The sequence below is a fragment of the Sorex araneus genome, chromosome X (genome assembly GCF_027595985.1).
Source record: "Sorex araneus isolate mSorAra2 chromosome X, mSorAra2.pri, whole genome shotgun sequence".
NCBI lineage: Eukaryota > Metazoa > Chordata > Mammalia > Eulipotyphla > Soricidae > Sorex > Sorex araneus.
The window spans coordinates 146,094,056-146,238,234 of NC_073313.1; the positions used below are offsets into that span (position 1 = coordinate 146,094,056).

The 144,179-nt window shown below is 38.2% G+C and overlaps 1 non-coding gene across 1 annotated transcript; it reads left to right on the forward strand.

The window, feature by feature from the left end:
• Positions 1-54,065: 54,065 nt before the first annotated feature.
• Positions 54,066-54,173, forward strand: LOC129400498 (U6 spliceosomal RNA). The gene has a single exon (XR_008627730.1). It is a non-coding gene; the product is annotated as a U6 spliceosomal RNA (small nuclear RNA).
• The last annotated feature ends 90,006 nt before the right edge of the window (positions 54,174-144,179 follow it).

Genomic DNA, 144,179 nt, shown 5'->3' on the forward strand with positions numbered 1-144,179 from the left:
CTAAAGGTGTGGCGTTATCTTGAGACCTCTGCAAAATGTACTATGTCATTCACAAAAATCTTTCAGGAAGTAAATGAACTTTACACAGATTTTATTGCCAGACTCCAAGACTCTCTTGAAAAGGCTATATCTGATGAAGGCCTTTGTGAAATGCTTATGCTAACTTTAGCGGTGGAAAATGCTACAGCAGACTGCCAAAAGGCAACCCAAACTGCTAAGATAATGGGAAAAAAACTCCCTGGATAGTTTAATCCAAATGTATGATCATCTAATCTTTGATAAGGGAGCAAGAGATGTGAAGTGGAGCAAGGAAAGCCTCTTTAACAAATGGTGCTGGCACAACTGGACAACCACATGCAAAAAATGGGCGTAGACCTTGACCTGACACCATGCACAAAAGTCAGATCAAAATGGATTAAAGACCTCAACATTCGACCACAAACCATAAGGTACATTGAAGACAAGGTCGGCAAAACCCTCCACGATATTGAAGATAAAGGTATCTTCAAAGGTGACACAGAACTAAGCAATCTAGTAAAAACAGAGATCAACAAATGGGACTACATTAAACTAAAAAGCTTCTGCACCACAAGAGATACAGTGACCAGAATCCAAAGACTATCCACAGAATGGGAAAGGATATTTACACAATACCCATCAGATAAGGGGTTGATATCAATGGTATATAAAGCACTGGTTGAACTCTACAAGAAGAAAACATCCAACCCCATCAAAAAATGGGGCAAAGAAATGAACAGAAACTTTACCAAAGAAGAAATACGAATGGTCAAAAGGCACATGAAAAAGTGCTCTACATCACTAATCATCAGAGAGATGCAGATCAAAACAACCACAAGATACCACCTCACACCACAGAGACTAGCACACATCCAAAAGAACAAAAGCAAGCGCTGTTGGAGAGGATGTGGGGAGAAAGGGACCCTTCTACACTGCTGGTGGGAATGTCGGCTAGTTCAGCCCTTTTGGAAAACAGTATGGACGATTCTCAAAAAATTAGAAATTGATCTCCCATTTGACCCAGCAATACCATTGCTGTGAATATATCCCAGAGAGGCAAAAAAGTATAATCGAAATGGCATCTGCACATGTATGTTCATCGCAGCACTGTTTACAATAGCCAGAATCTGGAAAAAACTCGAATGCCCTAGAACGGATGACTGGTTGAGGAAACTTTGGTACATCTATACAATGGAATACTATGCAGCTGTTAGAAAAAAGGAGGTCACAAATTTTTTATTTAAGTGGATCGGCATGAAAAGTTTCATGCTAAGTGAAATGAGTCAGAAAGAGAGAGACAGACATAGAAAGATTGCACTCATCTATGACATATAGAATAACAGAGTGGGAGACTAACACCCAAGAATTATAGAAACAACTACCAGGAGGTTGACTCCATGGCTAGGAGGCTGGCCTCACATTCTGGGGAAAGGGCAACTCAGAGAAGGGATCACCAATTATTCAAGTATATAGGGATGTGGGAACACCAGCCCATCAGGCACAAATAATAGCCGCTGATATTCCAGTTTTACAGGATTTGTTTCTGACTCCTGATAATATTTATAAAATTCCAACAAATATTTATGCCCCCCTTCCAAAAGGAACAGCAGGATTTGTCTTAGGGAGAAGTAGTATGACTCTGCGAGGTGTTAATGTAAAAGTTTGACTCATTAACAGTGATTTTGTGAATAAAATCTCAATTATAGTCACTGTCCAAGCAGATATTAGAATATTAAAAGGGGAACTAATTGCTTAACTGCTTTTGCTTCCGTGTATGCTAGGAAAAAATGCAGGCATGAAAAGAAAGGGTGATTTTGGAAGCTCTAATGCAGAAATATTTTGGGCAAAAAAATACTACTGATGATTAGCCTACTTTGGTTATGATCTTTGAGGATGGAAGAAAACTGGAGGGTATGTTAGATTCAGGTGCTGATATTACTGTTGTAGCCTCCCATATTGGCCTAAAGTTTGACAAAAGCGTTGTGTGGACGTTACTTTTTCTGGTATGGGTGTGGTCACTGATGTTCAACAGAGTGTGCAACCTCTTCGTTGCAGTGATCCTGATGGAGACACGGCAATCATCCAACCACATATTGGTCCAATAGCTATCACCCTATGGGGACGAGATTTGTTGCAAAAACTTGCTCTGAAATATATTTAAAAAAAGAGGTGTCTCAGCAATCGCCTTTTTAATTTGGGCAGCTGCTTGACGAAAAACTCTCCCAATAGTCTGGAAAAAGGTTCAGCCTGTTTGGGTTGAGCAGTGGCCCTTAACAAAAGAAAAACTTAAGGCTTTAAATGAATTAGTTACAGAACAGTTTGAATTGGGACATATTGTTTTCAGCTATAGTCCCTGGAATTCACCAGTATTTATTATCAAGAAAAAGACTGGTAAATGGCGAATGTTAAGTGATCTAAGAAAAGTTAATGACTGCATGGGACCAATGGGCCCTTTGCAAATGGGCCTACCTAATTTAGCCATTATTCCAAAACAATGGAATATTATTAATTTGATCTAAAGGATTGTTTCTATACCATCCCTTTGAGAGAAGAGGATAGAGAAAAATTTGCCTATATTGTGCCTTCCTTAAATAGTGAAACTCCTGCTTAAAAGATATCACTGGACTGTTTTGCTTCAAGAGATGATGAATAGTCCCATGATGTGTCAATATTTTGTTATTCGACCTCTGGGTATAATTAGGGCACAGTACCCTGACGTCAAAATTATTCACTACATGGATGATATTCTTATCATTGCTCCACCTCATATAAATTTGCAAAAGGTTCATGAAGCTGTAACTTATGAACTAGAGTCATGGGATTTAAAAATTGCACAGGACAAAATTCAAGGTCAGGTTCCTTGGGAATTTTTGGGACAAATAATATGGGAGAGTAGAATTACACCTCATAAGGTCCAAATTCAGAGAGATAAATTAAGAACTTTAAATGACTTTCAAAAATTATTAGGAAATATAAATCGGCTACGGCCTTCTTTGGGTATTCCAACCTATGCCCTACAAAATTTGTTTCAAACATTGGAAGGTGATCCCTCTTTAAATAGTCAAAGGCAATTTACCCCGGCAGCTGAAAAGGAATTAGAAATAATTGAGGAAATTGTTAATAAGGCTCAGCTGGATATAATTGACTCTTCGAAAAATTTAAATCTGATAGTGTTGCGTACTTCACATTCTCCTACTGGGATTTTGGTACAAGGAACTAATATTGTGGAATGGAGTTTTTATGTAACAAGTCTAATAAAACATTGGTTCCTTATGTAAATAAAATATCTCAAATAATTTTTAAAGGAAGAAGAAGAACTAAACAATTAATAGGGAGCGATCCTACTGAAATTATTGTACCATTGACTAATGAGCAAATTCAAGAGCTACGGGAAATTGATGAAGATTGGCAAATTGCTTGCACTGATTATCTGGGCAAAATTCATAACAACTTTCCAAAGCTAAAGATATTTGAATTTATTAAATTCACTAATTGGATTTGGCCTAATATTATAAAGGCTGAACCTATTGAGTCTGCTGTTACATTCTTCAAAGATGATAGTAAAGAAGGAAAGGCTGCTTATACTGATATGTAAAATGGCAAGGTTTTACAAACTCCATATAAAACAGTTCAGAAGAAATAAGTTCTAATAGAATTAAAAATGATAAAACTAATCAGAGACTCAGAGACGTAAGTCCTTTACAGGGACCCAGTCTCTGGGAGTGGGATGCCAGGCCAGGTGGAAAGGTGGGGACAAGGTATTGTTTTTATTTCAGCAAGCAGAAACCACTTTTGGTGTCCTACAAAAAGACTAAAGCTTCTCAGTGAATAAGGGAAAGCAAATGAAAAAACTGCAGTATGGATTCCTTTTTCATGGACTTTTGCCGCCTTTGTAAAAACAGAAGCGCTTCTTTTTTTTTTTGGTCCAATTCTACAAGCAGGATACAGGCTAGTTGGACTGAGAAACGGGGAATAATCCCAATCGGCGGACAGGGAAATTTTTACCCTGAGGACTGCCCTTCCTTTCTCTGTCCATCAGTTTTTCTTCCCTGGTTCTTGGAGGGTCAGATCGATCAATCAGGTATATATGAATGCACATGCATATGATTTTGTTGTCTTTCTGTATGTCTGTCTATGTTAAGTGTTTAAATATTGAAGTCAGATTGAAATCAGAAGTGGCAATCCTACTCCAAAATATTTTAAAAGTTTGAGCGTTTTTTGGAGCTTATTAAGAGTTGTAAAATTAGAGCATGAAGCCAAGGTGAAAACTGCTAAAGATTGATATAAAAGGTTCATGAAAGTATAAGAACTTTTAAATGAGCTTTAAAAGAGAATTGAAATAATTCTCTTATATAAAATAGGTATATAAAAATAGGTTCAAAAGGTACTGGTTTAGTTCAAAACATAAATTTTAAGAGATAACAGGTTTATTATATAAGACTGGATGATATTCCATGCATATTTTATCGGGACATCTATGAAGTTTGAGGAGGAAGTTTCTAATTTTACTTATGGATGCCGGTGATTCTTCTTTGTCCATGAGAGAAGAATCTGATAATTGGAGTGCTTCGGCAGTTACTGATTGTAGAAAAACCTGGACTGTGAAGTTCATCCAGAAATGGCATGAAAGTGTTGTCTTTGTTTAGAGACTAATTGGTCTTCATTGACAAATATCTCTGAACCAGGACTAGAACTGAAATATTACTTAATGTGTGTCAACTCTGTATATGTAAACTCTGTATTATAAAATGAGAACCAATTTCTGCAAAATAAGGTTAGATTTTCTTAAGATTTTCTTGAGGTATTACTGGAAAGATTTGTGAATATGTTTGTATTGTTTATTACTGGTCATTTAAAACAAAAAGGGGGAAATGTTGGTATACAACATCCCATAATCTCAGGCCTAGCTAGGCCTGGATGTAAACGTCCTTTTCTGTTACTGTTACTTTAACTGACTATACTTCCAGGTGTGTAACTGACTTTGTTACTGTTTCCATTGACTAAGTTAATTTGCATATTCTGAATATGTGGCTGAATATCATTGGTTAGTACATCAACCTACTTAATAAAAGGGGGTTGAACAGGCTGCTCTCCAGCAGGCCACAACACAAAAACCTCCAGAGACAGTCATGTGATCCTCCCCAAAAATATATATTTCTTCTGCAAGTGAAATGCCTCGGACTGTCAAGTAAAACTGCAACATTGTTGCATCAAGGCATAATGGTTTTTGGGATCACCATTGCTTCTCTTGTGCTCAATGTCCACCAGAACTATAGCATTACTGTGGGGCCTACTGGGCCATTCCCAGCAGTCTGTGTCATGCTTGGTCTTGATCTGGAGAGCTTGTGTATCGAAGACATGTGCTGTTACTCTTTGAACTGTCCTGACAACTCCTTATTATATTTTTATTATCCCTTTATAAATGTCTTATATCAAATTTTTGCATTCATTAAAAAATCCTTGGATCTATGCAAAAATCATGACGTACAATCCTTTTAATGTATTTTTGAATCTGGTTTTCATAGATGTTATTGAGGACTTTTCCATCTATAATAATCAATTACTTTCTTAAATTTTTCTTTTCACCCACAAACTGCACCCAACTCCCTCCGTGCTGTGGAATTCCATCAACGACCAACATCCAGAGATTATAAAATCAAGCTCCTGGAAGAGAGCAACGCAGAGTCTATTGCCCCTGTGCCTGACTGTCTTCATCAGGGCTCCAAGGAGGGGGTGGATTGAGTCACTCTCCCCACCCTGAGCAGAGCACTGGCATACAAAGACCTCCAGAACCCAGCCACAGCCATTCTTAAGGACACTCTCCACATGCTTGAACAAGCCTCACAAATGAAGGAACCAGCAGAATATCCCAGGTGTGCGGAACCAGGGGCTGAGATCTCCAAGCATGCTGAGATCTCCAAGCATCTCAATAGAATGGGCTTTTTCCACCCAGATCCCCCATTTTCCAGTAGCTAGGCAGTCACACCCAGAAACTGCCCCCAGCACCATGAAATCGCATCAATGGCCAACATTGAGAGACAATAAAATTAAGCTTCTGGAAGCGGCATCTTAAAGCCTAGTTCTCCCTCTCGGAGAACCTGGCAAGCTACCAAGAGTTTCTTGCCTGCACGAGAGAGCTTGACAAGCTTCCCGTGACATATTCATATGCCAAATACAGTAACAATGATGGGTCTCATTTTCCTGACCCTGAAATAGCCTATAATGTGGCACCATTGGGAAGTATGAGTAAAGAAAGGCTGCTAAAATCTCAGGGTTAGGACGAGTGGAAAATTTTCTGGGTCCACTTGAGCAAATCAAGGGCATGACAGTGATATTTTTTTCAATTTTTCTTAATAATTGATGTTACTTTCAGCTTTTGATATCATTTTATATCAAGGTAATGATGTCCTCAATAGCTGAAAGAATGATTATTTCTTTAAATTATGAATGATCTTTGAAGAGACTTTATTTTTTTCCAAGGAATATCATAGTCGGAATGATGGATGCCGCAGATACGGACGCAATACTACAGACAGCAAGGTGAAAGAAAGAAATCACATACAAAGGATAACCCCTTAGATTTACAGCAGATCTAACAGAGGAAACCCTCCAAGCCCGATGACAATGGTGGGTTATAGTGAAAAACTCAATGAAAGCCTCACCAAGGATACTTTATCCAGTCAAACTCTCACTCAAACTCGATGGAAAGATACATCATTTTAGAGATAAACAACACCTGAGGAACTTCATAGATTCAAAACCAAACTTGTAAGAAGGAAAAAAAGGGCTCCTGTAAGACAGGAAAGAAAACACCTATAAGTGCAACAAACTCTTATAGAAAGATGACACAAAACCCCATGACAATAATCTCTCAATGGTCTAAATGCACCTACCAAGAGACAGAGCGGAAAAATGGATCCAGAAACTGAAAACTACATTCTGCTGCCTACAAAAAACACATCTGAACAATCTGAACAATCAGAAAAAACACAGACTCAAAGTTAAAGGATGGGAAACAATTTTGCAAGCAAACAACTCCCTCAAAAAAGACAGGGTGACCATACTAGTATCCGACAACATAGATTTCAGGTTGAAAAAGATCAGAAAGGACTGAGAAGGCCATTTTCTATTTATCAAGGGTTATGAACAACAGGAAGAAATCACACTCTTGAAATCTCAGGCTGGGGTGAAACCAGTAAGTGCTCCGCCGAGATGGGACCCGGGTGGCAACACGTTTGTGTGGCCGTTCTTCTGCTGATCGACCATGATCCGGAGGTGAGCTAGACTACTTTGGTACCAGCAACTGCTTCCAGCAATGTCTCTAGACTGTAAACTAATCCATAGCCCCATGATGCCCCAGAAAGGGAAATGATGCAATTTCTGACATAAATCTCCCTGGACTTAATTACTAAAATACTAAAATACAGAAATCCTAAACTGCATGGCCGCTATTGCGGCCGCGTGACTTCATGACTTCATATCTCTTCATTCTCAACAATGGAAAACTAATTATCAAATGCTTCCTGGTCAGCAGGGATTTTTTGGGGGGAAACTCCAACAACAATAGTGAATTTTGTGTTGAAATATGGATTGTAATAAAGACAAAGACAAAATGAAGTGAAACTTCTCAGCAACGCAGGGGGGTGGGGGGATGGGGGGTGGGAGGTATACTGGGGTTTTTGGTGGTGGAATATGGGCACTGGTGAAGGGACGGGTGTTAGAGCATTGTATAACTGAGACATAAGCCTGAAAACTTTGTAACTTTCCACATGGTGATTTAATAAAATAAATAAAATTAAAAAAAAGAAATTACACTCTTAAATGTATATGCACGTTGGTACTGGAACAAAAGCAGAACTGCAGACCAATGGAACAGGGTGGAATATCCCCACACACAACCTCATATGTATGATCATCTAATCTTTGATAAAGGTGCAAGAGATGTGAAGTGGAGCAAGGAAAGTCTCTTTAACAAATGGTGCTGGCACAACTGGACAACCACATGCAAAAAAATGGGCTTAGAACTCGATCTGACACCATGCACAAAAGTCAGATCAAAATGGATTAAAGACCTCAACATCAGACCACAAACCATAAGGTACATTGAAGACAAGGTAGGCAAACCCCTCCAGGATATTGAAGATAAAGGTATCTTCAAAGATGACACGGAACTAAGCAATCTAGTAAAAACAGAGATCAACAAATGGGACTACATTAAACTAAAAAGCTTCTGCACTGCAAAAGATACAGAGACCAGAATACAAAGACTATCTACAGAATGGGAAAGGATATTTACACAATACCCATCAGATAAGGGGTTGATATCAAGGGTATATAAAGCACTGGTTGAACTCTACAAGAAGAAAACATCCAACCCCATCAAAAAATGGGGCGAAGTAATGAACAGAAACTTTACCAAGGAAGAGATACGAATGGCCAAAAGGCACATGAAAAAGTGCTCTACATCACTAATCATCAGAGAGATGCAGATCAAAACAACCATGAGATACCACCTCACACCACAGAGGCTAGCACACATCCAAAAGAACAAAAGCAACCGCTATTGGAGAGGATGTGGGGAGAAAGGGACCCTTCTACACTGCTGGTGGGAATGTCGGCTAGTTCAGCCCTTTTGGAAAACAGTATGGACAATTCTCAAAAATCTAGAGGTTGAGCTCCCATTTGACCCAGCAATACCACTGCTGGGAATATATCCCAGAAAAGCCAAAAAGTATAGTTGAAATGACATCTGCACTTATATGTTCATCGCAGCACTGTTTACAATAGCCAGAATCTGGAAAAAACCCGAGTACCCTAAAACGAATGACTGGTTGAGGAAACTTTGGTACATCTATACAATGGAATACTATGCAGCTGTTAGAAAGAATGAGGTCATGACGTTTGCATATAAGTGGATCAGCATGGAAAGTATTATGCTAAGTGAAATGAGTCAGAAAGAGAGAGACAGACATAGAAAGATTGCACTCATCTGTGGACTATAGAATAACAGAGTATAAGACCAACACCCAAGAATAGTAGAAATAAGTACCAGGAGGTTGTCTCCATGGCTTGGAGGCTGGTCTCTCATTCTGGGCAACTCAGAGAAGGGAACACCAAGTAAAATGTGATTGGAGGTCATGTGGGGGAAAGATGATGCGGACCCAATATAGACTAGAGACTGAACACAATGGCCACTCAACACCTTTATTGCAAACCACAACACCTAATCAGAAAGAGAGAACAAAAGGGAATACCCTGCCATAGTGGCAGTGTGGGGTTGGGGGAGACAGGACTGGGGAGTGGGAGGGGAGGGATGTTGGGTTTACTGGTGGTGGAGAATGGGCACTGGTGAAGGGATGGGTTATCAAACTTTGTAAGGGAGAAACATGAGCACAAAAATGTATAAATCTGTAACTGTACCCTCACGTTGACTCACTAATTAAAAATAAACTATTAAATTAAAAAAATGTATATGCACCTAATGAGGGACCAGATAAATACTTAAAACAACTGCTAGAAGACTTTAAGGAGGACAGTGCCAGCAATACAATACTAGTTGGAGATTTCAACACTGCCTTGTCACCTCTGGATAAATCGACAAGAACAAAACTAAGCAAGGAAACACTGGCTCTGAAGGAAGAAATAGAAGAGAGAGGGCTAACAGACCTATCCAGGGCCTTACATCCCAAAAAGAAAGAGTACACATTCTTTTCCAGTGCACACGGAACATTTTCCAAAATAGACCATGTGCTTGGTCTCAAAACATACCTCAATAGAATCAAGAAGATAGAAATTGTATCAAGTAATTTTTCAGACCACGATGCACTGAAGATAGAAGCTAATCCTATACAGACGAGGAGAACCAAATCAAACACCTGGAAATTAAACAACTCAATGTTCAACAATGAATGGGTCAGGAAGGAAGTCAAGGATGAAATCAAAACTTACCTGGAAACAAATGAAAATGAAAACACGAGCTACCAAAACCTATGGGATGCAGTTAAAGCTGTGTTAAGAGGAAACTTTATAGCTTTAAAAGCATTCCTCAGGAAGGAAGAAAGGGCTGACATAGATAACCTGACTTCACAGCTCAAGACCTTAGAAAAAGATCAAAAAAGGGAACCCCAACATAGACAAAGGAAAGAAATAATAAAACTTAGAGCAGAAATCAATGACTTGAAAACCCAAAAAAATAATCCAAAATGTCAATGAAACCAAGAGTTGATTCGTTGAGAAAATAAACAAGATTGATAAACCCTTATCAAGATTCACAAAGAAAGAGAAAGAGAGAACCCTAATAAACAAAATCAGAAATGAAAAGCAACAGAAACTAATGAAATTCAAGAGATCATCAGAGACTACTTTGAGAGACTATGCGACACGGAACAAGAGAACCTAGAAAAATGGATAAATTCCTAAATTGCTATCACCTCCCAAGACTTAACCAAGAAGACTTGGAATTTCTGAATAGACCCATTGATAGCAAGGAAATTGAAACTGTAATCAAAATCTCCCCAAAAGCAAAAGTGAAGGCCCAGATGGATTCACTGGTGAATTCTTCCAAAAATTTAAGGAGGACCTGTTATCAGTTCTCCTCAAGCTTTTCTAGGAAACTTAAGAAACAGGAACTCTCCCAAACAATTTCTATGAGGCACATATATCCTTAATACCAAAAGCAAAGATACCACTAACAAGTAAAACTACAGGTCAATATCCCTGATGAACACGGATGCAAAGATCCTCAACAAAATATTAGCAAATAGAATCCAACAACTCATCAAAAAGATCATACACCACGACCAATTGGTTTTCATTGCGGGGATGCAAGGATGGTTTAACATTCGGAAATCAGTCAACATAATCCACCATATCAACAAAAGCAAAAATAAAAACCATATTATCATATCAATAGATTTAGAGAAAGCATTTGACAAGATCCAACACCCATTTATGATGAAAACTCGAACCAAAATGGGTTTAGAAGGAACTTTCCGCAAGAAAGTCAAAGCCATCTACCACAAACCTATGGCAAACACTATCCTCAATGGAGAAAAACTTAGGGCCTTCCCTCTAAGATCAGGGATAAGTCCAGGATGTCATCTATCACCACTTCTGTTTAACATGGTACTGGAAGTACTTGCAGTAGCAATGAGGCAAGAAAAGGCATTAAGTGCATACACATAGAGAAGGAAGAAATCAAGCTCTCACTTTTCACTGACGATATGATACTATACCTAGAGAAACCTAAAACCTCTACCAAGAAACTCTTAGAAACAATAGACTTGTACAGTAAAGTCGCAGGTGATAAAATCAATACCCATAAATTTATGGCCTTTCTATACAGAAATAATGAAACAGAGGAAATTGACATTAAAAAAACTATCCCATTCACAATCGTGCCACAGAAATTCAAGTATCTAGGAATTAGTCTAACTAAGGAGGTCAAAGATTTCTACAAAGAAAACTACAAAATGCGGGGCCAGAATGATAGAATAGCTAGTAGGGCGTTTGCCTTGCTAGCGGCCGAACTGGGTTTGATCCCCGGCATCCCATACGGTCCCCCAAGCACTTCCAGGAGAAATTCCTGAGTGCAAAGCCAGGAGTAACCCCTGACCATCGCTGGGTGTGACCCAAAAAGAAAAAAAAAACTACAAAACGCTAATGAATGAAATAAAAGAGGACATGAGGAAATGAAAACGTATTCCCTGCTCGTGGATAGGAAGAATGAACATTGTCAAAATGGCAATACTCCCTAAAGCACTATACAGATTCAATGCGATCCCCATAAGGATAATCAGGAAATTCTTCAAAGAAATAGACCAAGCAATCCTGAAATTCATTTGGAACAACAAAAGCCCACAAATAGCTAAAGCAATTCTTGGGAAAAGGACAATGGGAGACATCACCCTGCCCAAACTCAAACTCTAATATAAAGCGGTAATAATCAAAACAGCATGGTACTGGTCCAAAGGCAGATCTGTAGACCAATGGAACAGGGTGGAATATTTATACACACAACCCCAATTGTATGATTATCTGATCTTTGATAAGGGTGCAAGAAATGTGAAGTAGACCAAAGAAAGCCTCTTCAACAAATGATGCTGGCATAACTAGACAAACACATGCAAAAATGAATTTAGATCTCAACCTATCACCATGCACAAAATTCAGATCAAAATGGATTGAAGACCTCAACATCAGAATCCATAAGTTATATTAAAGACAAGGTTGGCAAAACTCTCCACAACATTGAAGCTAACGGAATATTCAAAGATGACATGCCACTGAGCAACCAAGTTGAAACAGAGATAAACAAATGGGACTATATTAAACTAAGAAGCTTCTGCACCGCAAAAGATACAGTGACTAAAATACAATGACAATCTACGGAATGGGAAATAATATTCACCCAATACCCATCCGATAAGGAGTAGATATCAAGGATATACAAGGCACTGGTTGGAATCTACAAGAAGAAAACATCTAACCCCTTCAAAAATGGGGAAATGAAATGAACAGAAATTGTCTCAAGGAAGAAATACGAATGGCAAAAAGGCACATGAAAAAATGCTCTTCATCACTAATCATCAGAAAGATGCAGATCAAAACAACCATGAAATACCACGTCACACCACAGAGACTGGCAAACATCCAAAAGAACAAAAGAAACCGCTGTTGGCGTGGATATGGGGAGAAAGGGACCCTCTGACACTATTGGTGTAAATGCAGACTGGTTCAGCCCTTTTGGAAAACAGTATGGTTGCTTCACAAAAAAATAGAAATTGAGCTCCCAATTGATCCAGCAATACTACTCCTGGGAATATATCTCAGAGAGGCAGAAAAGTACAGCCGAAATGACATCTGCACTCAAATGTTCATTGCAGCACTGTTTACAATAGCCAGAATCTGGAAAAATCTTGAGTGCCCTAGAATAGAAGACTGGTTAAAGAACCTTTGGTGCACATACACAATGGAATACTATGCAGCTGTTAGAAAAGATGAGGTCATGACCTTTGCACATAAGTGGATCAACATGGAAATTATCGTGCTAAGTGAAATGAGTCAGAAAGAGAGAGACAGACATAGAAAGATTGCATTCATCTGTGGAATATAAAATAACAGAATAGGAGACTAACACCCAAGAATAGTAGAGATAAGTACCAGGAGGTTGGCTCCATGGCTTGGGAGCTGGCTTCACACACTGGAGGAAGGGGCAGCTCACATAGAGAAGGGAACACCAGATAAAGTGTGGTTTGAGGACCCACATGGGATGGGAGATCTGCACTAAAATAGACTATAGACCAAACACGATGGCCACGGAGTGCCTCTGTTGCACACCACAACACCTAAAAGGAGAGGGTGATCAAAACTGAATGCCCTGCCACAGAGGTGGTGTGGGGTGCGGGGATGGGGTGGGAGGATGGAGGGATATTGGGAACACTGGTGGAGGTGACTGGGCACTGGTGGAGGGATGTCAACATAATGCAAACATGAAAACTCATAAGTTTGTAACTGTAACTCATGCTGATTCACTAATATTAATAAATAAATAAATATTAAAAAGTCTCTTGTTATTGGCCAAGATACTCTATGCTGACTCCATGCTTCCATCTGTGTCATGATTTGCTAATAAATAGAAGCTTGAGTTAACATTTCTTGGGTAATGATTTGTATTTTTTGACTTATTAGAGCAAAGAATAGGGATAGTAAAATATACCCAGTAAGAATGCTGACAGCTTTCTATCATTAGACTAGGTTGGTATTTAAATTAAATAAAGTATATTACATAACATTCAACATATAAATTAGTAAGTATAAAATAAAACGTAGGTGTTAGTTACTCTCTGATTTTTGAACATTTAATCTATTTGTTTTTCTGCTCTCTTGAGATCTCCTCAGGTGATCTTAAATGCCTTAATTCTAAGTTGATTTTTGTTTTTTCATCAATGGGAATCAATCTCCTTGTAGTTGATTCATCTCAGTTTTTGTACTTCAATGTGAAGTGTCTCTTTAACTGAAAGGAGAGAAATCTGACTGGTGTTAACTCTTGGTAGACTTTAGAAGAAATTAGCGCTTGTGTGAATAGTCAGTGTAGCTGGGTGTACTTTAGTGTTAGAAATACAAAATTTTAAATAATGCAATATTTAAGGCACAATTATATTTTGATCCACATGGGGCTTGCTCACTCTAATCTTCCTCATTTTATTTTTAAGACAGAGTTTATAGGTAAGTGGTCTCTTTCTACTTTAACTTGACTTTGTGCCTGCCCTCTTCCATTCTTTTTTAAATTTTTTAAATTCATCATTTTTATGTAATTAAGGAACTATTATTTACAAAGTTCTTGATAGTTGAGTCTTATGCGTATAATATTTCAGCACTAATCTCATGCCAGTGTCAACTTCTCTTCACCAGTTTTTCTATATTCTAACACCACCCCACCCAGCCCCATCCTTCCACTCCCTAGATACCCTGCTTTGCACACCCACAATTCTTAAAGAAACATCAGTTCCTGAGCACTTATTTTTCTTAAAAAAATAAAGAAAACTATTGTTATTTCTACTCCACTTTTTGCATTTAGTCTCGGTAGCTTGCCAGGCTCTCAAGAGGGAGTAGACAAGCTGTGAACTAAAAACAGATTTTATTTGTAGGTTTTTAGGAAAGGGAAGGAGGGAGAGAACCCAGCCTTCTCCAAGGGTAGGGAGAGAGAACCTCCACACACCCCAGCATTAGATATGGAATCATAAAAGTAAACATCTGAAGAGGGGAGATGTGTTTAGGCACCACATTTGTTTTTTGGGTACAAGCAGCACATAGACTCAGGTAGCATATCTGAGCCCTTCCTTTGCTCAAGGTGGCTTTTATGGGATTTTTCAACATGGCCCCACATGGGGCTTGTACCTAGGTAAAAGACCATTGCTAGGGAGGAGGCCAAGAAGGGTAGGGCTGGGTGTGGTGATGATCTTCTTTGGAACTCCTTTCCTGGCCTTCTGTTTCTGTTGGAGCATCGGAGGGGGATCCAGCCTTCTCTGGGTCTATTGCTGGCTAGGTGAAAGACTTATCAGGCTTGACTTTTTGCAACTCCAGAGCTACTGATATTATTTCCTAGAAAATTCATTACCATTGCCTTGATGGAAGGTACCTTCCCTACCTGACTGTCTATATCACTGTCTCCAGGGCAAATCTTGCCCCATTAGCTGATTAAGATCATCCAATGTTTTTTAACCCTTACTCTACTTCTGGACTGGAGCGATAGCACATAAGGTAGGACGTTTGCCTTGCACACAGCTAACCCAGGTTCGATTCCTCCATCCCTCTTAGAGAGCCCGGCAACTACCAAGAGTATCCCGCCCGCGTGGCAGAGCCTGGCAAGCTACCCGTGGCGTAATCGGTATGCCCAAAACAGTAACAATGGAGACGTTACTGGTGATCACTCGAGCAAATCGATGAACAACAGGACAGCAGTGCTACAGTGCTACTATTCTACTTCTACTCTGCTTCTTATAAAAGCAAGTTCAAAAAACTACTTGATTGATATAACACAGCTGGCAAATTAAATTAGGGCCAAATATATGTAAGACATTATCTTACATTACCTCTCGGGTGGTAAGACATTATTATTTTTTTAGCTCTTCTATCTCTGAGGTATAAAAATAACATTTTCTTTAGCTGAGACCGAAGTTTTGCTTGCATTTGCTAGTTAGTGTTTCATTTACCTCACAATAAGATAAAGTTTAGTAACATACTATAGAAATGATCTCTACTGGTTAAAGAAACTGGTACATCTACATAATGGAATATTATGAGCTGTTAGGAGAAATGAAATCATGAAATTTGCTTATAAATGGATAGACATGGAGAGTATAGTGCTAAGTGAAATGAATCAGAAAGAGAGGGACAGATATAGAAGGACTGCACTCATTTGTGAAGTATAAAATAATGTAACATGAGACTGACACCCAATGACAGTAGACACAAGGGCCAGGAAACCTGCCTCATGAGCCAGCAGAGAAGACACTAGAATAGAGAAGGGATCACTAAAAAATGATGGTTGGAGGCATCAGTCGGGATGAGAGATGTGTTCTGAAAGTAGATAAAGAACCAAAAGTGATAACCTCTCAATATCTGTATTGCAAACCATAACGTCCCAAAGTAGAGAGAGTATGGGAAAATTGCCTGTCATGGAGGAAAGGGGAGGGTGGGAATGGGGGGGTATAGTGGGCAGAGTGGTGATGGGGAATATGCACTGGTGGAGGGATGGGTGTTTGATCATTGAGTGATCGTAACTCAAACATGAAAGCTTGTAACTGTATCTCATGGTGATTCAATAAAAAATGGTACAGTTTACCTTCTGATAATGGGCATAGGTTTAAAACTTGCATAATTAAAATCTGTAAAAGTAAAACATTCTACTAAAAATTGAGTATTCAGTAAGGAGAAAGATTCCTCTTAAGATCTTTCAGGAGTCCTCCTGTGCATTTTCTATGTCAGTGAAGAAACATTTGTTGAGGAGAGGAATAAACCTGTGTCCAATCTGTGGCACCATATCCTGCATGTGAAATAATTGCCCTTATTTGAGGCCTTATATTAATGACTCTGTCTCCTTTATACTTTGCTGTGCCTCTCATCCAGTTAATAATGTTGTATTAACAAGATATTGTTTCGGATATTAGCACCAGCAGTAATATTGGGGGATTGGATGACTCTAATATAGTATTTTAGCTCTAAGCCTAATGATTTTACCATTTCTTACCACCTTTTTAGTTTCTCTCATCACTACAAAACAATACCATCTGTATTGTTCTACTTTCTCACCTTGAGATGACTCCTATGAGCTGGAGTACCTTGAACCTTGACCTCTTTGGTGGCTTTATGGGCAATTTCCTTGAAATATTTATTCCCATTTTCTGATCATGTCAGTGTCAGCATTTCTTTCTAAGGATCACCAGACTGGCACCTTTTATATCCATCCAGTGTAAGTCTGTTGCAGAGAATGAGACAAACACAGAAGGATATAGACAAACACACATGAATTTTTCAAGCCTTAGGATCTCCTAGGAAGCCACTAGTGGTCTCACAGACTGGACATTTTTTTGATACCATATTGTTCCCCACCCCTACAGGACTTCCATCACAAGCAAACCATCTTTTATGTTGACAGAAACAATAAAGACAGTAAGCACGTCAACATTCAGTAGGTACATGATGAAAAGTAGAGGAGCAGAGAAGGGTATACTACTCATAGTCAATTAACAGACACCCTTAAAATATAAAACTTCAGAGTTTCTTATTCTATTTTTACCCATGTTGTCCTCTACATTTAAAAGACCCTAAACTTTTATTCTATGCTTTTATTCTATGTCTTCCTGGGTACATGTTTGCAGCAAACATATATTTGTCACCTACTCTATTCTTTCCTGGATGCACATTTGTAACCCATTTGCATTATAAGAACACCTAAACTATTCTGCCCAGGAAATTATCCTAGACTGGGTAATTTTGGGTTAGGGGGATAATTTCCCACATATCAAGTCATTGACTCTAAGTAAGATTTTTGAGGTGATGAAATTGCCATTTTGTACAAATAATGGGTGTTTGTAAAGGATTTTTTATGTGTTTGAAAGAGTCCAATTAGGGAATCAGATTATGAAATTAGAAGCTTCTTTATGGTAAAATGGTGTCTAAAATTTAAAGACACCTTATGTATTGAGAATTAGTGTTTTCTAACCAACATCAGACAAAGGACTTTGATACTCAAAACTTAAAAGAAATACTTAGAAAACATAACAACAAAAGAACAAACAATGCCATGATTGAAAGGAGCATAGCTGAGCAGAAACTTCTCAGAGAAGCTATAACTATATAAGAAGTGTTTTTAATCACCTTTCATCAGGGAAATGCAAATCAAAACAACAAGATACCACCTCATTACTAGTGAGATTGTTATATGTTAAAATGAGTAGAAATAATCGATATTGGCAGGTATGCAAAGGGTGGGGTGGGGAGGAAACTTCATCCAATATAGTGAATATATTATCTGTTTGTCCATACTTTATGTAAACAGTATTAGGAATTCTTAAAAATTATGAATACTGGGGCTGGAGAAATAATATGACAGGTAAGATGCTTTTCTTGCAAGTGCCCAAATCAGGTTCAATTTCTGGCACCACATATGGTTTCTTAAATTAACCAGGAGTGATCACTGGGCATAAAATCAAGAGTAATACCTGAACACAGCCATGTGTGACCCAATCCGCTGCCAATGCGACCCATAAATTCTACTTTATGGCACCAAGAGCTCAAACATGCTTATTTGAAAATATTTTTTCATTTCTACATTCATAACATCACTATTCATAATAGACAAAATCTAAAAGGCAATCCAAGTGCCCAATTATAAATTAGTGGATAAACTATTACATACACGCATAACAGAATATTACTCAGCTATAAGTGAAGATGAAGTAGTGCGATTTATTGCAATCAAAATGGAATTAGAGAGTATTATTCGGAGTGAAGTCAGAGTGAACAGGATAAATAAAGAATGACCTTTCATATTTGGAATATAAAGAAACATACTAAAGGTATTATGTGGGTTAGGCTATGAAACATTATATGACTAAATCAAAACACTGCTGTTAATAGAATTGCAATTCATAGTAAACAAAAAAGGTCAAAATAAAACATGCAAATGATTTTTGTGTTTTGATTTTGCAATATTAATAACTTTGATTTTTTTACTTCCTAGTAGCTGGGTTAGGACTTCCAATATTTTATTTCATAAAAGGGGTGAAAGGGGAGAAATTTGTTTTTTTTTTTGAGAATTTCACTTCTTTATTAATTTTATTATGGGAATAGAGCATAAAAAGAAAAGATCAGCATTTACTTATGCCTACATTTGAAATGATGGGGATGTGACATAAGTGTTCTATTTAATTCTCATAGTCTCATTATTATTAGGCTTTAGTTGTAGGAAAAAATAAGATTTGAGTATTAAATTTCTTGGTTTAGTCAGGGAGCTGGTCAATATTAAAGAGCTAATTAGAACCAGATCAGAATTAATAACAATGTAGAGTTCACAAAAAAAGGTATTTTTTCCAAGGAGAAAAACCCAAGGGCCAAGAACCAGTACACCCACATCTCAATTCAATACAAACAAAAACAAAAACAAAAATAATATGAAGCCATTTAACTAGCAATTAATGTCAACCTACATCTAGTATAAACTCCAACAGTTATGTGGAGTTTTTATTTTTTTATTTTTTTAAAATTTAATAGTTTATTTTTAATTAGTGAGTCAACGTGAGGGTACAGTTACAGATTTATACATTTTTGTGCTCATGTTTCTCCCTTACAAAGTTTGATAACCCATCCCTTCACCAGTGCCCATTCTCCACCACCAGTAAACCCAACATCCCTCCCCCCTCCCCAGTCCTGTCTCCCCCCACCCCACACTGCCACTATGGCAGGGTATTCCCTTTTGTTCTCTCTTTCTGATTAGGTGTTGTGGTTTGCAATAAAGGTGTTGAGTGGCCATTGTGTTCAGTCTCTAGTCTATATTGGGTCCGCATCATCTTTCCCCCACATGACCTCCAATCACATTTTACTTGGTGTTCCCTTCTCTGAGTTGCCCAGAATGAGAGACCAGCCTCCAAGCCATGGAGACACCCTCCTGGTACTTAGAGAAATTTGTTTTTTAACAGGTCTTATAGAGGAAATTTTTCAATGTTTCACCACTAGCCATTCAATGAACAATGGGACGACAGTGCTATAGTGTAGTATGATATTAGCTGTGCGCTTGCTGTACATGGAATTTACTATCTTGAGTAAACTTGTTCTAGTTCTATTCTATTGAGAGTTTCATCATGAATGAGTGTTGAAACTTGCCAAAATTTTCCTTTTATCTGTACACATGATAATGTATTTTTTATATTTCCTTTTGTTATTATGATACATAGTATGAATTGTTAATATTGAATCCGTTGGTGTATCCCTGGAATTAGACTTATTGGATGTGATATATGACCCTTCGGATTCATGTCACTAAGATTTTGTTGAGGATATTTGCATTTTTGTTAATTGTGGTAAGTTGTCCACTATTTTAACAGTACTTATGCCTGTTTTTGTGTTATACTGATATAAAGATAGTAAAATCTGCTTCGATAGGTTTCTGGTTCTTAAGCTTTTTGTAAGAGGTTGAGAAGCTATAGGAATTAGTTTTTTTAATGTTTGGTACAATTCTTTAGTGAATATATCTGGACCAAGGCTTTTTATTTTGGTGTGAATAAGGGGATTTTAAATTGATTTTTCAATTTTTCTTATTCATAATCGATGTGCATGGGTTTTTACTTCCTCATGATTTGGTTGTAGAAGGCTGTGTAAATCTAAAAATTTATCCATTTCTCCTAGGTTCTCTACCTTTGTGTCATGAAATATCTCATATTAACTTCTTGTGAGCATTTGTATTATTGGTATCTATAATAGATAGCAACAAAAGATACCAACAATGCTCACAAGAAGTTAATCTCTGATGAAAGTTAATCTATTTTTCTCTGATCTCATTTACTAGGATTTTATTTCCTTACTTCTGCATGAGGGTTTGTCAAACTTATTTTTAAATTCTATCAATTTTCATTAAATATTAAATTACCATGATTTTCACAGTTATTCAGAATTGACTTCCAGGAGAACAATGTTACAATGTCAATCCAACCATAGTGTCAACTTCCACCACCCAGCCTGTTTCCTTAATAGGTACATTTTTAAGTTTGATTAATTTAGTTTGGACTTCATGCTTACGGTATTGTGGTCTGTATAGTTTACATATGTATATCTATACTTACAGCAAAAATATACCTGTATATACCTATACCACACCTCTATAACACCAATGTGCTTGAGGACCCTGACTCCACACCTCTGTTGCTTCTCATTAGCTTCTTCTTAATTTGCCCTCTTCCTTTCTATTTCTAGCCTTTCTATTCCTGTGATCAAAGGTCAATGGTAATCTGGCTATCCTTCTTTTGAATCCATGCATTCTCTACTACTGCCATTTTTCTATATACCAGAGTGAAGTCATGCAGTATTGATCCTTCTGACTCACTCTTCTTAATGTAATATATATCTCCACCCAAGTTGCAGCATATTATATGATTGCACATTTCTTTGCAGCTGCATAGTATTCCATAATGTAGATATACAATATTTTGATTATCTAATCATCTGTTGTTGGAAACCTAGATTGATTTCATATCTTAACTATTTTGCTGAGTGATGCAAAGAATCATATGTGCATATATCTTTTTAAATGAATGCGTTTGTGTCCTGGAGTAGAGAACAAAAAGTGTAATTGCTGGGTCATATGGTAGCTCTATCATGCTTTTTGAGAACTATATATACTGTTTTCCAAGGACAACGTTGAGCCAGGCAACATTACCACCAGCAGTAGATGAGATTTCATATTTCCTACATTCCTGCCAACATAGACTGTTCCCAGTTGTTTCATTGTTTGATGTTTTGGTTGTATGTTATTAGATGATATCTAATTTTTCCTTGATTTGAATTTCCCTGATAATATGTTATGATGAGATTGTTTTCATGTGTGTATTGTCCATCTACCTTCTTCAAAAAATTTACCATTTCTGTTCTCCATTTTGATAGGATTTTTGTAATATTTTTGTTGATCTTTGTGAGTACTTTATACATTTTGGATATTAATCCTTCATCTGAAGTGTTGAGTGATATTTCTCCCAAGTAGTTGAATGTCTTTTAGCTATAGACCACATGATGTTTCTCTAGCCATTCGGAAACTTTTTAGTTTCATGAATTTATTTATTTTTTCTCTCACCTTTGCCAATGGAGCCATAAACTCCTTTAAGGAGCAAACCTTGGAACATCCTTCCTATGTTTTACTTAGTGTATCTTATGGATTTTGATCTTATTTCAGTGTTTGACCTACTTTGAATTGGCACTTATATAAAGTGTCATGTGTAGAGTCTAGTTTGTCCCTGAGATTTTTTCAGCCTCTCCTTGCTCATCTTTCTTAACGTTGCCATACTAGGGGCTCTTTCAGTGTCAGGTGAATGGGACCCATTATTGTTACTATTTTTGGCATATCGAATAAGCCATGGGTAGTTTCTCAGGCTCTGCCAAGTGGGCAGGGTACTTTCCATAGCTTGCTGGGCTCTCCGAGAGAGATGGAGACTTTTAGGGCGTCCTCCAATCGCCCTTATAGGTGTTCCCATGGTTCACACCATATTTGAACCCCATCAAATATGGTGTGGAAATTATGGAAAATGGTTATTTTCTTATGGTGTGTTGCGCAGCCTCGAAGCTGCTGTGCAGTCTGGAGAGCGACCCGTAGCGTGGCAGTGGCTGGGTAGTGGAGGGATTGGGGATCGGCTGGTGAGGTATTAATCTGGCTTGGGTGGGTGGGGCATGTGGGTTTGACCCCCTCCCTAAGGTGCCAGAAATTGGAGGAGGCAAACAGAGGATGTTGTTTCCGAGTCTTGTTGACCTAGATTCCAAGGTCGCAAAGTTCTGCTTACCTGGTTTTGTGGGGCTTCACTCGTGTGTGAGGTTAGGCAAAGTATCCGGAGAGCAACGTGCCAAAATGAAGAAAGACTAAAATGACTGTCTGTACTTTCCATGCATGTACGCTGGCATCAGAAGCATCCATTAAGGACCTGATGGTGCAAGTGCAGAAGATGAAGTACGGCGTCATTGGTCTGACCAAATAAAACGAGAAGACATCGATCACATCACACAATTTTCGACACTGGAGAAGAATTGTTCCTCAAAACATGCGACATCAGAGGTATCGGTAGCATTGGTGTCCTTATCAACATGAATTTGGTCATAGCATTAATTCATTCGAATGCCTAACAACCCGAATCGGACAATTATGCTTGAATAGATGCGGCTCACTGCTGGCAGTTACTATCTTCCTCGTCTATGTACCAACATCCAACTAGATGAAGAAGAAATTGAGAAGTTCTATATGGACCTGTAGAGGTTCTATAAAGAATACCACGCCTTCTAAAAGATCATTTTTGGTGATTTTAATACCAAGATAGGATCGAGAAGGTTGTCCAAAGAACTCCACATTGGGACCCATGGCCTAGAATGGAACAATCAGGGTGAGAGACTGTCTGAGTTCATCATGTCTACCAAGACCATTCATGGTAATTCACAGTTCCAGAAGGCCAAATCTAAACGCTGGACATGGTAATCTCCTGGTGGACAGTTCCACAATTAAACTGACCACATCATATTCAATCGAAGGTTTTTTGCCTGACCAATGTCACTGTTGTACCAAAATTCCAAACGGGATCGGACCACTGTCTCCTTCGTGCAAAATTCTACTTCACAGAGCAGGGAGAAAGGTCTGCAAAGTTTAAGTTTAAGAAGGGAACTTCCAGAATGACCACCAACTGTGAGCTGTTTGGCACTATTGCTCCAACATGGGAAGATACCGTCCTTGACAACATAGACAAGGAATACATGGACTGGTTCAGCACCTCCATGACTGCACGAAAAATGCTAAGAGTGAGAAAGCAACAGATGCCTATCTTTGGAAAATCTCGAGCTCATTTCATCAATGTGGCTTGGAGAGCCTGAGCTCGTCTGAGCTCGCAAAGCTGTGCAGAGAAGCAATGAGGGAAGACCTCAAGGAGAGAAGAGCAGTAGTGTTGGCCGATGCGGCAGAAGCCGGGAAAAATATTCCCAATGCTCACTTGTCCTTCGCTAACTACAAGACCAAGATGACTACCCTCCGACATCCTGATGTATCTATCACATCTTTCAGAAAGGCAATGGAGAGGATTATCCACGACTTCTACTTGGATCTCTTCGACAGCCATGTCCACTTGCCCACATACCAAATTCTGCAGGATGGATATGTCGTTCCCAACATCCTCCCTTCTGAAATCCAACATGCCATTTTGTTACAGCACTCAGTCCAGACAAGGTCAGACCTAAACACTTGAAGAATCTTCTGCCAGTACTCATCAATACACTGGCTCAACTCTTCACACACTACCTGTCTGAATGCAAGGTTCTGTCCCAGTGGAAAAGCAGGACTGTTCTGTTGTACAAGAAGGGAGACATCCACTACATCGTCAATTATAGCCCAATCTGCCTGCTATCTGTTGTCTACAAGTTGTTCACTCAAGTCATCCTGAATAGAATAGGCAGAACACTAGACGAAGGACAACCATGCGAGCAAGCCGGGTTCCGAAGAGGATTCAGCACGATCGACCATATCCACAGTGACCAAACTCACTGAAGTTTTGCGAGAGTTCAAGATGCCGCTCTGTCTAACGTTCATCGACTTAAAGAAGGCCTTCAATTCTGTTGAGACTGAAGCAGTCATTGAAGCCCTAGCCAAACAGGACATACAAACTCAGTACCTCAATATCCTCTGTGAGCTGTATTATGGATTCACGAACAAGATCTCACCATTCTACAAGGAAGTGATCATTGAGGTAAAGAGAGGGATTCAGCAGAGTGATACCATTTCAACGAAGCTCTTCAGTGCTACTCTCGAGAATGTCGTGTGATGACTGGAATGGGAAGGAATGGGAGTGAAAATAGATGGTCAGCAACTACACCACCTCCACTTCGCTGATGACATGGTTCTCATAATACCCAACATTACCCAAGCGGCACAAATGCAGCCGACTTGGCTGCCCACCAACAAGATGGTCAGATTTCTCCGTCAAAACCCTGAATGAAGGATTTGAGGCTCTTCCTATTCCTAGAGCGAGCAGATATCATTGGGCTACAGTAGCACGCGACAGGGACAAATGGAAACATTACTTGCGCCCGCTCAAGCAAATCAAAGATCAACGGGAAGACAAGTGATACAAGGGAAGTGATGTAGAGTCAGTTTTATTTTTTTAAACATGACTATACGGTTTTCCAAATACTATATGTTAAAATTGCTATCAATACTACACTTTATGTACTTACCTTAACTGAACATAGATATGGGATTTTGTCTTTGGGTTTTTGATTCTAAGATATTAACCAGAGATTCTGTTCTTATTCCAATACCATGCTTCTTTGATCACTATATTGTTACAATATAGTTTCAATTTAGGTAATGAGATACCTCCCAATTTCTTATTTTTCAATATTTTTTTCTATTTTGGGTGTTTTCTGGATTCCTACAAATGTTATTGCTGCCTGCTCTAAATCCTTGAGGATTTGTATTGGGATTGCATTGAATCTATATAATAATTTAGATAGAATGCTAGTTTTGACAAAATTAATTCTGTCTGATCCAATAATATGGGATACCTTTACACTATCTAAGATCTTATTTTATCTCTTTCTGAAATATTGTATAATTTTTCTGGTATAGATTGTTCACATTATCTATTAAGTTGATTCCTAAGTACTTGATGCTTTTGGATCTTACTTTTAGTGGAATAGTCTCTGATATTATTTTCTTATTTTTTTCTTTTAGTGCCACACCTGGCAATGCTCAGGAGTTATTCTTAGCCTGTGCTCAGGTACCACCCGTGTGACAGGGGGACCATATGATACCCAGGATCAAAACTGGGTTGCCCACGTGCAAGACAAGCACCTCTACACTCTATTATCACTTCAGCACCATTATCTTCTAATTCATTCTTTTCATATAGGAATAGGAAATTCCTATATTCATTGCTGGATATTGTTGAATATTCATTCCCATATTTAATTCATTGCTGATTTGGTTTATTATTTCTAGAGGCTTTTTAGTTAACTCTTTAATGTCTTTTACATATTTTATCATGTCATCTGCAAAAACTGATAATTTGACTTCTTTTTAAATTCGAATACCTTTGATTTATTTGTCTTGCTTGATAGCTGCTGCTAAAACTTCTAATATTATATGGAATAAAATTGTAAATAGGGAACATACTTGCCTTGTGCCTGATCTAAGGGAGAACACTTTACATTTTCACCACTGAGAATAATACTGTGTTTGTTTTAAATTACCATTTCTTTTTCGAGGAATGTTCCTTCTACAACTATTTTATTGAGGATTTTTATCACAAGTCAGTGTTTGATCTTGTTAGATGCTTTCTTTGCATCAACTGATATGATCATATGAATTTTTCTTTCTTTTTATTGATGTGCTGGATTTTGTTAATTGATTTACATGCACTTAACTATCTTTGAATCCCTTGGATGAATCCTACTTGTAATAATTTTTTATACTATTGAATTCAGTATATTAAGATAATGTTGAGACTGTTCATGAGCTAAATTTGTCTGAAAATGTATCTCTCTCTGCTGTTGATATTAGTATTATATACACTTCATAGAAACTGTTAGGTAGGATTTCTGTGTTTATACTATTTTGGAAAAGCTTGAGGATTAATGGTAGTAAGCCTTCTTTGAAGGTTTGATCAAACTCTCCAGTGAACCATGGGCTCTTTCAGTTCTTCTGCTTCTGATTTTCCTGTTCCCATTTTCTATTTCTTCCTAATTCAGTTTTGCAAAGTTACAAATGATTCAAGGAATCTTTCAATTTCTTCTAAGTTCTCTAACACTAGAGTTAGTTGTCCATAGTAACCTCTCATGATGTCTTCAATTTCTGTAGGATCAGTTGTAATTTATCTAATTCTATTTTTGATCTGAGTTAATTGTGGGCTTTTATTTTTTGTTTATTGAGCCAAGACCAGCACTATTGAGGGCTTACTTGTGAATCTTCACCCATAGATAACTCCTGGCAGACTCAATGGACCGTATCAGGTGACAGAGATTGAACCTTAGTTGGCCATGTACAGGCCCTGCTACCCACTGTGGTCCCTGATATAAGTTAATTGTAAATTTGCTCTTTTCATTTGTGAGTCTAGCCAAATATTTGTCTATTTTGTTTATTCATGAAGAAACCAGCTCCTGCATTCACTGACTCCTTGTATAGCTGTCTTGATTCAATGGCACTGATTTTATTGATTTTATTATTTCCTTCCCTGTACTGCTTTTAAGATTTTCTTGTTTTTCTTTCTCCAGGAGTTTAGATTGTTGATTTGAGCTTTTCTTTCTTTATTAATGTAGGCCTATATTGCAGTTTTTCTCTGAATCACAGATTTTAATAGTTTGTTTCTTTATTCTCATTAGTTCAAAGGAAACTTTTTAAATATCCTACTTTATTTCCCCTTTGATACAGTTTTTGATTGCCATTGTTTTCCTTAGATTCCACTTGTTGGAACTTTGTTCCATCATATTTTTATCATTGATTTCTGCCTTTATATCATTGCTGTCTTAGAGGATGCTTGGCCTGAGTTCTATATTGTAATTTTATGTGTATTTCAGGTATGCCTACTATGTGGTCTATCCTGGAGAATTATCTATGTGCATGAGAAGCTTTTTGAAAATGCAAGGACCTATATATGTAAATTAGTCACAGTTTCTTCTAACCCTTCATTTATGTCTCTTGTATCTTTACTGATTTGTTGGTCATGGTAAAAGTGGAGTATTGAAATATACCAGCATTATTATAGTTTCATCCAGTGTGTTTCATTAGATCTGTGAGCAAAACTCTTAATAACTTACTGACTCTTCATTTGGTATATATCTTTTAATAGGTATTAGTACTTCTCAATCTGTTCTTCCCTTAACCAAGAAGAAGTGTCCTTCCCTCTCTCTAATTACTTTATTTATATTCAATTTTAATTGTTCTGATATGACTGTCCAAGCCATCTTTTTATTCTGGATCTATTTAGACTGTAAATTTAACTGTGCTTCCTATAAACAGCAAGTAGATAGATTTTGATTTCTGATTTATATAATCTATGTCTTTCATTGGAGAGTTCACTCCATTAACGTTAAGAGACGTTATTTCTATAAAGAACCATGTTGCCATTTTTTGTGTGTAGGGTTTAACTGTTTTTTTGCATTTGACCATTTGTTTTCAATGGGAAGCCTTTTGATAGTTCTTGCATGGTTAGTTTAATTGTAGCAAATATGACTAGCTCTTTTTCACTAAAACTGTTTTTAATCCCTCTGTCAAATATAAATGAAAGCTTGGCAGGGTGGTAGACTCAGGACTTAAAGTTTTCATTTTTTTATTCAGTAATTTGAGTTCCATTCTACTATTTTCCTACTTGTATAGTTTCATGTGGGAGGTCTGTCATAATTCTTATTATTTCCCTTGTATTTGAGGTTTTTGTTCCCTCTTGATGCTTTAAGTAGTACATCTCTCTTTGATTTTGACATTTTTATTACTTTCAGTCTTGGTGTTATTTGTTTAAATCTTTCTTGTTTTTACTCTGTGGGTCTCTCAAATTTGTGCAGAAGCCTCCTTCAAAAGACTTGGGAGATATTGGAATCATTTTGCACAAGCTGTTGTTCACTTTTTCTTTTCCTTTCCTGGTATTCCTACCATTCAGACAATTTTCCTCTTGATGATGGTATTTTCTTTTATTGTCGGGGATGTATGTTGAGGGCATAGTATATATACAGGATTTAATCAAAAAAATCCAACATTATGAAAGCTATTTTGACATAATTAGGGAATTGGCTTAAGAATAAGTAAACTAAAGAGACCAAAAGAAATCATTCTGGATAAGCATTAGATCATCTAATGATATTTGTTATGGCAAATTTTACTCCCCACCATAATTACATGTCTTTTATGTCAATCATAAATGAACACTGGAATACACAAACCATTAATTTGATCTGATGTGGCAAATTAGCAAGAAATATTCATGATGAAGCCAACTCCAAGAAATTAGGAATTCAATTCAATATTAGAGACCAGAAAACCTCTCTGGTTAGGAATGATTGAAATGTAAAATATGTCTCCCTTAGCTTGCTCTGAAGGATTGTTGCAGACAGAGACATGGGGTGGTGAAGGACCTTACAATGTACACTGTCTCTCTGGAACTTAAACAAACCCCAAAGCATGGAGGCCTTTGAGACACAATACCCATTACAGAAGCCCTTAAAACCTTTGCGATTTAGAATTCCTGGCCCAGAGGATGATTGCTCAGCCTGGGAGGAGAGGATACAGACTGGAATAAAGGTCATGCTAAGAGCAAAACTGGGAACATTGTCGGAGGGAAATGTACACTGGTGAAGGGATGGGTGTTGGAACACTGTTTGACTGAAACCAAATCATTAATAGCTTTGTAATGAACTACCTCATGGTGATTCAATTAAAAAAAGAAAGAATTTTAAAGAAGGCTACCCAAGAGATAGCACAGCTCTCTTCTTGCTCTTTTGTATTAAGTTTCTATATTCTCTTCCACTCTTTTGCTCTTTTTTGCCACTTCATTGTGGTTGATCAGTTATATTTTGTCTTTAAAATTGCTGGTATTCTTATTCACATCATAAATCCTATTGCTATGGCTTGCTATTGTATTTTTGAGCTTCTTCAATTATATTTGTATGGCTTCTTTCATACTTTAAATTAATTATTTGAGTTGACTGTATTTCTCTTCCAGTGATTACTTGATTTCTATTTCCAATAACTGTTTAAGCTCAGTTGTCATCACATAGAGTATTGATTTAAGGTCTTCATCATCCAGGTTTGAGTATTTTGAAAAATTTGAGAACTCACTTAACTGTTTTTGTCTACTCCTATAGTTAAATTCCCATTGTTCTTAGGGTTTTTTGGGTGCTGACATTGAAGCATGTGTATTCCTTATATGAGTACTAATCTGATGTGCTATTTTATGTTAATAGGGTACTGCTTTTGCCTTGGTTATTTTGTATTATTTCAATTATCCATAAAGATATCTGAATGGGATATACAGATGTAAGTCTCTACCTTTTTAGTTGTCAGAACTTTTGTGGAGATATCCTAGCCCTCAAAAAGACCTGGAACTAAAAGTCCTGGCAGCTAATAAAACTCTATGTCCCCATCTATTCTTAATTTTGTATGAGGCATTTAAAGTACAATAGCTATGCCAATGCTTTAATATCTGCATGGTAATGGGCATCCACATGGTCTATCAGATTGTGATTTGTAGATGACAATTCCAGGAATTTCTAGACAGAGGCAGGGGCCTGTCTGCGCTGCGGTGCCCCAGTCCCCACCTTGTGAGATGGAATCCAATTTTTTAAAACAGTTTCTTGATTCATTTACCCTTTGACTAATTTTATTTATTTCAATGTCACTAATTTATATTCTGTATTCACTGCATTCCAATTATTTAAGCACTTAGTTGTCTATTGTGTTCCATTTGGTTCAATTAATTTGTTTTAATTATTTTTTGAGGTAATCATGATGTTTGAATCTAAAATACCATCACCTGTTTTAAACTGATAGTGTGTAAATCTTGATTTCATCCTAAGACGCTATTTATTCAGTTTTTCTTCTATACTTGTTATTTATTATCTATTTTCATTAGTTGTATAAACTCCGGGCTGCTAGGGAGAGCCCCAGTTGCTCTCCCCCTTGCCACTTGGGTTCGGTGGGCTCGGGTTGCTCCCCTAGCCAGGGCGGCCCGTGACATGGAGCAACAAAGGAGGAAATGAGGGCCAAGCCGGTTGATTGATCAGTTGCCGTTTATTTCATTCCCTCCCCCCTGCACCTGTTCCAGTCTCTCTAAGCCCCCCATTCTAGTTTCATGCTGTCCCTCATTACTGTCTCCTCCTCTCTCTCCCACTCATCTCTCCACGCTCCATCTCACAGCCTGGGCTTTCTCTCTCCATGTGCCTGTTCCTGTATTCTTCTTCTACATTCTTCTCCTTCTGTGCCCCTTGCTAGTCTCTCCATGCTCCATCTTGCTGCCCTGCTCTCTCTCTAATCTCTCTCCTACTCTCGTCTCTCCAACTGCCTCTTCTCTCTTCAACTCCCCAACATTAGGGGTAGACGCTACACCCAGTCTGGTAGCAAAATTAACATAAGAAAGCCCTTCCTGACTGGCATCAGGCTCAAGGGCAGAAACACCACCTAGGGGTGTTCCTCTTCTCCTTAGTCCAATAAGTCAATTAACATCTTAATTAACACCTTAATTCTGCTCATAACAAAATATTAGTTATTTTTTATGGGCACACTAAGAGATACATTGAACTTGTAGGGTGACTCCCTGGGAACATCTTGCCACAGTCTCAGACTACAGTGCTCAGGCCAGATTAATCTTTTCTAACCCCAGTAGTTTCTGAATATAGTTATTACTTTTTGGATCATGACAGAATTTGTCCATGACCATGCTCTTAACTTATAGTTAAGCATTATGGCACTTAGTGGTCAGTCCCATTTCGATGACAGGGTAGCACATAGCTCAGAGCTTGCCCCAGTTCCATTCAGTCCCTTGTCAGGCCCCTGCTTTTGGGTGCTAGGAAGTAAGGATTACTGAGGCTTAAGTCAAGAGGTAAATATTAAGTTCAGAAGGTAAATATTATTCAGAGTCAATTCACTCCCAAGTTACGAAAGCATAGCATTAACTGTCTTCTTGTATCCATACAAAAAGGACATTTCTCTGAATTAACTATGCAAAGGACTTAAGGAGAAGAGAAAAACAATATTTACAAGTCAACAGAGCACAAAGAAAGAATTTAGAAATAAACACAGAGGAATGGGAACACTGTGATTGGAGTAACCCAATAAACCTAAGCTTCCTGTGGCAAGGTAGAAAGGAGAAACCAACGTTATCCTACAATTGGTATTTTACTATTTCCAACTGTAACTTATTTTCCTATCTTTTCTTTTCTACTTTTTCACTAGGGATCACAATCTAAGGTGTTTCAAGAACACTGCCAGATCTGTGCTTAGGGGTAGCTTCTGGTAATGTTAGACATCAAACCCAGACTTTCCGCATACAAAACATGCACTCAACCCACTGCAGCAGTTCCCACCACCACCTTAAAAGAAAAAGAAATCCCTCAATTTTTATTAGGAATGCAGTTTACTCTAAATTCGTTTAGTTGTTGTTAACCTGAAAGCTTTTTATTTAAATATAACTGACAACCTAGTGTATTTGAAATTAATATATATGGCAAGGGTATTCTTTATTGAGGTTTTTTCCTTTATTCCATTCGGAACTTTGATCATGTGTCTGCCTCAATAGTAGCACTTGGAGGACTTGATCTGTAACACTTTTTTTGAGATATCTGCTAATACTCTTATGAAGATTCTCTTCTATGTGAGTTATATTTATTTTCTCTTGCAGCCTTTTGAGTTCACTCTATACTTAATCTGTCATTTCAATTATAATGTGTCTTAGTACACAACACTTGGAATATTTTATTCGTACATTTCTTAGCTCTCACCATTGGTTGTCTAATTCATTAGTGCAGCAAAGTTTTCTGCAATTATTTTTTCAAATATGAACTCTTTTCAGTCTCTCCTCTTTTTGGAGTCCAATGATGCAAATATTATTTCTCTTGATATGTCATTTATGGCTCTAATGTTACTTTTATTAATTTATATTCACTTTGATTATTTTTGAAATTTGGCTTCTAATGGGCCTTAGGCACATCAATGTAAATTTTCAGCTACTTATGTTTTGTTTAATAAGTTTAAAATTAAACTAAAATCAATGATATATTAAAATATTAATATTTAATGAACTTTCTTTCTTTTTCTTCTTTTATTGAATCGCCATGAGAAAAGTTACAAAGCTTTCAGGTTTAAGTCTCAGTCATACAATGATCAAACACTCATCCCTTCACCAGTGCACATGTTCCACCACCAAGAGCCCCAGTATACCTCCCATCCCACCACCCCCACCTGTGTGGCTGATGATTTTCACTTTACTCTTTCTTTACTTTGATTACATTAAATATTTCAACAGAAAACTCACTATTGTTATTTGGGATTTTCCACCAACAATCAGACCTGCCAAAAAGGCATCATTTGATAATTTATTTTCCATTGCTGAGAATGAAGAGCATATGAAGTTTTGGATTTCAGGTATTTTAGTAATTAAGTCCAGAGAAATTTCTTAAAAGAAAGAAGTTGCATCATTGCAAGCTTGTACCTCTGGTTAGTGAGTTCTATAAGATGACGGTTGCCACTCTGCTGCTGAAAGGAAAGGCTGAGAGAAAAACCTTTCCCCTCCCAGGGTGGCATGGAACTATAGCTTCTAGAGGTGTTTATCCAAGAAGCCACTGGGTGCCGAAAGTAATTAGTGGGCCTCTGGGATCATGGTCTTTTAGGAGCAGACGAGTCATTTGTGTGTGGTCGTTCGGGGTATCATCTGGGCAGAGAGTGTGAATATTTAGTGCACTTTAATAACACAGTTGGTAGGGCATTCACCTTGCACGCGGCCGACTCGGGTTCAATTCCTCCGCTCCTCTCAGAAAGCCTGGCAAGCTACTGAGAGTATCTTGCCTGCACTGCAGAGCCTGGCAAGCTACCCGTGGCATATTCAATATGCCAAAAACAGTAACAAGTCTCACAATGAGATGTTACTGGTGCCCGCTCGAGCAAATCGATGAGCAACGGGAAGACAGTGACAGTGACAGTATCTTCCTGATTTTCATTTACAGAATTTCCATATTTTTACCAAATATGTCTTTTTAAAATCGTATCACTTTATCATGTGACAATAAAGTTTATAATATTACTACGTATGCTTAATATACAATTTTTATATATTATTACTATAGCATAGTCCTTCCACCACCGATCCTATGTCTTTCTCCTTTGCCCCTACTACCACCTCCTCAACTAATAAACTCAGTTCTATTGACAGTTAAGGGGTTTGCTCTCATTAGTCATTTTTTATTCCTCGGCTATATTTCCTTTTTGACTACATGTAAGTCACATCAAGCATTACTTCTATTTTTAGTTCTGACTTACTTTGCTTAACATAACACCCGCTAGTTCTGCTAATGTTGTACACAAATGCAAGATTTTATCAATTTTATTACTGAGTACTATTCAATTCGGTATGTGTATCACAATTTTTTTATATACTTATCTGGTGTTTCAACATCTTGGCATGAATAAGTAATGCTACAATGACACTGTCACTGTTACTCTATTGCTCATCGATTTGCTCGAACAGGCACCAATAACGTCTCCATTGTGAGACTTGTTGTTACGTTTTTGGAGTATCGAATATGCCATGGGTAGTTTGCCAGGCTCTGCTGTGCGGGTGAGATACTCTGGTAGCTTGCTAGGCTCTCCGAGAGGGGCGGAGGAATCATAGAGGAAACACAGAGGAAACACAGGTCAGCTGCATGCAAGGAAAATGCCCTACCCGCTATGCTATTGCTCCAGCCCTACAGTGACACATGTATAAATATATACTTTTTGTTTTTGTTTCATTTTCATATTGTAATTAATTTTCCACCCAAATTTACTGTAATTCATTTAATATAGTTTAAGTTATATGAGATGATGCTACTATTAATGGTATTTATGTTCAAAGTAGGTCTGGAGTAACCCCTGCACATCACCGGGTGTGACCCAAAAAGCCAAAAAAAAACCCTCAATACCTTGTTCATGGCATGGAAGCTAAGCTCAAGATTGTAGAAGTGGTGTACGAATTATTGTAATTACAAAACCTCCCATGATTTAGTCATGAAGAAGTAGAAGAGAACAAGAAATTGAAACTGTATTTTAAAAGTTCTCTAAGTACAAAAGGTTACATCTAGATGGATTCAGTAGTAAGTTCTAACAAACCTTTAAAGAATCACTACCTACACTTCTCAAGTGCTTCCAAAATAGTGAGGAAACAGGAATCCTTCCTAACTCTTCCATGAAAGCTACGTTGAATTTACACTAAAATAAAACATACATATCATTAACAAATAAATTACAGATTGATATCTGTGATGAACACTAATACAAAGATCCTCAAAAAAAGCCAAATACAGCAATATATCAAAAAGGTTTTGCACCATAATCAAGTGTAGTTCATCCTAGGGATGCAAGAGTAGATAAATATATGCAAATTAATTATTATACTATATCTTATCAACAAAAGTATAGATAAAACTCATATAATCATTCCATTTGATTCAGAGAAAGCTTTTGACAAGATCTGATGTATGTGGATTATGAAAAAAATAAAACAGCAAATCCCAAATGCATCAGAAACTGATAACTGGGATTCAGTAAGAAACTTACCACAGAAACAAAGCTTACCTCATAGGTGATGGGAGGAAAAGAATGGGGGAAGGCGGGCACTGAGACATTAGTAGAGGGAATAAGGCACTCTGATGGGTAGCATGTAATGTTTTATACAAGTAACCCTATCATTAACAAAATTGTAAATTTTTGAGTTTAAAATAAATTTACATTTGAAAATAATTCTGAAAAACTGTGAGTAGAAAGATTGTGCTTCCATTTGCAAAATTTCAACAAAGGGTAAATAAAAACACATGATTATACAATTGATGGAAAGGGATATTATAATAAATTTCAACACCTTTTCATGATAATAAAAACACCCTCAGCAAAATAAGGATTTTAAGGATTCTTCTTCAAGATAGCAATGAACATTTGCCTCAGCTAATGACATATTCAATAGAAAAAACTTAAAGAGTTCCCTCTGAGCTCACAGAATACAAAAGGCTATTTGTTTTCTCTATTATTATTCAAGGGCAGAGCAATAGCACAGCAGGTAGGGTCTTTGCCTTGCATGCAGTGATCAACAGGAGAGAGCCCAGCAAGCTACTGAGAGTATCCTGCCCACACAGCAGAGCCTGGCAAGCTACCCATGGTATAGTCGATATGCCAAAAACAGTAACAAGTCTCACAATGGAGATGTTACTGGTGCCCGCTCGAACAAACCAATGAACTATTATTATTGAAAATAGATCTGGAAGTCCTCACAACAGTAACTAAGAAAGAGAAAAATATGGTCATCCAAATAGAAAAGATAGTTTAAATTTTGTTATTTAAAAATGAAATGATAGTATAATAGAACACCCTAAAATCTCCACTTAAAAAATCTCTAGAAACAACGAATATAACAAAGTTTCCAGCTACAAAATAAACACACAAAAATTAAGTGCATTTTAATATGTAAATAGCAAAACAAAAAATATGAAAGTACAATCCTGCTTAAAATGTGTCCGTAAACAGAAAATATCTAGGAGTCAACTAAAAATAAAAGATGTGAAAAACTTAAACATCCAAAATTTCACTGAGTCATTATTTAAAGAAATAAAAGACACAAGGAAATGAAAAAAATATTCCAAGTTTATGGACTAGAGAAATTAGCATTATCAAAATGACCATTTTACCTAAAACCTCATACAGATTCAATGCAATCACCACTGAAATTCAGATGACATTCTTCAAGGACTTAAAATAAATTCTCATGAAATTTCTATGGAATTAGAAATCTGCTCAAAGAGCCAAAGATATTTTAAGAAAAGAGATGGGAGTTATTACATTACTTGATTTTTAATTGTACAACAAAACGATAGTAATATAGCACTGCACTGTAGCACTGTAGCACTGTCCTCCTGTTGTTCATCAATTTGCTTGAGCGGGCACCAGTAACATCTCCATTGTGAGACTTCTTGTTACTGTTTTTGGCATATCGAATACACCACAGGTAGCTTTTCAGGCTCTGCCATGCGCAAGGGATACTCTAGGTAGCTTGCCGGGCTCTCTGAGAGGGATGGAGAAATCGAACCCGGGTCAGCGCGTTCAACGCAAATGCCCTACCCGCTGTGCTATCACTCCGGTCTATATAATAAAGATAAACCAATAAACCATAAACCAAGGCCAATGGAACAGATTTGGGAGCTCAGAGATAAAATGTAATATTTTTGGAAGAAGGGAGCCTTGGGCTGCCCAGCTAGTGCTTCAAGGATTATTACTGTTTTTTTACTCAGAAATCATTTCTGGTGGTGCTCAGTGGACTTTATGTGGTGCCATGGAACCAATTTGGGTTTAGCACATGTAAGGCAAGCACCTTACTTCCTGTATAATCTCTCTGGTTTTTAGATAGCAAATTCTCATTATATGTTCTGGGTGCAAGAAATGGGGACAAAGAATGCTTCCTCAACAAATGGTTATGGAAAAATAGATGATAGTATGTGAGAAAGAGACTAAAGAAAAAGAAACTGTATTCATATTTAAGATTTACAAAAGTTAATTCCAAGTGGATTATAGACCTGAGATTGGAGAAGAATATATAAAATATATTAAAAGTTTTCCAATATATGGACTTCAGAGGTATATTCAATGATTTAATTGCATTAGTTAAAATAAATAAATGACACTATATCAAATGAAAAAGATATGACAGATGAAACTTATGCCAAAGTAAAAGGACTCCCTACTAACTGGGATAGAATATTTGTAAGAAATAATAAGATAAAGGTCTAATATACAAATTATATAAAGCACTCACAAAACCAAACCAAAACACCTTATAAAAATGAGAGGAATCGGGCGGCGGTGGTGGCACCCACATGGCAGGCGCCATCTTCTAAGAGTCCTAACCCAGAGGTATTCGATTTTTACACTTGGGGCCCCTAGGGACTCATGGGAAGGGGGTGTAACCAGCACGCCCTCGGCCCAGATAAATTCGGAGCTGCTGAGAGTGAAGCAGACCCTCTGCGCCAAAAGACTTCGATTCCAGAGACTTCTTTCTTACAGCAATGCACTGGGACTGTGAGCTGGGCTATGCAATTTCTGGCAGAATTTTCCCTGGACTTTATACAGAAATCCAACATCTATAATTGTCAGCAAGGTGAAACGGTTCCTTTTGAACAGGTCTGACTTGGGGGAGGAACTCCAAATAATAACATTGAGTTTTTGTTGAAATATCGAAGGTTATTAATGTAGCAGCCACCTCTCTGGACTGTGAGCTAAGCAAAAGCCCCACACCGGCCAAGAAGAGGAAATATCCCTCTTTCCAGGTTGTTTCCCATTTTCAGGGAGAAACGCGGCGTGGCATACACCATACTATGAGGCGCGGGAAGGGGGATGAAGGGGGAAAAAAGGAAAAGGAAAAAGGAAAAAAAAGGAAAAGGAAAAAGGAAAAAAAAAAGAGTCATGTACTTGGAGCAGTGGGGCTACATATCTCTTCATTCCCAGCAATGGAAAACTAACTATCGAATGCTTCCTTGGTAGTAGGGCTGTCTTTCTTGGGTGGAAACTCCAACAACAATAGTGAGTTTTGGGGCCGGAGCGATAGCACAGCGGGTAGGGCGTTTGCCTTGCACACAGCCGATCCGGGTTCGATCCTCAGCATCCCATGTGGTCCCCCAAGCACCGCCAGGAGTAATTCCTGAGTGCAAAGCCAGGAGTAACCCCTGAGCATCGCTGGGTGTGACCCAAAAAAATAGTGAGTTTTGTGTTGAAATATGGAACGTAATCAAGGTAAAGAGAAAATGAAGTGAAATTTATTAGTTATACAGTAGGGGGTGAGGGGTGGGGGCGGGGGGTATACTGGGGTTTTTGGTGGTGGAATATGGTCACTGGTGAAAGGATGGGTGTTTGAATATTGTATAACTGAGACATAAACCTGAGAACTTTGTAACTTTCCACATGGTGATTTAATAAAAAGTTAAAAAAAATAAAAATAAATGAGAGGAATGTCTCAGTATCTGTATTGCAAACCATAGTGCTCAAAAGGGAAGAGAGAGTGAGAGACACACACAGAGAGAGAAAGAGAGAGAGAGAGAGAGAGAGAGAGAGAGAGAGAGAGAGAGAGAGAGAAGGAAAGTGCCTGTCATAGAGAATGGCTGGGCAGGTGTAGGGGGATGGCAGGAGAGAAACTGAGGTTATTGCTTGTAGGAAATATGCCATGGTGGAGGGGTGAGTGTTGGAACATTATATGATTGAAACCCTACCATTAGCAGGCTTGTAACTGTTTATCTCATGGTGAGTCAATTAAAAACAAGAGGGAAGATTAACATATCTTTCCTTGAAGAGCACAATGTCATCCAATAAGTGCATTTTAATCATCATTTGATATCAAGGAAATACAATCAAAAATGACAATGAGGTAGAATATCATACCAGTGACAAAGACATACATCAAAAAGACTGAAAATAGCTCTTGCAGGTATATTATGTAAAAAGGAACTTCATGGTGTAACTGTCATCTATCTAACTGTCATCTCTCTAGAAGCCAATTTCTCAAGAAAAGTCTGGATAGGGCACCAGAGAAATAGCACTGTGGGTAGGGTGTTTGTCTTGTATGTGGCTGACATAATCCCCCAGCACACAATATAACCACTAGAGATAGCCAGTAGTGATCCCTGAGTGCAGAAAGAGGAGTAAGCCCTCGGCACATACAGGTGTGGTCCCCCCAAAAATGAAAATGACAGAATAGTGCTCCAATTGTGCATCTATCCCCAGACCAAAATATCATCATCATCATCCAACATAATCATCATCATCCCATTGATCATTGAATTTCTTGAGCGGTCTCAGTAATGTCTTCATTTGACCTAGCCCTGAGATTTTAGAAGCCTCTCTCTACTTGTTCTTCCCAATGATGCTGCATTGGAGGCTCTTTCAGGGTTAGGGGAATGAGACCTAGCTTGTTACTGGTTTTGGCATATTAATACACCATGGGAACCTTGTAAGGCTCTCCCATGTGGTCAGGAAAGTCCCGGTAGTTTGCCAGGTTCTCCCAGGAGAAGGAGGCTATAAGATATCTGGGAGCTTGCTTTTAAGTGTCTGGATGTTGGCCGTTGATGGGATTATACGGGGCCGGGGGCAGTCCCTGGGTGTGACCACCTAGCTACTGGGAAATGGAAAATCTGGGCAGAGCAGGCCCAGTCTCAATCTGAGCAGGCTTGGAGGTCTCAGCCCCGGGTCCCACACACCTGGGTTCCTCTGCCGGTATCTTCATGTGTGAGGCTCATCTGAACATGTGGAGAGGGGCCTTGAGCATGGCTGTGGCTAGGCTGCGGAAGTCTTTGGCCTCCAGGAGCTCTGCTGGAGCCCATTCCCTCTGAGGGGCCGTTGATGGAATTACACAGGTTCTTCATTTCCCAGTAGCTAGGCGGTCACATTCAGGGACTACCCCCCCCCCCAGCCGTGTAATCCCATCAACGGCCAGCATCCAGAGACTTAAAAGCAAGCTCCCGCAGAATCTCTTGCCCGGGTGCCTGGCTGTCTTCTCTGGGGCCCCTCGGAGGGGATGAGCTCCAGCTTCCCTCCCTGCTCCGAGCAGAGCTCCCGGCGGCCGAAGACCTCCAGAACCAAAATATTAATTTGAAATATGTATGTATATGCGTATATATGCAAACCTTTGTGTGTTCATAGTAGCACAATATAATAGCCATATATGGAAATAATCCGATGATCTATGAATGCATAATATTAATGTAATATGAACACATATTGTACTATACACACAATGTGATACTATCCAACTTTAAGAAAAGCTGAAACCTTGCCATTTTCTGAAATATGAATGGAACTGGAGAGCATCATGTCAAGCAAAATAAGGGGATGGACACTTATCAAATGATCTCACTCATGTTTGGGATATAGAGAATCATAAGAGAATAGAGTGTTGCACTATAATAAACTCATGGTTCATATTGCAAAATTATGATTAACAGACAGCGGGTTAGATGGGTTTTGAGGAATGATGCTGAATAGAGGTGATACAGTGAGGGAGAACAGTAATGAAGGATGCAGGAAACTTTAGTGCTAGTGAGGTATGGATTAGAGGTGACATAGGACAGTGAGGGAAAATCTTGGCATTTTCAGTACTTGTGGGGTGCAGCAAATTTATGCCTTAACATCATAAAAGCTAAGACTATTATAACCATGTTGGTTAAACTGTAATAAATATGAATAAAATACTTTTAAAGGTAAAATTAAAATATAACTTGTTGCAACAATGTTGCAATTTTACCGGAGAGTCAGAGGCACTTTACTCGCAGAAGATATATACATTTTTTGGGGGAGGATCACAGGACTGCCTCTGGAGGTTTTGTGTTATGGCCTGCCGAAGAGCAGCCTGTTCAACCTCCTTTAATTTATTAAATTAACATACAAACCAATCATATGCAGCCACATAGGCAAATATGCAAATCAACCAATGGAAACAGTAACCACCATTTAAAGTTACAGTAAGCAAAACATAAACCGTTTACATCCAGGCCTAGCTAGGCCTGAGATTATGGGATGTTGTATACCAATGTTTCCCACTTTTTTGTTTAAAATGACCAGTAGCAAACAATACAAACATTTTCACAAATCTTTCCAGTAATACCTTAAGAAAATCTTAAGAAAATCTAACCTTATTTTACAGAAATTGTTTTTCACTCTACAATACAGAGTTTATACACATTAAGCAATATTTCAGTTCCAGTCCTGGTTCAGAGACATTTGTCAACGAAGATCAATTAGTCTCTAAACAAAAGCAGCACTTTCATGCTATTTCTGGATGAACTTCACAGTCAAGGTTTTTCCACAATCAGTAACTGTCGAAGTACTCCTGTTATCAGATATTTCTCTCAGAAGAATCACCGGCATCCATAAGTAAAATTAGAAATTTCCTCCTTCTCAAACTTCATAGAAGTCCCAATAAAATATGCATGGAACATCATCCAGTTTCTTATAATACACCTGTTATCTCTTAAAATAAACCAATATCTTTTGAACCTATTTTATATACAGTTATTTCAATTCTCTTTTAACAGCTCATTTAATAGTTCTTATGCTTTAGATATTTTAAATCATGAACCTTTTATATCAATCTTTAACAACTTCTACCTTGGTTTCATGCTCTAATTTCACAACTCTTAAGCTCCAAAAGTTTTAAAAAATTCTTTGGAGTAGGATTGCCACTTCTGATTTCAATCTGACTTCAATATTTAAATGCTTAACACAGACAGACATACAGAAAGACAACAAAATCACATGCATGTGCATTCATACATACCTGATCCTGATTCTGACCCTCCAAGAACCAGAGAAAAAAAACTGATGGACAGAGAAAGGAAGGGCAGTCCCCAGGGTAAAAATTTCCCTGTCGGCCAATTGGGATTATCCTCCGTTTCTCAGTCCAATTAGCCTGTCTCTTGCTTGTAGAATTGGATCCAAAAAAGAAAATAAGAGAAGCGCTACTGTTTTTACAAAGCCGGCAAAAATCCATGAAAAAAGAATCCATACTGCAGTTTTTTCATTTGCTATAATATATTTCACATCAACTTTGGGGGCCATATGTTGCAACAAATCTCATCCCCATGGGGTGAGATTGCTATTGGAGCAATATATGGCTGGATGACTGCCGTGTCTCCATCAGGATCACTACAACGAAGAGCTTGCACACTCTGTTGAACATCAGTGACCACACCCATACCAGAAAAAGTAACGTCCACACAACGCTTTTGCCAAACTTTAGGCCAATGATGGGAGGCGACAACAGTAATATCAGCACCTGAATCTAACATACCCTCCAGTTTTGTTCCATCCTCAAAGATCATAACCAAAGTAGGCTTATGATCAGTAATCTTTTTTGCCCAAAATATTTCTGCATTAGTGCTTCCAAAATCACCCTTTCTTTTCTGGTTTACTAGCACATAGTTAGAAGTAACACCATAGGTGGTCACAGCTTGCTTAAGCGAGGAAAGAAACTTAAAAGAAACAGGCTCATATTCCCCTGCCTGTCTTTTTCTTTGTTTATCAGGAGTACAAACAACTGGAAAAGTCATAAACTGAGAAGGCTGTTGACTCAACTTTGTTTTATATAAAGGAGCTTCACATTTTTGCATCAGAGAATGCAACTCAGGAGTAAAATTAAAATGGCGACACAGAGATTTCTCTTCCCTATTCTTATATAATTGAGGGGAAGGAGCTGCCAAAGAGTCAGGATCAGTGATACCCTGTACAGTAGGCATTATCCTTCTTTCAGAAGGGTGGTGCATCTCAAGGTACTTCATTTGTCTAATTAATTTATCTAATTTTTAACTTTTCTCAACTCATCGGAGTTTACATCCTCTTTTAAAACTGAATTTTCTGTGTCTGACTTGACGCTGTCAGACTCAGACTGGGCAGGTGAATCATCAATTTGATATGATTCACCAGATAAGACAGATATCAAAGATTCTTCCCAACTTTTCACCTCTAACACAGGAGTTTCTCTGTAAGTTGCCTTAGAATTTGATGAATTAGTGGAAGGAATCGTATGAGAAGATGAAAGAGTTGATGACTTAATAGAGAGAGCCATATGAGAAGAGAGAGAAGGCTCCTCATACTCAAAGTCAAACTGTGAAAAGTTCAGGGCACCAGTAATGCAATTGTACACCCTCCATTCCTCTGCTGGGATCAAATCTCCATTTATCTGTGCATAACACAGTTCTCTCCCTATTTTGTTTGCCTCTAAATCTAGATTGAATTGTTCTATATTTTTTTGGCTTAAACCAATGACAATACTTTTTTATCCTCTCAAGGAGGCATCTTATTATCTGTTTCTTTAAGGGCACACCAGCTGCTTCTGTTAGAGAGTTCAAAGTGTCAACATAGGCATCCTGCTGAGAAGTTACAGAATTGCCCATTGCCCCTTTTTCCTTTTCTTCCTTTATTTATTATTTATTTCTTTTCTTCCTTTCTCCTTTTCTTCTTTTCCCTTTCTTTCTTCCTGCATATCTTTCCTTCTCCATCTTTCTCTTTTTCTTCTTTTCCCTTCCTTATCTATATTTCTTCTTTTTTCTCCCTTTCTCCTTTTCTTCTTCCTTCCTTATCTATATTTCTTATCTCTCCCCTTCTCTTTTTCTTCCTTTCTTATCTATATTTCTTATATTTCTTCTTTTATATCTCTTTATTCCCTTTATCTTTTTCTTCTTTCCTTCCTTTCTATATCTATTTCTTTATTCCCTTTTTCTTCTTTCCTTCCTTTCTAACACCATATTGCGCCCAACGAGGAGGCTCGAAGATAAAGGCTCGGTACGGAAGAAATAGAGAAAGGGGAGAGATAAAGAAAGGGAATTAAGAAAGATAGAAAGAAAGGAAAGAAGAAAAAGATAAAAGGAATAAATAGAGATAGAAAGGAAGGAAAGTAGAAAAAAGATAAAGGGAATAAAGAGATATAAAAGAAGAAATATAGAGAGAAAGACAAGAGAGAAAGAAAGGAAGGAAAGAAGAAAAAGGGAATATAGAAATAAAGATAGAAAGGAAGGAAAGAATAAAAAGATAAAGTGAATAAGGAGATATAAAAGAAGAAATATAGAGAGAAAGAAAGGAAGGAAAGAAGAAAAAGGGAATAAAGAAATAGAGATAGAAAGGAAGGAAAGAAGAAAAAGGTAAAGGGAGTAAAGAGATATAAAAGAAGAAATATAGAGAGAAAGAAAGGAAGGAAAGAAGAAAAAGGAAATAAAGAAATAGTGATAGAAAGGAAGGAAAGAAGAAAAAGATAAAGGGAATAAAGAGATATAAAAGAAATATAGAAAGAAAGGAAGGAAAGAAGAAAAAGGGAATAAAGAAGTAGAGATAGAAAGGAAGGAAAGAAGAAAAAGGTAAAGGGAGTCAAGAGATATAATAGAAGAAATATAGAGAGAAAGAAAGGAAGGAAAGAAGAAAAAGGGAATAAAGAAATAGAGATAGAAAGGAAGGAAAGAAGAAAAAGATAAAGGGAATAAAGAGAAGAAATATAAGAATTATAGATAAGGAAGGAAGAAGAAAAGAAATATAGAGAGAAAGAAGAAGCAACATAGCTAAGGAAGAAGTAAAAGAGAAAGGAAGGGAGGAAGAAGAAATATAAGAAATATAGATAAGGAAGGAAGACGAAAAAAGAGAAGGGGAGAGATAAGAAATATAGATAAGGAAGGAAGAAGAAAAGGAGAAAGGGAGAAAGAAGAAGAAATATAGATAAGGAAGGGAAAAGAAGAAAAGAAAGGGAAAAAGAAAGATAGGCAGGAAAAAAGAAAGGAAAAAGAAGAAAAAGCGAAAGGGAGAAAAGAAATAAAGAATAAATAAAGGAAGAAAAGGAAAAAGGGGCAATGGGCAATTCTGTAACTTCTCAGCAGGATGCCTATGTTGACACTTTGAACTCTCTAACAGAAACAGCTAGTCTGCCCTTAAAGAAACAGATAATAAGATGCCTCCTTGAGAGGATAAAAAAGTATTGTCATCGGTTTAAGCCAAAAAATATGGAACAATTCAATCAAGATTTAGAGGCAAACAAAATAGAAATAAAAAGGGGCAATGGGCAATTCTGTAACTTCTCAGCAGGATGCCTATGTTGACACTTTGAACTCTCTAACAGAAGCAGCTGGTGTGCCCTTAAAGAAACAGATAATAAGATGCCTCCTTGAGAGTATAAAAAAGTATTGTCATTGGTTTAAACCAAAAAGTATAGAACAATTCAATCTAGATTTAGAGGCAAACAAAATAGGGAGAGAACTGTGTTATGCACAGAAAAATGGAGATTTGATCCCAGCAGAGGAATGGAGGGTGTACAATTGCATTACTGGTGCCCTGAACTTTTCACAGTTTGACTTTGAGTATGAGGAGCCTTCTCTCTCTTCTCATATGGCTCTCTCTATTAAGTCATCAACTCTTTCATCTTCTCATACGATTCTTTCCACTAATTCATCAAATTCTAAGGCAACTTACAGAGAAACTCCTGTGTTAGAGGTGAAAAGTTGGGAAGAATCTTTGATATCTGTCTTATCTGGTGAATCATATCAAATTGATGATTCACCTGCCCAGTCTGAGTCTGACAGCGTCAAGTCAGACACAGAAAATTCAGTTTTAAAAGAGGATGTAAACTCCGATGAGTTGAGAAAAGTTAAAAATTAGATAAATTAATTAGACAAATGAAGTACCTTGAGATGCACCACCCTTCTGAAAGAAGGATAATGCCTACTGTACAGGGTATCACTGATCCTGACTCTTTGGCAGCTCCTTCCCCTCAATTATATAAGAATAGGGAAGAGAAATCTCTGTGTCGCCATTTTAATTTTACTCCTGAGTTGCATTCTCTGATGCAAAAATGTGAAGCTCCTTTATATAAAACAAAGTTGAGTCAACAGCCTTCTCAGTTTATGACTTTTCCAGTTGTTTGTACTCCTGATAAACAAAGAAAAAGACAGGCAGGGGAATATGAGCCTGTTTCTTTTAAGTTTCTTTCCTCGCTTAAGCAAGCTGTGACCACCTATGGTGTTACTTCTAACTATGTGCTAGTAAACCAGAAAAGAAAGGGTGATTTTGGAAGCACTAATGCAGAAATATTTTGGGCAAAAAAGATTACTGATCATAAGCCTACTTTGGTTATGATCTTTGAGGATGGAACAAAACTGGAGGGTATGTTAGATTCAGGTGCTGATATTACTGTTGTCGCCTCCCATCATTGGCCTAAAGTTTGGCAAAAGCGTTGTGTGGACGTTACTTTTTCTGGTATGGGTGTGGTCACTGATGTTCAACAGAGTGTGCAAGCTCTTCGTTGTAGTGATCCTGATGGAGACACGGCAGTCATCCAGCCATATATTGCTCCAATAGCAATCTCACCCCATGGGGATGAGATTTGTTGCAACATATGGCCCCCAAAGTTGATGTGAAATATATTATAGCAAATGAAAAAACTGCAGTATGGATTCTTTTTTCATGGATTTTTGCCGGCTTTGTAAAAACAGTAGCGCTTCTCTTATTTTCTTTTTTGGATCCAATTCTACAAGCAAGAGACAGGCTAGTTGGACTGAGAAACGGAGGATAATCCCAATTGGCCGACAGGGAAATTTTTACCCTGGGGACTGCCCTTCCTTTCTCTGTCCATCAGTTTTTTTTCTCTGGTTCTTGGAGGGTCAGAATCAGGATCAGGTATGTATGAACGCACATGCATGTGATTTTGTTGTCTTTCTGTATGTCTGTCTGTGTTAAGCATTTAAATATTGAAGTCAGATTGAAATCAGAAGTGGCAATCCTACTCCAAAGAATTTTTTAAAACTTTTGGAGCTTAAGAGTTGTGAAATTAGAGCATGAAACCAAGGTAGAAGTTGTTAAAGATTGATATAAAAGGTTCATGATTTAAAATATCTAAAGCATAAGAACTATTAAATGAGCTGTTAAAAGAGAATTGAAATAACTGTATATAAAATAGGTTCAAAAGATATTGGTTTATTTTAAGAGATAACAGGTGTATTATAAGAAACTGGATGATGTTCCATGCATATTTTATTGGGACTTCTATGAAGTTTGAGAAGGAGGAAATTTCTAATTTTACTTATGGATGCCGGTGATTCTTCTGAGAGAAATATCTGATAACAGGAGTACTTCGACAGTTACTGATTGTGGAAAAACCTGGACTGTGAAGTTCATCCAGAAATAGCATGAAAGTGCTGCTTTTGTTTAGAGACTAATTGATCTTCGTTGACAAATGTCTCTGAACCAGGACTGGAACTGAAATATTGCTTAATGTGTATAAACTCTGTATTGTAGAGTGAAAAACAATTTCTGTAAAATAAGGTTAGATTTTCTTAAGATTTTCTTAAGGTATTACTGGAAAGATTTGTGAAAATGTTTGTATTGTTTGCTACTGGTCATTTTAAACAAAAAAGTGGGAAACATTGGTATACAACATCCCATAATCTCAGGCCTAGCTAGGCCTGGATGTAAACGGTTTATGTTTTGCTTACTGTAACTTTAAATGGCGGTTACTGTTTCCATTGGTTGATTTGCATATTTGCCTATGTGGCTGCATATGATTGGTTTGTATGTTAATTTAATAAATTAAAGGAGGTTGAACAGGCTGCTCTTCGGCAGGCCATAACACAAAACCTCCAGAGGCAGTCCTGTGATCCTCCCCCAAAAAATGTATATATCTTCTGCGAGTAAAGTGCCTCTGACTCTCCGGTAAAATTGCAACATTGTTGCAACAATAACTATATTGAATTAAAATATTTTATAGCAAAATAAACTCAGCCCAAATTAAAGGTTACTCAACTTAATTGCAGGAAATATTTGCATGCTATAATTTGCATATTATATATACACACTTGAATATGAACACACATATAAATATATGTATATATTTAGATATATGTCCAAAATATATAAACAGTCGACAAATTTCAGCAAGTAGAAAACAGTAATCTCATCAAAAATATAGAGAGGGAAGATGAAGATATTTTCCTTAATAATACTTATGGATATGGCCCATATGCATATGGAAAGTATTCATCATCACTTATTATCAGGAAACTTAAATCAAAACATCACACAAGTGATAATGAAATATAGCAAACATTGTGGGATGAAAGTGGTAGTGCAGTAGGTAGGGTGTTGCCTTTCACATGACAGATCTGAGTTTTAATGCATCTCAGCACCCTATATGATCCAGTGCAGAGCCAGTAGTAAACCCCAAGTACTGCTTGATGAGGCACAAAACCAAATAAAAGCACACAAAAAACCCTCAAAAGCAAAAATCCTCATTGTGTGACTTGGATAAAAACCAAGAGGTGGAATTATCATATCAAATTACCATATTAAAATACCTTCACACTGTTCTTCATAGATGTTGAACCTGTTTACAGTTTACTGTTTATATTAACTTTTGGGGGGGATTTCATCTATTTATTTTGTGAAGCAAGAACTTTTTTTAAAACCTTTTTACTGAATCACTTTGAGATAGATTATTAAAAAGCTGTTCATGATGGAATGACTGCATTCATTTGTGGTATATACAATATATATATATAGTAGAAAATAATAACATCTAATGGCCAGGGAAAACAGGGAGTTAGGAGAACTGGTCAATGGTTGGAACTAACCACAAGTGTGTGTGGTGCTGAGGGCAGATAAGATAGAGAAGATTTCATTATGACAATAATAGCTGGGAATGATCATTTTGCACAAGATCTGAGGGTTAAAAGTAGGTAAGAGATTTTTTTGGCAACCTTTCAGTATCAATATTTCAAACCTACAAACAACAATGCCCAAAAGGAGAAAGAGAGAGAGTGAGAGAGAGAGAGAGAGCTGGTGAAGGAATGGCTGTTGGAATACTGTATTACTGTTTACATTAACTCTTAACTGTTAACGAGAATTCCTTTTCACATTCCATCTCCTCCAGCACTTGTTTCTGGCTTTTGTATATATACCATTCTGAATATTATTTGGAGATATGTCTATTGTTTTGATCTGTATTTCCTGATAATATACAATAATGACCACTTTTCATAGCCCATTCATCATCTGTATGTCTTATTTATGTAGTTTACTTAGCTCGGTAGCATTATTTATTATTAGTTCTTGACACAGTCAAGTTTCTCTTTGATAGAAACCCATAGGAATATGAAACATGTGAATATGATACACCCGTGGTAAGAGGAGACCCAGACACCTAAAAGCTAGCTTTTTAGTTACCACCTAGTGGGTAGGAATGCCTTTAGTGTAACACTGCTTCCTGCATCTGTACCATTGCTTGCTGAGGTTTATGATCATTTATGCTGATTGCCTTTTGTTCTTAGGACTCAAATATTGAACATGATTCCTCCTAGCCCATGTGACACATTTAATAAAACGTTTATTAATGACAATAACATAACACTGATTATGGAGGCTTGTCCAGGATCTGAAGGTGGTGTTTTGTCTTCTTGTCACCAGGGTACAGCTTCTCAGCCCATCTAGAATATGATCCCATCTAGTGGCAGAGGACTCATCTAGATCACAGAGGGCACTGGTCCTACCAGGTCACAAACAGACTGGACCTTGGGTGCACAAAAGAACCCAGAAAAGTTACAGGAACCAGAAGTAGGGGAGCACTCCCAATCTTCAACCAGTCCTGAAGAAGTGGGAATCTCGGTTCTGTAATAGGCCTGCTCCCATTGGACGGAAGAGAGCCTGATCAGCTGCCAAAGAAAGACACCCCAGTAACCCCAACAGAAGGGAAGGAAGGAAGGAAGGAAGGAAGGAAGGAAGGAAGGAAGGAAGGAAGGAAGGAAGGAAGGAAGGAAGGAAGGAAGGAAGGAAGGAAGGAAGGAAGGAAGGAAGGAATTTAGGAAGGAAGGAATTTAGGGAGAACTTTTGTTTACCAACACCTTATTACCGCTGACCATATTGACCATATGCAATCCATATTCACAAATTTATTTGGACTAACTGCTGTCAATCATAAAGCAACAGTGCATATATAACTTTTGGAGACATCAAGTTGCTGAAGATACATACTCCCACATAGATTATAAATAATCAGACCTATTCCCAAGGAGATTTTTCTGATTCAGATTCTCATTGGGATCATAATGATAACCTGTGTTATCATCACTTAAAGTAATAACAGGAGACTTCATTAAGGGGCATGAAGGAAGGAGGGAGAAAGGCAAGATCTCCTTGGAGATTCTTCAAAGACTGGACAAATGTTCTAATCAGTTTTTTAAGAGATTACATAAGGTCTCCCATTTATATGCCTTTGACCCAGAGACTTGTGAGAACCAATGAATAATTGATGCTGGCCTTGTAAGTCAATCTGAGGGAAATATAAGGTAGAAGTTGCAAAAGTTAGAGGGATTTTCTGGAATAAATCATCCCAACTACTGAAAGTTGCCACTAAAATTCTCATCAATATTGATCAGGAAGCTAAATTGAAGACTTACAGGAAAAAACAAAAGTGTGGTGGTTATTCTGTGGCACCGGTACAAAACTCAGACAGACTTCACAGAGGACTGGACCTAGGCAAGAGGAGGAGCAGCTACTGTGGGTGGCAAGTTAAGTTCCAGGGAAGATCTGAGACTGTGACAGAACCAGTATACATAATGCCACCAAATGACACTGGTAAAATGAGTGCCAAAGATGAGATAGCAGGATCCCATGGTATGGAAGAAGGAGCAGGAGAGGCCCTTTTAAGGATATCAAGGGGGCACTTATTTGAATCTCAGCCCTAAGACACCCAAATGTGCTGAAATCTTTCTGAATGTCCAAGAGAAAAAGCAGAGTACTAGTTGGCGTCCTGAACTAATATAGATTCCTTGGCATTGGCCAATCATTTATCTGCCAAAACAACTTGATACAGTCTTTCAAGATGGCCACTGCTATGCAGGTGGCAGAGGCAGACAAGCTCACTGTAATGATAAATCATTGTATTTCCTACTCTGTCATCATGTGCATGGAGTATAGGAGAAACTGATGGTTAACCATTTCTTTGGTGGTCAAGTACAAGGGCATGTTGTGTGAGAAAACTTGCATCCAGTTAAATGTTGTTAAAACTCTGAACCCAGGCACCTTAGACCCACATGAGCATGACTTTGGAAAATCATAGAGAACGTTCTTTTACAAATAGTCTGACCTATAAGACCAGCCCTGTATCAGCTGGATGTTGAATACTTCACACATGGCAGTAGTTTTTTCCAAAACTTTAAAAGCTATACTGGACACAGTGGAGATTCTAGACATAGTCATCAAGGCCACTAATTATGAGTCATCACCTTGGCCCACAATGACCTGAGCTCATTGCACTCACATAGGTGTAAGGGTGTTTATAGTAGGTGTTAGGGTAAATCTCTATAACAAATCCAAATACAGCTTTACCATTGTCCATGTTAATGGATCCTGTTAAACAACATAGTGCTTATTAACTCTAGGATAACAGGCATCAAATTCGGTCAAAATACCCTTGAGCTGCTGGAATATCTGTGGACTCCTAAGCAAGTGGCTTACATTGCCAGAGCTACCAGGATGGCCATGTTGTAAATGCTAAAGAAAACCTATGGGCTGACAGGGACATAGGGTATGTAGCACCTGTGGAAGGACCTTCTTTGGATGTCATTATGGCTGCCTATTCCCATACTCCCTATCTGAATGGGATTAAAAATATATATCACAAGAACAGGCTTGGCTCAAAGTGGTAGAACAAGTGGTAGAAACTTGAAGATGGTCTGTGGCTATCCCCTAAACACTGTCCACTCATTTTTCAAATAGTTTCAAAGGAGAAATCACTCTGGACATGCATATATATTATATATAAGTATATACACTTATATATTTATATATGTCATATATAAATATATTTATATACAAGTATATACTTATATGAATGTATATAAGTATATACATATTAAATATACTTTGGTCAATTATATCAGTGTCCCTAAGATCTCTAGCATAAGCAAAGTAGTTGGAGAGATGTACATATTGTGTCCCAAACACAATTTCTGACAATTGTCCAGAGACCATCACAGGTCTAGAAGTTTGGGGAAATGCTCATTGGAAGTTTAGTTGTAGATTTTACTGATATGCCTTGGGACTGGGATATTGGTACATGTTAATGATGGTGGAAGCCTTCTCTACACAGACTGGAAGCCTTCCTTATATAAACTAAAGAGGTTGGGAAAGTAGCTAAATACCTGCTGAGGGGCGTCACCTCATGATTTGGGATACCTATGTCTATCAGGTTGTACAACAGAATTGCCTTTGTGTCAGAGGTAGTGTGACTGATAACTAAGGGTCTGGGGATCATCTGGAGATTGCATATATACTACTGTTCATAACATTCATAAAAGGTTGAGTGAATGAAAAAGACCCTCAAATCATGTCTATAGAAGTTTTGCCAGCAGTCCCATCATCACTGAAACCAACTACTCCCCATTTAACTGCTTAGAATTATATCTAGCTCAATGAAAGGAATGGCTTTAACCTCTCTATTAAATTCTGTAGAAGGGTTCCTGCCCATTAATATAGGGCATCAAGGGTGATGCAAGAAAAATGGTGACCTCACCCTAAGAAGGAAGCTGAAGTCTCTGGAAGAGACCTAACTAGAATGAATAAATGGGTCTGAGAGATACTTCCTGTTAGTTTCACCACCCAATACATATTACCAACCTGGGGATGAGATCTAGATAAAAGAGTGGAATAACCAAACTCTGAAGCCTCCTTGAAGAGATACTTTTGTCCTCATTTTATTTACTCCCACCAAAGTTAAGGTGATGGATGTGTTCACTTGATCCACCAGAACCAGGTCAAATCTTCAGTACCCAGTTAGGAATGCATCCCTGATCCAGGCCTATCATGGAAGTTCACCCTCCAGAACACGCAATCATCCCATGGAAACATCAACTGATACTAAATCCAAAAAAAAAAAAAAAACAAACAACTCTGCTTTAGTCACTGCAGAAGCTAACTGATCTATGCAAGGCTGGAGTTTGAAAAACCTAACTGAATGCATAGAGGGACTGTGATCTGTACACCCTACTCATTTATGCCATGGGAATATGTATCTTGCTCCTTACCATGGGTTTGGTTATGACTACCACCTAATAACAGCATTGTATTTTTGTATGCCCCCTTAGTATAGTGCATTTACTAGTGTGACTCCCAATTCTAATCCCAACTTCAGATTGTGATCATAGAGGCTACAACTGAAAAAAAAGAGTGACACATTGGATAATGATGCCAAGATACAATAGCCTGGACCAGAATGGTGATGTTCTTTGAATAAATGAACAATTTGGAACTAGATTCATTTGAGTCATGAATATTTCAGTCATATCTGCCCTTGACTTTGGTGCCGAGTCCTTGCAGACCTGTACAATAGCCAAAAATTGTTACTCTGAGTAATTGGTATTGTTTGTATTATTAAAGTGAATCATGGGGCTGGAGAGATAGCATAACAGATAGGGCTTTTTCCTTGCATGCGGCCAACCCGGGTTCGATTCCCAGCATCCCACATGGTCCCCTGAGCACTGCCAGGAGTAATTTCTGAGTGCAAAGCTAGGAGTAACCCCGTGTATCGCCAGGTGTGACCCAAGAAGCAAAAAAAAAAGTGAATCATGCCTTTGGAATTAACTAGGAAGCTTACCAGAGCTGCTTAAGTGACCTGGTTGTGGAAACCTGAATGATTACTTGGGATCCCATGCTAGAGTGGGTCTGAGAAAAATCTGGCCTCAGCTGGTTCTGTGGTAACAAGCTAGCACAACACTTCTGGTACTATTAGAGTCACTCTCACAAGTTACCTGGAGATACCTGTGTATCTGTGTAGCTGGAATTGGTCTATGCAGCAAGTAGATATGGGTCCTTATGAATGCCCAATAAAACCTTTTTGCCAAGTTCAACGATCATGAGTTTCTAGGTTTATAGTTTCCTGCAAGATTCAGACTTGAGCTAAGAAACCACTTACATGTTCCAGCACACAAAGTTTTTTAAGTTGCTAGTACTTTACCTCCTCTAAACTGCCTTGTACACATAGTCTTCAGTGGGACTGTAGATTTGGGGCCTCTTAAACAGGGCCTGGATCCTCACTTTTTCAGCATATACAGTAAAATTAGAATGATATAGTGAAGATTAGCATGTTCCCCTGCTGAAGAATAACATGCTAATTCATGAAGTGTAACATATTTTTATATTAAATATCCAAAAGTAAAATTGCTGGTTGGATGGCACCTCAATTTTAGTTAACTGTGAACCCTCAATACTGTTTTCTATAGAGGTTGAACCAGACAGTATTCTCACCAGAAATAAATGAGAATTGCTTTTTCACATTACCTCTAACACAAATTGCCCCCATTTTTTGGATATGTGTCATTCTTACTGGTGTGATACGGTATCTAATTGATGTCTTGAATAGGATTTCCCTAATAATTCATGATAATTACACACTGTTGCCCTCACATCAACTTGAGTGCACATAACCGTGAGTGTCCCATGGTGTCATCATGTCATGAGAAATTGTGAGACCCAAACTTTAAAAGGTGTCTGTCAAGATTGCAGGCTAGTTTTGGTAGGAGAGGGAACTTTTTAACATGGCAGAGGGAAGTTGATACTGGTGACAGATGGGTGCTGGAACATTGTCTATCAAAACCCCACCTATGCATGACTTTGTAAATCACTATAGTTTACTAAAAAAAGAAATGATTAAATATACCCAAATACATTAGAAACAAAAAGCTACTGAAGGACTGATCTTCAGTAGGAAGATTGCCTGGGGAGTAAGTTAGGGAAGAGAATACTAGGGCAACTGCAGAAGGGAAATGTGTCTGCTAATGAGGCAGGCAAGAGTGGGGAGCTGTCTTAGTGTAGTAAATAGTATCATGTAATATGTTTACTTTAAGATATAATAACCACAGAGATGATACAGGGGTACATTACTTGCCTTGCATGCAGCTGATCTGGGTTAAATCCCTAGTACTACATATTTAAGTCAGTGGGTCTCTTGTGGGTAGCTTATGTGAGTCAGAGAAGAGAGAGATGTCACTTTCTCCCTATCCACCTTGGCCACCCTGACACTTCTGCCCCTGCTCCCAGCACTGGATAAGACTGATTAAGTCTAAAAATGAACCCCTACACAACAGAGACCAGAACCTTGCCAGCCCCACTAAGTAGCCATAAAGCCACATCTGATGTTCACTTGGTCTGCTGGGTATGGGAATTAATCCCCACCACCCAATTTCTCAGGGAGCTGTGGACACAGGCTGGAGTGAGGAACTGCTTTATGCAGGAAATAAAAATCAAGTTCTAGGCCTTACCCAGTTCTTTGGGATCATTGTCTTTGTCGCAGAAAATAATTTCAGGAGGAGATGAGCAGTGAAGTAAAAACAGATTTTATTTGGAGGCTTTTGAAGAGAAAGGAGGGAAGAAGATAAAGAGAGATATAGAGAGAATAAAGCACTCAAGAGATAATGTGGACTTCTCCAAAAGCAGAGAACCCAGTACACAACCCAAGAGGGGGGACTTGGGCAACACATGTGCTTGGGTAACACATGTGCTTGGCCACTTGGACAAAAGCATCACATGGGCTCAGGCAGAATATGAGTGTACTTTCTTTGCTCAAGTTGGCTCTTCACTGTATCACTGTCATCCCATTGTTCATAGATTTGTTCGAGCGGGCACCAGTAACGTCTCCATTCATTCCTGTCTCATGCTAGTGTAGCCCGATGGCGTATTGGTGGCTCTTTCAGGGCTCTTTCAGGGATTGATGACCGATGCTCTTACTATTTTTGGCATATAGAGTACACCACAGGTAGCTTGCCAGGCTCTGCCATACAGGCACGATACTCTTGGTAGCTTGCCAGGCTCTCCGAGAAGTACAGACGCTTTGGGAGTGGCCTCTAATTGACTTTATAGGTGTTCCCAGTCTACCAAACGTAAGCTTTTCGTCTACTGGCATGTTGTAACGATCTACACACTGACAAACATGCACCTGCCTGCGTCTCTGAGCAGCACCTGTGACATCTGCAGCTTCAGGTTGATCTCCTTGAGGTTGATGAATTGTGCCCGGAAGTTGTTGAGCAGCTGGCAGAGCAGGACTCTATCGCAGAGGGTCTATAGCAGTTCAAATACCTGTGTCAAGTGTCAATCACCCGGTTGTTGGCTGACAGCACCCCACAGTGGATGAGCCATTGCGTACACTGCCACCACAACTCTATGTCTGACAACTCAGCCTGGCCAGAGCAGGTGGTGATGCTGCACCAGGTGCCACAGTTTCTCCATGCCCCGCTGATGCCATTCTGTCTGAATCTTGCCAAACAGCCGGCGATGTCCAGCAGGAATCACGTGTAGAATTCTAGCAGGGATCACGTATATAGTTCCATGCCTGGCTTGCTGAGCCTCTTGCTGACTAAGGAGAGCAGGTGAGCCAGGTGGGGAAAGTACAAGGGGTTCGGCAGCCTTGGTGCCATCTAGCCTCTGTTGGCTCTTAGAGGGTTTCATCCAAGCTGCCCCATGGAGGGCTTTCTACCTACATAAAAGTTTATTGCTGATGTAGTTGCCAAGGGGTGGGTAGAGTTGGGATGGTATTCTTTAAAAACTCCTTTTCTTGATCTTTTTTTATGTTGGATTTTCTCTTGGAGGATGGGTCCAGTTAGCTCTGGGTAGGGCTCTTATCAGGTTTAACTTGCTAGCTGTAGCCACAAGGTGGGTCCTGATAGCCTTAGGGCTAGGTGATCTTACCACTCTCCAAGAATTCCATTGCTGTAGGGTCTCTTTCCTAATCTACCTGCCTACATCAATATGGTCCCCTAAGGATTGCTAGAAGTATTCCCTGAGTGCAGAGCCAGAAATAAGCCTGGAGAACAGTCAGGTTTAGCCTCAAAACCAAATATATATAGATGAAAATATTATATTTCATGCACTTATAAATGTTTTTTTATTTCTCAAAACTAGTTTGTTCTTTGCAAGTATTGTGTGCTTGGACCTTGCTTATATCATCATATTTCTATTGTGGATATATAATTCTAAATCCTAACCTGTTGAAATAACTTGGGGAATCATAGTATTGTATTGCAATTAATTTTGCAAAGGTTTTTGTTTGCTTCAGTTAAAAGATAATTTTTAACAAGGAATTTGAAAACTGTTTAAGGTGGCTTATGCAAAGTCGGGCAAAGATTGGTGAACAACTGAAGAAAGGAGTCACTACTTCTCTCTAATCCCTCCTGCATCACTTGGGGATGCCTGGGGAAATCTAGAACTGATGAAAGTCTGTGGCAAGCACTAGCACAGTACCCAATATGAACTTCACTTCTCACAACCTCACCTCCTCACCATGAGCTGTTGTCAAAATTCACGTGGGTTCCATTTGCTCTGTCCACTGTGGGAAATAATTCCTGCCACATAATTTCGCTAGGAGTCATGGAATACAGCCTAGAGAAACTAATTGTTCTTTGCAAGAAATGAATAATAAAATAAATTCTATTTAATTTGGAGATTATGATGAAGGAATGCTGAGAATCCACATCTGAGATTGAGATATGCAGGCCACCTTGCAGAATGGGGAGGCACTCAACTTGCCTTTACAGAATTGGTTTTATAGGTTTGTTCAAAAACTTCCCCTGAATGGGGCTTTCTACCTAAGTAAGAATTCATAAATAGGGTGTTGTCAAGGGGAAGGGCTTGAAACTTTTGCTGATCCACCATCATGTCATGTCTTTATCTTTCTACTAGAGTTTTTCTCTTTTTTTATTAGTGGCTCACCGTAAGGTACAGTTACAGCCTTACAACCTTTCGTGTTTGTGTTTCAGTCATACAATGATGGAGTACTCACCCCTCCACCAGTGCCCATTTTGCACCACCCACCAGTGGTCCCAGCATCTCTCCCAACACCACCATCCTGTCCCGTCCACCCTGCCCTGCCTCTGTGGCAGGGCATTCCCTTTTGCTCCCTCTCTCCTTTTGGGTGTTGTGGTTTGCAATAGAGGTATTAATCGGCCATCATGTTCAGTCTATAGTCTACTTTTGGCACGCATCTTTCAAACAGAATGAGTCCCCCCAACATCCTTTGCTTGGTGTTCCCTTCTTTATCTGAGATGCCTTTGCCTTCGGCATGTGAGGATGGTTTCCAAGCTGTTGAGCAGATCTCCTGGTCCTTATTCTACTACTCTTGGGTGTTACCCTCCCATTCTGTTACTTTATATTCACAGATGAGTGCAACGTTTCTTTGCCTGCCCCTCTCTTTCTGACTCATTTCACTTAACATGATACTTTCCATATTGATCCACTTACATGCAAATTTCATGACTCCATCTTTTCTAACAGCTGCATAGTATTCCATAGTGTAGATGTACCAAGTTTTCTTTTTTCTGTTTTCTGTTCTGGGCACTCGGGTTTTTTTCCAGATTTTGGCTATTATAAACAGTGCAGATGTCATTTTGACTATACTTTTTTCCCTCTCTGGGGTATATTCCAAGAATTTGTATTGCAGGGTCAAATGGGACCCCAAGTTCTAATTTTTTGAGAAACATCCATACTATTTTCCAAAAGGATTGAACCAGTCAGCATTCCTACCATTAGTGAAGAAGAGTCCCTTTCTCCCTACATCCACACCAACACAAGTTGCTTTTGTTCTTTTTGATGTGGGCCAGTCTCTGTGGTGTGAGATGATATTTCTTTGTTGTTTTGATCTTCATATCCCTGATGATTAGTGATGAAGTGCATTTTCTCATGTGTCTTTTGGCTATTCGGATGCCTTTAACTTCAATATCACGGAAGGTTTTCCCTATGCTTTCTTCCATGTACCTTATGGATTCAGTTCTGTTGTTGAGGTCTTTAATCCATTCTGATCTGACTTTTGTACAAGTGTATAATAAGAATTTTTTTCTAATTGAATAATTACTTTAGACATATTAAGCATTGTAACTGTAATTTCTGAAAATATAAGTGATTTGCTTTGATCTTTTGCAGGTGTTAATTTTTAGTAGCACAACCACATACAAGTAAAATTATGAATATAAACAATAATTTTCACTTTATCTTTTGCATTAGTTAAAATTCATGTTTGTTTATCAACCATAAGTTACTTGTGATTGTCTCAAATTAGTACAAGAAAATTATAGCTTAACACTTGTTTGTTCCCAAACTGCAAAAGAAGCGTAATTCTAAAAAAGTTCTATCATTTTCCTTGCTTATAGTCATTAAATAATTATACTAGCATACATTTAAAGACATGAGGCAGCTTCAGTTTTGCTGGAGAAGAGTTCCAAAAGACAGATATATAGGAGGGAAAGTAAAACTTATTTTAGGTGTCCATATTTCAGTCTCATGGGTTTTACTTTCCTATGAAGGGGCTGGTTCTCATTGCCAACACTTGTAAGGGAATAGCTTTCCTGATTTAATCAGAACACAGAAATTTCCAGTTTGGACAGAGAGGAACTCAGAAATGAGTGCCTACAGAAGGGAAGTAATAACTGTTCATAGCTCATATCCTCAGGATTAGTTCATTTTTAGTAGGTACCATTGCCCCAGAGAGTCTCTTGCCCACCAGCCTGGCTGTTTTCCCCTGGGCCCCTCGGAGGGTGTGGGCTCCAGCTTTCCTCCCCACTCTGAACAGAGCTCCTGGTGGCCAAAGACCTCCGCAGCCTAGTCACAGCCATGCTCAAGGCCCCTCTCCACATGTTCGGACGAGCCTCACGCATGAAGGTACTGGCAGAGGAACCCAGGTGTGCGGGATCCTGTGCCGAGATCTGCTCAGATCAGGACGAGGCCTCTTCCACCCAGATTCCTCATTTTCCAGTAGCTAGGCAGTAACACTAACAAACTGCCCCCAGCTCTATGTAATCCCATCAACGGCCAACATCCAGAGACTAAAACCAAGCTCCCAGAAGCGGCATCTTACAGCCTACATTCTCCCTCTGGGAGAGTCTGGCAAGCTACCGAGAGTTTCCCTGCCCACATGGGAGAGCCTCGCAAACTCCCCATGGTGTCTTCATATGCTAAAACCAGTAACAATGTTGGGTCTCATTCCCCTGACCCTGAAAGAGCCTCCAATACGGCATTGTTGGGAAGGATGAGTAAAGAGAGGCTTCTAAAATCTCAGGGCTAGGATGAATGGAGATGTTACTGAGACTGCTGAAGATATTTGACAATCAACAGGATGATGATGATGATGATGATGATGATGATGATGATGATGATGACCATTGCCCCACCACTCTACCAGTATTCAAACTGTAACTCAAAAATACCTGTAGAATATACAAATTCGAGATTGTGTAGCCAAAAATAATAAAAGCAAATGAGCAAATTCAGAGGTTTAAATAAGAACATATTTTCTTCATTTTGTGTAATAAGAAACCAAGTCCGTTAAAGAACTACTAGGCCAACAAGCTTCTGCATCGTCATCTTCTACACTTCTTACTGAAAGAGGGAGCCTCAGTTTACCCTTGCCAGCTGCTATGAGCAGTCCCATTTTTGACTGTTCCATCCTACATTTTTTACTTCCTCTGAATTCTTGGGATTTTTCTGATTTAACAATTGCCCAACATCAATTTCTGCCCCAGAGCTTTGGCTTAGATAATGAGTAATATCTAAGGCAAATGGTCAGATAAGGATCCCTTAGACTCTTGTATGCCCTGGTAGCATTGTCCATTCTTAAGAAATACAAAAAGCCTAATTTTCATTTAAAAGGGCCTACAGAAAAACCCTTATTTTTAACTTCCCTGCATTTTCTGTAATATAAGACTCAGGTTCCCTATTAAAAACCCACAAAAAGAACCATAGTTAACTTAGTGCTATACTAAGTTCCTCTCCACATGGAGAGTTCATTTCACTTTCTCTTCTGATTTTCAATAAACTTTTCTACTTTCCACTCTGAGTCTGAGCATCTTTATTACTCAATATTTTCAAGAGTGAAAAACATTTTCACTCTTGAAAATATAGAAGAACCTGGGAACTGTGGATGAGCAGAGACCCATCATGAGTGCTCCTGCATCATTGCTTTTGGCATTTTCAGAGTACATATAATGCCAGTAATTCTAGGAATCGTGCTAACTCATCTCATTGGCTAGAACTAAGTCATCTGATTACTCATTTGTGAGAGAAAGTTGAGTGAATGATGTAGCTTTGTTTCAGCTAGACACACTCCGGGCCCAAACAAAGAGTTCTGCTAGGCAGGAAGAAGAACTTGTATATTGGGTAAGGACAAGCCATGGCTGCCCCATACCTTTGTTGCTTTTTCCAGTGCAAATGAAAGTGACTGCCCTGCCCCACTCAGCCCATTGTTACTACTAATGGCAAAAGGAATGGTGAAAAACAGAAAATCTTACTAATGTGTTTAAATTTCCAAATCAGGTCATTGTGGCTGTAAGAAAAATATCCATATGCCCTCATCTCACTTATGCTCCACTGGCACTATCTTTATATTTTTGCTTCTTCCTTCTAAACCTCAAATATGACCTTTTACTAACCAAGACCAAATAGAGTAATTTCTGGGATGCTACATACTTAGGAAGTTTCCAGCTAGCTTCTTTTAGAACTGATTGACTGAGTTTAGATAACAAAGGTATCAGAATCTATGATAAACATGAGAAACTAGAAAATAGATGGCTTGTTTTTCATTTTTCTACATGTTGCAAAAGCTGTTTGAATTCCTATTATGACTCATAGTCCTAGCTTTATGCCTGTGAGTCATACCTAAAGCAAATGCCTCCCACATGCAAATGACTCCTCATTGTTCCTTCTGGTGGATCTTTAACAGAGTTCTTTTCTTTTAAATACCTCCAGTTTTTTTTTATTTAATTTTATTGAATCACCGTGAGATAGTTACAAGCTTTCATGTTTGGGTTACAATCTCACAATGACCAAACACCCACCCCTCTACCAGTGCACATTCCCCACCACCAATATCACGGTATACCCCCCTTTCCCACCTTCCCCCTGCCTCCATGGCAGACAATATTCCCCATACTCTATCTCTACTTTTGGGCATTATGGTTTGCAACACAGACACTGAGAAGTCATCGTGTTTGTTCTATTATCTACTAACACCTCCAGTCTTATAAGCCAATTAATATGTTTTCTACTAGTATTTAAATGCAATGTAGTGACTTCAGGTTCAGTTTCTCATGGGCAGATGTAGCATTATTACCAAATCCATTGGGATATTACCAGAATTAAATTAATTAGTGCAATTTTATTCACTATGATTTTTTAATTTCTTAAATAGTTTTGTTAGTGTGAAAGTGGATATTTCTGCACTGGTGGGTTCTTGAGAATTGTATTAAAGATTTGCAAACAAAACTCAGAAGATTAAAATTTAGAGTTTATTGTACAGATAAAATAGATGGGCCCAGGTCCACCCCAGATTTCCAGGACTCTCCTTTACCTGTGAGCAATGTCACTTGTCCTGTCCCTTATACTGCCCTATCCTGAGAACTAGTTCCTTTCTCATCCCACACAGTCTACTCATTTCCAGTGAACAATGATCAGGTCCTGTCCCTGTATTCTTTTCTCTAGCCCATTTATCTCTCTGTTCCTCAATCTTAGGCCACAGCCACATGAGGGTGGATGAGATCCCTGTGCTCTGTATCTGTTGCTGGACCCTCCAGTTGTACCCCATCAGTTCCTTTTGTCCTCTTCTTGTTTTCCTAGTCTCTGATCATGGACATGTGCATGTGGGTGAGACACCTGTGCTCAACACCTTGTCACTACCTGGGCAACAAAACCCAGCATGAACCTGAGCTTTCCTGGACATCTGAGCTCTGCCTGTATTCTGCCCCTGGCAGGGCCTATATGGCCTGATTGTACGGGCCATTTATCTGGGCACACAGTCCTACCTGATCCTGCAGGTCCAGGAAGAGAGCAGAAAGTCCAAAAAAGCAAGTGGTCAGAGAGATAGCAAGTGAGATAGTGAGCTAGAGAGGAAGAGCAAGAGAGGGAGGGAGAGAGAGAAAGAGAGAGAGAGAGAGAGAGAGAGAGAGAGAGAGAGAGCGTGTGTAGAGAGAGCTAGAGATTTGTAGAGATTCAGCTGGGGGCTTCCTTTTATCTTCTGCCAAACCCCACACTGCTACTATCCCGTTATCTGTTCAGATTGGCTTCCTATTCCATGGGTGAGATTTAAAATGACCTGGTGGTCCATCTTTCCATTCCTGATGTATCACTTTTATTTAAGGAAATTGATTTATAGAATGGGAGGAGAAAAAAAGATATGTGTTCAAGAGAGAATAAGCACTTCTCCAGAGTAGAAATAGCCTGATTTATTTTTATCGTAGAAAGTTATTTATTAAATGTGTTATCACAGAAATTATTTGATACTACTTATTAATATGTTTATATTTTCAAATCACAGATTTGTGGCTAGGAAACAATAATCCAGGTGCTCTCACCTCAGTTGTACTCCACTGGCACTAGTTTTCTGCTTTCTTTTCTTCCTTCTAAACCTTAAAAGCTCTTTGCAAACCAAGGCCATTGTACTTGGCACATAGTGGTCTCTAACTGAATATTAGCTATTAAAATTCAGCTCTGGCTTTTGACATCATAACCCATCTGCTTGGAGCATGCATCTATACTTTCTCTGCTAGAACATCTCCATGTGTCCTTCAAAATTTATTCAATGATCATCTTTTTTTGTTAACTATTGATCAGTCTCCTAATATCATATGAGAATTTCATGTGAAATTTCAGGTTCATATGTGTTTAATCAACACTATAAATAACTCTAGTCTAACACTTATGACAGTAATGTTAAGATGACAGGGGATTTATATGTTCTAGTGATCTCCTGAAAATTCTATGAAAGAGTTACATAAAAAATGCAGACGGGGTCGCAAGGTCAACCTAAAGTCAACCTGCAGCAAACTATAAAACTAAACTCCTGGATGTACTTGGATTTACCTAACTCTCTCACTACTGCACTTGACTAGTCTAAAAAATAAAAAAATAAAAAAAAAATGCAGACGGTTAATACATTACAGTTAATACATTATAATGCATTTTAAAGCCAAAGTAGATGAATCCAAGTTTATCTCCAGTATCTAGCCCCTTTTTACTCATTCCTCATCTTATCCCTTGATGTCTGGTCCAGTGTACTATTTCTTAAATACTCTCTCTTACCATATGCTTCTCTAAAATGTTTTGTTCTGTCTCTTTTACTTTCTTTATCCAGTTTATGCTTTCCTTGTTGCTCTCAGATTGTACACCAGTGGTTTTCAAATGTTTGTATTCTTTAGCCTCTGGCCACGGCCATGTGCATGTTGGTGAGATCCCTGTGCTCTGTACCTCTTGCTGGCCCTCTCTCGGACTATGCCCCAGCAGTTCTCTTATGTCTCAGTCTTACTCAGTCTATATATAAGGCCATATGTACACGAATAAGATCCCAACTGTCCAGCTGTCTATCTGAGCATTCTAGCCCTACCTGATATTGTTGTCCATTCAGGCCTATTAACCCAACTTTATTCTGCCTACTGTTAAGGCACATTAACCCTGTCTGATTCTTATGTCTTGGCATAGGTCATTTGTGATGAGTGAATGAGTGAGCGCCTGGCTGGTGTCTTCCCTTTATTTTCTGTTATCTCCCATCACAGACCATCATGTTATCTATTTTTCCTGGATACCTTTTCAATGGGTGAGATATAAGCTGACTAACTGAATTAACTAGTTCACATGGGCTCTTGCCCCTTCCACTACCTCTTTATCAATATTTAACATGACTACATAATATCCCACTAAACTTTGGACCATTTAAAGGAAAGTGTTTGTTCTTTATTTCTTTATTTTAAGCTTCTTACATAGAACTTTACCCGTAGTAGATATCTATTTAATATAGAAAATGAATAAATAACCAAAATCTGGAATCAACCCTACTGTTCAACAACAAATAAGTAAATAAAGAAACTGTGGGGCCAGTGTAGGTAGTGCAGTAGGTAAGACACTTGCCTTGCAAGTGGCAGACCTGAATTTTATCCCTGGCACTCCATGGTGGTCCTCTGAGTCTCACAGAAATGAGCTCTGAGTACTGTTGGTTATAGCCCCCAAACAAAAGACATTTTGGTGTATATACACAGTGTAATACTATTTAGCTATAGGAACGATGTAATCCTACATTTTGATACACTGTGGATATAACTAGAGGGTGTCATGATTAACAAAATCATAAGGAAATTACAAATATTAATTGGGGTCAGAGAGGAAGTTCGGTGGAGTAGGTACTTGTCTCACTTTCAATAGACCCAGGTTTTATCACTGCACCAGAGCCCAAAATATTGTCCATAAGCCCTACCGGGTATGATACTTGAACAGGAAAAAAACAGGATTAAGCCCTTAGCATTGATGTGTGTGGCACAAAAACAAAACAAATAATGCATTATCTTACTTTTATGTCGTATATTATTGCATATGATGAAACAAAGCAAGGGGATGACCAATGAAAACAAATCCTAAGTGAACAGAATTAAACTTATCAAGCAGACAGTAAGGAAAGAGGGTGGAGGTGGAAGTGTGAATAAGTGGGAACCTCAGAATAGTGGCTGGTTTATATTGGTAGTTTTTGTTCTGGATGTGGCACAGTAGCAGTGTATTCCTAAAACATTAATATTAATACTATTTTAAATATGGTACTTGGAAAGAAAAAAGAAATGACCAGATAAATCAATGAAAGGGTGGTAAGTGAATAAGCAATGCAGCTGTGAGAGACATCAATTACTGAGTGTATAAGTTCATCTTTTTGAGTGGACATCATTGTGCATACTTGGGCAACTATGTGGTATTGTGGATCAAACCTGAGTTCCTACAAGCAACATGTTCACTTCAGACATTTGAACCATCTCCCATGACTGTAATTCCCTCTTTTCTGTTGTCTAAAAATGTATTTTCAAGGATTTTATTTTGTTTATTACTATTTGTGGTACTGTAATTCATTGGCTAACTGTTAGCAGAGAACACTTGTGGTGAAGATGGGTACTTATAAGGAATGGAGTTGAAGTTGAAGAGGCTTAAATCAGCAAAATCTCCAGGAATGACACATTACATTTCTTATCAAAGGGGCATAAAAGTGCTATGCAGAAAGAGGTTGAATTTTCAAAACCTACATAAGTTTCTGTCTGTGTAAAGGATGGGACAGTTATTTTTAACTATTTTTAACTAGAGAGACTGGGAAATTACCCAAACTGAAATAAAATGATATTAACCTACATATTTAATAGGCATATGTTAGGTAATCAAGGCACCACGCAGAGTAATACATTACTTTCAACCAACATGAAGGAAGAGATATGTCCATCTCTCTGATACTTTCCCATTAATTATAAATTGGATACACCCCCCAATAAACCCAACTATCTTTATTTAGTAATAAAGGACAAAGAATAAAGTGGGGAGAATTGGCAATATCAAAGTAAAATGTGTTTTTTTATCCACATGGACAACAACCATGAAAAATAAAACCATCTAACTTTGACATTGAGTTATTGTGTGGTCATGGCTAAGTCTTTTTCCCTTTATACAGTCTGACTAATCTCTTGAAGATGGCACTTAGATCTTATTATCTTTTTAAAAAATCCTTGCATTTAAGGAAATTGTAGCAATAAATAATGAGATGTGGCAGTCAAATATCTCAGTAACAAGAGAGAGTTCATCTGTCTGAATTGGAAAAGAAGCTGCCCAACATGAAGGTAAGGACAAAACTAAAAATAGTTCTTTGGGAAATAAATGGTACCATAATATGTGTGTCTACCAAGAAGGTTAGAGCTAATTCTTAGCTCACTCAAGTTTGACTGATAACACCCGGGTAAATTTCAGCCCGAAGGAACATGGGAGAGACTCTAGTTAATGAAATAATTATTTATCTGGAGAGATTTTAGTGGTTTTCAATATGGTTTTTATTAAATTATATTTGTTAGATATATAAGTGAAGTTTATTTGGAAGATAATTCAGTTTCTCAAGAAATGGGGAAAATTATTAGCAGTAAGAGACAGCTCCAAACAGCTGACATTTTTATAGCTCCTTTGAGCTGATATTGTTGTGTCAGAGGAGGGGCTTGTATCTCCAGCTGTGGAAGAGTACATAGAAATATGCATGTTTCTGCACCATAGTTCCAAGTGGGAAAGCATCCATGACTTGCAAAAGAAATAGAGGAAAATATAAACAAAAACAAAAAATATAATGGAATCCTAGAATCTGAATTTGGAAAAAGGCTTGAAGTCACCTGGAATTTGTAATTATAGGGTCCTCCTCCCCATTTTCCTTTCCTCTTAATCCTACTTATTCCTCCTCCTCCTTCTCTTTCATTTTTATCCTCTTTCTACTTCTCCTCCTTCTCATCCTTCTTCCTCCTCCTTCTTCTACTTAACCTTCTCTTCTTTCTCATTTCTCCTTCCCTTTCTCCTTCTCCTTCTCTTCCTCCTTCTCCATCTCCTGGAACCTTGTCATTTCTATGATATTTATATTGATATGTCCACTTTGTTTATGATACTGTCTAGTAAAGATTTAAGTCTGTCTTTGTCAGTCTAGCTAATGGTTTGTCTAGTGTTTGTGTTTTCAAAGAACCAGTGGTTTCATTAATTTTATTATATTTTTTCAGTTTTTGTTTCATTTGTTTCTAAGTTTTGTCATTTCTTACTTTTATGTTTTTTGGTTTATATTTGTGGTCTTTTGCTAGCTGCCTAAGCTGTGCTATTAGTTTATAGTTTGGGATTTTCTTTCCAATAAAATTTTGCATAATTATGAATTTCCCTCTTAATGTCACTTATGCTCCATTATATATATTCTGGTAACTACTGTTAGCTTTCTTTTCTTTTATAAAAATCTTTCAATTTCTTTTTTATTTTATTTTGTACCCACTATATATTTGTTCGACTGTCTTTTAATTATGAAATGTTGGAGTTTCCCTTTCCTCATTTCTGCTTTTGATTAGCTTCCATTTTTGTAACATCATGGTCTGACATGATAGTTTTTCTTAATTATTTTTAATTTTTTAATTAGTGAGTCACCATGAGGGTACAGTAACAAATTTACTCATTTTCATACTTGTGTTTCCCTCATACAATGTTCAAGCACCATCCCTCTACCAGCGTCCATTCTCCACCACCAGTAAACCCAGTATCCCTCCCACCTCCCAATCCCATCCACCCTACCTTCCACCCACCCCAACCGAATCTGTGGCAGGCATTCCCGTTAGTTCTCTCTCTCCTTTTGGGTGTTGTGGTGTGCAATAGGGGTATTAAGTGGCCATCGTGTTCAATATATAGTCTACTTTCACCACGCATCTCCCCTCCCGAGCGGGTCCTTCAACCAGAGTTTATTTGATGTTCCCTTCTCTATCTGAACTGACTTTTCCCCCAGCATGTGAGGCCAGCTGCCAAGCCATGGAGACAAATTCCTAGTACTGATTTCTACTATTCCTGGGTGTTAGTCTCCTATTCTGTTATTTTATATTGCACAGATGAGTGCAATCTTTCTATGTCTGTCTCTCTCTCTTTTTGACTCATTTCACTTAGCATGATACTTTCGATGTTGATCCACTTATATGCAAAGCTCATGACTTCATCTTTTCTAACAGCTGCATAGTATTCCATTGTATAGATGTGCCAAAGTTTCTTTAACCAGTCATCTGTTCTTGGGCACTGGGTTTTTTTTCAGGTTCTGGTTATAGTAAACAGTGATGCGATGAACATATAAGTGCAGATGTCATTTCCACTATACTTTTTTGCTTCTCCGGGATATATTCCCAGAAGTTGTATTGCTGGGTCAAATTGGAGCTCAATTTCTAATTTTTTGAGAAGCGTCCATATTTTTTCCAGAAGGGCTGAAGCACTTGGCATTCGCACCAACAGTGTAGAAGGGTCCCTTTCTCCCCACATACCCTCCAACAGCAGTTGCTTTTGTTCTGTTGCATGTGTGCCATTCTCTGTTGTGTGAGGTGGTATCTCATGGTTGTTTTGATCTGCATCTCCCTGATGATTAGTGATGCAGAGCATTTTTTCATGTGACTTTTGGCCATTCACATCTCTTCTTTGGGAAAGTTTCTGTTCATTTCTTCTCCCCATTTTCTGGTGGGATTGGATGTTTTCTTCTTGTAGAGTTCAACCAGTGCTTTATGAACCCTTATCAATCCCTTATCGGATGGGTATTGGGTGAATATCCTTTCCAATTCTGTAGATTGTTTTTATATACTGATCACTGTATCTTTCGCGGTGCAGAAGCTTCTTAGTTTAATATAGTCCCATTTGTTTATCTCTGTTTCCATTTGGTTGATCAATTGCGTGTTATCTTTGAAGATACCATTAGCTTCACTATCGTGGAGGGTTTGGTCAACTTTGTCTTCAATACACCTTATGGATTGTGGTCTGATGTTAAGGTCTTTAATCCATTTTGATCTGATTTTAGTGCATGGTTCAGGTCGAGATCTAAGCCCATTCTTTTGCATGTGGTTGTCCAGTGTGCCAGAACCATTTGTTAAAGAGGATTTCCTTGCTCCACTTCACATTTCTTGCTCCCTTATCAAAGATTAGATGATCATACATTTTGGATTTTGTGTAGGGATATTCCACCCTGTTCCATTGGTCTGCAGCTCTGCCTTTATACCAATACCATGCTGTTTTAATTGTTACTGCTTTGTAGTAAAGTTTAAGGTTGGGGAGGGTGACGCCTCCTATCATTTTTTCCCTGAGAATTGTTTTAGCTATCCGTCGACGTTTGTTGTTCCATATGAATTTCAGGATAGCTTGATCCATTTCTTTGAAGAATTTCATGGATTTCTTTATAGGGATCACATTGAATCTGTATAATGCTTTGGGTAGTATTGCCATTTTGAAAATGTTGATTCTCCCTATCCATGAGCAGGGGATATGTTTCCATTTCCTCATGTCCTCTTTTATTTCATGGAATAGCATTTTATAATTTTCTTTTTAGAACTCCTTTACTTCCTTGGTTAAGCTGATTCCGAGGTACTTGATTTTCTGGGGCACGATTGTGAATGGGATTGCTTTTTTTCATGTCCCTTTCCTCTGACTCACTGTTTGCATATAGGAAGGCCATGGATTTTTGGGTATTGATTTTATAGCCTGCGACTTTACTGTATAGGTCACTTGTTTCTAAGAGTTTCTTACTAGAGCTTTTAGGTTTCTCTAGGTATAGCATCATATCGTCTGCGAATAGTGAGAGCTTGATTTCTTCCTTTCCGACCTGAATCCCCTTAATATCTTTTTCTTGCCTGATGGCTATTGCTAATACTTCCAATACTATATTAAATAGAAGTGGTGAGAGTGGGCATCCTTGTTTTGTCAAAGTGGTGATGAAATCAAACTCTCACTATTCACAGATCATATGATACTATACCTTGAGAAGCCTAAATCCTCTACTAATAAACTCTTAGCAACAATAGGCTTGATTTCATCCTTTCCCCTCTGGATGCACTTAAGTTTTTTTCTTGCCTAACAGCTATTGCAAGAAATTCCAGTACTATGTTGAATAGAAGTGGTGAGAGTGGGCATCCTTGTCTTGTCCCTGATCTTAGAGGAAAGGCCCTTACTTTTTCCCCATTGAGGACAATGCTTGCCATGGGTTTATGGTAAATGGCTTTGAGTATCTTGAGGAAAGTTCCTCCAAAACCCATTTTGGTGAGAGTTTTCATCATGAACGGATGTTGAATCTTGTCAAATGCTTTCTCTGAATCTATTGATATGATCATATGGTTTTTATCTTTACTTTTGTTGAGATGATGGATTATGTTGATTGATTTCTGAATGTTAAACCATCCTTGCATCCCCGGGATGAATCCCTCTTGGTCATGGTGTATGATCTTTTTGATGAGGATTCTATTTGATAATATTTTGTTGAGGATCTTCGCATTGGTGTTCATCAGTGATATTTGTCTGTAATTTTCTTTGTTAGTGGTGTCTTTTTTTGCTTTTGGTATTAGGGAGATATGTGCCTCAGAGAAACTGTTTGGGAGAGTTACTGTTTTTTAAATTTCCTGGAAAAGCTTGAGGAGAACTGGCAGCAGGTCCTCTTAAAATTTTTGGAAGAATTCTCCAATGAATCCATATGGACCTGGGCTTTTGTTTTGGTTTTGATTACAGTTTCAATTTCCTTGATATTAATGGGTCTGTTCATGTATTCCAGGTCTTTTTGGTTCAGTCTTGGGAGATTGTAGGATTCAAGGAATTCGTCCATTTCTTTTAGGTTCTCTTGTTTCATGGCATACAGTCCTTCAAATTAATGTCTGATGATCTTTTGAATCTCATTGGTTTCTGTTGTGATGTCTCCCTTTTCATTTCTGATTCGGTTTATTAGGGTTCTCTCTCTCTTTCTTTGTGAGTCTTGCTAGCGGTTTATCATTCTTGTTTATTTTCTCAAAGAACCAACTCTTGGTTTCATTGACTTTTTGCATTGTTTTCTGGGTTTCCATGTCGTTAATTTATGCTCTAATTTTTATTATTTCTTTCCTTAGGTCTGGTTTGGGTTCCTTTTTCTGGTCCTTTTCTAAGATTTTGAGCTGTGAAGTCAAGCTATCTATGTAGGCCCTTTCTTCGTTCCTGAGGAATTCTTGCAGAGTTATACATTTTCCTCTTATCACGACTTTAGCTGTGTCCCATATGTTTTGCTAGCTTGTGTCTTCATTCTCATTTGTTTCTAGGTATCTTTTGATTTTTTCCTTGATTTCCTTCCTGACCCACTCATTGTTCAACATTGATTTGTTTTATTTTCACGTGTTTGATTTGGTTCTCCGCGTCTGTGTGTTGTTAACTTCTACCTTCAGCACATCGTGATCTGAACAGATGGTTGATACAATTTCTATTTTTCTGATTCCATTGAGGTATGTTTTGGGGCCCAGTACGTGGTCTATTTTGGAAAATATTCCATGTGCACTGGAAAAGAATGTGTATTCTTTCTTTTTGGGGTGTAAAGCCCTGTATAAGTCTATTAGGCCTCTCTCTTCCATTTCTTCTTTCAGAGTCAGTTTCTCTGTTGAGTTTTGTTCTTGTCGATCTATCCGGAGGTGATAAGGTGGTATTGAAGTCTCCGACTACTATTGTGCTGTTAGTGATGTATTCTTTAAAGTCTGTTAGCAGTTCTTTTAAGTATTTAGCCGGTCATTCATTAGGTGCATATAAGTTTAAGAGTGAGATTTTCTCCTGTTGTACATATCCCTTGTTAAATTGAAAATGACCTTCACTGTCTCTTCGAATCTTTTTCAACCTGAAATCTATGTTGTCACATACTAGTATGGCCACTCCAGATTTTTTGAGGGAGTTGTTTGCCTGCAGAATTGTTTTCCATCCTTTGACTTTGAGTCTGTGTTTGCTCTCATTGTTCAGGTGTGTTTCTTGCAGGCAGCAGAATGTTGGGTTTAATTTCCGGATCCATTTTGCCACTCTGTGTATCTTGATAGGTGCATTTAGGCCGTTGACATTGAGAGAGATTATTTTCATGGGTTTTTTTGAGTCATTTTCCTTTGGGGTTTGTTGTTCTTGTGGGGTTCTTCCTTGTCTTACAATAGCCCCTTTAGTCCTTCTTTTAAGTTTGGTTTGAGTCTATGAAGTTCCTGAGGTGTTGTTTATCTGAGAAATAGTGTATGTTTCCTTCGAGTTTGAGTGAGAGTTTAGCAGGATAAAGTATTTTTGGTGAGGCGTTCATTTCATTGAGTTTTTTCACTATGTCCCACCATTGTCTTCGGTATTGGAGGGTTTCCTCTGTCAGGTCTGCTGTAAATCTGAGGTGTGCTCCTCTGTTTCTGATTTGCTTCTTTGACCTTGCTGCTTGCAGTATTGTGTCTCTATCCACAGCATCCATCATTCTGACTATGGTGTGCCTTGGAGACTTTTTACTCGGGTCTCTTTTTGCTGGTAGTTTTCGGACTCCTTGGATCTGGATGCCTGCCTTTTCCAGCTCTGGGCATTTCTTAGCAATGATGTCTTTCACTGTGTGTTTTTGTTTTTCATTGGGGTTACTTCCCTGTGCTTCTGGTACTCCAATGATTCCTATGTTGTTCCTTTTGAAGTCATCCTCCAGGACTGTTTCGCTCTATGCAATTTTGAGATCTTTTGCCATTATTTGTTGTTGTCTGTAAGATTGTGCAGCTCATCTTTTAGCTCGCTGATTCTGTCTTCGGCTGTAATCATTTTACTGTTGAGGGCATCTACTGAGATTTTAAATTCATCTGCCGATTCCTTTATTTGTATGACTTCTGCTTGTAGCTTTGAAATTTCTTCTCTCATTTCATCCTGTATTTTTTTGGTAGACCATTCCAAGGCTTCATTCATATCTTCACTTAATTTATTGGATGTCTTTTCCATGGTTGCTTGGAGTACGTTGACTCTCCTCAATATTTCCTCTCTGAATTCTTTATTTGAGAGGTCGTAAATGTGAGTAGCCCCTGTTGAGTTTTTTGGAATCTTATCTTCTTCCTCTCTTTGTGGAGGGGATTTTCGCTGTTTCTTCATATTGTTATGGAAGTATAGAGTTGGCACCTTGTAGTTGTCTATTCCTATTCCCTCTTGCTGTGTATGTGGGGGGGCGGCGCTCTGGTTGTGCTATTGCTGATGGCAAACTTGTTCCTATTCTAGAGGTCTTCCTTACTCTTAGGTGCTCTTCCTGATTGATGTGGCACCTCTAGTGAAGCTTTAAGGCTATGTTCTCTTTATAAAGGTTTTGCCCAGCTTCTATTATTCACTGATAGATTTTGTGAAGTTCGAATAAGTTAATGGGCTATTGTGTATAGAGTGATTGAGATGGGTAGGGTGATTTTCAACGAAACAGAGTATACCTATTATGCTGAAGTAAAAAATAAAAACTGCGCCAAGGCCGCCCCTCTGGCGGGAGGCCACGCCCCCTATGAGACCACGCCACCTAAGATACAGGTCACGCCCCCAGTATCTTCTTGGGATTACCTGGAGACAGGGTTGGTATTAGGGAGCCAGGCGTGGAGGCGGGGTGACGGGAGGCGGGGCTGGGAGGCTGCTGAACGACCCAGGCCTGGACAGCTGCGTGGGAACAGGTGGGAACCCAGGAGGCGTAGTTCAGGGAGTACCTGGCATGATAGTTGATATGATTTCTATGTTCTTGATTTTATGGAATAGTTTTATTTACCCATTATGTGATATGTTTTGGAGAACATCTCATGTCTACTGGAGAAGTATATGTAAAAGGTATTTTGAGATGAAGAAGCTTATATTTGCTCGCTAACTTCGTATGTTCCATTTCGTCCTTCAAAGCTAGTTTCTGAATCCTTTTGAATTTCATCATAATCCATCTATCCAGAGATGATAAAGTGATGTTGACGTCTCCAACTTTTTTGTGTTGTCACCAGGATCTTTAACTTTGTTAGCAGGTGAATTAGCATTTTGATGGTCAATAATTAGGTGCATAAAAGTTAGGAGTGTGAGTTTTTCGTGAAATACATTATCAGTTGATCATTTGTAAATAAGCATACCTCTAGATTACAATCTTTTAAAATATGGGGCCTCTGTTGTCTGATATAAGTATAACGACCCTGGCCCATTTAAAGGTAATTGCTTGCTTGTAATATTATTTTCCAGATTTTGATATTGAACCTATTTGTCTTTTAATTTGGGGGCCACAACCGGTGGTGCTAAGGCTTACTTCTGGCTCTGCACTAAATGATCACTAAGATCACTACTAGCAGACTCAGTGGTATGGGGTAACAAGGATTGAATCGTGGTAGGGAAGAACCATCCTACTATAATATCATTCCAGCGTGACATTTTCAAAATTTTTATTGAGTCACTGTGAGATAGATCTTACAGAGCTATTCATAATTGGACTTCAGTCACACATTATTCCAACATCCATCCCTCCACCAAAGTAATTTCCCAACACTAGTGTCCCCAAGTTCCCTCCCACCAATCCCTACCACCCAACACCTGCCTGCGTCAATTGCAGTGCTATTCTTCTCTATATATCTATCTTTCTCTCTCTCTTTCTCTTTCCTTTTGGGCACTGTGGTTTGCAATATTGACACTGAAATGTTTTCAAAAATAACCCATTACCTAATTTTAACCCTCATATCTGTCCAGCATGATCATTCCCAGCTATTAGCATCATGCTGGTCTTTCCTCTATCTTACTAACCCTCAACCCCCCAAACACTTGTTGTTAATTCCAACCATTGACCAGTACTCCTAAATCCCTGTTTTCCCTGGGCATGGATATTTGTTTTCTAATATATAATATATATGTTATATATATTATATACCATGAATCAATGCAGTTATTCTGAACCTGTCCATTTATTTCTGAGTCATTTCACTCAGCATAATACTCTCCATGTCCATCCACTTATAGGAACATTTCACAACTTAATTTTCCTAACAACTGCGTAGTATTCTATTTCATAGATATGCCATAGTTTCTTTTTTAAAAAATTTATTTTATTGAATCACCATGTGGAAAGTTACAAAATTCTCATCTTATGTCTCAGTTATACAATGCTCAAACACCCGTCCTTTCACCAGTGCCCATACTCCACCACCAAAAAAAAAAAAAAGTATACATCCCACCCCCCAATCCTCACCCCCCCCGGCATAACTGATAAATTTCATTCCTTTTCTCTTTACCTTGATTAAATTCCATATTTCAACACAAAACTCACTATTGTTGTTGGAGTTTCAACACAGAACTCACTATTGTTGGAATTTATCTCCCAAGAATACAGCCCTATTGACAGGGAAACATTTGATAATTAGTTTTCCACTGATGAGAATGAAGAGATATAAGGTTGAGGATTTCTGTATTTTAGTAATTAAGTCCAGGGAGATTTAAGTTGGAAATTGAATCATTTCCCTTCCTGGAGCAGCATGGAGCATAAGCAAAAGCTTAGTTCACAGTCACATGGCTGCAAGCACTCCCTGGGACCCCAAGTCATATAGCTGGCTCTGCATCCTGGTCGTTCAGCAACAAAGCAGCTGTGCAAATGCATGACCACCCGGGTCAAATCTCGGTGGAGCTCGAGCCGGCACCAGCCCCGGCCCGAGACTGACCAAGCATCACCAAGTTCATACCTGTTTAAAAGTTCCATTAAATGGCGGACACCACACTGCTTCCTCCCGGAGGGAAGAAAAACCAAGGAAGAAGGATATTTTCCCCGTTAGCCGGCATGGGGCAAAAGCTTACTTCAGTCTGGAGACATGGATATACCATAGTTTCTTTATGCACTCTTCAGTTCTTGGGCTCTCAGATTGTTTCCAGCTTCTGGCTATGATGAATAGTGCTGCAATGAACATAGGAGTGCAATGGTGTTTCTTCTTTGAGTTTTTGGGCCCTCAAGGTATATTCCCAGGAGTGGTATTCTTGGGTCAAATGGAGCTCAATTTCTAGTTTTCTGAGAAATGTCCATATTATTTTCCAAAAAGGCTGGACTAGGCGGCATTCCCACAATGAAGGAGAGTTGCACATCCATACCATTAATGGTTGCTTTTGTTCTGTTGGATTTGTGCCAGTTTCTGTGATGTGAGATGATATCTCATTGATGTTTTGATCTGCATCTCCCTGATGATTAGTGATGAAGAGCATTTTTTCATGTGCCTTTTGATCATTCGAATTTCTTCTTTGAGAAACTTTCTGTTTATTACATAGGCCCATTTTCCTATGGGATTGGATTTTTTTTCTTGTAGAGTTCAACCAGTGCCTTGTATATATTTGATATTAACCCCTTATTAGAAGGGTATTGGGTGAATATCCTTTCCCATTCTGTAGGCTGTCTTTGTAAACTGGTCACTGTTTCTTTTGAGCTACAGGAGCTTCTTAGTTCAATGTAGTCCCATTTCTTTATCTTTATTTTCACTTGTTTGGTCAGTGACATTTCATCTTTGAAGATGCTTTAGTTTGAATATCCTGGAGGTTTTACCGACCTTTTATTCAATATACATTAAGGACTCTGGTCTTATGTTGAGGTCTTTAATGCATTTTGATCTGACTTTTATGCGTGGTGTTAGGTAGAGGTCTGAACTTGTTTTTTTTTCCCCACATACCTATTCAGTTTTGCCAGCACCAGTTGTTAAAGATGCTTTCCTTGCTCCAGTCCATACTTCTTGCTCCCTTATCAAAGATTAAATGATTATGTATTTGAGGGTGTGTGTCAGGATAGTCAACCCTATTCCATTGGTCCGCGGATATGTCTTTATTCCAATACCATGGTGTTTTAATAACTCCTGCTTTGTATTACACTTTGAAGTTGGGGGGAGGTGATGCCACCCTTCGTTTTATTCCCCAAGAATTGTTGTAGCTACTCATTGGGATTATTGTTCCATATGAATTACAGGAGTATTTGATCAATTACTCATGAAAAAATGTCATGAGTATTTTTATAGGAATCACATTGAATCTGTATAACTCTTTGGGGAGTAGCCATTTAGGCAATGTTAATTCTCCTAATCCATGAGCAATGGATGTGCTTCCATTTCCTATTGTTCTCTTTTAGTTCTTGAAGTAACATTTTGATGTTTCCTTTTGGTGTTTCCTTTACTTCCTAGTTAAGCTGATTCCAAGATAATTTATTTTCTGAGGCATGATTGTGAACGAGATTGTTTTTTCATGTGATTTTCTTCTATCTCATTATATTCATATAGTAAAGTCATGGACTTATGGGTATTTATTTTGTAGCCTGTGTTTTTACTATACAAGTCTATTGTTTCCTGGAGCTGCTTGGTAGAGGCTTTAGGGTTCTCTAAGTATAGTATCATGTCTTTTGCAAATACTGAGAGCTTGATTTATTCCTTTCCTATATGGATATCCTTAAAACCTTTTTTCCCTAATTGCTATAGCAAGTACTTCCAGTACTATGTTGAATAGAAGTGGTGAGATTGGTCATCCTAATCTTGTCCCTGATTTTAGAGGAAAGGCTTTATTTTTTCCCCATTGAGGATAATGCTTGCCATAGTTTTGTGTTAGATGGCTTTGACTATATTGAGGAAAGTTTCTTCAATTTCCATTTTGCTCAGAGTTTTCATCATAAACAGGTACTGGATATTGTCAAATGCTTTCTCTGGATCTATTGGTAAGATCATATGGTTATTATATTTTCCTTTATTGATATGATGGAGTATGATAGACCTGCGAATGCTAATCCATCCTTGCATCCCGGGGATGAATCCTACATGGTCATTGTTTATGATCTTTTTGATCAGTAGTTGGATTATATTTGCTAATATTTCATTCAGGATTTTTGAATCTGTGTTCGTCAGCGGTATCGGCCTATAACTTTCTTTCTTCTTTTTTTGCTGTCTCTATCTCCTTTTAGTATTAGGGTGATATGTACCTCAAGAAACTGTTTGGGAGTGTTTCTGTTTCTAAAATTTCCTGGAAAGGCTTGAAAAGGACTGGCAATTGGTACTGTTTAAAAGTTTGAAACAACTCACTAGTGAATTCATCTGTGCCTTGGCTTTTGTTTTGGAGAGACTTTTGATTATTGTTTCAATTTCTTTGATAGTGATATGTCTATTCAGGTATTCTAAATATTCTTAGTTCAGACTTGGGAAGTTATAGGAATCCAGGAATTTATCCTTTTCTTCCAGTTTGCATGTTTTGTGGCATACAGACTTTCAAAGTAATCTCTGATGGTCTTTTGGATTTCTTTGGTTTCTGTGTTATGTGTCCCTTTTCATTTCTGGTTTGTTTTACTAGGGTTCTTTATCATTCTTTGGGAGTCTTACTAGTGGTTTATCAATCTTGTTTACTTTTTCAAAGAAACAGCTCTTGGTTTCATTGATCTTTTGGATTGTTTTTTGGGAGTCAGCTCCTTTATTTCTGCTCAGTTTATTTTTTAATTTTTTAAATTTTATTGAATCACCGTGAAATAGTTACAAGCTTTCATGATTGCTTTACAATCTCACAATTATCAAACACCCATCCCTCCACCAGTGCAGTTTTAGAATTTCTTTCCTCCTGCCTGGTTTGGGCCCCTTTTGCTGGTCATTTTCTAAGACTGTAAACTGTGAAGTCAAGTTATTTATGTGGGACCTTTTTCCTTCCTGAGAAATGCTTGCAGAGCTATAAAACTTTAACATAATACTGCTTTGACTGTGTCCCACAAGTCCTGGTAGTTTGTGTCTTCACTCTCTTATTTGTTTCATGAATCTTATGATTTATTCCTTGATTTCCTCTCTAAGCCACTGGTTGTTCAACATTAAGCTGTTTAATTTCCAGACATTTAATTTGATTCTCTGTTTCTGTGCGTGATTAATTTCTATCTTCAGGGATTTGTGGTCTGAAAAGACAGTTAAAACAATTTCATTCCTTGGGGGGGAGATGGGATTGGGGAGGGTGGGAGGGACGCTGGGTTTGCGGGTGGTGGAGAATGGGCACTGGTGAAGGGATGGGTTCCCGAACTTTGTATGAGGGAAGTATAAGCACAAAAGTGTATAAATCTGTAACTGTAAAAAAAAACAAACAAAAAAAAAATAGGAGTGGTTTCTTTAACTACAAAGAAATAAATAATATAAAAAAATAAAAAAATAAAAAAAAAAAAACAATTTCATTCTTCCTGATTCTATTGAGGTATGTTTTGTGGCCTAGCATTGAACTTATATTGGAAAATGTTTCATGTCCACTGGAAAAGAACGTGCATTCAGTTTTTTTGGAAGGGGAGGGTGAAAAGCACTGTATGAATCTATTAGATCCCTCTCATCCATTTCTTCCGTCAGAGCCAGTACTTCCTTGCTGAGTTCCCTTTTTTTCCCAGAAACACAACATTAAACTTTATTTCCATGTCTGCAAATTTTCTTTTCTTTTCTTTTTAAAAAATTTTTGAGATTTTTTTTTAATTTTTAAAAATTTTATTGACTTACTGCGAGATAGTTACAAGCTTTCATGTTCGGGTTACAATTACACAATGATCAATCACCCATCCCTGCACAGTGCACATTCCCCACCACCAATATCCCCGCTGTATCTCCCCCTTTTCACCCTGCCCCCACCTCCATGGCAGACAATATTCCCCATACTCTCTCTCTACTTTTGGGCATTATGGCTTGCAGCACAGACACTGAGAGGTCATCATGTTTGGTCTGTTATCTACTTTTGGCACACATCTCCCATCCTGACTGATTCCTCCAGCCATCATTTTCTTAGCGATCCCTTCTCTATTCCATCTGCCTTCTCTCCTTTGGTCATGGAGCAGTCTTCCAGCTATGGGGAAATCCTCCTGTCCCTTGTATCTACTGTCCTTGGGTGTCACCTTGCTGAGTTTCAGTCTTGTTGATCTATCCAGAAGTTATAAGGAGGTGCTCAAATCTCTAACTACTATTGTGCTGCTACCAATGTCCTCCTTAAGTGTATTAGCAGTTGTTATAGGTATTTTTCTGGCCCCTCATTGAATGCCTATAAGTTTAGGTGTGTGATTTCTTTCTGCCATACATATCTCTGGATTATTAAAAAATGGCCTTTGCTGTCCCTTCTAACCTTTTTCAGCCTGAAATCTCTGTTATAGGATACTGATATGGCCACCCCTGCTATTTTCAGGGAGTTGTTTGCTTGAAGGCTTGTGTTTTATCCTTTGACTTTGAGACTTTGTTTGCTCTGACTGCTCAGATGTGTTTCCTATAGGCAGCAGAATGTTGGATTTAGTCTTTTTATCCATTTTGCCTCTCTGTAAATCTGACTTGGTGCATTTAGTCCATTAACATCGAACGAGATTTTTTGTCTTGGGTTTTTCGTGCCATCTTTCTGTAGAGGTTTGTTGTGTTTGTAGGGGTTTTTCTTGTTATAAAGTAGCCCCTTCAGTCTATAAAGTTGCTGAGCTGTTGTTTACCTACATAATAGTGTATAATTCCTTCGAGTCTGAGTGAGAGTCTAGCCAAATAAAATATTCTTGGTGAGGCATTCATTTTATTAATCATTTTCTCTGTATTCCACCACTGTCTTTGGACTCGGACAGTTTCCTCTGATAATTCTGCTGTAAATCTAAGGAATGCTCTTCTGTATAATATTTCCTTCTTGACCTTGCTGCCTGCAGTAGTGTGTCTCTATCTGTTTATTTGTCATTCTGTTTAGGATATGTCTTGGAGTCTTTTTATTAGGGTCTCTTTTAACTGGTACCCTTCGGGCTTCTTGGATCTAGATGCCTGCATTCTTCAGCTCTGGGAACTTCTCAGCAATATCTTTAACTATTAGCCCATCATTGGGGCTGCCTCCTTGTCCTTCTGGTACTATGATGATTCTTATGTTGTTCCGCTTGAATTCATGCCCTAGGACTCTTATTCGCCTTTGAGCTATTTTGAGGTCTTTTCCCACTGTATGTTGCTGCCTGTGTTCTTTCTTCAGCTCATCTTCAAGCTCACTGATTCTGTCATCGGCTGTTGTCATTCTACTGTTGAGGGTACCCATTGAATTTTTAATTTTGTCTACTGAATTATTTGTGACACTTCTGAGATTTTATCAGCCTCTCCTTGCTTGTCCTTCTTAACGCTGCCATATTGGGGGCTCTTCCAGGGTCAGGGGAATGGGACCCATTTCTGTTATTGTTTTTGGCATATCAAATACACCACTGGTAGCTTGCCAGGCTCTGCCATGTGGGTGGGATACTCTCAGTAGCTTGCCGGGCTCTCCGAGAGGTATGGAGACTTTTAGGGCAGCCTCTAATCACCATTATGGGTGTTCTGATGGTTCACACCATATTTGAACCCCATCAAATATGGTGAGGTAATGATGAAAAATGGGTAGGAATTGTTTATGATGTGTTGCTCAACCTGGAGCATGGTGGCAGTTGGGTAGTGGAGGTCGGTCAATGAGGAATTTATCTGGCACCAGCAGGGTGGGCCTTATGGGTATGACCCCTGGGTCACCGGAGATTGGTGGAAGAAGGCAAAGGATCTCTTCTTCCCAGGTCCTGTTGAGCCTAGAGTCCAAAGTCACAAAGTTCCGTATTATCTGGTTCTGTGGGACTTCACTCATGCGTGAGGCTTGGTCCAGGCATCTGGAAAGCGGCCTAGAGCATGGCAGCAGTTGGGTAGTGGAGATTGGCAGATGAGAAATTTATCTGGCACTGGCTGGCGGTTCCTCAGGGAGTACTTTGAGAGGTTGGAGAAGGAGGAGGCAAAGCATATTCAGAATCTGAAGAAAGCATGCTCCAGGGCTGACTTGAAGGAGGATGAAATCACTCCTCATCCTCCCAACCCCGTGGTGAAGGGCTGGTGGCAACACTGGACCATCAATGCTGAAGTGTACACGGAGGAAGACACTGCATCTTATGTTTGAAAGGTTATAGCAAAATATTACAAGACAATTGTTGCTCTAGCCAAAGCCATCGAAAAGAATGTGCTGTTCTCACATTCAAATAATGATAATCTAACTAAGTATATTAATCTAGGTGTGGTGTTTAGGTAATTGTGATTTTTAATTTACCATGTCTCTTATTTTCTTGTGACTCATAGAGTTTCACTTTATAAATCGACTATGAATCTTAAATTAGCTTTATTCTATGCAATTTTTTAATTTTATATTTCTGTTTTCAGTATTCTTTCTTTGGCTTTTTCATTGTAATTAGGATGTGTTGTGGAGAAATTTTATTGGGACATTTTCTTGCCTGAGACACTTTTGGCCTCTTAAATTCACTCATTAAGTCTGGAAAAAACATGATTTATTTGACTAATAAATTTTCATCAAAATCTCTTTTATATTTCTTGGGGGTTCTGATGATTTTTATGTTGTTCTTATTGAACCCATCCTTTATGTTTAATCTAATGATGGGGTGAGTAGGGAATACTGATTCAACTGAAGACCAAAGACCATAGTTCCAATTCCCAAGGGCCTTACTTTCGTATTTCTTTTAGTAACTTACTTGATGCAATTACAGACAAATGGACGCTCCAATATACTCCATTCTCTTACTAGAGAAAAATGACTTTTAAAATGCACAGAAAATATAGTACATACACAGAATCGAAAGATAATAAAAGATATTTCTGCCTTTATCTGAAAATGCTTGAATCTTTAAGACCTATGTCTAAAGGCACTTTTTCTAGTAATCAACTTATATATAGACTTGACCACTTCCTTTGGTTAAGACACTGCACTAACTTTTATTCCTTTTTCATCTGGTCCACTGTAAGAAATATATTTTATAGTGTAAAGTAGTAAATGCTTCCGAGTATTTACATGGATACATGGAATGCATGCATTTACATATAAATTGCCAGTTTTACATGTTCAAGTTGTTAAATATTGGCAACTCATGTTATTCAATTATAAAATCAAGTTGCAATGAATAAAAGTCTTTAATGTCATAGTTGGAAAAATCAAGTTAAAAAGAATTGACTTTATTTTTTAAATTTTTTTTAGTTCTTTTTTTCCTTTTTTTAAATCTTATTTATGTTTTAATAAGTGAGTCACCATGAGGGTACAGTTACAAATTTACCCAACTTCGGCTTGTGTTTCCCTCATACAATGTCCGAGAACCCACCCCTCCACCAGTGTCCATTCTCCACCACCAATGAAAACCCAATATCCCTCAAACCCTCCATTCCCGCCCCCCACCATCCCACCCCGCCTCTGTGGCAGGGTATTCCATTTTGTTCTCTCTCCTTTGGGGTGTTGTGGATTGCAATAGGGGTATTGAGTGGCCATCATGTTCAGTCTCTAGTCTACTTTCAGCATGCTTCTCTCTTCTCGTGAGGGGTCCCCAACCACATTTTACTTCTTGTCTATCTGGATTGCCATTCCCCCAGTATGTGAGGCCAGCTTCCAAGCCATGGAGAAAACCTCCCTGTATTATATACTGCTCTTCTTGGGTGTTAGTCTCCTACTCTGTAATTTTATATTCCACAAATGAGTGGAATCTTTCTATGTCTGTCCCTCTCTATCTGACTCATTTCACTTAGCATGATATTTTCCATGTTGATCCACATATATGCAAAGTTCATGACTTCATCTTTTCTAACAGCTGCATAGTATTCCATTGTATAGATGTAACGAAGTTTCTTTAACCAGCCATCTGTTCTTGGGCACTCGGGTTTTTTCCAGATTCTGGCTATTGTAAACAGTGCCGCAATGAACGTATAAGTGCAGATGTCATTTCGACTACACCATTTTGTTTATCCAGGATATATTCCCAGAAGTGGTATTGATGGATTAAATGAAAGCTCAATTTCTAATTTTTTGAGAAGCGTTCCTATTGTTTTCCAAAAGGGCTGAACAAGTCGGAATTCCCACCAGCAGTGTACAAGGGTCCCTTCTACCCACATCCTCTCCAACAGCCGTTGCTTTTGTTCTTTTGGATGTGTGCCATTCTCTGTGGTATGAGGTGGTATCTCAGGGTTGTTTTGATCTGCATCTCCCTGATGATTAGTGACGCAGATCATTTTTTCATGTGCTTTTTCGCCATTCGTATCTCTTCCTTAGAAAAGTTTCTGTTCATTTCTTCGCCCCATTTTCCGATGGGGTTGGATGTTTTCTTCTTGTAGAGTTCAGCCAGTGTTTTATATACCCTTGATATCAACCCCTTATCGGATGGGTATTGGATGAATATCCTTTCCCATTCTGTAGACTGCCTTTGTAATTTGGTCACTGTATCTTTTGCGGTGCAGAAGCTTCTTAGTTTAATATAGTCACATTTGTTTATCTCTGTTTCCACTTGGTTGGTCAGTTGTGTGTCATCTTTGAAGATACCTGTAGATTCAATATCATGGAGGGTTTTGCCGACCTTGACTTCAATGTACCTTACGGACTGTGGTCTGATGTTGAGATCTTTAATCCATTTTTATCTGATTTTTGTGCATGGTGTCAGGTTGAAGTCTAAGCCCATTCTTTTGAGAGAGGTTGTCCAGTTATTCCAGTACCATTTGTTAAAGATGCTTTCCTTGTTCCACTTCACATTTCTTGCTTCTTTATCAAAGATTAGATTAGTTTTAATTAGTTTTAATTGCTTTAATTGTTTTTAATTTAGTTTTAATTGTTACCGCTTTCTAGTAAAGCTTAAGGTCGTAGTAAAGCTTAAGGTTGGGGAGGGTGATGCCTCCCATCATATTTTCACAAGAATTGTTTTAGCTATCCGTGGGCATTTGTAGTTCCATATGGATTTCAGGATTGCTTGATCCATTTCTTTGAAAAATTTCATGGGTATTATTATAGGGATCGCGTTGAATCTGTAGAATGCTTTGGACAGTATTGCCATTTTGACAATACTGATTCTCCCTATAAATGAGCAGGGGATATGTTTCCATTTTCTCATGTCATCTTTCATTTCATGGAGTAGCATTTTATAATTTTCTTCTTAGAGGTCCTTTACTTCTTTAGTTAAGCTGATTCCAAGGTACTTGATTTTCTGGGGCACGATTGTCAATGGAATTGCTTATTTCATGTCCCTTTCTTCTGTTTATTGTTTGCAAATAGGAAGGCCATGGATTTTTGGGTATTGATTTTATAGCCTGTGACTTTACTGTACAAGTTTTTTGTTTCTAAGAGTTTCTTAGTAGAGGTTTTAGGCTTCTCTAGATATAGTATCATATTGTCTGCGAATAGTGAGAGTTTGATTTCTTCTTTTCCTACCTGGATGCCCTTAATATATTTTCTTGCCTAACAGCTATTGCAAGTAATTCCAGTACTATATTGAACAGCAGTGGTGAGAGTGGGCATCCTTGTCTTGTCCCTGATCTTAGAAGATAGGCTCTTAGCTTTTCCACATTGAGGATAATACTTGCCATGGGTTTGTGGTAGATGGCTTTGACTATCTTGAGGAAAGTACCTCCAAAACCCATTTTGGTGAGAGTTTTCACCATGAACGGATGTTGGATCGTGTCAAGTGCTTTCTCTGCATCCATTTATATGACCATATGGTTTTTATCTTTACTTTCATTGGTATGATGGATTATGTTGATTGATTACCGAATGTTAAACCATGCATGCATCTCCGGGGTGAGTCCCACTTGGTCATGGTGTATGATCTTTTTAATGAGTTGTTGGATTCTATTTGCTAATATTTTGTTGAGGATCCTCACATCGGTATTCATCACGGATATTGATCTATAATTTTCTTTTTTGTGGTGTCCTTGTTTGCTTTTGTTATTAGGGATATATGTTCCTCATAGAAACTGTTTGGGAGGGTTCCTGTTTTTTCAATCCTGGAAAAGCTTGAGGAGAACTGGTAACAGGTTCTCTTTAAATGTTTGGAAGAATTTTCCAGTGAATCTGTCTGGACCTGGACTTTTGTTTTGGGGGAGACTTTTGATTACAGTTTCGATTTCCTTGGTATTTCTGGGTCATTTCAGGAATTCCAGGCCTTCTTGGTTCAGTCTTCAGAGATTGTAGGAATCAAGGAATTCATCCATTTCTTTTAGGTTCTCTTGTTTTGTGGAATATAAACTTTCAAAGTAGTCTCTGATGATCTTTTGAATCTCCTTGGCTTCGGTCATTATGTCCCCCTTTTCATTTCTGATTCAGTTTATTAGGCTTCTCTCTCTCTCTTTCTTTGTGATCCTTGCTAGCGGTTTATCATTCTTGATTATTTTATCAATGAACCAACTCTTGGTTTCATTGACCTTTCAGATTGTTTTCTGGGTTTCCATGTCGTTAATTTCTGCTCTATTTTTTATTATTTCTTTACTTTGGTCAGGTTTGGGTTTCTTTTTCTGGTCCTTTTCTCAGATTTTGATCTGTGAAGTCAAGCTATCTATTTAGGCCCTTCCTTCCTTCCTAAGGAATGCTTGCAGAGCTATAAATTTTTCTCTTAAAATGGCTTTTGCTGTGTCCCATAGGTTTTGGTAGCTCGTGTCTTCATTATTCTTTGTTTCGAGGTATCTCTTGATTTCTTCCTTGTTTTTTTTCCTGACCCACTCATTGTTCAACACCGAGCTATTTAATTTCTAGGTGTTTGCTTTGGTTCTCCGTGTCTGTGTGTGATTAGCTTCTATCTTTAGCGCATCATTGTCTGAAAAGATAGTTGATACAATTTCTATTTTTCCGATTATATTGAGGTATGTTTTTTGGACCAGTAAATGATCTATCTTGGAAAATGTTCTATGTGCAGTGGAAAAGAATTTGTATTCTTTGTTTTGGGGATGTAAATCCCTGTATAAGTCTATTAGACCTCTCTCTTTGATTTCCTCTTTCAGAGTCAGTGTTTCCTTGCTGAGTTTTGTTCTTGTTGATCTATATAGAGGTGATAAGGCGGTGTTGATGTCTCCAACTATTATTGTGCTGCTAGCAGTGTCCTCTTTAATGTCTGTTAGCAGCTGTTTTAAGTATTTAGCCGGTTGTTCATTAGGTGTGTATATGTTTTAGAATGAGATTTCCTCCTGTTGTACATATCTCTTGATAAATAGAAAATACCTTCGCTGTCCCTTCAAATATTTTTCGACCTGAAATCTATGTCGTCGGATATTAGTATGGCTACCCCAGCTTTTTTGAGGGAGTTATTTGCCTGCAGAATTTTTTTCCATTCTTTGACTTTGATTCTGTGTTTGTTCAGGTGTTTCTTGCAGGCAGCAGAATGTTGGGTTTAGTTTCCGGATCCATTTTGCCACTCTGTATCTCTTAATTTGTGCATTTAGGCCATTGACATTGAGAGAGATTATTGTCATGGGGTTTTTTTGTGTCATCTTCCTTTGGGGTTTGTTGTTCTTGTGGGGTTCTTCCTTGTCTTACAATAGCCCCTTTAGACCTTCTTTTAAGTTTGGTTTTGAGTCTATAAAGTTCCTGAGCTGTTGTTTATCTGAGAAATAGTGTATGTTTCCTTCGAGTTTGAGTGAGAGTTTAGCCGGATAAAGTATTCTTGGTGATGCGTTCATTTATTTGAATTTTTTCACTATGTCCCACCATTGTCTTCGGGCTTGGAGGGTTTCCTCTGATATGTCTGCTGTAAATCTAAGGGGTGCTCCTTTGTATGTGACTTCCTTCTTTGACCTTGCTGCTTACAGTATTGACTCTCTATCCACAGCATCCATCATTCTGACTATGATATGCGTTGGAGTTTTTTTTATTTACGTCTATTTTTGCTGGTACTCTTCGGACTCCTTGGATCTGGATGCCTGCCTCCTCCAGCTCTGGGAAAATCTTAGCAATTATGTCACCACTGTGTTTTTTTCATTGGGGTTACTACCCTGTGCTTCTGGTACTCCAATGATTCTTATGTTTTTCTTCTTGAGGTCATCCCCTAGGACTCTGATTTGCTCTATAGACATTTTGAGGTCTTTTGCCATTATTTGTTGTTGCCTGGAAGCTTTGTACAGCTCATTTTTGAGCTCGCTGATTCTGTCTTTGGCTGTAGTCATTCTACTGTTGAGAGCTCCTACTGAGATTTTTACTTCATCTACCGATTCCTTTGTTTGTGTGACTTCCGTTCATTGCTTTAAAATTTATGCTCTCATTTCTTCCTGCACTTTCTTGGTGGACCACAGCAATGTTTCATTTATATCCTCCCTTAGTTTATTGGATGTCTGTTCCATGGTTGCTTGGATTACATCTACTCTTATCAAGATTTCCTCTCTGAATTCTTTTTCTGAAAGGTCGTATAGGTGGGTAGCCCCTGTTGAGGCTTCTGGAATCTTTTCTTCATCCTCTCTTCGTGGAGGGAATTTTCGCTGTTTCTTCATATTGGTATGCAAGTATAGAGTTGAAACGTTCTAGTTGACTATCCCTATTCCATCTTGCTGCGGGAGGAGGGCTTCTGTTTGCGCTAAATTGAAAATTGTAGCCTGGTTCCTATTCTAAAATTATTCCTTACTCTCAGGCATTCATCCTGATTTATGTGGGGGCTCTAGTGAACGTTTAAGGTTATGCTCTCCTTGCAAATTTTCTATTGTTCACGGATAGTTTTGTGAAGTTATAGTAAGCTAATATACTACTGACATAGAATGATTGAGATGGCCAGGGTATTTTTCAAAGAAACGGGTTATACAGATTATGCTAAAAAATAATAATAACTCTGGCAGGAGGCCACGCCCCCTTTTAAGGCCACACCCCCTGACATACAGGCCACACTCACAGTAACCACTTGGGGCACTGGCAGTGCTCAGGTCTGGGAGGTCGTGGGAGAGACGGGAAGGGCGGGTCCTGCCTTAGAGCCATCCAAAGCCCAGTAGGAGGAGTTCACGGTGGGCTGGTTACTTGCAGGACAGGGGCGATTCAGTTGGGGAGCGAGAAGAGAGGCCTGGCGATGGGAACAGGGTCTGGTGGGTCGTGGGAGAGCCGGGAAGGGTACCCGCGTGAAAGCCGTCCAAAGCCCAGTAGGAAGAGTTCACGGTGGGCTGATTACCTGCAGGACAGGGGCAACGCAGTTGGCGAGCAAGCAGAGAGGCATGGCGATGGGAATTTTTTAATTTTTTTTTAAATTTTGTTGAATCACTGTGAGATAGTTGCAAGTTTTTATGTTTGGGTTACAATCTCACAATAATAAAACACCCATCCCTCCACCAGTGCACATTCCCCACCACCAATATCCCGGGTATACCCCCCTTTACCACCTTCTCCCTGTGTCTATGGCAGACAATATTCCCCATATATTCTCTCTCTACTTATGGGCATTATGGCTTGCAACACAAGCATTGAGAGGTCATCATGTTAGGTCAATTGTCTACTTTCGGCGTGCATCTCCCATCCCAACTGGTTCCTCCAGCCATCATTTTCTTTTTTTTACTTTTATTTTTAAATTAGTGAATCACTATGAGGGTACAGTAACAGATCTACACATGTTCGTACTTGTGTTTCCCTCATACGATGTTCGAGCACCCCTCCCTCCACCAGTGTCCATTCTCCACTACCAGTGAACGCAGTATCCCTTTCACCCCCAATCATATCCCCTCCTCCCCCTCCCGCCTCTGTGGCATGGCATTCCCTTTTGTTCTCTCTTTCCTTTTGGGTGTTGTGTTCTGCAATAGAGGTATTGAGTGGCCATCGTGTTCAATCTATAATCGACTTTCAGCACACATCTCCCCTCCCGAGCGGGTCCTTCGACCACAGTTTACTTGATATTCCCTTCTATATCTGAACTGCCTTTTCCCCCAGCATGTGAGGCCAGCTGCCAAGCCATGGAGACAAACTCCTGGCACTTATTTCTACTATTATTGGGTGTTAGTCTCCTACTCTGTTATTTTATATTCCACAGATGAGTGCAATCTTTCTATGTCTGTCTCTTTCTCTTTCTGACTCATTTCACTTAGCATGATACTGTCAATGTTGATCCACTTATATGCAAAGCTCATGACTTCATCTTTTCTAACAGCTGCATAGTATTCCATTGTGGAGATGTACCAAATTTTCTTTAACCAGTCATCTGTTCTTGGGCACTCGGGTTTTTTCCAGATTCTGGCTATTGTAAACAGTGCTGTGATGAACATACAAGTGCAGATATCATTTCGACTCTATCTTTTTGCCTCTTTGGGATATATTCTCAGCAGTGGCATTGCTGGGTCAAATGGAAGCTCAATTTCTAATACTTTGAGGAGCATCCATATTGTTTTCCAGAAGGGTTGAATCAGTTGGCATCCCCACCAACAGTGTAGAAATGTCCCTTTCTCCCCACATCCCCTCCAACAGTGGTTTCTTTTGTTCTTTTGAATGTGTGCCATTCTCTGTGGTATGAGGTGGTATCTCATAGTTGTTTTAATCTGCATCTCCCTGATGATTAGTGATGAAGACCAGTTTTACATGTGCCTTTTGCCCATTCTTACCTCTTCTTTGGGAAACTTTCTGTTTATTTCTTCGGCCCATTTTCTGATAGGGTTGGATGTATTTCCTTAGTGATCCCTTCTCTGTTCAATCTGCCTTCTCCCCTCTGTTCATGAAGCAGGCTTCCAGCGATGGGGCAATTCCCCTGGCCCTTGTATCTACTGTCCTTAGGTGTCAGTCTCATGTGATGTTATTTTATACTCCACAAATGAGTGCAGTCCTTCTATGTCTGTCTCTCTTTTTCTGACTCATTTCACTTAGCATGATCCTCTCCATGACTATGCATTTATAAGCAAATTTTATGACTTCATCTCTTAACAGCTACATAGTATTCCATTGTGTAGATGTCCCAAAGTTTCTTTAACAAGTCATCTGTTTTAGGGCACTCAGGTTGTTTCCATATTTTGGCTATTGCTGCAATGAACATATAGGTACAGATATCATTTCTACTGTGCTTTTTTGCATCCTCCAGATATATTCCCAGAAGTGGTATTGCGCGGTCATAGGGAAGCTCAATTTCTAGTTTTTGAAAGACAGTCTATATTGTTTTCCAGAAATGCTGGACCAGTCGGCATTCCCACCAACAGTGAAGAAGCGTCCCTATTTCCCCACATCCACGCCAGCACTGGTTGCTTTTGTTCCTTTGAATGCGTTCCAATCTCTGTGTGTGAAATGATATCTCATTGTTGTTTTGATTTGCATCTCCCTGATGACTAGTGATTTGGAGCATTTTTTCATGTGCCTTTTGGCCATTTGTATTTTTTTTTTGAGGAAACTTCTGTTCATTTCTTCTCCCTATTTTTTGATGGGGTTGGAGGTTTTATTCTTATACAATTATACTAGTGTCTTTTATATCCTTGGTATTGATCTCTTACCAAATGGGCATTGGCTAAATTAAGAAAGAATTGACTTTAAATGTGTGGCTGAACAAGAATTCAAAAGTGAAGATCCTGACATAATTTTTCAGGGTTCTTCCTGCCAAGCACAATTTTGGAAAAATTGTGCCTATTACCACAGAAATAATAAGTCACAAAATACTTGCTGTCAAAGTTGACAATAAGTATGCATTAGCATTTGGGCACACACAGGGGCTGATGAAGGTTTTCTCATCTTCCTATAATATTCTGTACTTTAGGCTCAAACCTAGTCTGTTTGACAGGTCTTATCATCAGCAAAGTATTTTGTTGATGTCTTCTCCTCTCAGAAAATTCAGTATCTTGTTAGTTGCTCAGCATAGCTAAGACTGGGGAAAATGAATATATTCCATATATATGACTCTTTTAAGCCAGTTACCTGGTTTGAGTAGGGCCAAGATTACTTATGTGCTTAAGAGAGTAGTTGTAGATAACAAGGATCCCTAAAATTTTACTGGATTCTATGTAGATACTAGAGTCTTCCTTTTTCAAGAAAATATAGAACCCTTTGTTATTACTCAAGCCATTGGCTTAACCTGATTTGATCTGGAGATTTAGCACCAGTACCAAGAATATCCTATTTGATTTCCTTTATTTTCTACTAGGTGGCCACTATTAGGGGTCACCTTTATATTTGAGTTCCTGCCTGTTGACCAACCTTATGTCTGGTGATTAGGAAATTGACAAAATAGCTGACTGCTGTAGCACTGTAGCACTGTCATCCCTATGTTCATCAATTTGCTTGAGAGGGCACCAGTAACGTCTCCATTGTGAGACTTGTTACTGTTTTTGGCATACTGAATATGACATGGGTAGCTTGCTAGAGTCTGTCATGCGGGCGGAATAGTCTTGGGAGCTTGCCGGTATCTCTGAGAGGGATGGAGGAATTGAACCCGGGTAGGCTGCATGCAAGGAAAATGCCCTACTTGCTGTGCTATAGCTCCAGCCCAGCAGGCTTCCAAGTGATAATTATCCTTAAAAGCACTGTTGATAATATCTTGATCAAGGGGTATATGGCTTTTCTCTTTGAACTCCTCAGCTACAAAATAAGATTACTCAAATACAAAAGGTTGAGGTTTGGTGCTGAAACAAATCAATGACAAATCAATGAGGATTATTCTGTTGGATAATTTCAGTCAAGTACTGAAACCCAAAACTTTTTAATAAAGGAAAATTTTCTTTATATCACTTGTATCTCTTATATCACTTATCATCCCGTTGATCTTTGAGTTGCTCCAGCGGGCGCCAGTAATGTCTCCTTTTGTCCCTGTCACATGCTAGTGTAGCCCCGTGATATCTGCTTGCTCCAGGAACAGGAAGAGCCTCAAATCATTCATTCAGGGTTTTGACAAAGAAGTCTGGCCATCTCATTGGTGGATGGCCAGGCGGTCTTTTGACATTTCTTCTCTCTCTTGAGTGAAACATGATACTCCTAGCATAGCTCTTTCAATTCCTCTTTGGGATACCCGAATATCGTTCTCATCCTGTTTGTATAGGGCCCAGGTCTCTGAGGTATATGTTCATGCAAGAAGAACAGTGGAGTCAAAAAGATGTGCCCGGATCTGGAAGTTCTTCTATTTCTTAGACACTTCCTCGATGCTCTTGAAGGCATTCCATGCTGCTCTCTTCCTCCTGCACAGTTCTGGTACCAAGTCTTTCCTCATGTTGAGTTCTCGACCCAGGTACACATAGTTGCTGCATTTGGAGATATTTGTTCCATTGAGAGCAAATGGAACATCAGGGACTAGTTCGCTTTCTTGAATATCATTTTGCTGAGATTCAGCTGCAGTTCAACATTTCCACACTCTCGGTCGAAGTCCACCAGCATTTGTGCTGCTTAGCTAATGTTTGGCGTTATGAGAACGATATCATCAGCAAAGTGGAGGTGGTGTAGTTGCTGACTGGCTATTTTCACTCCCATTCCTTCCCATTCCAGTTGATGCAAGATGTTCTCAAGGGTGGTACTGAAGAATTTTGGTGAAATTGTATTACCCTGCTGAACCCCTCTCTTTACGTAATGATCACTTCCTTATAGAATGGTGAGATCTTGGTGGTGAATCCGTAATATAGCTCGTGGAGGAACTTTAGGTACTGAGTTTGAATGCCCTATTTGGCCAGGGATTTGATGACCGCTTCAGTCTCAACAGAATCAAAGGCCTTCTTTAAATCAATGAATGTTAGACAGAGCAGCATCTTGAACTCTCTCGAAACTTCAATGAATTTCATCACATGTGGATATGGTTGATCGTGCTGAATCCTTTTCAGAACTCAGCTTGCTCACATGGTCATTCTTCATCTAGTGTTCTACCTATTTTATTCAGGATGACTGAGTTAACAACTCGTATACAACGGATAACAGGCACAATCGGCGATAGTTGCCGATGTCGTGGATGTCTCCCCTCTTGTATAACAGAAAAGTCCTGCTGGTTTTCCATTGGTACAGAAACTTGCAGGTAGCGTGTGAAGAGCCGAGCCAGTGTAGTGATGAGTACTGGTGGCAGATTCTTCAGGTGTTCGGGTCTGACCTTGTCTGAACCGGGTGCTATACGCATCTTTACCGACAAAATGGCATGTCGGATTTCGGAAGGGAGGACATTGGGAAGGACATATCTATCCTACGGAATTTAGTATGTGGCCAGATGGACATGGCTGTTGAAGAGATCCGAGTAGAAGTCATGAATAATCCTCTCCATTGCCCTTCTGGAAGATGTGATAGATTCATCAGGACATTGGAGGACAGTCATCTTGGTTTTGTAGTTGGTGAAGGACAGGCGAGTGTTGCGAATACTTTTCCCGGCTTCTGTCGCATCGGCCAACACTGCTGCTCTTCTCTCTTTGTAGTGTTCATTTATTGATTCTCTGCACAGCCTTGCAAGCTCGGGCGTTAGCTTGTGGTTGCCTGAGGCTCGTGCCAAAACATGTTGGCGAATCAACTCAAGAGTTTCCGATGACAGGCAGACGTCTGTTTGTGGATTTCCCACTCTCGGCGTTTTTTTTGCGCAATCATGGAGGTGCTAAACCAGTGATCATATTCCTTGTTGATGTCGTCAACGATGACATCTTCCCATGTTTCCTCAATAGTGCCAAAGAGCTCCCAGTTGGTGGTCATTCTTGGAGTTCTCTTCTTAAACTTAAACTTTGCAGCCCTTTCTCACCACTCTTTGAAGTAGAATTTTGCACAAAGGAGACGGTGGTCTGATCCTGTTAGGAATTTTGGGACAACAGCAACATCAGTCAGGCTGATTGAATATGATGTGGTCAGTTTCGTTGTGGAACTGTCCACTGGGACACTCCCATGTCCAATGTTTAGTTCAGCCTTCTAGAACTTTCAGTTACCACGGATGGTCTTGGTGGACATAATGAACTCAGTCTCTCACCCTGTTCATTCCATTCTAGGCCATGGGACCCAATGTGGAGTTCTTCGGGCAAATTTCTAGATCCTATCTTGCCATTAAAATCACCAACAATGATGATCTTGTAGAAGGTGCGGTCTTCTTTATAGAACTTCTCCAGCTCCATGTAGAACTTCTCAATTTCTTCTTCATCATAGTTGATGTTGGTGCATAGACAAAGAAGATAGAAACTGCCGGCAGTGAGCCACATCTATTCAAGCACAATCATCCGATTCGGGTTGTTAGGCATTTGAACGAATCAATACTCATGGTCAAGTTCATGTTGATAAGGACACCAACACCATTGATGCCTCTGTTGTCGCATGTTCTGAGGAACAGTTCTTCTCCAGTGTCGAAAATGGTGTGATGTGATTGATGCTTTCTTGTTTAGGTCAGACCAATGATGTTGTACTTGAACTTCTGTGCTACACCATTGGGTCCTTAACGAATGCTTTCAATGCCAGTGTACGTGGATTGAAAGTACAGACAGTCATTTTAATCTTTCTATGTTTTTGACAGTCTAGTTCGTCCCTGAGATTTTATCAGCCTCTCCTTGCTCATCCTTTTTAATGCTGCCATATTGGGGTTCTTTCAGGGTCAGGCAAATGAGTCCCATTGTTGTTTCTGTTTTTGGCATATTGAATATTCCACAGGTAACTTGCCAGGCTCTGCCATGTGGGCGGGGTACTCTTGGTAGCTTCCCGGGCTCTCGGAGAGGGATGGAGGCTTTCTGGGCAGCCTCCAATTTCCCTTACCGGTGTTCCCATGGTTCATACCATCTTTGAAGTCCATCAAATGTGGTGCAAAAATTATGGAAAATGGGTATCAAGTGCCCTGTGCTGTGTCTGGAAAGCGGCCTGCAGCGTGGTGGTGGTTGGGTAGTGGAGGTAGTGGAGGTCTGCCAGTGAGGTATTTATCTGGCTCTGGTAGGCTGGGTCATCTGGGTTTCATCCTTGGAGCGTGGCACCGGAGACTGTAGGAGTTTCTGGGTCTTGTTGAGCCTGTTGTCCAAGGTCGCAAAGTTCTGCTTTACCTGGCTCTGCGGGCTTCGCTCAAGCGTGAGGTTTGGCCCAAGTGTCCGGAATGCGTCCTGGAGCTTGGCGGTGGCTGGGTAGTGGAGGTACTGGAGATCTGCTGTTGAGGTATTTCTCTGGTAAAGTATCTCAAATGTTGAGCCTATGGCATTAATATTAGAATATTATTTTAAGGAAAATTTCATTCTTTCCCTATTTAACCTAAGCAAAGAACTTTTACTCCTGCCTCATATATGTGAGTCTAATTTTCTTCCAACGAAAGTCGATCAATTGCCTAATTATAACATTCTCACTTATTAAAAACCTAACTGAGGTGATACTAAAGGTTATATTGTCAGGTAATAGATTTTTATGCCTTTCACAACAAAAATGCTCAGCATATAGGGCAGACATAAAATGAAATGCATAAACTGTCTTGCTTGTCACGTTTATGATTCAAGCTACAAGTAAACATAAGGGAAAGTATTATATACTAGGATTTTGGAAAAATAGTTTTTTTTTCCTATTTCACACTATATATGCTAAGGTAACACTTGATGAGACCTTAAAAATATTCTTATTTTTCAATGTTCATTTTGGCACCGTGATTTATAGTACTGTTAAAAAAGTTTTATATATACAACATACACTCACCAGAATGTCATTTTTCTTCCAACAATGTCTCAGATCCCTCAAGCACCAACCCACCACAATCCCTTGGCAAATTCAGCCCAATAGATTGACTCAGGGTCTGCTAACATTGGCCATTTGTTATATCCTTATTATGCTTCTTTATATTTCAAATATGATAGAAACCATTATGTCCTACTGCCTCTGCCTGTTTGATTCAGCACAGTGCCCACCAATTCCATCCATGTATTGATGAACTGCATGATTTTATCTTTAATGTCTGGTAATATTCACTGTGTATACAAACCACAGTTTCTTTTTCTACTCATATATTTTTGAGCACTTGTGTTGTTTCCTAATCTTGGCTACAGTGAATAGAAATTTATTATCAAAACGGCATTTGGGGGTTTGGGGGTTAGATGCTTCATGCTGTTTTTCCATAGAGGCTTATGTATATCACATTCCCACCACCAACAGTGGACATGGATTTCTTTTCACCCACATTTCCACCAATACTGATTGTTCTTACTTATTTAGGTGTGTGTTGATCTCAATGGTGAGGGATAACTCATTGCTTTAAGTTCATTTCCCTGATAAGTGATAAGAGCACCTTTTCCATCCACTTATTAGACATTCTTCTTAGAAGAACTGTTTTCAATTCTTCTCCACATTTTCTGATAGGATTGTTTACTACTCATTTTTGTAGTTTTGCAAGTTATTTATAAACATTTTTTATAAACATCAAGCTACCCATGGTGTGTTCGATATGCCAAAACAGTAGCAAGTCTCACAGTGAAGACATTACTGGTGCCCACTCGAGCAAATCAATGAACAATAGGATGACAGTGCTACAGTGCTATTTATAAACATTGGATATAATGTTTTGTCAGATATGTTGTGGAAACTTATTTTCTCTCAGTCCATAATGTGTCATTTTATTCTAGTCATCATTTATTTCAAAGTACAGAAGCTTCTTAATTTTATGTGTCTTGTTTGTTTTGCTTGTTTGTTTGCTTCCGTTTGCTTAGTCTGTTGGGTCCGGAGCCGCAAGAAGCAGAGACGGGCCAGTCTTGCAAGACAAAAGTTTATTCAGACCAACATGCTGGGGCTGCACCCCTAGTAGATGCAGCGATTTGTGCTAGATAGGGCAGCCTTTTTATAGGGCTTGAGTCCTCTGGGTCAGTCACGTTTGTCACGTAGCCTCGTCCAGAGCCACTTTCTTAGAATTCGTGTGTCCGAAGACATTCTTTCAATCTCCTTGCCCTGCATCAAGAGTTACTATCTGTAACGCTGTGGGACCAGAGTCGCTATCTGGGCTCTGTGTCAGGGGCGGAGTCGCTACCTGGGGTTTGTCCGGAGTTACTATCTGCTGGGCCGGAGTCACCATCTGCTGGGCCGGAGTCACTATCTGCTGGGCCGTGGGAATGGAGTCACTATCTGGGCTCCTTGTTTTCAGCAACTCCTTCTGTGAGCGGGTCCCTATCTGTTAGGCACATATGTGAATTCCAACCCAACTGACAGGCAGATGTCAGGATGTAAGTGACAGGATTCAGGCATAGTGCATTGTAATATACAGTTTGGGGGCATAAGCATGGTTACAGAAGCAGAACAAATCGAGGTTACAAAAGTCAGGAGTGGGCTGCCAACCATTTTAACTCAATATAATTTCTTTCAATTTAACAAGTCAAAGACACTGAGTCATTGTAGATGTCTCTTGAATCAATGTCAATGAAAGTTCTGCTTGCATTTCTCTTTATCTATGCTACTTATGGATTATATTTAATACTAACATCTTTAACTTACTTTAGAGCGATAGCACAGTTGGTAGGGCATTTGCCTTGCACACGCCGACCCAGGTTTGATTACTCTATCCCTCTTGGAGAGCCCGGCAAGCTACCGAGAGTATCTCGCCCGCATGGCAAAGCCTGGCAAGCTCCTTCTGACGTATTCGATATGCCAACTATAGTAACAACAAATCTCACAATGGAGATGTTGCTGGTGCCCGCTCGAGCAAATAGATGAGCAACAGAATGACAGTGATACAGTGAAAACTTACTTTATATTAATTTTATGTATGGTGTAAGGTGGGAATTCAAGTTTTATTTCTTGCATGTTGCTACTGAATCTTCATAGCACTATTTGATGAAGAGGCTTTTCCCACTCTATTTCATATACCTTGCCCTTTTTTTCAAAGATTAGCTCTCTATGTACCTGAGAGTCTGTTTCTATGCTCTCGATTCTATTTCAATTATTTGAAAGTATGCTTTTATTTTAGTACCATAATGTATAGTATAACTTATGTTTTGAGAAAGAAAAGTATCCCATTTTCTTTCACTAGTATTTCTTTGGCTATTTTATCAATTTTAAAAATCCATATAAATTTTAATATGATGAGAAGTGGCTTGGGAATTTTTATGGAGTCTGCATTAAATCTATATAGTGTGTTTGGTAGGTTGGTCATTTTACAATGTTAGTTCTTGCAGTCTATGAAATTCTATTCTTCATATCTTTTATTATTTCTTTGAAAAATGTTGTGGGTATCCTTATAGGAACTACATTGAATTTATATAATGCTTTGGGGAGTATTACCATTTGGATTATGTTAATTATACCAGTTCATGAGCAGGGGATTTGTTTCCATTTTCTCATATCCTCTTTTATTTTTTAGAGCACTCTTTTATAGTTTTCTTTGTACAGGTCCTTCACCTTCTTAGTTAAACTGATTGCAAGGTGCTGATATTCTGAGACAAGACTGTGAGTGATATTGTCTTCTTTTTCTTTTCTTTTCTTGTTTTCTTTTCTTTTCTTTTCTTTTTTTTCTTTTCTTTTCTTTTCTTTTTTTGGCTTTTTTGGTCACACCCAGCGATGGTCAGGGGTCACTCCTGGCTCTGCACTCAGGAATTACTCCTGGCGGTGCTTGTGTGACCATATGGGATACCGGAGATTGAACTGGGGTCTACCGTATCCCCTACTTACTGCTCAGGCCCGTAATTGTTTTCTAACCTTTCTCCTCATTCATTGTTTGTATATAGGAAAGACATAGAATTCTGGGCATTGATTCTGTAACCTGCTACTCTATTACACAAATCTATCATTTCGAGGAGCTTTTTTGCGAGTATTTAGGATTTTCTAAGTATAGTGTCATGTCATCTGCAAGTAGTGAGAGCATGACTTGTTCCTTTCCATCTGAATGCCTTTGATACCTTTATCTGGCCTATTTGCTATGGCTAGTACTTCTAGTACCATATTGAACAGAACTGGTGGGAGTGTGCAACTTTGTCTTATGCCTGATCATAGAGGGAATATCGGTAAACCATGAGTGAGACTCGCAAAGAAACCAAGATAGAAACCTAATAAATTATCAGAAATGCAAAGGGGCACAGCACAACAGAAACTGGATCCACAGGATCATCAGAAATTACTTTGAAAATCTTCACAGCACAAAACAAGAGCAACTTCAAGAAATGGATAAATTCCTAGATTGGGTAAATTCCTTGGGTAACCTCCCAAGACTCAACAAAGAAGATTTGGTATACCTGAACAGACCTGTCATCATGGAGGAAATTGAAATGGTAATCAAAATTCTTCCCCAAAAGAAAAGCCCAAACCCAGATGGATTCACTAGTTAATTCTTCCAAACCTTTAAAAAGGACGTATTGGGGGCTGGAGCAATAGCACAGCGGGTAGGGCATTTGCCTTGCACGCGGCCGACCCGGGTTCGATTCCCAGCATCCCATATGGTCCCCTGAGCACCGCCAGGGGTAATTCCTGAGTGCAGAGCCAGGAGTAACCCCTGTGCATCGCCAGGTGTGATCCAAAAAATAAAAAAATAAAAAGGACGTATTGCTAATTCTTTTCAAGCTTTTCCAGGAAACTAAAGAAACAGAAACACTTCCAAACATTTTCCATCAGGCAAAACACGAAAAGCAGACAGAGATATCACAAAAAGAGAATTACAGTTCGATATCCCTGATGAACACACACACAAAGATCCTCAACAAAACTCTAATAGAATTCAGTGACTCATCAAAAAGATCATACAACAGGACCAAGTTGGATTCATCCCGGGGATGCAAGGATGTTTGAATATTTGCATTTCAATTCACATAATAAACCATATCAATAAAAGAAAGCTAAAACCATATAATCAAATCAATGGATGCAGAAAAAAACAGTTGACAAGATCCAGCACCCATTAATGGTAAAACTCTCAACAAAATGGGAGTTAAAGTAACTTCCCTCAAGTTAGTAAAAGCCATCTACCACAAGCCACAGCAAGCATTATGCTCAATGGGAAAAATTAATTTTTTTCTTTTATCTATCCTTTCAATTATTTTACTTTCAACTTCGTGGTGCTGTTTATTTAAAGTGAGCTTCTTTTAGAAAATATTTTATTGGATTAGGGAAGTTTTCCTACTCTGTTCGTTCCTTAAAATTTATTTAGATCATTTAAGTTTATTGATGTGTTTGTTTTTTCTGTATAATTTCTCTGTTTACTATTCCTGTTTTCTTTTCTTTATATTCTGATTGGTCCTTTGAACATTTGAAAGGTTTTAAATCTTAATTTTTTTTAGTGTTCTCTGGTGTTATTTCTTGTATCATTTTCTTAGTTGTTGCTGTCAGTATTTCAGTCTACTTCCCTAATTTGTCATGGTTTACTAGTACTGGCATTTTATTATTTTGGTATAAGTACATAAACATTACGTTTTTATGTTTCTTTATCCTCTACACTAAGAATTTACTCCATATTTAAGAATGATATCAGATTTTATATTGTGGTTAATTTATAAAATATTATAAGAAATTCACAAGTAAGTTAGTCTGTTATGTTCATGATTATTTTTACCCAATCCAATATTCTTTACTTTTTATACTTTCAAGATTTCTTCTGTTAGGATTTACTTTCTATCTAAAGAAAATTTTTAGGCATTCTTTTAGGTAGGTCTGCTTATAACGAATTCTCTAAAGATTTCTTTATTTGGTAACACCTTATTTCCTGACTTTATGAAATAAAATTTAATTGGATCCAGATTTACAGATTGTTAATTATTTTCTTTACTTTCTTAAAAATGCATCACTTTCCATTGTCCATTTTTTGGACTCAAATTACACAACTTATCTTTTATACTATCTCACTGTTCTCTAGAGAATTGTTAATATTTTAGTCTTTTATTAATAGTTTTTGAATTATATTATTTCATCAAATTTCCTAGTTCTATCATTTGTCACTTGCCATTTACTATTGGAATTAATTAGAATTTGGGGTTATTTTGTACTCTAATCCTATATTTTTCAACTAGTGAGATTGGAAATTCGTGAAAATCAATTGGTGTGTTTTTAGTGACTTATCTTTTCCTTCACTACAAAATTCTATTTTTTCTTTATTCAAAGAAATTTTAAGTGATATTTAAAATTTTTGGCTCATTCAAAACCCTTTTAGGTTATTCCAACATCTTTATCATCTCAATTTTCATGTCATTTAGTTACTTTTCTTATTCAAATTGTGATTTTCTTAGTTGTTACTTTGGCTTTTATTGTTTGGCATTATTGTAATCTATATTTAAATATTAATTCAATTTTATCTTGTTTTTAAAAATATGGCAACCTCTATATTGTTGTACAGGAAAAAGAGTAGGTATCTATGCTCAATTTCTTATTGAACTCTCCTGATACCATCTCAGGAAAAGTAATATACTAACACATATTACTTCATGTCAGGTAGATGGAAAAAACATCTCGGTCTTCTCTTTAATACCTTCTCAATAAATATAAAGCATCAAATTTTTGCCTATGAGATATGAGATCAGATCCTCACTTATTCTACTGCCTTAATGGTGATTCCAATCGTTTTGTGCTGCAGGGTAAAGATGATGGCAATGAGGCTTTGTACTATGCCTAATATATCATTTTATATATATAAAAAATGAATATAAATATAAATATATATCATTAATATAAATATAAATATATATCATTTATATATATATATAATACTATATCATTGCTGCCAGATGTGAAATTTTAGCCTCAGCCCACTTGGGCTACTTTATTTAGGCAGAACCTGATGTCTATTTAAAACACAGTTTAACCATGTACAAGTAATCCATAGAGTATATTTGATATGCCAAAAACATTAACAATAATGGGCCTCATTTCCTTGACCCTGAGCACGACAGGGATGAATGAGATGTTACTGGCATCTACTCGAGCAAATCAATGAGCAATGGGATGACAGTGATACAGTGATACAGTGACTCCACTGTCTACATATATTATTGAGCCAGAGCTATTGTACAGCAGTTAGGACATTTGCCTTGCACACAACCAACTTGGGTTTCATCTCCAGAATCCCATATGGTCTCCCAAGCACTGTCAGGAGTTATTCCTGAGTGCAGAGCCTGGGTGTGAACAAAAAAGCCAAAAAACAAATACAATCTATCCATTATACTCAATATCAGTAGTTATCAGTATCCATTATACACAATATCCGGCAGAGAGTCTCTTGCCCGAGTGTCTGGCTGTCTTCCCTGGGGCCTCCTTGGAGGGGATGGGCTCCAGTTCCCTCCCCACCCCAAGCAGAGCTCCAAGCAGCCGAAGACCTCCAGAGCCTAACCAAGCCATGCTCAAGGCCCCTCTCCATGCGTTCGGACGAGCCTCACACATGAAGGAACTGGCAGAGGAACCCAGGTGTGTGGGACCTGGGGCTGAGACCTCCAAGGCTGCTCGGATCGGGACTGGGCCTCCTCCGCCCAGATTTCCCATCTCCCAGTAGTTAGGCGGTCACACCCAGGAACTGCCCCAGGGCGCTGTGTAATCCTGTCAATGGCCAGCATCCAGAGACTTAAAAGCCAGCTCCTGGAAGCACAAGGAGGCTTTGGGGTCAAGAGATATCTTATAGCCTGCTTCTCCCTCTGGCAGAACCTGGCAAACTATTGGGATTTTCCTGCCCACATGGGAGAGCCTGGCAAGGTCCCCATGGTGTATTAATGTGCAAAAACCAGTAACAAGCTGGGTCTCATTCCTCTGACCCTGAAAGAGCCTGCAGTACGGCATCATTGGAAGGACGAGTAGAGAGAGGCTTCGAAAATCTCAGGGTTTGGACGAATGGAGACGTTACTGAGACTGCTCGAGAAATTTGACAATCAAAGGGATAATGATGATGATGATGATGATGATGATGATGATGATGATCAGTAGTTAAACCACAAAAGTTAGTGCTATTATGAGCAATATTACTATGACTGCCTGGGTATACGTAACATGGTTTATGAGTGCATAAATTTTCAGTTTATATACTTATAGGCTATCTGCTATGGACTTTATTATTTTTAATAAATAACTATAAAAATTTCCAGAAAATAATTGTACAAGTCATATTCCAAGTTGATGCGAATGTCAGGTATAATCTTCTAAAATCATATACCCACCTACAATATGAACCATGCTTTGATGAGTTGAGTGGAACACATAAGTCGAACAGCAATGTTGTAAATAATGCATAAGTATATTCTTCATCTATTTAATAACTATACAACAAAAATACTTTGAAGATATATAACTTGACAGTTCTTGAAGAAAGTTGAGGGAAAGGGGGAATATTATGACTAAATAATTTTTAGAGTTTTAGAACCCTGGGTTTTCCAAGTATTGAGTTCAGATACCTTTATTGGTGCCAGGTGGGGGTCAGTCATATGAGTGCCAGGGATTGAACCCAGGTTGTCTTTCTACACATCACAAAGAAAATAAACAGATTTTAAGGACTTTGGAACCAATAAAGTTTGGAAGCTTCTGATATAAAGTGATAAACCAAGTGAAATAGATAGTAAAACAGCCTAAATGCTTCCTTTCTTGCACAGGAACAAAGTTCACAGGACTTCCAATTTTTTACTCCCAGCTTCTATTCCTCACTAGTATAGGCATGGGAGGCAGTTTGAACCAAGATTTCCACATAAAACCTATCTGCCAAAGAAATTCTGACTTTGAGTCCTAGTATCTACTGTAATTTCTGGATTCAGATTGTATTTTTAACCCATATTTTTATATTTTCTAAATGGGAATACCACTTAACCAAATTCTAATTTGGAACTGGGGTTCAGAAGCAGGATATAAGCCCTGTTAAGGGAACAAGCACATAATAAAAGTTTTAGAATTAATTTCCTTTTGTCATACTGTATCACTGCTTCTAAGCTTTCTTTATCAAATCTTAGCAAACAAAATTTCAACATGTTATGTATTTTTAAAATTATAAATATTATATTTTAGAATAATATGTGAAGGGAGAGTTACCATATCTCTGTAAGAATCTGATTGTTTTTTTAAAAAAAATCATTTTTTTTTTGTCTTTTGAGGTCACACCCGGCAATGCTCAGGGGTTAATATTGGCTCTGCACTCAAAAATTAGTCCTTGAAGTGCACAAGAGTACTATATGGGATGCTGGGGATGGAATCCATTTCAGTCATGTGCAAGGCAAACACCCTACTCGCTGATTTTAAGCAACACAACTTCAGAGCTAGAACCCAGGGCTTGGTTCCTGATTGAAAGGCCAAGATTCTTTCCAATGAATCACAGTATTTTGCTCTTAGCAATCATTACCATGTGTCAGAAATATATAATCTAAAATGATTTTCTGAATATCTTTGTACTGGGGAACTCTTTGAGCTCAGGCAGTTAGATCTCTGCATCTGGTTTCAGATTCAATGCCAAGCTTGTACTGTCAGTAAACTTCCAGTTTTCAAGAACAGTCTTTGTCTCTGTGTATCCCTTGGGATGGCTGGGATTTGCACCCAAAATGGGAGGCATTTTGGATCTCTTGTTCCAAGCTGACTCTTGAAGGAAATTAAACTGGGTAGGGAAGAAAAGGGAGAATGGAGCCAAGTAGCCTAGAGACAAAGAATTGGTTTCTCCAAGAGTCCCTCCCAGCAGGAACCAGCCAAGAAAGACCATTAGGCTCAGCGTTCATAGCACTAGGAAAGCAAAGATTTGAGGATTGCTTGTTGGCTGAGTTTTCTCTCCCCCATATTTCCCTTCCTTCTGAATCTTGGGGTTATGGTGACCTGAAATGTCTTTCACAGTGATTTCTGAGGATCAGTATCTGAGAATAGCTCACAGAGCAGCAGAAGTTTTCTCCCTCTGCAAAGGAAGAAGAGAGAAAACTAGAACATTTTACCCACCCCACCTCTAAGAACTGGGGGCTTGGGGGAGTCATGACCTTGTGTTCCTTGATGTTATTTGATGTTGGTTTTGGCTGCATTCATAGTCTTAAAACGCACATAAAAATGAATCTAATAAAACTGCAGGGCTAAGGAATAGGCCAGGAACAGGCTGTGGACTCTCAAAGCAGCTGCGGCCTGGCTGGCTTCTCACCCTTCCAAAGTGCAGGTTTCAGCCAGTCCACTGCCAAATAGCATGAATTAGTCCACTTTGGTGGCCTACCTTGTTCGAAATCCTGACTGACTTTGTCAACTGAAGAAAGAGGCATCTATCTTGGACTTTTAGATTTCATTTCTGATGTCCATAAGTGGAGGACTGGGGTTGTATTTTTTCCAGGCAGCTTTTATTCTATCATGGTTTGAACAAAAAGGGGGATTCTGCCAGTCTTTCTTTCTAAAATAGTCTACTAAAAGAGTGAAAACTAAGGTCATTAAGAGGTATTAGAAAGGAAGTAAGAATGTGAGATGTCTTATCTGTGACATCTGATCCAGGTTAGGAGATGCAACCTTTTTCAGATTTGTAATGAGAGGCTGAGAGATCTATATGTGTAAATTAAAAAAGGAGTCATCAATACCCACTTTGTGACTACTTGGAATTGGGCATGATAACTATAAAAAATGTCTAATGAAAGTGTGAGTGCTAGTAATGTGTAAATGTCTTTTTACCTCCAAAGCATATGGTTGTCTACATATATGTGAAACCAGAAGGGAAGTATTTGTAAATAGACCTGACTGAGGTGGATCTGGACTTCTCTATTTTACTCATAATATGGAAGAACAAAGAATCTAGAGTCAGAAAGCTAGAAGCTACTTATGACCCTGTTGTTCTTTAACAATGTGACTCTGAATGAATATATAACCTTCCTTTTTAGTTTTCTCATCTACAGCATGGTTGCAGGGCTCTTTATGACAACAAATATGATGCATTTAGCAGCGTGTCCAGCATATGCACAATACTCAACAAATTATTGTATGTAACCATCATAACCACCACTTCCACATCTACTAGATAGTAGACTAAAAGGGTAAACAGGAAGCAACAAACTGTGGCATAAACTCAGAGAGAGATAACACTCTTATGATGGAAGATAATGCTGCTTTCTAGTTCAGTGTCTTAAATGTAAAGATGAGAAATTCAATTAGATTTTACACACTTAGTTACATTTGTTATTCTTATGTGTACTATCCTCCATCTCCACCATCCTCCTGTCCTGACTTTCATCCTGTAGTCAGTTTGGCAGTGGTCATAAGACACTTGTCTCTTGTCTAGCAAGGCTCAGATCACTCAGCTATAAAGATTAAGTGTGTCGATCCACTTGTGGATATTAGAAGAAAACAAGAGATGTATCTAATTTACTTAATATTTACTAAGAAATACCAATTACAACATTGTATTATTTTTAGTTTGCTTAAGTGTAAATGTAGGCTTCTAGAGACAAACTGAGTCATCTATAACTATCTGGTGGAACCAGAAATGAAATTTAGTTATATATAACTGTGAATAATGCTGAGGGAAACTCTAAGCAGAAACCCCCACATGAAATTAAAAAGGAGCGAAACTCTTCACTCCCTTTCACTTCAAGGTCTGGATCCCCAAACTCCTGTTAAGGTCTTCCTTCTTAACCAGAAGGCAAAGTCTTAGTATCTTGCACTGAAAGGAACACGTTTTCTATTTGTATTAAGCCATATGCACTTTGAAAATTCAAGCCCAACTTCTGGCTAAAAACCTCTAAAGCAAGTTTGCTTTTTTAGTCCACGTTAGTCCACTTTAGAGGAAGGGTTCATACCATTTTATCTTAAAAGGAATGTGTCTTTTTGGTTAATTTATATGCCATTAATTGATTTATACCTATAGTTTCCCCTCAGGGAAATATTCTGTCTCTAATTTGTATGCTATCATCTTCAATCATGCCCAGAATTTGTGCCAAATCATGTCTTTCCCAGGTCTTTATCCCACCATATTTACTATTTTGTTATCAGCTCATTTATTCTTTAACAAAATCCTTTCTTCCAAGCTCATGATTTAGGATTTCTTGCTGCAGACCATTAGACTTGTTGTGAGTTCCAGTGCTCTTCCCCTCACCAAATTTGGTGCCAATATTTATGAGTTCCTCCTCTTCTTGATTTATCTTCTATTCTTCCCAGACACCATGCACTCCATCCAGGATGGAATTATCATGGATTTTCTGCCAACTGGGCTACCAGGATTCAGGACACTATTACATTTATAAGTATACTTAAGTGTTTACATCAAATATACTTAAATACATGAAGCCAATAAAGCTTCCCACAATCTACTGGTAAGAAAAGGAAGGTGAATTTCTGCAAAACATCATAGGGGAAGAAAAAGTAAATTTGTGCTGAACTGGAATACTGAAAAACGGACATATAAGGAATTTGGGCCTTCTTATGACTGTTTTTCAGATTATGATGCAATTGGATGGGAAGTAATTACTGACATTGGAGTTCTGTGTTGGATTTATGCTTTGAAATGAATTATTCACATGACATTTCCTCCCCTTTCCAATAAAATTAAGAGATTTTGTATGTAAATGCTATAATCTTAAAAAGATACAGTCTAAGCATGGCAGTGTTTATCTATGTACTGAAATAAAGTTAAAAATTAGAATCTGTCAGTAATACTTGACCAAGGAAAGGTTACACTGTACCTGAAAAAATGTGTACTACTAACTAATTCCATTTTGGATAGCAACTGTAGAAGCAAAATAATATGACAGGGTAAGAAACCCGGGCTCAGACATTTATTTGATATTAAGCTATGATTTCTGTACGACTCACTATCTACAAGAGGTTCAGTATCAATATCTTGGAAATAGAGACTTGGAGGAAGAAAATATCCAGGATATGACTGCTTTGGCTACAGGTAGAGGGCCCAGTCAGTGTAGTTAACCAGATCAGAGTAGGGCAAGGAACATAATAATTTGAAGGGATGGGTATCAAAACATTATATGATCAAAACCCAATCTTTAACAACTTTGTAACTATGTATAGAATAATAATTTAAAGCTAATTAATATATTTACATGGTGGGAGAGATGATTTTTAGCTATGAGTAAAAGGTGGAAGGGGTGATAAAGGGATAGTATATACCCTAAGAGTAGAAAAGTTGAAACAGGAGGTAGTTATGAGAATATTTTCAAAATTCCAGACTGGATATATCTCAAACAAGATAACCAGGCAGTAGGAAATGCTTATGCACTAGAAAATTATGAGTTGATGGAAAATAAAACTGAAAATTTAGAGTTACATAGATGCCCATGTCTTGTTCTCCACCTGTTGAATATCAGACTCAATTACTAGTAAAGTAAGCTGAAAGTGGTATACACAATATAGTAACAAATATTAGGTCTTAGATTTGAGAAATGTAAGTTCTTTCCAGATTTCATTGGCTTAAAAATTACAATTTCTAAGATATTCTGCCTTAATCAACATTGACCAGGACCTAGAATTGGAAAAGAATGAAGACACGAATGTAGCAAATTTGAGTAAAAAATTGTGTGGGAAGAAATATAAAAATAAAAATAAATTGTGTGGGAAGGAATCTGGGATTTTTATCAACTACCCATTCATTTCCTCTCCAATCCGTCTTCACATCTACCTTCAGGTGGTTCGTCCTTCTTTTCCAACACTATTTGGTGAAGATGCTTTTCTTATTTCATACCAAGTACCTAACTCCTTTTAAATTTTGACTTTCCATATATCTGATTATGTCTGGTGTATCAATTCTAATCTATTGGTCTGGAAGTACACCTTTATTACAATACCATGTTGTTTGATTACTATGTAGTTGTGGTACAATTTAAGGTCAGGGATTACTTACTTCTATACTTGATTTTCTCAGAATGTTTTAGCTATTTAGGAAGGTTAATCATTCAATAAAAATTTATCAGAATTTGATGTAAGTGCCTGAAGAATATTATCAGAATTTTGATGGGTTTCTAACTGAATCTGTACTATACTTTGGGTAGTGTCTGAAGTCAATCAGATTGGCACCTTCAACCTCTATCTACCAGAGATAAATCAGAGAAAATGATACATACACCTATGGGATGATAAAAAATACAAGGAGACAATCACCCAAACTGTCCAAGCTTCAGGGTGAAGTCACCTTCAAGGTGACTTCATTACCCATTAGTTTGCTCACAGACTGGCTATTTATGCAAGACAATACTGGTCTCCCAGTCTGGTTCCAAACATGTGAGCCATTGTTTAATTTGTCAAAGACATTCAGCATGTTAGTTAGCAAATCAAAATTCAATAAGAACAGAGGCTGGAGTATTTCAAATAATCAATCATTTTGCTTATGTTTTGCTCTACATCTAAAAGATCGTAAAGAGTTTTATTACATTCTTTCCTGGGTGTGTTTAGCTTGCCCTGTAATATAGTTTAGTCTTTTGTGGGTGCAGTTTTGATTTTCTGGATTATATTCTAAAAGATCCAAACCCTTTTGTTCAAGAAACTATCCCAAACTTGGGGTTACTGTTAGTCAAGTGATTTCCCACATATGCCCCATTTTTATTTTTAAATAAGAACTATAAGTATCATGGATGTGATGCCTCTTCCAGATGAGTTTTCCAATGGTCAAAGATGATGTTAGTTTCTGAGAATAGGTCCATCTGGTTGTGGGGTAGTGATGCCATCTTTACCTTAGTACAGAATCTTGATGCTGAAACAATTTATCAATAGGAAGGTTATCATTCCAGTTGTTAAAAGAATCCAGATTTCAATGTTATTTCAAATTTCCAGCTTTATGGGACAGATTATTCCAACAATCCAAAGGAATACCCTATCCCTTCATTTCCAGTTGATAGTGACATTTGTTGATGCTATAAAACATCAAGATTATTAATCATTTGGACACATGTATAAGTGACTTTCTACTTCACTCTAGACACTGATTTATTAAAACAGTGCAGTCATACACAGTTGTATTAAAATACAGTCACAGAAAAGTCTAGAATGATATATGAAGGTCTCTTACTATTGGCCTAGATATTAGAGTTCTGACTCAGATGTTTTCAACTAGGTCATGCTTTACTTATTGATAGAACTTTGCGTCAACAGTTCTTTGGGTAGTGTTTTGAATAATCCAAGTTACTAAATCAAGCAAAGAGGGGTTAATTAGGTGTACCCAGCACAAATGCTGGCCAATTGCTGTCATTAGGTTGTTAGCATTTATATAAACTATAGCATATAGCATAGCATTCAGAATATAATCTAGTAAGTAAAATCATATAATCATGGATAAAAATAGATATTCTGTGTTATTAGGTAGGTACTCTGATTTTACCATCATTAGTGCTTGATTTTATGCTTTCTTGAGTCTTCCCCAGATTATGTAATTGTGATTTTAGTCACCTCTTTGTCTTGGTGGGGATTTAGCTCCATTGTGGTTATTCCAGCTCAGGGATATGTACTTCAGTATGAGTCATTTTATCACCCAAAGGAAGTGAAGTTTTACCTTTGTTTTGATTCGTGGTAGGAGACACACATAAAACATACCCTCATATTAATTTTCTTGGCCCCCCTATTATTTATTTTGGCCCTTGCCAAGTATTTTCTAGCAAGTTTTTTTTAAAGGAACTCTGCTTCATTGAGTAGTCAGTCATTTTTCATGTTTTTTTGGCATGTGAGTCAACTGTCATCACTGTCATCCCTGTCAACCCGTTGTTCGTCAATTTACTCGAGCAGGCACCAGTAACGTCTCTATTCCTCCCAGGCCTGAGATATTAGCAGCTTCTCCTTGCTTGTCTTTCCCAACGATTGGAGGCTCTTTCAGGGTTAGGGGAATAAGACCTATCATTACTGTTTTTGGCATATCGAATACTCCACGGGTAGCTTGCAGGCTCTGCCTGTGTGGGTGCAATACTCTCAGTAGCTTGCCTGGCTTTCCGAGAGTAAAAGTAAACAGTTTCTAAAAATTAAAATAATTAATTCAATATTTGAGGCAAAATTTTATTTTGGTCCACAGGGACATCACCCAATACCTCTCTTTTTTAAATTATATTATCAAGTATGTTCTTGGGTCACTGTTAATGAGATGATTTCTCTCAGTATAGGAAAATCATTTTGAAGTGTTAATACATCCAAACAATTAATATGGAATATTTTTCATTTGCTTTTTAAACTTCTATTTCAAGAATTTTTATTGACACCTGTGATTTTAAAAGTCGTTCCATTTCTCGATATCCCCCTTCTATTTCTTTCAATAGTTATTTGCAGCTCTCAATGTATGAGTCTTTGACATAATTTCTCAAGTTTATTTCTAAATATTTGATGTTTATAAACACTATTTTCATAAAGAATTATTTTAAACTTCTTTCACTTCTAGTTGTTATTTCCATAAAGAAAACAACTTTTTAATGTATTGACTTTATATCATGCTACTTTGTTATATTTGTCTATTCTTTCTAAGTTTTTATAGGAGTCTCTATGGTCATCTATGTATATTTGGTGTCAACTGCAAAAACCAATAGTTTAACTTCTTTTCAATTTTTCATTGTTTCCTCAACTAATTTGTATAGTGAAAACTTAAAAGATCATATTATATAATAGTGGAGAACCTGGGTATCCTTTCCTTGTGTCTAATCTCGGGAAAAAAACTTTCAAGTTTTCACCATTGGATATAAAGTTGGCTTTGAGTTTGTTGAAAATGGTCATTACAAACATGAGTAATATTCTTTCCATACTCTGTTGAAGCCTGTTTTTTTTTTATCAAAAGTGGGCATCTAATTTGTCAAAAGCTTTCTCTGCATCAACTGATATGACCATATGATTTTTATATTGACATTTTCTGACACGGTGTATTAAATAATATGGATTATATTATTATATTCTTTGCATCGCTGAAATGAATTCCAGTTTATTATGGTGTATGATTCTTTTATTATATTGTTGACTTCAGTTCACTAAGGTTTTGCTGAGAATCTCTGTCAGTTATCGACCTGCATTTTCTATTTCTTTAGTATCTGTCTGCTTTTGTTATTAGAGTTATGGCTAAAGTTCTAATGTACTTGAGGACTTACCTGGATTTTTGTTCCCATATGTTCAGCCAAATGGTTTCCTCCACTCTTTGATTATTATTATTAGTGCTTCATGAATGTGATTGGTAAAGTTTGGATTTCCAGGTTTTCTGAACAGTAATTCCCATTATCATTCAAGTTTTTTGACTGTATTGTTTTCTAGAAGCCATTTATGCATTATTAAAATTATTATTTAGAACTCAGTACTGATCACTGTAGAACTAGGTCCTAAGCTCTAAGGACTTAGAGACCAGTAGGTTCCACAGACTTTACAATCTCACAGCAGGGGGAGTGTGCTAAGACAAAGGTGCTAAAATCAATAAATGACACCAAGAAGTGAAAATGTGGGTGTGAAGCAGGATTGGTTTAAAGACAGCAGGGTATTGAAGTGCTTATTTGTTGGAGATTTTCAGGGGTCCCTGCAGGAGCAGGATAAAACTTATCTTACTTCCAGTAAGGTGGAAAAGCAAGTGTGGGCTCAGACCCTAACTGCACTATTTTGTTGGTTTTTCATGACATCTAGCAGAAATTGGATTAAAAGATTTCATAGAAAATCTCATAAATGAAGATTACAAGAACAGGAGAGAGTAAGAATGCAAAAAGCGTGAGAAATTGAACTGGGAGAGAGTGGTGGGGCAAAAGAAATAAAAAATAACAGAGCATTGAATAATTAAAGCAAGACTTGAGAGAGTGCAGAGGTCAAGGCACTTACCTTTCATGTGGGCAATACTAGTTCTGTTCTCAGCCCCACATATGGTTCCTCAAACTCCACCAGGAGTGATCCTTGTGCAGAGTTCTGAGAACAGTGGGGTGTGGACCAAAAATCATCAAAATAAGAAAAAGAAAGTCTAGCATGATGCAGAGAAAAAGTAGGGGAAAATGAAAGAGGAAGAAAAGAGACATGTAAAAAGTTTTGAATGATAGAGCCCAATAGCAAAACAATAGTGTCAACAACACTGAAATCAAGAGACTTTAACAACCAAACTTAAAAAGATGCCTGTCAAGAGAGCAGGCTGACCAGGCCAGGACAGCTCTCACGCGGGCCCCGCTCTGCCTGCCTCTCCCAAGACCCCCCAGACCCTGCCACCCATTGCCATGCCTCACTGCTCACTCCCCAACGGCGCTGCCCCTGTCCTGCAGGTAATCAGCCCACTCAGAGCACCGCCAGTGTCCCAAGTGGTTACTGGGGGCGTGGCCTGTATCTCAGTGGGCGTGGTCTCCAAGGAGGCATGGCTTTCTGCCCAGGCTGCCACAGTTATTACTATTTTTTTTAGCATAACCTGTATAACCTGTTTCTTCGGAAAATACCCTGGCCATCTCAATAAGTCTATGTCAAATAATCCATTTGCTTACTCTAACTTCACAAAAATTATCAGTAAGCAATAGAATCTGCAGAAAACCTTTGTAAAGAGAACATAGCCTTAAACATTCACTAGAGACCCCACATAAATCAGAATGAGTGCGTGAGAGTAAGGATAAATTCCAGAATAGGAACAAGGCTACCATCATCGATTTAGCACAAACAGAGCCCCCATCCCTTTGCAGAAAGAGGAAATAGGGGAAAAAAACTAGAAGGTTCCAACTCTATGCTTCCATAACAGTATAAAGAAACAACAAAAATCCCCTCCATGAAGAGAGAATGGAGAAAGATTCCAGAAACCTCAACAGGGGTTACCCACCCATACTACCTTTAAGAAAAAGAATTTAGAGAGGAAATCTTGAGGAGAGTCGACGTACTCCAAGCAACCATGGAACAGACATCCAATAAATTAATGGAAGATATAAATGAAGGACTGGATAGGTCAACAAAGAAAATGCAGGAAGAAATGAGAGCAGAAATTTCAAAGCTATGAACGGAAGTCACAAAATAAAGGAATCAGTAGATGAATTAAAAATCTCAGTAGGAGCCCTCAACAGTATAATGGCTACAGCCAAAGACAGAATCAGCGAGCTCGAGGATAAGCTGCACAAAGCTTACAGACAACAGCAAATAATGGGAAAAGACCTCAAAAAAGCTTTAGAGCGAAACAGAGTTATAGGGGATGACTCTGGAGGAACAACATAAGAATCATTCGAGTACCAGAAGCACAGGGAAGTAACCCCAATGAAAAAAAATCAGTGAAAGACATAATTGCTAAGAAATTCAAAAGCTGGAGAAGGCAGGCATTCAGATCCAAGGAGCCTGAAGAGTAGCAGCTAAAACTGACCCATATAAAAGACTCCAAGGCATATAATAGTCAGAATAACGGATGCTGTGGATAGCGATGTAATTCTGCAAGCAGCAAGATCAAAGAAGGAAATCACATACAAAAGAGCACCCCTTAAATTCACAGCAGACCTATCAGAGGAAACCCTCCAAGCCCAAAGACAATGGTGGGACATAGTGAAAAAACTCAACTAAATGAACGCCTCACCAAGAATACTTTATCTGGCTAAACTCTCACTCAAACTAGAAGGAACCATACACTATTTCTCAGATAAAAAACAGCTCAGGAACTTCATAGGCTCAAAACCAAACTTAAAAGAAGGACTAAAGGGGCTATTGTAAGACAAGGAAGAACCCACAAGAACAACAAACCCTACAGAAAGATGACACAAAACCTCATGACAATAATCTCTCTCAATGTAAATGGCCTAAATGCACCGATTGAGAGGCAAAGAGTGGCAAAATGGATTAAGAAACTAAACCCAACATTCTGCTGCCTGCAAGTAACACACCTGAACAATCAGAACAAACACAGACTCAAAATCAAAAGATGGAAAACAGTCCTGCAGGCAAAAAACTTCCTCAAAAAATATGGGGGTAGCCATACTAGTATCTGACAATATAGATTTCAGGTTGAAAAAGATTCGAAAGGACAGTGAAGGTCATTTTCTATTTATCAAGGGATATATAAAACAGGAGGAAATCTCACTATTAAATGTATGCGCACCTAAGGATTACTTAAAATACTAAAACAACTCAATACTTAAAATACTTTAAACAACTAAATACTTAAAACAACTCCAAACAGACTTAAAAGAGGACATTGCTAGCAGCACAATAATGGTCAGAGAATTCAACACCATTTTATCACCGTTGGATAGATAGACAAGCACAAAACTCAGCAAGGAAACACTCACTCTGAAAAAAGAAATGGAAGAGAGAGGCCTAATAGACCTATACAGTGTTTTACACCCAAAAAAACAAAGAACGATATTCTTTTTCAGTGCACATGGAACATTTTCCAAAATAGACCATGTACTGGGCCCCAAAAGATACCTCAATAAAATCAGAAAAAATAGAAATTGTATCAACTATCTTTTCAGACCACAATACGCTAAAGAGAGAAGCTAATCACACATAGAAACGGAGAACCAAAGAAAACACCTGGAAATTAAACAGCTCAATGTTGAACAATGAGTGGGTCAGGAAGGAAATCAAGGAAGAAATCAAGAGATACCTCAAAACAAATGAGAATGAAGACATGAGCTACCAAAACCTATGGGACGCAGCAAAAGCCAGGTTAAGGGGAAAATTTATAACTCTGCAAGCATTCCTTAGGAAGGAAGAAAGGGCCTATATACATAGCTTGACTTCACAGCTCAAGATCTTAGAAAATGACCAGAAAAAGAAACCCAAACCAGACCGAAGGAAAGAAATAATAAAAATTAGAGTAGAAATTAATGACATGGAAACCCAGAAAACAATGTGAAATGTCAATAAAACCAAGAGTTGGTTTTTTGAAAAAAAAAAAACAAAACAAGAATAATAAACGGCTAGCAAAACTCGCAAGGAAAGACAGAGAGAATCCTAATAAACTGAATCAGAAATGAAAAGGGGGGCATCACAACAGAAACCAATGAAGTTGAAAAGATCAACAGAGACTACTATGATAGTCTGTATGCCAAGAATCAAGAAAACCTAAAAGAACTGGATGAATTCCTTGATTGCTACAATCTCCCAAGACTGAACCAAAAAGACTTGAAATACCTGAATAGGCCCATAAATATCAAGGAAATCGAAACTGTAATCAAAATTCTCCCCAAAAACAAAAGCCCAGGTCCAGATGGATTCACTGGCGAATTCTTCCAAACATTTAAAGAAGACTTGTTGCCAGTTCTCCTCAAGCTTTTCCAGGAAATTGAAAAGACAGGTACCCTTCCGAACAGTTTCTATGAGGCACATATCTCCCTAATACCAAAAGCAAACAAAGACACCACTAACTAAGAAAATTATTTACCAATATCCGGATGAACACTGATGCGAAAATCCTCAACAAAATATTAGCAAATAGAATCCAACAACTCATCAAAAATATCATACACCATGACCAAGTGGGATTCATCTCGGGGATGTAAGGATGGTTTAACATTCGGAAATCAATCAACATAATCCACCATATCAATGAAAGTAAAGATAAAAACAACATGATCATATCAATAGATGCACAGAAAGCATTTGACAAGATCCAACATCCATTCATGATGAAAACTCTCACCAAAATGGGGTTTTGGAGAAACTTTCCTCAAGATAGTCAAAGCCATCTATCACAAACCTATGGCAAACATTTTCCTTAATGGGGAAAAGTTGAGGGCCTTTACTCTAAGATCATCGACAAGACATGGATGTCCACTCTCATCACTGCTGTTCAATATAGTACTGGAAGTACTTGCAAGAGATCTTAGGCAATAAAAATATGTTAAGGGAATCCAGGTAGGAAAAGAAGAAACCAAACTCTCACAATTCGCTGACGATATAAAACTTTATCTAGAGAAGTTTTAAACGTCTACAAAGAAACTCTGAGAAACAATAGACTTGTACAGTAAAGTCACAGGCTCTAAAATTAATACCCAAAAATCCATGGCCTTCCTATTTGCAAATAATGAGACAGAGGAAAAGAACATGAGTAAAGCAATTCCATTCACAATCGTGCCCCAGAAAATCAAGTACCTCGGAATCAGCTTAACTAAAGAAGTAAAGGAACTATACAATGAAAACTATAAGAAGCTGCTCCATGAAATAAACGAGGACATGAGGAAATGGAAACATGTCCCCTGCTAATGGATAGAGAGAATCAACATTGTCAAAATGTCAATACTCCCCAAAGCATTCTACAGATTCAACGTGAGCCCTATAAGGATACCCATGACATTCTTCAAAGAAATGGATCAAGCAATCCTGAAATTCATATGGAACAACAAATGCACACAGATTGCTAAAACAATTCTTGGGAAGCATCATCCTCCCCAACCTTAAACTTTACTACAAAGCAGTAACAATTAAAACAGCATGGAACTGAAACAAAGGCAGAGCCACAGACCAGTGGAACACTGTGGATTATCCCTACACACAACCTTAAATGTATGATAAGGGAGCAAGAAATGTGAAGTGTAGCAAGGAAAGCCTCTTTAACAAATGGTCCTGGCATAATTGAACACCCACATGCAAAAGAATGGGCTTAGACCTCGACCTGACACCATGTAAAAAAATCAGATCAAAATAGATTAAAGACCTCAACATCAGACCACAATCCATAAGCTACATCGAAGAAAAGGTCGGAGAAACCCTCCACGATATTGAAGCTAAAGTTATCTTCAAAGATGACACGCAACTGACCAACCAAGTGGAAACAGAGATGCACAAATGTGATCATATTAAACTAAGAAGCTTCTGCACTGCCAAAGATACAGTGACCAGAATACAAAGACAATCTACAGAATCAGAAAGTAAATTTATCCAATACCCATCCTATAAGGGGTTTATATCAAGGGTATATAAAGCACTGGTTGAACTCTACAAGAAGAAAACATCCAACCCCATCAGAAAATGAGCCAAAGAAAGGAACAGAAATTTTTCCAAGGATGAAATACGAATGGCCAAAAGGCACATGAAAAAATGTTCTGCATCACTAATCACCAGGGAGATGCAGATCAAAACAACTATGAGATACCACCTCACACAACTATGAGATCCCACCTCACATGACAGAGAATGGCATACATCCAAAAGAACAAAAGCAACCGCTGTTGGCATAGATTTGTGGAGAAAGGGACCCTTCTACACTGCTGGTAGGAATGCTGACTGGTTCATCCCCTTTGTAAAACAATATGGACGATTCTCAAAGTATTAGAAATTGAGCTTCCTTTTGAACCCGCAATACCACTTCTAGGAATATAACCCGGAGAAGCAAAAAAATATAGTCAAAATGTCATCCGCACTTATATGTTCATCGCAGTACTGTTTACAATAGCCAGAGTCTGGAAAAAACCCATGTGCCTGAGAACAGATGACTGGTTAAAGAAACTTTGTTATATCTATACAATGGAATACTATGCAGCTGTTAGAAAAGATGAAGTCATGAGCTTTGCATATAAGTGCATCAACATGGAAAGTATCATGCTAAGTGAAATAAGTCAGAGTGAGAGGGACAGACATAGAAAGATTGTACTCATGTGTGGAATATAAAATAACAGAGTAGGAGACTAACACCCAAGAATAGTAGTATATAATACCAGGAGATTGGCTGCGTGTCTTGAAAGCTGGCATCACATGCTAGAGGAAAGTCAACCCAGATAGAGAAGGGAACATCAAGTTAAATGTGATTGGATATCCCGCGCGGGAAGGAGATGCGTGCTAAAAGTAGACTAGAGACTTAACATGATGACCTCTCAATATCCCTATCACAAACCACAACACCCAAAAGGAGAGAGAGAACAAAATGGAATACCCTGCCACAGAGGTGGGGTGGGGGTTGGCAGAAATGGGATTGGAGGGTTTGAGGGACACTGGGTTCATTGGTGGTGGAGAATGGACACTGGTGGAGGGATGGGTTCTCGAACATTGTATGAAGGAAACACAAGCATGAAAATGTATAAATCTGTAACTGTACACTCACAGTGACTCACTAATTAAAAAAATAAATAAATTTTCAGAAAAAATAGAGCAGGCTGGAGTGGGCTGTCAAGAGTGCAACCTGGAAATATTGCTCGACGGAGATTGACATTGGTGGTGGGATCGGTGCTGCAATATTATATGTCTAAAATTCAACTATAAATAATTTTGTAAATCACGGTGCTTTAATTAAAATATTTTTTTTTTGCTTTTTGGGTCACACCCAGCGATGCTCAGGGGTTACTCCTGGCTTTGCACTCAGGAATTACTCCTGGCGATGCTTGGGGGACCATATGGGATGCCGGGGATCGAACCCGGGTCGGCCGCGTGCAAGGCAAATGCCCTACCCGCTGTGCTATAGTGTATTATTAAAAGTTATTTAATAAAAAATTAATAAAATATTTTATTTTAAGTATATAAAAGTTATGAAAATTTTATATATATGGGAAAGAGAGAATCAGATAAAAAATAAAATATATGACTATTTAGAATAAAAAAATTGATTAACTTGTCTCAGAAGATTTGGTGATAGGTGTGGTTTCTACAAATTATACACTACAGAATTTCTGTTATTCTGATAATATAACAAGATGAAAGGAAGCTACTCAAAACTTTCATTGAGCCCAACTTCTTAAGACCCCAAACCCATTGTTTATAAGGTAAAGTCTCCCCATGATATTGGCTAATTCTCAAACCATTCCTTCTTAAAACTGCTTTTCCTTACTTGACATTCCCTTAAATACCTCTATGTGATGTATTAATACATAGAAATCCAAGAGTTGATCATTGTTATTGATATCCTAAATAAGGACATTATGCTTTTGTATTAGAGTTCTTTAGAAACAGGAGGAGAAAACTGAAGTAGGCTTGACAGCCAGCCATTGATTAAGCAGTTCAAGAAACAGACACTGTCTTACCCACCCTCTTTCCCCACACACATGTGGTTGATTCCAATATTACTAATCACAATGTCCAAAAGGAGAGAGAAAAAAATAGAAACACAGAGACAGAGACAGAGAGAGAAGAAAAGACTCTGCAATTGAGGCAGGTAGGGGGTGGGGGTGATGGAAGGAAACTTGGAGACCCTGGTGCTGGGAAATGTACACTGGTGGAGGGATGGGTCTTGGAATATGTGTGACTGAAATGTCATCATGAACAGCTTTGTAAGGATCTATTTAGTAAAAAAAATTAAAAAAACAGACACTGAATGTTGTAGTATGCCTTTTATTGACAACTAAAATATTCCAAGTTTATTTCTCTTCTTGACCTTAACATGACACATTAACAAATATTATGCGATGGAATTCTATGATACCGAGAAGGCCATGGAGATAAGGAAAACTAAACAAATGTGGATTTTTTTTGGTAGGTGTGTCTTTGGCACCAAGATAATGTCCCTATGCAATAACTTATTAGTTTACTATCTTCAGAAACTACTTTTCTATAGAATATCATACAAAGAACAACAAAATGGCAATGGATTCTAAATGATAATGGTTTGTGTTCAGTATACTATACTATCTGGTTAATATTCCTTCCAGCTGGGTGATTTCAATACTCCAATAATCTTTATTATTCCAATAATTTTATTATTCCAATAATTACTCCAAAATCCGATAATGGACTTCTCTCTGTTCTCTCTGTTCTCTCTGCCTTTATTTGCTATGGCAAGTACTTTCAGTTCTATATTGAATTGAAGTGGTGAGGTTGTGTCATGCCTGATCTTAGAGTGAAGGCTTTTATATTTTCCCCATTGAGTATAATGCTTGCTGTGGGCCTGTAGTAGATGGTTTTGATGACTATATTGAGAAAAGTCCCTTCAACTCCCACATTGTTGAGAGTTTTTATCATGAACAGGTGCTGGACCTTGTCAAATGGTCATCTGAATCTATAAATCTGATCATATCATTTTATGCTTTCTTTGATTGACATCATTTATTATCTTGAATGACTTGCAAATGTTAAACCTTTCTTGCATCACTGGGATGAAACCAATTTGGTATGGTGTATGATCATTTTTATGAGTTGTTGAATTGTATTTGCTCATAGTTTATTGAGGATCTTTAAATCTGTGTTTATCAGGGATATTGGTCTGTAGTTTTCTTCTCTCACAGTGTCTGTCTGATTTGGGTATCAGGGTGATATTTGCCTTGTATAAACTGTTTGAGAGTGTTTCTGGTTTTTTTTTCAATTTCATGGAAAATCTTGAAAAGGATTAGCAGAAGAGTCTCTTTAATGCCTTGAAAGAATTCACTAGTGAATCCATCTGGGCCAGAGCTTTTGATTTTGGGGGAGACTTTTGGTTACCATTTCAGTTTTCTTGATGGTGATTGATTTGTACAGGTATTCTAAATATTCTTGGTTCAGCCATGGAGGGGGGTTATAGGAATTTATCCATTTCTTCAAAGTTCCCTTGTTTCATGCCATAAAGATTTACAAAGTAGTTTCTGACGATTCTATATACTACTGTAGTTTCTATTATTATATCCCCTTTCATATTTCTGATTTGGTTTATTAGGTTTCTCACCCTTTGTTTCTTTTTGTGTCTTGCTAGTAGTTTATCAATCTTGTTTATTTTCCCAAAGAACCAGCACTTGGTTTCATTGATATTTTAAAGGACTGGTTTTTTTGTGATTACAGCTTATTGATTTCTGCTCTAAATTTCACTATTTACTTCCTCCTGTCTAGTTTGGTTTTGTTTTTTTGGGCATATTTCAAGATCTTAAGATGAGCAGTTAAGTTATTGATGTGGCTCTTCTTCTGTCCTGATGAACAGTTTCAGAGCAAACTTTCCTCTTAACACTGTTTTTGCAGTGTCCCACAAATCCTGGTAACCCTGTCCTCATTCTCATTAGTTTACATGAATCTTTCAATTTCCTCTTTGATGTGCTTTCTAATGGACTGGTTGCTCAATTGTGAGCTGTTTAATTTCCAAGTGTTTAATTTGATTTTCAGTTTTCATGTGTAACTAACTTCTATTTTAAATGCATCATGGTATTAAAGGACATTTGATTCAATTCCCATCTTCTTAATTTTATTTTTCTATGTTTTATGACCCAGCATGTGGTCTATCATGGAGAATGAGATCCTACCCAGGTAACCAGCTGGTGTCAGGGCTCCTTCCTGGAGCCGTGGCAGCTAATGCAGCCGCGAGTTATTCCCCTCCTCCATACCCCATAAGAATTATAAGTTACCCTCTTAGTTGGAATTTTCACTAGGTTAGCTTAATCAACAGAAACACATTCACCAATAACTCATTAAGCTCACCTCAGTTAATAATGCATCATAAGCAGAGAGTGTGAAGGGTTAAATCACAACACTGAGTATGAAGAGCTAAACCACACAGGTTACAATGATAAAGCAATGCAGAACCCCACCAAGTTTACTTATTGAAGAGACTAGCCTAGAAGACACCAACATCAATGAAGTGCTAGATAACCTCTCTGACAAAGAATTTAGAAGAGAACTACTGAGGATGCTTAGGGAGCTAAAAGAAACAATGAAAAGGAATGCAAATTAAAAATAAGAGGATTTGAAGGTAGAAATGTGGAAAATGCAAACAAAATTACAAAAGGAAATGTCAGACCTGAAAAACCTGGTAGGCAAATTGAAAAACTCAGTGGAAGGCCTCAGCAGCAGAGTAGCAGCTGCTGAAGACAGAATGAGTGAGCTCGAAGATGAAGTCCAGAGACTCTCCTGAAAAGAACAGAAAATGGAAAAGAGACTCATAATCCGGGAACAGATTGCAAAAGAAGATTGTGATGAAGCCCAGAGGAGTAACATAAGAATTATTGGAGTCTCAGAGGGACAGGAAGAAAACCCTGATGAAGAAGAAACTGTCAAAGACATCATTGCTATGACGTTCCCAGAGCTGAAGAAAACATGTGACCACATTCAGGAGGCCCGAAGGGTAACAACTAGAAGAATTCCAAATAAAAATACCCCAAGACATACTGAATAAAATGACCAAAACCCTAGATAGAGACAAAATTCTGAAAAGAGCAACATCAAAGAAAGAAATTGCCTATACCAAGAAAAAGATATTAAGGGAATTCAGATAGGAAATGAAGAAATCAAGCTCTCACTATTCCCAGATGAAATGATACTATACTTAGAGAACACTAAAGCCTCTACCAAGAAACTCCTAGAAGAAATAGACTCATATAGCAAAGGCTATAAAATAAAAACCCAAAAGTCCATGTATTTTCTATACACAAATAATGAAAGAGAAGAAAGTGACATGATAAAAGCAATCCTGTTCACAATTGTACCTCAAAATATCAAGTACCTCAGAATCATCTTAACTAAGGAGTTAACGGACTTGTAGAAAGATAAATGCAAAACACTACTTCAGGAAATAAAAGGGAACATGAAGAAATGAAAACATATCCCCAAGTCATGGATTAGAAGAATTAATACTGTCAAAATTGCAATACTCCCCAAAGCATTGTATAAATTCAATGTGACCCCTATAAGGATACCTATGAAATTCTTCAAAGAAATGGAGCAAACACTCATGAAATTTTTTTAACTTTTTATTAAATCACCATGTGGAAAGTTACAAAGATCTCAGGTTTATATGTCAGTTATACAATATTCAAACACCCATCCCTTCACCAGTGCCCATATTCCACCACCAAAAAACCCAGTATACCCCCCACCCCCACCCCCTACCCCCTACTGTATAACTAATGAATTTCACTTCATTTTTTCTTTACCTTGATTACATTCCATAATTCAACACAAAACTCACTATAGTTGTTGGAGTTTCCACCCAAGAGAGACAGACCTACTACATTTGATAATGAGTTTTTCATTGCTGGAAATGAAGAGATATGTAGCCCCACTGCTACAAGTACATAACTCTCTCTCTCTTTTTTTTTCCTTTTTCCTTTTCCCTTTTTTTTTTTCTTTTTCCCCCTCATCCCCCTTCCAGCGCCTCATAGTATGGTTTACGCCACGCCGCGTCGGCCAGCGTGGGGCTTTTGCTTAGTTCACAGTCCAGAGAGGTGGCTGCTACATTAAAAACCTTCAATATTTCAACAAAAACTTCTGTTATTATTTGGAGTTTCCCCCCCCCAAGTCAGACCTGTTCAAAAGGAACCGTTTCACATTGCTGACAATTATAAATATTAAGTCGCGCAGACGCAGCAGCGTCCGCACGGTTTTGGATTTCTGTATAAAGTCCAGGGAAAATTCTGCCAGAAATTACATAGCCCAGCTCACAGTCCCAGTGCATTGCTGTAAGAAGTCTCTGAATTCAAAGTCTTTAGGAGCAGAGGGTCCGATTCGCGCTCAGCGGCTCCGGATTTATCTGGGCCGAGGGCGTGCAGGTTACGCCCCCTTCCCATGAGTTCCTGGGAGCCCCAAAAGTAAAACCCGAATACCTCTGGGTTTGGAGTCTAGAAGATGGCGCCTGCCACGTGGGAGCCGCCAGCCCGCCCCTTTCCGTGCAGGAAGACAGGGTGGGGAGGAAACAAATGCACCCCCGGCAGTACAGAGTTGTAGCCCAGTTCGCAGTCCCAGTGCATTGTTATCGGATGCTGCGCTGGATGCCCGATGTGTTAGATCTCTGGAATCAAAGTCTTTAGGCGCAGAGGTTCCCCAATCATGAAATTCTTATGGAATAATAAGTTCCCACAAATAGCTAAAGCAATTCTTAGGAAAAAGAAAATGGGAGGAATCAAACTCTCTAACTTCAAACTCTATTACAAAGCAGTAATAATTAAAACAGCATGGTACTGGAACAAAGGCAGAGTCGCAGACCAATGGAACAGGGTTGAATATTCTGATACCTCCCACTAATATATGATCACCTAATCTCTGATAATGTTGCAAAAATGTTGCAGTAAGGTTTAACTTGAGAGTCGGAAGCATTTAAGACATACTCGCGAAAGAAGTACACATTTTTTGGGAGGATCACATAACTGTCTCCGGAGGTTTTTGTGTTGTAGCCTGCCAGAGAGCAGCTTGTTCAGCCCCCTTTTATTAACTAGGCTGATGGTTTATTTTGTTTGTTTTGTTTTGTTTTTAAATTTATTTTTTAATTAGTGAGTGACAGTGAGGGTACAGTTACAGATTCACACATTTTCATGCTTGTTTTTCCCTCATGCAATGTTTAAGAACCCATTCCTCCACAGTGTCCATTCTCTACCACCAATGAACCTAGTATCCCTCACATTCCCCCAGTCCCACCCCCCACCCCACCCTGCCTCTGTGGTGGGGCATTCCAATTTGATATCTCTCTTTCCTTTTGGATATTGTGGTTTGAAATAGGGGTATTGAGTGGTCATCCTATTCATTATCTAGTCTACTTTCAGCATGCATCTCCCTTCCCGCGCAGGATCTTCAATCACATATTACTTGGTGTTCACTTCTCTATCTGGGATGACTATCCCCCACTGTGTGAGGCCATCTTCCAAGCTATGGAGCCAACCTCCTGGTATTATATACTACCATTCTTGGGTATTAGTCTCGCACTCTGTTGTTCTATATTCCACAGATGAGTGCAATCTTTCTATGTCTGTTCCTCTCTTTCTGGCTCATTTCACTTAGTATGATACTTTCCATGTTGATCCGCTTATATTCAAAGTTCATGACTTCATCCTTTCTAACAGATGCATAGTATTCCATTGTATAGATGTACCAAAGTTTCTTTAACCAGTCATCTGTTCTCGAGCACTCGGGTTTTTTCCAGATTCTGGGTATTGTCAACAGTGCTGCGATGAACATATAAGTGCAGATGTCATTTCGACTATACTTTTTTGTTTCTCCAGGATATATTCCCAGAAGTGGTATTGCTGGATCAAATAGAAGCTCAATTTCTAATTTTTTGAGAAGTCCATATTGTTTTCCAAAGGGGCTGGACCATTCGGCATTCCAACCAGCAGTGTAGAAGGATACCCTTCTACCCACATCCTCTCGAACAGCAGTTAGTTTTGTACTTTTGGATGTGTGCCATTCTCTGTGGTGTGAGGTAGTATCTCATGGTGGTTTTGATCTGCATCTCCCTGATGATTAGTAATGTAGAGCATTTTTTTCATGTGCCCTTTGGCCATTCGTATCTCTTCTTGGAAAATTTTCTGTTCATTTCTTTGTCCCATTTTCTGATGGGGTTGGATGTTTTCTTCTTGTAGAGTTCAACCAGTGCTTTATATACCCTTGATATCAACCCTTTTTCAGATGGGTATTGGGTGAATATCATTTCCCATTCTGTTGATTGCCTTTGAATTCTGGTCACTGTATCTTTGGCGGTGCAGAAGCTTCTTAGTTGAATATAGTCTCATTTGTTCATCTCTGTTTCTACTTGACTGCTTAGTCCGTGTCATCTTTGAAGATACCTTTAGCTTTAATATCGTGAAGGGTTTTGCCGACCTTGTCTTTGAGGTACCTTATGGATTGTGGTCTGATGTTGAGGTCTTTAATCCATTTTGATCTGATTTTTGTGCATGGTGTCAGGTCAAGGTCTAAGTCCATTCTTTTGCATGTGGTTGTCCAGTTATGCCAGCACCATTTGTTGAAGAGACTTTCCTTGCTCCACTTCATATTTCTTGCCCCCTTATTAAAGATTAGATGATCATACATTTGGGGTTGTGTGTAGGGATATTCTGCTCTGTTCCATTCATTTGCGGCTCTGCCTTTGTTCCAGTACCATGCAGTTTTAATTGTTACTGCTTTGTAGTAAAGTTTAAGGTTGGGGAGGGTGATGCTTCCCAATATCTTTTTCCCAAGAATTGTTTTAGCTATCCGTGGGCATTTATTGTTCCATATAAATTTCAGGATTGCTTGATCCAATTCTTTGAAGAATGTCATGGGTATTCTTATAGGGATCGCATTAAATCTGTATAATGCTTTGGGCAGTATTGTAATTTTGAAAATGTTGATTCTCCCTATCTATGAGCAGGGGATATGTTTTCATTTCCTCATGTTCTCTTTTATTTCATGGAAAAGTGCTTTATAGTTTTCTTTGTAGAGGTCCTTTACTTTTTTAGGTAAGCTGATTTCAAGGTACTTGATTTTCTGGGGCACAATTGTAAACGGGATTTCTTTTTTCATGTCTCTTTCCTCTGTCTCATTGTTTGCATATAGGAAGGACATGGATTTTTGGGTATTGATTTTATAGCCTGCGACTTTACTGTACAGGTCAATTGTTTCTAAGAGTTTCTTACTAGAGCTTTTAGGCTTCTCTAGATATAGTATCATATCATCTGCGAATAGTGAGAGCTTGATTTATTCCTTTCCTATCTGAATCCCCTTAATATCTTTTTCTTGCCTAATGGCTACTGCCAGTAATTCCAGTACTATATTGAAGAGAAATGGTGAGTGTCGGCATCCTTGTCTTGTCCATGATCTTAGAGGAAAGGCCCTTAGTTTTTCCCCATTGATGATAATGCTTGCCATAGGTTCGTGGTAGAAGGCTTTGACTATCTTGAGGAAAGTTCCTCCAAAACCCATGTTGGTGAGAGTTTTTATCATGAACGGATGTTGGATCTTGTCAAATGCTTTCTGTGCATCTATTGATATGATCATGTTGTTTTTATTTTTACTTTTGTTGATATGATGGATTATGTTGATTGATTTCCGAATGTTAAACCATTCTTGCATCCCCAAGATGAATCCCACTTGGTCATGGTGTATGATCTTTTTGATGAGTTGTTGGATTCTATTTTCTAGTATTTTGTTGAGGATCTTCGCTACGGTTTTCATCAGGGATATTGGTCTATAGTTTTCTTTGTTAGTGGTGTCTTTGTTTGCTTTTGGTATTAGGGAGATATGTGCCTCATAGTAACTGTTCGGGAGGGTTCCTGTCTTTTCAATTTCCCGGAAAATCTTGAGGAGAACTGGCAACAAGTCTTCTTTAAATATTTGAAAGAATTCACTAGTGAACCCATCTGGACCTTGGCTTTTGTTTTTGGGGAGGCTTTTGATTATAGTTTTGATTTCCTTGATATTTATGGGCCTATTTGGGTATTTCAAGTCTTTTTGGTTCAGTCTTGGGAGATTGTAGGAATCAAGGAATTCGTTCATTTCTTTTAGGTTCTCTTGTTTTGTGGCACACAGACTTTCAAAGTAGCCTCTGATGATCATTTCAATCTCTTTGTTTTCTGTTGTGATGTCCCCCTTTTCATTTCTGATTCAGTTTATTAGGGTTTTGTCTCTCTCTTCTCTCTTTGTGAGTATTGCTAGCGGTTTATAAATCTTATTTATTTTCTCTAAGAACCAGCTCTTTGTTTCATTGATCTTTCTGATTGTTTTTCAGGTTTCCATACCATTAATTTCTGCTCTAAGTTTTATTATTTATTTTCTTCAATCTGGTTTGGGTTCCTTTTGCTTGCCCTCTTCTATGATCTTGAGTTGCGAAGTCAAGCTATGTATATAGGACCTTTCTTCCTTTCTGAGAAAAGCTTGCAGAGCTATAATTTTTCCCCTTAACACAGCTTTAGCTGCGTTCCATAGGTTCTGGTAGCTTGTGTCTTCATTCTCATTTGTTTCAAGTTATTTTTTCATTTCTTCCTTGATTTCCTTCGTGACCCACTCATTGTTCATTAGTGAGTTGTTTAATTTCCAAGTGTTTGATTTGGTTCTCCACGTCTGTGTGTGATTAACTTCCATCTTCAGTGCATCATGCTCTGAGAAGATAGTTGATACAATTTCTATCTTCCCGATTCTATTAAAGTATTATTTGTGACCCAGAACTTGGTCTATTTTGGAAAATGTTCTATGTGCGCTGGAAAAGAATGTGTATTCTTTCTTTTTGGGGTGTATAGCCCTGTATATGTCTATTAACCTAGGCTGATGTTTTAGCCAATGATATTCAGCCACATAGCCAGAATACCAAATTAACTCAGTCAACGGAAACAGTATCAAAGTCAGTTACACACCTGGAAGTATAGTCAGTTAAAGTAACAGTAACAGAAATACGACACTTACATACAAGCCTAGCTAGGCCTGAGATTATGGGATGTTGTACACCAACAGATAAGGTAAAAAGAAATATGAAGTGGAGCAAGGAAAGCATTTTTAACAAATTGTGATGGCAAAACTGGACAACTACATGCAAAATTATTTGCTCTGATCTCCACCATGTACAAAAGTAAGATTAAAATGGATTAATACCTCAACATCATACCTGAATCCCTAAGGTACATTGAAGACAAGGTCGGTAAAACCCTCCAAGACATTGAAGCCAACAGTATCTTCAAAGATGACACGCCATTGGCCAAGCAAGTGAAAACATATATAAATAAATGGGACTGTCTTAAACTAAGAAGCTTCTTCATCACAAAATATAAAGTGAACACAGTACAAAGATAGTCTAGAGAATGGGAAAGGATACTAACCCATTACCCATTTGATAAGGGGTTGATATCAAGGATATACCAGTACTGGTTGAACTCCACAAGAAGAAAACTGCCAGCCCGATCAAAACCTGGGGTGAGGAAATGAACAGAAACTTTCTCAAAGAAGAAATCTGAATGGCTCAGAGGCATATGAGAAAATGCTCTATATCACTAATCATCAGGGAGATGCAGATCAAAACAACTATGAGATACCACCTTACACCACAGAGACTGGCACACATTCAAAAAAACAAACACAACTGGTATAGGCGCAGATGTAGAGAGAAAGGGACTCTCCTTCACTGCTAGTGAGAATGCCAACTGAGTCAGCCCTTTTGGAAAACAATATGGACTATTCTCAAAAAATTATAAATTGAGCTCCCATTTGACCCAGCAACACCACTCCTGGGAATATATCCCGAAGAAGCAAAAATGTATAGTAGAAATGACATCTGCACTTGTATGTTCATTGCAGCACTGTTTACAATAGCCAAAATCTGGGTAAAAAACGGAGTGCCCAAAAACAGATGAATGATTAAAGAAACTTTGCTACACCTACACAATTGAATACTATTCAGCTGTTAGAAAAGATGAAATAATGAAATTTGTATATAAGTGGATCAACATGGAAAGTATCATGTTGAGTGAAATGAGTGAGAAAGAAAGAGACAGACATAGAAAGATCTCACTCATCTGTGGAATATGAAGTAGGGAGACTAACACCCAAGAGTAGTAGAGATAGAACCAGGAGGTCTGCCTCACAGCTTGGAAATTGGCCTCACATGCTGGGGGAACAAGCAGCTGAGATAGAGAAGGGAACACCTAGTAGAGAATGTTGGAGGACTCACTCGGGTTGAAAGCTGCTTGCCAAGAGTAGACTGTAGGCCAAACATGATGGCCACTCAATACCTCTATTGCAAACTGCAACATCCAACAGGAGAACAAAAGGGAATGCCCTGCTGTAGAGGCAGGGTGGGGTGGTGGGGGTTGGGGTTGGGTTGGTGGGAGGGATACTGGGAGCATTGGTGGAGGAGAATGGGCACTGGTGAAGGGATGTAAGCTAAATGCAATCATGAAAGTTCATAAGTTTGTAACTGTACCTCATGGTGATTCACTAATAAAAATTTTAAAAGATGCCTATGAAGCGGCACCCTTAATATTCACAGCCAACTTGTCTGATGAAACCCCATGGCCCGAAATTAGTGGTGGGATTTAGTGAAAAAAACTCAATGAAATAAATGCCTCACCAAAATACTTTACCCAGCTAGACTCTCATTCATAACAGAAGCAACAACACACAGTTTCACAGATAAACAACAGCTCAGGAGCTTCATAGACTCAGGACCATGGTTATAAGAATAACTGAATGGGCTACTTTAAGACAAGACAAGCCCCTCAAGTACACCAAATTTCAGCAGAAAAATAGGACAAAACCCCATAACAATAATCTCTCTCAACATCAATGGGGTAAAGGCATTAATTAAAAGACACAGAGTGGCAGGATGGATTAGAAAATTGAACCCAACATTCTGTTGCCTGCAAGAAAAAAACACATCTCGGCAGTCAGACCAAACACAGGCTCAAAGTCAAAGGCTGGAAAACAATCTTACAGGCAAACAACTCCCATAAATAAGCTGAGCTAGCCAATCTAGTATCAGACTACATTGATTTCAGACTGAAGAAGATCAGAGGAGACATTGAAGGTCATTTCTCATCTATCAAGGGATCTGTACGACAGGAAGAACTTACAATAATATATATATATATATATATATATATATATATATATATATACACACCTAATGAGGGACCAGAAAAGTACTTAAAACAACTACTCATAGACTCAAAGAAAGACATTGATAACAACACTTTACTAGTGGTAGACTTCAACACCGCTTTGCTTTGTCACGTCTTGATAGATCAACCAGACTCAAGCTTAGCAAGGGCATACTTCATCTGAGGGAAGAAATGGAAAAAAAGGAACTTAGTAGATATATACAGGATACTTCACGCTCAAAAACTGAATGCACATTCTTCTCAAGTCTGCATGGAACATTCTCCAAGATAGACCACATGCTGAGCCACAAAACATGCCTCCATAAAATTAAGAAGATAGAGATTGTATCAATGATCTTCTCAGTACACGATGCGCTGAAATTAGAAATAAATCACACACAAACAGAACACTAAGTCAAACACTTAGAAATTAAACAGCTCACTATTGGATAAGTGGCGTAGAAAGGAAATCAAAGAGGAAATCAAAAGATTCCTGGAAACGAATGAAAATGAGGAATCAAGTTACCAAAACTTATAGGACACAGCAAAAGCAACATCTGTGTTAAGAGAAAAGTTTATAGGTCTACAAGAATTCCTCAGGAAGGAGGAGCGAGCCCACATAAGTACCTTAACCTCACAGCTTAAGAACTTGGAGAATGACCAACAAAAGGAACCGCATCCGAACAGGAGGAAGGAAATAATAAAACTCAAAGCAGAAAGAAAACAGATGGAAACCCAGGAAACAAACCAAAATTTCAATGAAACGAAAAGCTGGTTCTTTGAGAAAATATAGAAGATTGATAAACCTCTAGCAAGACTCACAAAAAAGGCAGTGAGAAAACCCTAATAAACTGAATCAGAAATAAAAAAGGAGACATTACAACTGAAACTACAGAAATTCAAAGAATCTTCAGAGATTACCTTGAGAAGCTTTATGCCACGATACATGAAAACCTCAAGGAAATGGATAAATTTCCAGATTCCTATAGCATCCCAAAGCTGAACCAAGTCTGCAAGTCTGAACCAAGAAGACCTGGAATACCTGAACAGACCTATCAACATCAAGGAAATTGTAATGGTAATAAAACGTGTCCCCAAACACAAAAGTTCTGGCCCAGATGGATTCACTAGTGAATTCTTCCAACTCTTTAAAGATTACGTACTCCCAATCCTCTTAAGCTTTTCCATAAATTGAAGTATCAAAAACACTTCCAAACAGTTTCTATGGAGCACATATCACCATAATACCAAAAGCAGACTGAGATAGAACAAAAAAGAGAATTACAGACCGATATCCCTAATGAAAACAGATGCAAAGATTCAACAAAATATTAGCAAATAGAATCCAATGACTCATCAAAAAGATCATACACCATGACCAAGTAGGATTCATTTCAGGGATTCAAGGACAGTTTTATATTCACAAGTCAATCAAAATAATTCATCATATCAATAAAAGAAATAATGAAAATCATACGATCATAGCACTAAATGCAGAGAAACATTTGACAAGATCCAGCACCCATTTATGATGAAAATTCTCAGAAAAATGGGCATTAAAGGAACCTTTCTCAATATAGTCAAAGCCATCTACCACAAGCCCACGGCAAGTTTCATTCTCAATGGGGAAAAACTAAAAGCCTTCCCTCCAAGATGGGGCACCAGACAAGGTTGCCTGCTTTCACCACTCCTATTCAATATAGTACTGGAAGTCATGAACATAGCAGTTGGACAAGAAAAATATGTCATGTGCAAACAGATAGGAATGGAAGAGATCAAGCTACCACTAATTGCAGACGATATGATAATGTACTTAGAAAACCCTAAAGACGCTACAGAAAAGCTCCTAGAAACAATAGGTCGATTTAGTAAATCTACAGGCTACAAAATCAACACCCAAAAGTCCATGACTTTCTTATATACAAATAATGAAAGAGAAGAAAAAGACATAAAAAAAATCACTTTCCCAATAGTACCTCAGAAAATCAAGTACCTTGGAATCAGCTTAACCAAAGAGATGAAGGTCCTATACAAGAAAAATTACAAAATACTCCTTCAAGAAATAAAGGAGGACACGAGGAAATGGTGACTCATCCTCTGCTCAAGGATAGGGAGAATTAACATTATCAAAATGGCTATAATGCCCAAAACACTATACAAATTTAATGCGGTCCCTATCAGGAAACCCATGACATTTTTCAAAGAAATATACAAAACACTCCTGAAATTCATGTGGAACAGTAAACCCCCACGAATAGCTAAGGCAATCCTTGGGAAAAGAAGATGGGTGGCATCACCTTCGCCAACTTCAGACTCTACTACAAAGCAGAAGTAATTAAAAAAGCATGATATTGGGCTAGAAACAGACCTGTAGACCAATGAAACAGAGTTGAATATTCTGTAACAGACCCGCAAATATATGGCCACTTGATCTTTGACAATGGAGCAGGAAATGTGAAGTGGAACAAGGAAAGCCTCTTCGACAAGAGGTGCTGGGAAAACTGGACAGCTACCTGCAAAAAATGAACTCCGACCTCTGTCTGTGGACACGCACAAATGTCAGGTCAAAGTGGATTAAAGGCATCAATATCAGACATAAATTTATAAGGTACATAGAGGAAAACGTAGGCAGAACTCTCCATGACATTGAAACTAAAAGCATCTTTAAAAGATGAAACAGCACTGACCATTCAAGTGGGAGCAAACTTAAACAAATGGGACTATATCAAACTAAGAAGCTTCTGCACTTCTTAAGAAACAGTGACCAAAATACAGAAAGAGTCCACAGAATGGGAAAGGATATTTTCCCAATACCCATCTGATAAGGGATTAATATCCAGGATGTACAAGACACTAGTAGAATTGTACAAGGAAAAATCCTCTAACTCTTAAAAAAATAGGGAGAAAAAATGGACAGAAGTTTCCTCAAAAAATGAATATAAATGGCCAAAAGGCACATCAAAAAATGCTCCACATTGCTAGTCATCAGGGAGATGCAAATCAAAACAACAATGGCATATCATCTCACACCACAGAGACTGACACAGATTCAAAAGAACAAAAGCAACCAATGCTGGTATGGATGTGGGGGAAAAGGGAGGCTTACTCTTGGTGGTAATGCCTACTGGTCCAGCCTTTCTGGAAAACAATATGGACAGTCCTTCAAAAACTAGAAATTGAGCTTCCATATGACCCCGCAATACCACTTCTGGGACTATATCCCGAGGATACAAAAATAAGCACAGTAGAAATGACATCTGTACCTATATGTTCATTGCAGCACTGTTCACAATAGCCAAAATCTGGAAACAACCCAAGTTCCCTAGAACAGATGACTGGTTAAAGAAACTTTGGGACAACTACACAATGGAATACTATTCAACTGTTAGGAGAGATGAAGTCATCAATTTTGCTTATAAATGGATAGACTTGAAGAGGATCATGCTAAGTGAAATGAGTCAGGAAGAGAGGGACAAACATAGAAGGATTGCACTCATTTGTAAAGTATAGAATAATATCACGTTAAGCTGACACCCAAGGACAGTAGATACAAGGGCCAGGAAGATTGACCCATAGCTGGTAGCCTGCTTCATGAGTGGATGGGAGAAGGCAGATGGAATAGAGAAGGGATCACTAAGAAAATGATGGCTGGAGGAATCATTTGGGATGGGAGATGTGTGCCAAAAGTAGAGAAGGACCAAATATGATGATCTCTCAGTGTCTGTGTTGCAAGCTATGATGCCCAAAAGTAGAGAGAGAGTATGGGGAATATTGTCTTCCATGGGGAGGGTGGGAAAGGGGCATTATAGCGGGGATATTGGTGGTGGGTAATGTTCACTGGTGGAGGGATGGGTGTTCGATCACTGTCTGATTGTAACCCAAATTTGAAAGCTTGTAACTATCTCATGGTGATTCAATAAAATTTTTAAAAAACGAATGGAATGCCTCCAGTTTCTTACGTTTTGTATGGTTTTAGGTGTATATGGTCTTTTATGATTCCACCCAAACTTTATATTCAACTGTTCTAAGTCTTTGAATAATTTTCTGTGAATTTGTATAGGGATTACATTGAGTCTGTGGAGTATTATAGGTATGATTATTATTTTTGACAATATTTATTTTTTCAATTCATGTGTATGGAATGTTTTTCCATTTACTAGTCTTTTTCAATTTATTTCTTAACTATGTTAATGTTTTCATGGTGTAGGCCTCTCATGTCTTTTGATAAGTTGATTCCTATGTATTTGATATTTCTGGACACTATTTTAAATCTACTGAACTTTTGATCATTTTCTGCTCTGATTTATTATTTGCATACAGGAAACCAATTTTTGTGTATTGACTTTGTAGCTGACCACTCGCTGTGTTGGTTTATTGTCTCCAAGACTGTGGACTCTTTAGAATCTTCAATGTATGTCACCATGTCATATGCAAATAAACACAATTTGATTTCCTCTTTTCAATTTTGGACCCCTTTGATTTCCATTTTTTGCTTGATTGTTGTTTCAAGTACTTCTAGTATAATGTCTAATGTTTAATGAGGACAGTGCACATCCTTGCCTTGTCCATGATCTCAGGGGGTGGGAATGCTTTCAGTTTTTCACCATTAAAAATAAACTAGCCTTGCTATATATATCTACTACGACCCTGGGAAAGTTTTCTTCTTCCGCCCCTATTTCATTGAGGGCATTTTCCTATCATGAATGAGAGTTGGCTCCTATCAAATGCTTTCTCTGTATTGATTGATATTATTATTGATTTCTATTTTTCCTTTTACTTATGTGATTTATTCTGTTAATTCAGTTGTGTATACTGAATCATCCTTGCATCCCTGGCTGAATTCCACTTGATCATGATGTATGATTTTTTAAAATTCGTTGAGGATTTTTCATTTATATTCATTGAGTTTGGCCTAAAATTTTCAGTTTTGGTAGTACTTCTGTCAGCTTTCAGTAGAGTGTCATGTTAGCTTCATAGCAGTATTAGGGAAAATTACTGGGTCTTTGATATTTTGAAAGTACTTAGGGATCAATGGCAGTAAGTCATCTGAAAGTCTGATAGAACTCATCAGTAAGCACATCTGGACCAGGACTCGTGTTCTTAGAGAGATTCTTAATTTCTGTTTCAATACCTTCTTTTTGATTGGCTTATTCAGGTTTTCTACTCCCTTCTCATTTTGTTTTGAGACTATGTTCTAAGAATATATTTATTTCTTCCAGTTCTTCAACTTAATACCACAGTATTGTTCACAGTATGCTTTCATGATGTCTTTGGTTTCTGATGGCTTTATGAAATTTCCCTTTTTCATTTATGTTTGATATATTTGAACACTTTTTCTTTTATCCTTGTGAGTCTAGCCAAAATTTTGTTTACCTTGTTTATTCTTTCAAAGAACCAGCTCATGGTTTTATTCTTTTTTTTTTGCTGTCTTGGTCATTGATAAATCATATCATTGATTTATGCTCTGGTTTTTATTATTCCCTTTCTTCTGATAATCTTTGGATTCATTTCTTATTCCTTCTCCAGATATGCACTTAGGTTATAGATTTTATATTTAACTTCTTTCCTTATGTATGCCTGTAGTGCTATGCTTTCCCTCTAAATATTTCTATTGCTGTGTCTCAGATATTCTTTTTCTTTTTTATAGAACACAACAGCAATACTCAGGGGCTTCTCTGGGGATACTTCTGGCTCTTCACTCAGGAATTACACCTGGAGATGCTCAGCAGATCATATGGAATGGCAAGGATCAAACTCAGGTACACTGCATGTAAGGCAAACACCGTACCTGCTATACTATCATACTGCCCCCATGTTCCATATATTTTTTATAACTTATGTTTATTATCATTAGCGTCAAGAAATATTTTTAGTTTTCTCCTCAATTTACTCTCAACTGTTATTTAGCTGCTTGTTTGTCAGTCTCCAGGTTTAGGATTTCCTCATATATATAGTTTTTGGCTTTTTGGGTCACACCCGGTGATGCACAAGGGTTACTCCTGGCTCTGCACTCAGGAATTACCCCTGGTAGTGCTCAGGGGACCATATAGGATGCTGGGAATAGAACCCGGGTCGGCTGCATGCAAGGCAAACGCCTTCCCCACTGTGATATCGCTCCAGTCCCCAGATTTCCTCATATTTTTATGGCTACTTTCTATCTCTGTCAAATTGTGGTCTGATAGGATATTTGGTACAAATTTATGTTAGTGAATTTATATGTTTGACTTATTTCCTAATTAGTACACAATCTTTCCGAGAGTATGTTCTGTGTGCACTAGATAAGAATGTGTAGTTTTTTGAGGATGGATACCTCTGTAGGTGTACATTTGTCCCAACTCTTCTAGGTTTTCATTGAGGGATCTTGTGACTTTATTGACAGTCTATCTATACAGTGATGACAGTGGAATGGTCAAGTCTTCCAGTACTCTGGTGTTTTCATCCATGTGTTTCTGTAGATTTGTGAGAAAAATGCCTTATAAACTTTCTTGACATAATATTTAGTGAGTATATATTGATTAGATATAATTCTTCTTGATCTGTATTTCACTTTACCAGTAAGTAGTATTTATTTTGGTCTCTAATTCATTTCTTTAGATGGAATGTAATTTGCTTTAAGTATTGCTGTTTCATCTTTTATTTTGTTTTCCAATAGATTTTATGATAATTTTTCATTCATTTACTTTGAGCTCATGTGTTTCCTTTGATTTTAGATGTATTTCCTATAAGCAGCAAATGGATGGATTTTGTTTCTTGTTCCATCCCACCACTCTGTCTTTTGACATAAGAGTTTGGTAAATTAATATTCAGAAATACTGTTGAACAAAGGACAGTACTGCTATCTGCTCTATGGCAGAGTTGTGTCAACAACTAGCTATTTGGTTTATATAAGTGATCTTTCAGCATTTCATTCTGGGGTAGTTTAGTTATAACAAATGTTACCAACTCATGCTTGTCTGAAAATGTTTTTATCCCTCCCTCCCATTTAAAAGACAGCCTTTGTTTGTTTGAGAATATTTGTATCCTTCCCATTCATAACATTGCAAGAGTAGTGAAATCTAGGTTGAAAGTTTATTTCTTCAGTCAGTAATTTGAACATGTCATTCCATTCATTTCTTACCTGTACTCTTTAATATGAGACATGTGTTGTGATTATTATATTGCTTTGAATATAAAGTATCTCTTCTCTCTTAATGCGTTACAAAGTTTGTCTCTTTCTTTTTACCATTTTGAATACTATTTGTCTCTTTGTTTTTTACTGTTTTGATTACTATATGTGTTGGCACTGTTCTGTTTGAGAGTCTACTTTGTTTGGTAATCTTTGGGTTTCTTGAATCTGTACAGCAGTCCCCTTCCAGAGACTGAGAAAATTACTTACTATTATCTCTCCCCTCACTTCTTTTTCCCCTTTCTTTTGTTCTCATCTTATGGTATTCATATAATTCAGTTATTACTCCTCTTGCTGTTGTCCATTAAGTACCTTAGATTCTCTTCTATTACTTTGCTCTCTTTTCTTTTACTATTTCCTTATCAAGGCTGGCTTGTATTTTGTCTTCAAGTTTGTCTATTTGTGACATGTGAAATTCTGCTTCTATGACATACTAGTGTGTTCTTTTAAGTCATTCCATTCTGTTTGAATTGAATGTCTCATTCTCTAAACAGTTCTCTTTGAGTTGCTTGAGCTTCTCATCTAGTGATTGCTTAATTTCAATTGCCAGTGCTTTCTTAATTTCTGTCAACAATGAGGTGAGTGTTGATTTAAGGTACTCCGACCAGGCTGAAGAGTTTTGATGGGTTTGAGGATCTGCCTGACTTTCTATCTCTGTAGGCCACAGCATCTGAGTTCCTTTATTTCCCATTGTTTTTGAGTAACAGGTGTTAGTGAGGTTTAGATTCCCTATTACTTAAGAAGTAATCTGCTCAACTGTTTGTCTCAGAGGACTACTGATAACATCTCTGCTTTCGAGATTATTTCACTTGCCAAAAAGTACTATTTGAGTCTGACAAGGGAATCTTCAACTAGTTATTCTGTTAAATAAGATATATGGATGTATACTACTCAAGAACTAAGATTGTCACAATCCAACTGCCCCCAATGTGAGGCTATGTGCAGTAATACTTTTGCATTGCTGGTTTGGAGTTTTGAGGTTTGGTGATTGTCATCAGGTGGGTAAATATCTAGAGTAGAAGCAGAGAACTGGATGATCACCAGTGATGAGAGTCCTAGGCTTGGTTATTGCAGGTGGGGGAGGCCGCCAAAACAAATTACAGCAAAATAAATGATTAACACAATTAAATGACAATCAATGTAATGTAATTACATACTTATAATGCAATTATAATGCAATAATAAATGATAAAGTACCCAATAAACACTTTCTCTCAAAGATACAAGAATGTGGGGCTGGAACAATAGCACAGCAGGTAGGGATTTTGCCTTGCACACAGCTGACCTGGGTTCAATTCCCAGCAACCTATATGGTCCCTCAAGCACCACTAGGAGGAATTCCTGAGTGAAGAGCCAGGAGTAAACTCTGAGCATTGCCGGGTGTGACCCGAAAAGCTAAGAAAAAAAGATACAGAAATGTTACACAAAAAAGGTACTGAATATCCCCAGTCAAAAATTTGTTGCAGTTTATGTAATACACATATAAACCTATTTTTGGAACAGTGCTCAGAGCTTAATTCTGTCTCTACTCTCAGAGATCACTTCTGGCTGTGTTCAAGGAAGCTTATGGTATGCTGAGATTGAATGAGGTTAAGCCATGTGCAAGGCAGGCACCCTATCCACTGTGCCATCACTCCAGCCCAAGGCAACACAGGTATAATAGTGTTGAAACTTATGGTGTTGAGGTACAAAGTTTGTCCACAATATTGTCACCAAAGTGTCCACAACCCTCTATCTTATATCATTTCTGGATATCACCAGATTTTAATGAGATATCCAAATTGTAAACACAATGAAATAGAGCCTCACTTTAGTCAGTGTATATAGTAAAATCAAATGCAGTTGAGCATGTGTGTGTTTTCATAAAACGAATAAGAAGCTCAAGGCTCTCTCTCTCTGCCTGTATTCCGTGGTCTCGGGCCACTTCCCCACCCGAGAAGGCCAATGCCAAGAGCGGACAAAGGAGGAAATAAGAGCCAGTCTGGTTGGTAATCAGTTTCCATTTATTCCATTCTCCCCACAAGCTTGTTCCAGTCTCACTAAGCTTCCGATTCCAGTCTCTTCCGGTCCCCTTTGCTAGTCTCTTCATGCTTGTACTTGCAGTCCTGGTCTATCTAGTCTCTCCCACCCTCCAAACCTTGGCAGTAGCAACCACACCCAGATCAGGTAGCACAATCAACATACCAAAGCCCTTCCTGATCTTTTGTAGCCAAGAGATCTGCTCAAGGGCAAAATACCATATAAGGTGTGTTTCCCCTTTCCTTAGTCCAATAGCCATTTAAACATTAATCTTAATTTTACTTCTTAATAATATTAGTCATTTTGTATGGACACAGTAAGAGATACATTAAACTTATAGGATGGCTCTCTTGGGGGCATCTCGCTATAGATCTCAGACTACAGCACTCAGGCCAGATTAGTTTTTCCTAATCCTAGCAGGTACCCCTCCCCCTGCTAGGATTAGGAAATTCTAACCTGGTCTGAGTACTGAACTAACACTGCGGATAGGGCATTTGCCTTGCATGCGCTGACCTGGGTTTGATTCCTCCGTCCCTCTCAGAGAGCTGGCAAACTACTGAGAGTATCCTGCCTGCACAGAAGAGCCTGGTAAGCTACACATGGAGTATTCAATATGCCAAAAATAGTAACAAGTCTCGAAATGGAGACGTTACTGGTGCCCACTTGAGCAAATCAATGAATAATGGGACGACAGTGCTGCAGTGCTAATCCTAGCAGGGTCCTAATCTGGTTGTTACTTTTTGGATCGTGACAGAATTTGTCCATGACAAATTAAGCATTATGGCGCTTTGGCTTGGCCCACTTCGATGCCAGGGTAGCTCACAGCTTGTTCTGGGTCCATCCAGTCCCTCGTCAGGACCCTGCTTTTGAAGTACTAGGAAGTAAGGGCAACTGAGGTTTAGGTTGAGAAAACAGATGCTCTGAAGTGAATATTATTTGGAATCAATTAAATCCCAAATTACAAAAGCATAGCATTAACTGTATTCCTGTGTCTATACAAAAAGGACATTGCTCTGAATTAACTATGCAAAGGACATAAGGAGAAGAGAAAAGCAATATTTACAAGTTGAGAGAGTCTGGTTAGGAGATAAAGGTGATTGACTGGTTAGGGAGCAGAACACAAAGAAAGAGGTTAGAGATAAACACAGATGAATGGGAGTGACTCAGGAGCACTGTGATGGGTGTAACCCAATAAACCTAAGCTCCCTGTGGCAAGGCAGAAATGACAAAACAGTGTTATCCTACACATGTGTAGAAAGTATATCCTAGTAAACAGTTGGTTGGAATGTTAATTGCTGTAGCTCAGTAGGAAACAAGAAAACAATATATAGGATCCTAAAAATTTAAAATATTACTATCCTAGAAATTTTAATATACAATTAACCACCGTATGATTCAAAAATTCTACTTCTGAAAATTCACCTACTTACCTAAAAAGTATCTGAACTCAATGATGAGTGTAGCATTATTTACAATATCATTCCTCATCTATTTGCTCAAGCGGGCACCAGTAACATCTCCATTGTAAGCCTTGTTGTTGTTTATGGCATATTGAATATGCCACGGGCAACTTGCCAGGCTCTGCTGTGTGGGAGAGATACTCTTGGGAGCTTGCTGGGATCTCCGAGAGTGGGGGAGGAATTGAACCCTGATTGGCCGCGTGCAAGGCAAACGCCCTACCCTCTGATCTATCACTCCAGCACCAAATTAAATGAGATAAGACATATAAAGTTCAAGTTGGTTCCTGACAGGTTGTGGCGCTTAATAACTTAATTTCTTTTTCTGTTCCTGTTTACATTATTGAAGTATTTAAAATTAAATATACCATTTTAATGCTTAATTAATATGTGGTAAGATAAAGAACTACTGCCATAAAAGTATATAAAGCCTTATTGTTTTAGAGTATCTTCACAAATATCTTACATAATAATCACAATGGTATTAAGAGCAGTTGTGACTGGATTTACTTAACAATAGAAGAAAATGGAGCTCAGATTTTCAGCTGGCAAAAGGCAAGCTAGACCTAGAAGCAAAATCCCATTACTTTTCAGTCCAATGATCCAATTAATGCATTTTAATTTTTACTAAATAACTTTTAATATTAACTCTATGTAGAGTCATTCATAAATCAGCAGCACATATTCAAGTCAAACACAATTTCAAGCTTTTTATAAGGTTTTTAAAAATTATATAGTTGACAGTATTTTATACTAAGGTAGAACAAATCTATAAAAGTTTATTATTAGTTTTTGTAAGGTGAAACTTAGACACCAAACAGACATAAAAAATAATATGTAAAACATAATAATTTCAATTGAAAACTGGCTTTAAAACATTATTTAGAAAATGATAAAAGAAATATTATACAGTAAAATATCCTGGTCTTTCACAAAACAAGCTTAAGGGAATTTTAAAAAATTAGTAACTGGTATTTAAAAAAATTAGTAACTGACATTATGGCTTGAACTCTAAACTTGAATTTCTCTTAACCTGAAAATTCAAACGATAGAAGTAAAATACAAGGAAAAAAGAACGTGTATACTGGTCAATAGCCCTTTCTTACAAGCCCTTTCTTACAAGAGAAAATACACATTATGTATTATATAAGGTTTCTTTAATAATAAGACATGCATCCACATTTACAATAAGCTGAGATATAGAAATTTTTCCTGTTAGCGTTATAGATGGAGGGATAACACAGCGGGTAGGGCATTTGCCTTGTACATGGTCAACCTGGGTTTGATTCCTCCATCCTTCTCGGAAAGCCTGGCAAGCTACAGAGAGTATCCCGCCCACATGGCAGAGCCTGGCAAGCTATTCATGATGTATTTGATATGCCAAAAACAGTAACAAGTCTCACAATGGAGACATTACTGGTGCCCACTCGAGCAAATTGATGAACAGCAGGACAACAGTACTACAGTGCTACAGTTTATTTTTAATTTAAAAATGAATCAACTCTTAATTCCCCATGGTCATCACTATCCCTCCCCCACCTCACCTCTCTCTCTCTCTCTTTCTCTCTCTCTCTCTCTCTTTCCTCTATCCCTGTTTCTCACTCTGTCTCCTTTTTAAACTGAAATACACAGTTGCGAAGCTGTTCATGATGGGGTTTTGGTCATACAATGTTCCAACACCATCTCTTCACCAGTGTACATTTACCACCACAAGTGTCTTCAGTTTCCCTTCCTCCTACTCCACATTATCACTTTATGGC